The 121,510-nt window shown below is 51.0% G+C and overlaps 3 protein-coding genes, 1 long non-coding RNA gene and 1 pseudogene across 5 annotated transcripts; 3 read left to right on the top strand and 2 right to left on the bottom strand.

Moving 5' to 3' along the window:
- Window positions 1-24,698: 24,698 nt before the first annotated feature.
- LOC144307734 (protein SET-like) lies at window positions 24,699-26,967 on the bottom strand (annotated as a pseudogene).
- Window positions 26,968-46,689: 19,722 nt separating this feature from the next.
- On the top strand, window positions 46,690-60,764 carry LOC144308314 (long-wave-sensitive opsin 1). Its single transcript, XM_077888648.1, has 6 exons — window positions 46,690-46,801; window positions 50,734-51,030; window positions 53,763-53,931; window positions 55,162-55,327; window positions 56,562-56,801; window positions 59,432-60,764. The coding sequence occupies exons 1-6, from the start codon at window positions 46,690-46,692 to the stop codon at window positions 59,540-59,542; spliced, it is 1,095 nt and encodes a 364-aa protein (XP_077744774.1). The 3' UTR covers window positions 59,543-60,764.
- Window positions 59,834-102,583, bottom strand: TEX28 (testis expressed 28). Of its 2 annotated transcripts, none has more exons than XM_077889425.1 (5): window positions 102,513-102,583; window positions 72,862-72,961; window positions 67,630-68,360; window positions 61,011-61,146; window positions 59,834-60,386 (listed from the first exon to the last, which is right to left on the bottom strand). In XM_077889425.1, the coding sequence occupies exons 1-5, from the start codon at window positions 102,527-102,529 to the stop codon at window positions 60,030-60,032; spliced, it is 1,341 nt and encodes a 446-aa protein (XP_077745551.1). In that variant the 5' UTR covers window positions 102,530-102,583; the 3' UTR covers window positions 59,834-60,029. The 2 variants fall into 2 exon arrangements, with proteins under 2 accessions (XP_077745551.1, XP_077745550.1); XM_077889424.1 differs by lacking the exon at window positions 102,513-102,583 and adding an exon at window positions 78,780-79,173.
- Window positions 79,842-106,607, top strand: TKTL1 (transketolase like 1). The gene is made up of 13 exons (XM_077889423.1): window positions 79,842-80,007; window positions 84,229-84,346; window positions 88,661-88,758; window positions 89,666-89,857; window positions 89,941-90,068; window positions 91,512-91,705; window positions 95,178-95,342; window positions 98,263-98,419; window positions 100,142-100,272; window positions 102,003-102,086; window positions 104,275-104,371; window positions 104,505-104,624; window positions 106,084-106,607. Exons 1-13 carry the CDS (start codon window positions 79,874-79,876, stop codon window positions 106,254-106,256), a joined length of 1,791 nt encoding a protein of 596 aa, XP_077745549.1. The 5' UTR covers window positions 79,842-79,873; the 3' UTR covers window positions 106,257-106,607.
- Window positions 106,608-109,225: 2,618 nt separating this feature from the next.
- LOC144307910 (uncharacterized) lies at window positions 109,226-109,950 on the top strand. Its single transcript, XR_013374575.1, has 3 exons — window positions 109,226-109,329; window positions 109,492-109,691; window positions 109,761-109,950. It is a non-coding gene; the product is annotated as an uncharacterized LOC144307910 (long non-coding RNA).
- Window positions 109,951-121,510: the final 11,560 nt, after the last annotated feature.

Here is a 121,510-nt window from a genome sequence, read left to right as displayed (position 1 = left end):
GCCTCTCAGATCAGTTAAATCACAATGTTCAACAAACTAAGTTATAAGTTTGATAGTTTCCTCTTTTGCTTTTGAATACGTTCAAAGACTTTTGTCATTACATTTTTTTCATCAAGATAACATCATTTCCTTGTTAAAAAACCTAAACTGCCCCATATTAGCTAATCTCTGGTTAGCCTGCTGGCCCAAGAACAGCACTTTTACCTTTAGACTAAAAAAGCCTAAAGTATACAATTTAGAGACTATTCACACAAATCATTACTCATGTAATTAAACCCAAAGGAACGGCAACACCAACCAAGTCTTTTACAGATGGTCCATAACTACCAGGATGGTACCCAGAATTATCTATTCAGGTGCGGTGAGGCCTTACAATTCCCTTAAATAATCGAGTCAGAGAATGCTTTGAAATCCAGAAGTCAAAGTAACAGTACTACTCAGCTATATAATAAAAATCAAACCGGTATCCTGGCTGGGAGGCCCTGGCAAAGCTACAACTTCTCACAGCCACGGTTTGTTTTTTACTTGTAAACTGAGGGAATTGGACTAAGGTTCCTTCCAGCTCTGAAATTTTAAGATCTTTGATTAACTCAAGATTTCATGAAAAAAAAAAAAAAGAGCCAGCAAATGAAAGCAGTTAAGTGAAAACCCAATAAAGCAGTAATTTGCAGGTCCATATATATGATGCCCCCGAGATCCTAGGCAAGGAAGACAAGTGAACCCTTCCTAAGGCTTGCTCCCTAGAGTTCAGACACCCGCAGTAACTGCAAAAACAGCCATGGTGAGGACCCCTTCATATGCTAGCAGATCCAACATAAGTGTGCCTGTGCCCTGAAGAAGTTATAAAGGCCAAGGCTTTATTCTGGAGTAGAATGGCCACCCCTCCTCTGATGTGGGAGTGGGGATGCCCTGCCTGCCACCAAATTCCCACTCCCACTCAGTTCCCCCCCAACACCATACCTACCATCAAAAATGGTATTTAAGTAATGGCATGCAAATCAAGACTTCAATAGGAAAAGGTTCCTTGCAAGAAAAAGGCAGAAGAGAACAGATAACGGCAGAAGAGCACAAGTTTTGTGTAAGTGAGCCCAAGGAAGAACCCATTCACATCTGTCCTACGGGAAGTGAGGTAAAGGCATAGTGGTCACAGTGGTGACAACAGCAATCTGACTGGAGAAAGCTGGTATAGAAGAATTGAGGACTAGGTCCTTCCACTGAAGCAGCAATAATGCTCTACACCCAAGAAAAAAAGATTGTGTCTGCCAGCCACACGAGGCTGGTCTGCATGCATGTCACCACAGCAGAGGGTGGTGAAAACAAGCAGGTGTCCTGCACTCCCTGGAACTCGCCACCAGTCTAGGACTGTGTTCCCTCCACCCCTCCACCCCATGTGCTTAAAAACTACAGTTGATCCTTGAACAACACAGATTTGAATTGTGCGGGTCCATTTATATGCTGATTTTTTTCAGTACAGTACTGTAAATGTATTTTCTCGTCTTTATAATTTTCTTAATAACATCTTTCTTATTGTGTTTACTGTAAGAATACAATATATATTACATATAACGTACAACATATGCGTTAATCTACTAGTCATGTTAATAATAAGGCTTTCGGTCAACAGTAGGCTATTAGTACTTAAATTGGGGGGAGTCAAAAGTTACGCGTGGATTTTCAACTGCAAGGGGGTGAGAGGTCGGGGCGCCTAATCCTCGCATCGTTCAAAGGTCAACTATAGTTACTACAGATGTCAAAGATTTTCTACGATTCTCTCCTCCTCATAGATAACTCGGGTAGCCTGGCAACAAACTGCCCTTAGACAATTAAAAGATTTCCACTGATAATTCGCTTTTATAAAAGATTACAGGTTCCAGGACACATCATTTACCATGCAAATAGTCCCAGGCAGGTACATTAGCGGTGGAAACTGAACTGGAGTAAGGAACTAACAATTTTGCTTCTGCTCTTCACTATTTCAAGTTAAAGAAGCAAGCTTCTCATTCAATGCCCACATCGGGGAAGGAGGATTTGGGTGGTAGCAACATCATATTGGACTTATCTAGCCAAACTCCACAGTTTCTTTTTGTCAGCTCCACAGTTTGCTTCTCCACCCCTCTTGCTCTGGCCACACAGAAGCAGGGTAAACGGGAAACAATGACTCCAGCTGGAAACTGCAAGTAGAATACAAAATTGTATCCTAACCTCCCAATACGTAAACAGCACAAACGTCAAGAGTCGAGTTTGACTGCATCATGCTCTATCAGGTGAAATAAAGACCTGGTACTGTAGGTTAAAGCATTCCAAGTGCATTTATAACAAGAAATAGGACGGTGTGATAGGCTCGTAATAGCAAGAAAGCTGTAGCTTTCTTCAAGCTGTTAGAACATACTGACTTCAGATGACAACAGGCACTTTTCAGAGAAACTATATTCTGGAAGCTGCTTGTTTAAAAGGCTAGAGGTATGATGAACAAGTAACTAGTGGGGCACCGGAGGAGGCAAATGCATTGCCAATGATGCAAAACAAAGCAGAGTCCTCGTCCTGTCATGTCATAGGCTCGGATGCACAAACCTTGGAATCTCTGTCAAGTAAGGCTTGTGCATCTGTGTCTGGATAGGAATGTACCTCAGTGATCTGCCACCAGGCTGCCACAAATGGGTATCTGCGGCAACTTATTTAACCAACTGTACTCTACTACACTGATTATGCCCCTTAAGGTTCTCCTGTGTCCAGGTAAGAAAATAAAAAAGCAAGTGTTTCCTGGGCTTCCTGACTGGCATTTGAAACAGAAGTCATAAAAAGCCCATAAATAAGCCTATTCCCTAAATCCCTGGTAGAAATTTCTAAAAGACCTAAGAATCTTACACACCATTTTTTATTTTAAGTAGGGATCTAGCATATTTCAAAAGACCCAAGAGGTCAGCTTAATCTTGTTGTTAACTGAAATCGCTAAGATCCACATGAAAATTCTGGCCATGCTACATACATTTCTCAAGTAATAATTGCCTATTAAGAACACTGAATTTTACTATCTCGGCACGAATAAGCTTCATTTTTCTAGTATAACAAAACATTTAAAACTTGTGAGAGTCTTCCAAAGTCTAAGCCACTTGGCATCACGCGCTGCTAGATTTGCTTCCACCGACACCAACCACCCCCCTGAGAATTCGATCCTACCATCTCACAATTTGGGGTACTGATCCCGCACAACAGAGACACAACGTGTGAATGGCTCTGCAGAGTCCATTCCTGTTCCTGGAAAAAGAACCAGAAGCACACATCTGCCTGACCATGAGTCAGGAATATCACTTTTGTGGTGGAGCCCATTTCTGCTGTGACCAATCCACAACGAACACACTCACAACACAGGCGACCACCACAGAGGTAGGTATTCCAGAGCAAGCTTTCCCATCCTCGGGTCCACTTAACAAGGTCATAAACGGTCTCCTCTGTGAAAGCAATTTTTTTTAGACTCTTTACGGTGACATGAAGTGTTCAGGGCAAAACCACATAACTGCCACCCCACATAAGTCACCTGAGTTTCAGTTTGGGTAATTCGTTATAACCAAACTAAAGAGAAAATAAACTTTCAGGGGCAATTGACAGGAACCACAGCGATGCGATGAACTTGCCCCATCTGGTGATGATGATCTCGAGCAGGGCGCGCTCCAGGACTATAGGAGCCGGTTACATACTATGTCCCACTCCACTTATGTAACTGGAAGATCTCCGGCGAAGGGGGGCGGGGAGGATGGGAGGGCGCTCACATTCTGAGGCCACGGAACGCCCCAAAGACCCTGGGGGCGCGCTCCCCCCGAAGAGCCTCCGGTGCTCCCGGACACATAATCCCCTACCTAAGGTTCGTGCTGGGAACTATAACCGCCTCTTTATGATGAGTTGTGGGACCAGGAACACACTGTCTAGTCCCTTTTGTGGGTGGACAATAATTCCCACCTACTTGTTCCTGCTAGAAGGGGAAGGAGATGGTGGACCGAGTCGCTCGCAGTGGGGGCAGAAAGTCATGGAATGGGCGAGAAGGAGGGGGAGGCAAAGCCTGGAGATGGGGGTGAGAGCGCAGGAGCCCTTGTGGCGCACTCTCCCGACGGGAGGCGGACTGCGCACGCGCGCCGGTGGGGGGGCCGAGTAACGGCAGAGGGGGCGCGCGAGGGAGGGAGAGGGGAGAGCGCGATCCAGGGAGAGGCCGGGGCGGCGGGCGCGCGACGACGCCGCGGGCCCGAAGCCCCGAGAAGGGCACGACGCGCGCGCAGCCCCGACAGGCAAAACCCCGGCGACAGGGGCGCCCGCGGGGCCGGGGGCCGGGATGCGCGCCGGAGGCGGGAGGGAGGGAGGGGGGCGCCAGGCGAAGTCGGCCCTGGGAGATCGCGCCGAGGACGGTCACCGCGAGTGCGGGTGACGGGCCGAGGGGGGAGCCGTCACCGGCGGCGGCGGGAGGGGGAGGGTAGAGAGGAGGGACGCCATCCGCCAGCCGAGTCGCCCGACCCCGCGGGCCCCTCCCGCGCCACGTCCCGCCCCTACCCTCCGCCCCCCGGCAAGGGTCCCCGCCCGCGGCCGCGGCGGTCCCACTCACAGTCTCTCCTCCTCGCCTCCTCCTCCTCCTCCGCTCGGCGCGGCAGCGGCGGCGGCGGCCATTTTCCGGACGGCTTTTACCACAGCCCTCTCTCTGAGAGGAGGGAGCGCGCGCGCCGCCGACGCCGAGACCCCGCACGGCCGACGTCGCGCCCCGCCCTCCCGGCCGGCCTGCGCGCTGCTGCACCTGCGCGCCCGCGCCCCGCCCCCGGCGCCGCCGCGAGCCCTCCCGCCATTGGGTGCGGCGGCCGGGGCGGGGCGGGGTCTCGGCGACGGCGCTACCCATTGGCTGGAGCCTGTGTCCATTCCGGCTCGGGAAAAGGGGGTGGCAACCCTGTCCCGCTGCCGATTGGTTGCCATCGACCGTCATTTGGGGAAAAGAGGCGGCTGGGGCGCGGAGGGGCTGGTTTAGTAGGAGGAATTTGAATATTAAGGATTAATGGGCCCTTGCGGATGCTGGGGCAAGTGAAGGCCTAGGCTCCGCACGTCTTTTTGCGTGGCCCTCCCGGGCCGTTGGCCCGCTGTACACAAACGCACAAACTACACTGCTACAAGAGTTGCACCGCACCTGCATTTCCCTGATATCCCCACCTTCCCTGGAAGCAGGAAAGTTGCCTGCCCTGGAGCCTGACGTCGTTCCAGACAACGGACCTTCATTTCAGGGGCCTACCCATTGCATTCTTCCAGCCGAGCCTGCTGTGTGCCACACTCTCCTAGGGTCGGGGAATAAATAACAAATCGCAGCCCTGGCCTCGGTGGGAAACTGGTGGGAGAAGACAGTGCGTGCCCAGGCTGTACTGAGATCTGTTACTATTGTATCAGATGGTTCGGGAGAGGTGTGGACAAGGGACAGTGGGAGCACAAAGGGAGCGGCGCTTAGCTCTTCCAGGAGGGGACAGGGAAGACTTGCTAGAAGAGATGACTTGGGAGCTAAGATGCAGCAATTCTGTGTCAGAAAAATATTTAAGAGTATGAGAAAACTTTTATCCGATGGGGTGTGTAGGACAGGACTATTTCGCAAAGCAACCTTACTCTGATTCCACCCATCAACCAACTCATCCAACGCTCCTTATACTGGTTTTGTGCTTAACAAGGAGCCTTCTAATTCTGATTTACTGCCCCTGCTTCATTTATTAAGTACCTGCTATGTGCCAGGCACTGTTCCAGGTTCTGGATTCACAATCCTGAACGAGGCAGTAGACTAACATTCTTGTGGCAAAGATCCACACTAAGCATACAGATAAATATATAATACAACGTCGTAGTGATAAGGGCTTTGAGACAGATAAAGCAAGGGTGAAGGAGGTGTTATTTATTTATTTATTTATTTATTTATTTATTTATTATTCATGAGAGACACACAGAGAGAGGCAGAGACACACAGACAGAGGGAAAAGCAGGCTCTGACAGGGAGCCAGATGCAGGAGTCCATCCTGAGATCCCAGGATCACACCCTGAGCGGAAGGCAGACGCTCAACCACTGAGCCACCCAGGCGTCCCAGGAGGTGCTATTTAGATAGCTATAGGCTTTTGCTCACATTTTACTCCTCCGTATGGACGTCTGGGGAGAGAACATTCCAGGGAAATTCAAAGGCCCCAAGGAGATACTATGCCTGGCATGTTGGGGAGAAAGCTTATGTGGCTAGATTACTAGTGTGTGCAGTTTGAGAGGCAGCTGGAGCCACCACGGGAACTGGGAGCTTTTTCTGAGAGGAGACACCATGGAGGATTTTAAACTGAGGGTTAACATCATCAGAACCATGTTGAAGGTGCCGTGTGGAGAACTGTCTCTGGAGGCACAAACTAGGAGCAAAAGCCTAGTCAGGAGACCCTGATAACAGTCTAGAAGAGGTGATAGTGGCGTTAACTAGGGTGGTAGCAGTTGAGGTTCTGAGAAGTTGTGACCCTCAATCTATATTTTCAAAATGGAACAGAAAAGTTTGGATGTACAGAGAAAGAAGAATCAAGGATGATTCTTCAGTTTTTCACTCAGCATCTGAATGAATCAGACTCTTTCACTATGATGGCAAAACCCATAGGAAAAGCACATTTTAAGAGATACAGAGTAAGAGTTCCGTTTTGAACATGTTAAGCTTCGAGTGCCTATTAGATGTGCAAGTGGAGGTGTTGAGAAGGCGTTTGGGTTAACAAGTCAACAAGTTGAGCATCCAACTCAAGAACCTATAAAAGAGAAGGCACCTGGATGGCTCAGTCGGTTAAGCATGTGACTTTAGCTCAGGTCATGATTTCAGGGTCCTGAGATAGAGCCCCATGTCAGGCTCTGCACTCAGCAGGGAGTCTACTTGTCCCTCAGCCCCTACCCCTGCTTGTGCTCATTCTCTCTCTCTCTCTCTCTCTCAAATAAATAAATAAATAAAATCTTAGAGAAGAGAAGTTATAAAAGAAACAGCAGAGTAAACCTGGAGAAAACAGAAGAAAAATAAAGATGAGTAGAAATTGATGAAACAGAAATAAATGATAGGATTGAGAACATCAAAAGCTGATTCTTTGAAAAGCTGAAAAACAAAAGCCAGTCCTTTAACAACCAAAATATAAAGAGAGGCAAGACAAATTATATTAGAAATGAAAAAAGGACGTAATCACAGATACAATAGATCACACAATAGATAGTAGATAAAACATACTTTTTTAAAAGGATATTATGAGCAACTATATGTCAGAAAAATGGAAAACATAAGCAAAATGAATAAATTCCTAGAAAAGCACAGCTTACCAAAACTGACCCTGGAAACATAAAACCGGGCAGCCCGAGTGGCTCAGCGGTTTAGCGCCACGTTCAGCCCAGGGTGTGATTCTGAAGACCCGGGATCGAATCCCATGTTGGGCTCCCTGCATGGAGCCTGCTTCTCTCTCTGCCTGTATCTCTGCCTCTCTCTCTGTCTTTGTGTCTCTCATGAATAAATAAATAAAATTAAAAAAAGAAACATAAAACCTGGATAGACCCCTGTATAATCACAAACAAATTGACTATGTATTTTAAAAATCTACCCCATGCCAAAATAAAAAGTTCAGAGAGCTTTACAGATGAATTCTACCAAATTATATTTTAATTATTTTTTAAGGATTTTTTAATTTACTCATGAGAGACACAGAAAGAGAGAGAGAGAGAGAGAGAGAGAGAGAAGCAGGCTCCATGCAGGGACCCCGATGTGGGACTCAATCCGGGACTCCAGGATCACGCCCTGGGCCAAAGGCAGACGCTCAACCGCTGAGCCACCCGGGTGTCCCAAATTCTACTAAATTATTAATGAATGGTTAATTCCAACCACATACAGAAAAAAAACCCTCTCCAAACTTATTTTACAAAACTAATATAACTACTATGATGAGCCAATGGAAATGTGTCATTGGATAGGTAAATAGATGTAAAATTCTAAACAAACTGAATCGAGCAGAGTATAATGATACATCATAACCAAGTTGAAATTTATACTAAGAAGGCAAGGATAGTTTGAAATTGGAAAATCAACCTTACCAGATTTAAGGAGAACAAATGATAGGATTATTTCAATAGATGCAGGAAAAATGTTTAATAAGATACAACACCTACTTATGAGAAAAACGACTTAGAGAGCTATGAATAGTAGGGAGCTTCCTTAATCCAATCAAAGGTATCTATTTAAAAACTTAGAGCAGGGGGACGCCTGGGTGACTCAGCGGTTTGGCGCCAGCCTTCAGCCCAGGGCGTGGTTCTGGAGACTCGGGATCGAGTCCCATGTCGGGCTCCCTGAGTGGAGCCTGCTTCTCCCTCTGCCTGTGTCTCTGCCTCTCTCTCCCTCTTTCTGTGTCTCTCATGAGTAGATAAATAAATAAAATCTTTTAAAAAATAAAAACTTAGAGCAAACATCATATTTAATGGTGTTAAGTGGTAACAAAGCAAGAAACAGAACAAGATCTATAGTGCAGCATCAGCATCATTCATATAAAATGAAACACGTGCATCCTCCTCCAATCATCTTTTAAATGTCATCCTTGGAATTTCACCATGAGGAGAAAGACTCATTAAACCTAGTAGAGAAAGACCGACTTCCTGGTTTTTAGGATACAGACATATAGATACATCTAGTAATAAAAAGCTGGAAATGTAATTTTAAAAAGGATTCAACTCACTCTGGTTACAGAAATTGTAAAAAGGAAAAAAAATTGTAAAATGGTTGGGAGTAAACCCAAGAAATGCCAAAATCCTATATTTAAAAAACTACAAAACCACTGAAAAACATAAAAGAAGACCTTAAAAAAAAAAAAAAAAGGAACTACCACATTCCTGGAAGGAAAGAGTTACATAGTAAAGTAAAGTTGTCAATTCTTTACAAATTAATCTGGAAATTTTTTTTCCCTGAGTCAAGATCAAGGAGTTTTTGTGGACTGTAACAAGTTAATCTAGATTGGGAAGAGTAACTGTACAAGACATTTTTGAAAGAGAAAACCAATTTAAAAAAAAAACAATGAAGAGGGTCTTGCTGAATTCCTTAGTTTGAATAAACAGGGCTTAAATAATACAATTTCACTTTCGCCATTGGAAAGTAGAAAAATATACTAAGGTTTGGGACGCCTGGGTGGCTCAGCGTTTGGATGTCTGCCTTCACGCTCAGGGTGTGATTCTGGAGTTCTGCGATCAAGTCCCACGTCAGGCTCCCTGCATGGAGCCTGCTTCTCCCTCTGCCTGTGTCTGTGCCACTCTCTGTGTGTGTCCCTCATGAATAAATAAATACAATCTTTAAAAAAAAAGAAAAGAAAAATATACTAAATTTTAAAGTATTCACTAGTAAAATTAAAAATGTGTCATTTTAAAAAATGAGCTATAATATTTTTTAAATGGGCCCCCTTAAAATTTAGGCTGTAGAAGACAAAAACCAGGAAAATATAGTATAAATAGCAATTGACAGAAAACCAACAACCGGAAGGTTTTTATCAATATGACAGACAGAGCACCAACTCCTACTCCATCTGTCTAAAAATCTCTTGGACTGATAGGAGTATATATATTTTTAGAAAAGCATATCCAAAATGACAATGGAAAATGAGAAAGGCAAAACAGTCGGTCCAGAGTTGTAGAACTAGCATCTCTGATGGTAACAAAAAAATCAAAATCATAAATTTGTTTCAAGCACTATGGAACATTTCCTAAAGTGACTTATGAATTAGACACCTCAAAAAAAGTCTCAGTAAATTCCAAAATGTTGAAATCATGCAGTCCAGTCTCTGGCAACAATACAATAAAATTCAAACTTAGGAACAAAAGAATGGGCAAAAGTAAAAGAAAACAAAACAAAAAGGCACTCTCCATTTGGAAGTTTTAAAACAGATTTCAAAATAACTCTCTGAAAAAAAAAATAACTCTCTGGTTAAAAAGGAAACAAAAGCTAAAATAATAAACTCTTCAGAAATGACGAAGTGACCTATGCTGTGTGGCCAAAGTAGTCATCTAGAAAAATTAATGACCCTAACTACATGTACTAAAAAAAGGAAAATAGAGAAGAAATGAATTAATTCTGATTCATCATGCTCACTCTTGTGCGTGCACACACACAGAGTTTTCCTTCTTTTTAAAGATTGATTTATTTTAGAAAGAGAGCGACAAGAGTGACAGAGAACATGAGTGAGGGGAGGGGTAGAGGGTGAGACACACACAGAGAGAGAGAGAGAGAGAGATATTGAGAATATGGAGCAGACTCCGCCCTGAGCACGGGCCGACACAGGGCTCCATCTCACAACCCTGAGATGTGACCTGAGCCAAAACCAACACTTGGATCCTCAATCTACTGAGCCACCCAGGTGCTGTAGAGTTTTCCTTCTTTATCCATAGAAACTTACTACAAAACAGTATTGAGGAACAGAAAGAAACCCATCAAAGTAAAGAAAATGTGGTGAAAATGGGAGGTTATCCTCAAACGACAGATTTTAACATTTTTTTTGTAAAGCAGGTAGGAAGTAGTTGAATAAAATAGGTGGGAAAAATCTAGTCTGGAACATTTGATAAGGGAACTACAGAAGAAATAGGAGTTAGTTTGTCCGATATAAAGACCAGCGAGCAGGCTCGGAATCAGCAGGCATGTGGTGGAAGGCAATAGAACTAGATGGGACCGAACACATGGGGATTAACTGAAGACCCCAATACAGAATGACAGCACCAGTTGGAACCTCCTCTTCTCTGCCAGATAGCTGAGCGGGCAGCTGATGCAGGCCTGAAGGAAAAACACCTGACAGTTCTCTAAAGAAATGGAATAAAATGTCTGTAGAGAGCTAGAGCTTCCAGCATGGATGTTGGCAGCTCCTGAACAATTTTCTCCTCGTTTTAGCATTTGCAGGATGTGAACTCTGCTCTTTAGCTCCCCACCCTACATATAAGAGTCATACCAGGGAAAACAGACCTAATTGCCCTAAAGCAGATTAAATCTACAATAGCTATCCAGCCCTTCTTTATTAAATATAAACCACTAAGGCTCATCAGAAATTTGAAGAAGGTCTTCGACATTAAAAACAACCAAGTATAACCTACAGGAGAAAATGAACTTGGAGGAATCCTAGGAAATGCAGGGAACATACGGAAAGAATATACTAATTTAATTAGCATATTCAGAGAACTGAAAGAAAATATTGTATCCACAAAACAAGAATAGAATATTATGTAAAAGGAGTGGAGAACAAGAAAGCATTATTGGAAATTAAATGTGGTTATTGAAGTTCAAATTTCAATAGAAATATTGAAAGGCAAAACCGAAGAAGTATGCTAAGAAATAGAACAAAACAATATAGACAAAAAATATGAGAGGAAATGTAAGGACTGGGAAGAACAATCTAGGAAGTCCAGCAAGCAACGAACAAGAGTTTTTGAAAGTTAAAAATGAGAAAAAATGAACAGGAATCAGAATAAGTAGCATCAGACTTTATAACAACACTGGATGATAAAAGATAATAGGGCAACAATTTTATTTTAGTTTTTTAAAGATTTTATTTATTTATTCATAAGAGACACAGAAAGAAAGAGAGAGGCAGAGGGAGAAGCAGGCTCCACACAGGGAGCCCGATGTGGGACTCGATCCTGGGACCCCAGGATCACACCCTGGGCCAAGGCAGGCGCTAAACCACTGAGCCACCCAGGGATCCCAGGCAACAATTTTAAAAAGAGAAGACAGCAGGGCACCTGGGTGGCTCAGTCAGCTAAGTGTTTGCCTTCACCTCAGGTTGTGATCCCAGGGTCCTAGGATCAAGCCCTGAGATAGCTCCCTGCTCAGCGGGGGCGTCTGATTTTCCCTCTCCCTCTGCCTCTCCTCCCTGCTTGTGTTCTCTCTCTCTCTCTGTCTCAGATAAATAAATCTTTTTTTTTTATTCATGAGAGAGAGAGAGAGAGGCAGAGCCACAGGCAGAGAGAGAAGCGGGCTCCATGCAGGGAGCCCGATATGGGACTCAATCCCAGGACTCTGGGATCATGCCCTGAGCCAGAGGCAGATGGTCAACCACTGAGCCACCCAGGCATCCCATAAAATCCTAATAAGGGTGATAATTTCAAAATTCCAGGAGAAAATCATTTTCAATTCAAATTCTACACCAGCCAAAATATCCATCAAGTGTAACAATGGAATTAAAATATTTTTAGATATGCAAGAGCTAAGAAAATTTACCTCTCAAATATACTTTCTTAGGAAGCTACTTGAGGATGTTCTCCAGCAAGATGAGGGTGTAAGCCAAGAAAAAGGAAAACGTGGGATCCACAAAACAGTGGATCTAATCCAGGAGTGCAGTGATAGGAAATACCAAGGATGCCAACTGGGCAGAAGGCCTGATTGGCAATCAGTGCAGATTGAAGTAGGAGAATGGCAGGCTCTGGGAGAGAGGACTCCAAGAATTCAAAAAAGAAAGGGCGTGTGTATGTGGACTCAAAATATGAGAGGGTGCAATTGGGAGTTCAAAGAAAATTGAATGTGATGATGGTTAATTAGTACAAGAAAATAGGGAAAAGCACCTAGAAATAGGGGGAAAAAAGAACTGATGAGGAATTTATGATCAAAATAAGAAAGAATAAAAAAAATAAGAAAGAATATAATTTTACCAATTGACGGTGCATAAGAAAAGAGAATCCACTGAACCTTCATGCTGAAATGACTCTCTTTCCCAATGGCCCAGGGTTCATCAAATTTGACTTATATGAAGGAAATGTAATGCTAGCATGTATCTTCCTGACCTGGCATCGAAAAATATTAATATAAACATCATAACCTACATTTGTGTCTTTGGTTTTCAACTTGTAGAAAACTTATTTGTATGCACAAAACATGGAGGGGTAGGTTTACATTGCGGATGGGATGCAGCCCCCTTCTCCGTATATATAGTGAGGGGTAAACTCAGCAGGCCTGGGTGCTCCTGAGGGTGATCTTGGGGACCCCTGCCACACCATAGTTGATATTCATGCTGTTATCTTTAGTTATTTATAAGTATAAACAATACACTCGAACCTCTTTTTCTATTAGTTTCTTTTAAAAAAAATATTTTATTTATTCATTTGAGAGAGACAGAGAGAGCACAAGCAGGGCAGAAGGAGAGGGTTAGCAGACCCCACTGAGCAGGGAGCCCAAGGTGGGGCTCGGTCTCAGAACCCCCAGCTCATCACCTGAGCCGAAGGCAGACGCTTAACCCATTGAGCCATCCAGGCGCCCCTAACTTGCAATAGTAATGTATCTTTGACCACTCGATAGTAGCCCCACTTGACTTTTGAACTGTTAGTGGTTTTTTTTTTTTTTTGGATTTTTTTTAATTTTTATTTATTTATGATAGTCACAGAGAGAGAGAGAGAGGCAGAGACACAGGCAGAGGGAGAAGCAGGCTCCATGCACCGGGAGCCCGACGTGGGATTCGATCCCGGGTCTCCAGGATCGCGCCCTGGGCCAAAGGCAGGCGCCAAACCACTGCGCCACCCAGGGATCCCCTGAACTGTTAGTGTTAACATTTACATCTCATCCTGATAAAGAGGAAAAGATAAACTCTAAAAAGTGAGAGTGGAGGAAAGGGGAACGGAAACACGGGAGTTTGAAGGGTCCCCGTGGGTGATAGCCATTTCTTCCCTACCTGGGTGTCATAGAACTTGACAGTATGATTCTAGGGTTCATCAGAGTAAATATACAAGACATACGGGTAAATATGCAAAATCCACCAAGTGTGCAAGGTACAAGCATACAACATAGAAGAAACTAAAAGAAAGAAGAAGAAGGAGAAGGAGAAGGAGAAGGAGAAAAGAAGAAGAAGAAGAAGAAGAAGAAGAAGAAGAAGAAGAAGAAGAAGAAGAAGAAGAAGAAGAAGAAGGAGAAGAAGAAGAAGAAGAATAGGAGGAGGAGACTGTGGGCTCAAGGCAACACTGCCTTGCCACTCGTCCAGACGCTGTGACATGGCACTGATGAGATGAGCTGAGCTTTGGTGCCCTAAGAGGCAAGTGATCAGCGGAACTGAGGATAGCCCTGAGGGGACCCAGACGCAGGACAGATCCCCCTTCTGCCCTGTTTGTAGATCCCTTCTTAGATTCCGGCTCCCCTTCTTTTTTTCAGAAAGGGAGGGCGCGGGGGCAGCGGGAAATGGAGAGACGGGGCGTCTCTCGAGCAGGCTCCACGTCCAGTGTAGAGCCCGAAACGGGGCTCGCTCTCAGGACCCCGAGATCATGAGCTGAGCTGAGCTCAAGAATCAGACGCTTAACCCATTGAACCACCCAGGTGCCCCGGGGCTCCCCCTCTTCTTGTGTGATTCAGGAAGAAATCCTGCTGTTTGAAACTGTGGTGGGGACGCCTGGGTGGCTCAGCGGTTGAGCGTCTGCCTTTGGCCCAGGGCGTGATCCTGGAGTCCAGGGATCGAGTCCCGCGTAGGGCTCCCTGCATGAAGCCTGCTTCTCCCTCTGCCGATATCTCTGCCTCTCTCTCTCTCTCTCTCTCTCTCTCTCTCTCTGTCTCTCATGAATAAATAAATAAAATCTAAAAAAAGAAAAAAAAGTAAAAAAAAATAAATTTATAAAAAAAAAAAAGAAAGAAACTGTGGTGGCCGGTGACCTAGTTCTAGCCAGTGCTAAGTTCAGGGATGTCCTCCAGGGGCTTCTGGGAAGCAACAGCCCTTCTGTTCCTCCCGGACTGGATTGGGTGTGAGGTGACATCGGAAGCAGTGGCTCAGTCAGGCACCAGGGATCTCTGTATGAGAACTTTCTCTGTGCTTAAGGGTCCCCCCACCAGAACTACTTTTGCTGTTGCCTGTATTACAAGTTGCTCGCGACACTGGGGGGCTTGTGCCCATATCTGTTCTTCCCCAGTGTGGACTTTTCATTTTGCTATCTTTGGGGTTTTTTTTTTCCCCCTTGCTTAGGTTGGCTTCTGTTTTATCTTTTGGTTTTGTTTTCGGGTTCTCAAAGAATCAGTTTTGAGATGGATTTATTAGTTCTCTGATTTCTCTGTGTTCCAACTCAGTACTTTCTGTTCTCATCATTCCTGTTTCCTAGATATTCTGGAATTTTTTCTTTGACTTCTTTTAACCAGAGATTTTTTTTAAAGGGAGTTTTAAGTTCTAAAGGTAGGCTCTTGGTTTGTTTTCCATTTTAGTTGTCAACATTCTATTCCAAGAATGTGTTCTGTATTCTTTTCTATTTTTTTGAAATTTCTTCGCAGCTCTTTCTGGCTTAATATTTGATCAGTGGTTACCTCTCACTTCCCTCTGCCATGATGCCGGCATGGGCTGTTCCTTGTGGTCTCAAACTGGCTATTTTATCCATTATGACCTCCCAGGAAAGCAGGAACTATGTCAGCCAAGGGCATTGAATGCCAATAAAGGGGCATCCAGGGCTACTGGGAGGATGATGTCGAGGCAGCTTGGAGATCCGCCCAGGTAGGACATCGCTGCCTCCCCTAAGGCTGGAGCTCCCTCCTTGATTCCAGCCTCAGGGATCCCATTGAGCAATATCTCCTGAGAAGAGCAATTTTCATTGGGAGATAAGGAAATTAGCCTGCTTGAACTTTCTCCAACCTCTTCTCTCTCCATCCTTGGTTTCATTCTCTGAGTTGTATTTCTATATCCTCATGGCTCTATTTCCATTCTCGGTCTTCGTGGATTTAAGGTTCCCTGTTGGTCCTGAGTGCTGCCACTCTGTGTGTCTGGGTTTGCTAGCGTTTGGCATCAAGCAATTTGGCATGGGTTTCAAATAATCACTCATTTACAAAATGGGATGATTCCACCTGAACCGGTTACTGAAGATCCCCCTTGGCCTCCCTATACCCCCACGGGCCTCCCACTCCAAGCCATGGCTCACTGGTTTGTCCCTTAGATGTGCCAATTCGTTTGAGCAGCCTGTGCCCTGGCCAAACTCTTCAGAGACGTGTCTGCTCTCAGCTGCCTCCTTTCTACTTCAATGCAAAAAGCAATATTGGTGTATGACAAAGGAGAATTCAAAGAATATTAAATGGCACCCAAAAATATCTGCTCGTGTCAATAGGGAGAACACTTTGCAATAAAGAAGTCACTGTAATGAGTCTTCACAAACAGAGCAGTATTTCATGAAAGCAGAGGGAGCACAATTTGCTGGAAATATGTGAAGAAAGGGGCAGACATACAAGAGTCAGGTGCAACCACAGGAGAAGATGGAGGAGGGGCTGAGAAAAACAGTTTATTGCACTCCTAAGTCTTAGAGACCAGACACACATCATGGGGGGGTGGCACGTGGGGATGCCCCAGGGTGATCAGGAGGTGGGCGACAGGAGTGAGAGGAAGGTTTAGGCCAGAGACTTTACTGGAGTTTCCATAAGAAAGGCAAGGCAGGAGGCAGGATAGGGTAAACAGTTTAGGGCTGACTACTTTAAATCATCTCAGCAGGCTTCGGGCTATGGGGGCGTCTCTAGTTGTCTGCCGCCTGATCCTGGGATGGTTAAGGCAGAGGAATATTGCCTCCTGTGCTGTGGGGGCCCGCTAGAGGAGGTCTTGAAACGGATTGATTAGTTTGCATATCAAAGACATGCTCCTGGCTAGAGCCACGTCAAAGAATCGGCTCTGGGCGGGGCAGTCTCTCCCCAGCCAGAAAGGATTTTTTGTTTTGTTTTGTTTTGTTGTGTTTTTTGTTTGTTTGTTTGTTTTGTGGGTTTTTTTGTGCGTGTTTTTTTTTTACAGCGTGAAACATCATAATACACAGCAAATGTAAAAATCTTTACAATCTAGTTGGCTAAAGCTATAGTCTGTGACTTTTTTTTTTAGATTTTATGTATTAATTCATGAAAGACACAGAAAAAGGCAGAGACACAGGCAGAGGGAGAAGCAGGCCCCACGCAGGGAGCCCTACGCGGGACTCGATCCGGGGACCGCGGATCCCGCCCTGAGCCAGGGGCAGGTGCTCAACCGCTGAGCCCCCCGGGTGTCCCGACGGTGATTTCTAAACTACGTATCAAACTATGTGCCACACCTAAAACAGCAGCGGTGCTGTCCCGCTCTGGGCCTCGGCTCTGCTCCCCTTGTGGGTACCCACGTCTCCCCAGGGTTACGGGTTCTAGAGCCGTGCTAGCTTTTGTCTCCTCCGCTGAAAGGTGGACACCGTGAGGACAGGGGGCCTTGTTCTCGGATCTATCCTGGGCCACAGGCAGCCCTCATATATCAGTTGACCTGACAGAGAAAGCCTCAAAACACACCTGCACGTCTATCACCTTCGTTATCAGTGTCAAGAAGGGAATGGCGTCTGTGTCAGATTTCTTCACCTGCTCCATTCTAGAATGATGCCCAGTGGGAGGGCTGCAAGTGTAGACAGGTTGACAGGGGAGGCTCACTTTGTATAAATGCATGACAAAGCTGATGGCCGTAAAACCGAGTGATGGGGCCACCTGGGTGGCTCAGTCGGTTAAGCGGCTGACTCTCTGCTTCGGCTCAGGTCATGGTCATGATCATGATCCCGACCTCACCCTGAGGTTGTGAGATCAAGCTCCGCATCGGGCTCTGTCTTGGCGAGGACCCTGCTTGAGATCCTGTCTTCCTCTCCCTCTGGCCCTCCCACTCATGTGCGCGCGCTCTCTCTCTCTCTCAAATAAACGAATCTTTAAAATAAAAACAACTCTTGAGTGATGGGTAAGGAGAGGTCAACCTCATCACTTCACAAGTCAAAGTCTCCTCAGAGATGACAAACTGGACAGAGTTTCTGGGCCAGGGTCTGGCCTCGGCTTCCCTGGGAGTTCCCTTCCCAGGAAGGCAGTGGGCAAGGTCATGAGCGACTACTGAGAAACGGGGCTCCCCAGATGAGCATCTGGCACAGGGGGGATGGGGACCAAGGACTGCACCTGTCTTTTTATCTTTTTGAAGATTTTATTGATTTCTTTAAAAAGGGGGGGGGGGCAGCCCAAGTGGCTCAGTGGTTTAGCACCGCCTTCAGCCCGGGGTGTGATCCTGGAGACCCGGGATCGAGTCCCGCGCCGGGCTCCCTGCGTGGGGCCTGCTTCTCCCTCCACCTGTGTCTCTGTGTCTCTCAGAAATTCCTTTTTTTTTTAAATTTTATTTATTTATTCCTGGGAGACACAGAGAAAGAAAGGCAGAGATCCAGGCAGAAGGAGAAACAGGCTCCATGCGGGGAGCCCGAAGTGGGACTCGATCCCGGATGTCCAGGATCACGCCCTGGGCCGAAGGCGGCCCTAAACCGCTGAGCCACCGGAGCTGCCCGAATACTTTATTTTCTATCATTTTTTTATGTGGGGCTTGAACTTGCAACCCTGAGATCAAGACCTGAGCTGAGATCAGGAGTCAGATGCCTAACTGACTGTGCCCCCCAAATTGTATACCTTAAATAGAACACTTGGATGTATGCAAGTTATGTCTGAATAAAGCTGTTTGAGGGGCACCTGGGTGGCTCAGTCGGTTGAGCACCTGGCTCTTTGATTTCAGCTCAGGTCACGATCTCAGGGGTGAGGGATGGAGCTCCGTGTGGGGCTCCGCACTCATTGGGGAGCCTGCTTAAGATTCTCTCTCCATCTCCCGCTGGCCTTCACCCCCTCCCTCTCTCTAAAATAAATAAATAAATTAAATAAATAAATAAATAAATAAATAAATAAATCTGTTTCAAAAAGCTGATTGAAATAAAGGGCATCAAATATATTGTGCAGTTTATTTTTTTTAATTTATTTATTCATGAGAGACACACAGAGAGAGGCAGAGACACAAGCAGAGGGAGAGGCAGGCTCCATGCAGGGAGCCCGACGTGGGACTCGATCCCAGGATGTGGGGATCACGCCCTGGGCCAAAGGCAGATGCTCAACCGCTGAGCCACCCAGGTGTCCCTATTGTGCAGTTTAAAGGGCAGTTCTCAAATAAGCAGCCTTGTAGCCACATTGCAGCTCGACAAATCGCCTTTGCCTGGTGCCCTTCCTCACCTGCCGGCTGTCGCTCTGGCCTTCACTGCGGTCATCGTCCTCTCCTCGTTTTTTCTTGGGAATTTTACTACCTGAAGAAGCTTTCCCCAACGAGAGCTTAGTCTGGCCTATTTGGAACTTTCTGTGGATTGAAAAATGCGGTATGAGTTTGTGTCTTTTTTTTTTTTTTTTTACTAACCATTATATTTATGTCATTAAATATAGCTACAGTTAATTCGTTTGTATTCCTGTAGGCTATTTCAACATCTGAATATAACACAGCATATTTATCCATTCTGGTATTGGGGAGTGTTTGGGGGTTTCCAGGGTTGTGTTTTTTTTTTTTTTTTTTTTTTTTTTTGGCTTATTGCCAAGAGCCAAACATCCTGCCACGAACATTCTTCTTGGAGCCTGTGTGCACGTGCACATGCCATCCACCCGGGAGTGAAACCGCTGGGGCATACGATACGTGTGCGTTCAATCCGAGTAGATAATGCCAACCGATTTCTTAAAGTGATTGCACCACGTTACATTTCCACCAGCAACGTCTGAACACACGTTACCTCACACCCTTGCCAACATTCGGTACCCGCGGAGCTGGGATTTTTGATCCTTGCCTATCTGGTAGGTGCGTAGTGGTGTATTGCTGTGTGTTAATTTTCCACTTCCCTGATTACTGTTATGCTTGGCACCTTTCATGGCCCATGAAAAGTTCCACTTTTGGAAGGTACCCATTCAAGTCTCTTGCCCATTCTTCTATGGAGTGGTTGGGCCTTTTCTTATTAAATTGGAATTCTTTGTATATTCTCTATATGAGACCTTGGTCAAATATACGTGCAATAGTCATCTCACTATGTAGCTTTTCGCTCCCTTTCTGATGTTTTCAATGAATCCAAATACTTGATCTTTTTTTTTCTTTTTTCTTTTTTAAAGATTTTATTTATTTATTCAGGAGAGACAGAGAGAGAAAGAGGCAGAGACACAGGCAGAGGGAGAAGCAGGCTCCGTGCAAGGAGCCCGATGTGGGACTCGATCCCGGGGCCCCAGGATCAGGCCCTGGGCTGAAGGCCACCCGGGCTGCCCTTTTTTTTCTTCTTTTTTTAAAAAATTTTTATTTATTTATTTTTTCAAATACTTGATCTTAACGTACATCAGTTTTCAATCTTCTCCTTCGTGGTTAGTGCTTTCATAACGTTGTGTACAAATCCCTGCTTACTCCTAGCAGTGAAGGTATTCTCATATATTTTTTTCTAAAAGAGCTATGGGTTTGCCCTTCATACTTGTTTCTAATCTATGTGAAATTGATTTTTATGCATGGTGTGATGTAGAGGTCCAGTTTCATTTCAGCCTCCATATGAATGCGATTGTCCTGGCACAGTTCGTTAAAGGTTCATCCTCACCCCACAGCCCTCAGGGCCACCTGAGTCCTGTATCAAGCCCACATAAGAAAGAGTCCTAAAAAAAAAAGAAAGAAAGAAAAAAGAAAAAAAAAAGAAAGAAAGAGTCCTATTTCTAGGCTCTTGATTCAGCCCAATTGGTCTGTTTGTCTGCCCTGCATTCAAACCGGACTGCGCTAAGTTCCATACCTCTAGAATATGCTCCAAATCCGGAGCGGCAAGTCTTTCCCCTGCCCTCTTCTATTCTTGGGCCTATGCATTTCCGCATAAATTTTATAATCAGCTGGGATCCCTGGGTGGCACAGCGGTTTGGCGCCTGCCTTTGGCCTAGGGCGCGATCCTGGAGACCCAGGATCGAATCCCACGTCGGGCTCCCGGTGCATGGAGCCTGCTTCTCCCTCTGCCTGTGTCTCTGCCTCCCTCTCTCTCTGTGACTATCATAAATAAATTAAAAAAAATTAAAAAAAATTTATAATCAGCTGGTCCTATTATGATCTTAATACATATTGCACTGAGTCTGTGAATCAATTTGGGGAAACTTGACACGTTTACAGTATTGAGTCTTCCAATCTGGACATGTGTGTATCTCATTTATTTAAGTCCCCCTTAACGTCTCTCATTAAAGTTTTATAATCATCTCCTCCACAAACGGCCTGCAAATCTTTTATTAATGTATTCCTCGGTATTTTGTGTTTTTTAAAACGCTATTGCAAAAAATAAAAATAAAAATATAAAAAATAAAACGCTATTGCAAAAAATAGATAAATAAAATAAAATGCTATTGCAAATGGTATATTAATTTTTAAACTTTCACTTCTGAAAAAGAACTTTCACTTTTGAACTGTTCGCTGCTGATAGAATTAGAAGTAATTTTTATATATGGATTTTATATCTAGCAACCTTGTTAAACTCTCTTAATAGCTATCATAATTTATCTCTAGATTCTCTGGTATGTCATAATACACATCAGATCACCTGTGAATAATGACAGTCTTTTCTTGCCTTTAGCTTTTACTTATTTTTCTTGCCCCACTGCATGAACTGGGACCAACATTACGATGTTGACAAAAGTGGTCATGATAATGAATATCCTTTTCTTATTTCTGATATCAAGGGAAAGTTTTCAGTATTTTACCATTAAATGTAGTGGTGGCTATAATTATTGTTAGAAGGCTTTTGTTAAGGAAGCTCACTTTAATTCCCAGTTTCCTCAATTTTCTTTTTAATAATGAACAAATGTTGAACTTTATCAAATACCTTTTCTGCACCTATTGTGACGAGTATGTAATTTTTTTCTTTAACATGGTAATGTGGCTAATTACAATAAATTATTTTCTATTGTTAAACCAACTTTGCACTCCTAAGATAAATGCAACTTGGTCACTATGTATTATCATCTTTATATATGGCTAATATTTTGCTTAGCAGTTTTGCAACTGTGCTCATAAATTAACTTGGCCACTAATTTTCTTTCTTATAATGTCCTTGACAGGTTTTGGTGTCAAGGTTATGTTTGCCTTCTAACAAAAGTATATCTTCTTTTTTATTTTTATTTATTTTTATTTTTTTATTTTTTAAATCTTTTTTTTTTTTATTTATTTATGATAGTCACAGAGAGAGAGAGAGAGAGGCAGAGACATAGGCAGAGGGAGAAGCAGGCTCCACGCACCGGGAGCCCGACATGGGATTTGATCCCGGGTCTCCAGGATCACGCCCTGGGCCAAAGGCAGGCGCCAAACCGCTGCGCCACCCAGGGATCCCATATCTTCTTTTTTTAAAAAAAATATTTTATTATTTATTTATTTATTCATGAGAGACACACAGAGCGACGCAGAGACATAGGCAGAGAGAGAAGCAGCTCGATGTGGGACTCGATCCCAGGACCCTGGGATCACGACCTGAGCTGAAGGCAGATGCTCAACCACTGAGCCACCCAGGCGTCCAAAGTATATCTTCTTTTGTTATTCTCTGGGAGAATGTGTATAAAACTAGAACCATTTATCCTTGAATACTTGGTAGATCTTGCTAATTAAGTCATCTGGGCCTGGAATTTGCTATAGGAGGATATTTAATTACTGATAAAAATATTTTATGATTATATGACTATTTAGGGTTTCTGTCTTTTCTTCGTATGCATGTACATATTTCATTTAATGTAACTAGGCAACTTGTACGTTTTAACGTTTAAAACTGATCATCATCTTTCCTTTCCAGCAAAACAAAAAGAAAAATTAAAAACAAACAGGAACAAAACTACAATAGAGAATATCAATGCCAAGTAAGATAGTACAGGTTTTGCTGCTTCTCCCATTGAGTGGCAGGGCTCAAGTCATCATTAGAAGAGAATTTTATTTCTTTGTTTTTAAGTTTTTATTTAAATTCTAGTTAGTTCACATATAGTCTGGTTTTGGTTTCAGGAGTAGAATTCAGTGGCTCATCACTTACATACGACACCCAGTGCTCATCATAATGGGGGCCCTCGTTAGTACCCATCCCCCATCTAGCCCATCCCCACCCACCTTCTTCCATCAGTCCTCAGTTTCTTCTCCATCCGTAAGAGTCTCTCATGGTTTGCCTCCCTCTCTTTTTTTCCCCTTCCCCTATGTTCACCTGTTTTCTTTTCTTTTTTTTTTTAAGATTTTATTTTTATTTATTCATGACAGACACAGAGACAGGCAGAGACACAGGCAGAGGGAGAAGCAGGCTCCATGCAGGGAGCCCGACGTGGGACTCGATCCCAGGTCTCTAGGATCACACCCCGGCTGAGGGCAGCGCCAAACTGCTGGGCCACCAGGGCTGCCCATGTTCACTTGTTTTCTTTCTTTCTATATTTTATTTACTTACTTACTTATTTATTTATTTATTTATTTATTTATGAGAGAGAGAGCACACATGAGCTGGATGGGCAGAGAGCAGAGGGAAAGGGACAAGCAGACTCCCTGCTGAGTGCAGAGCCCATCACAGGACCTGTCCCACTCCGAGATCATGACCTGAGCTGAAATCTAGAGTCAGATGCTCAACTTCTCAACCGGCTAAACCACCTAGGTGCCCCGCATCTGTTTTGTTTCTTAAGAGAGAATTTTATTTTAAAAGTGTCATCTTGGGGCAAGCCGGGTAGCTCAGCAGTTTAGCGCCGCCTTCAGCCCAGGGCGTGATCCTGGAGACCCGGGATCGAGTCCCACATCGGGCTCCCGGCATGGAGCCTGCTTCTCCCTCTGCCTGTGTCTCTGCATCTCTCTCTCTCTCTGTATCTCATAAATAAATAAATAAAATCTTAAAAAAGTTTTTTTAAAGTGTCATCTTCACGATGCCCAGGCGGCTCAGTGGTTGAGCGTCTGCCTTTGGCTCAGGTCGTGATCCTGGGGTCCTGGGATCGAGTCCTGCATCGGGCTCCCTGTAGGGAGCCTGCTTCTCCCTTTGCCTGTGTCTCTGCCTCTCTCTGTGTCTCTCATGAATAAATACATATAATCTTTAAAAGAAATTAAAAAAAATAAAAGTGTCCTCTTCAACTGCAAGGATGTCTGTTAAAGATCACAATTAAACATGCCAGAGGAGAAGCCATGTTGTCAAAATGCCCACTTAGCCCATGCAAACATCTCAAGCCCACTCTTTTTTTTTTTTTTTTTTTTTGAGAGAGAGAGCGCGCGCGCGCAAGCAGGGGCAGGGGCAGAGGGAGAGGGAGAAGCAGGCTCCCCATAGAGCAGGGAGCCCGATGGGTGGCTTGATTCCAGGAACCTGGGATCATGACCTGAGCCGAAGGCAGGCACTTCACCGGCTGAGCCACCCCAGGTGCCCCTCTGCTGATGTTCTATAACTGCATTATTAAGGTTCTTTTTCTTTTTTTAAACAAGAGAAAGTACACAGATGATAATGTTGGTAAATGTTAAGTGTCCATATTCACACAGAGACACAGTGTAATCTCTGAGCCCAATATCCAGAGAAAAGAAGAAAACAGTTAAAATTCTAGGCAGTGCTACACAGGGCCTCGCACCCCCCAGCTTCTGGCAGAACTAAGGGAACAAAAGATTTTTCTTCTTTCCCACAGAGCATAGAGGTGTTGATTCCATAAAGTTTTTGTTGAGACAGGAAGGATTAAAAATGAATTTGGAAACAGAAAGTGGTCGAGATTCTTTACCCACTGAATTCTATTCAAGGTGTTACCCCCCAAAATAACTTGAGAACCATGATATAGAGAAGAAAAGAGACTTCAGGGGCACCTGGGTGCCTCCTCAGTTGGTTAAGTGTCTGCCTTCGGCTCAGGTCATGATCCCAGGGTTCTGGGATCGAGGCCCACGTCAGGCTCCCTGCTCAGCACAGTCTGCTTCTCCCTCTCCCTCTACCTGCCTCTCCCCCTGCTTGTGCGCTCTCTCTCTCAAATAAATAAAAAAATAAATAAATAAATAAATAAATACTTTTAAAAAAGAGGAAAAGAGAGTTCAAAAAACATGGCAAATGAGTACAAGAGGAGAGGGGGAAAAAGACTGCAACTTGCTCCCAGGGACTGGAGAACATTAACAAAGGAAGGTTGGAATCCACCAGTGATCCATTACTCAGCTTCTCCTTCCTCCTCCTCTACTCTCCCCCCGCATCACCATCTTCATCTTCTTAACTGTCCTCATCTCCTTCATCAATATCTCCCAATCCTTCGTCTTCATCATCCTCTTCTTGTCCTTCCCCTGCTTCATCATCCACATTGGGAACCATTGGGAACCAAGCAGTGCTGTCATGGATTTGGCCAAATGTCGTCTTTGATGACCTCTCCTGACTCATCAGCATCTGCATCAGAATGGTCAGGAAACCAGGTGAAGAAGCTCTCTGGTGTCTCATGCAGTCTCTTCCTAGTGGTTTTTTTTTTTAAGATTTTATTTATTTATTCATGATAGACAGAGAGAGAGGCAGAGAGAGAGGCAGAGACACAGGCAGAGGGAGAAGCAGGCTCCACGCTGGGAGCCCGACGTGGGACTCGATCCCGGGACCCCAGGGTCACGCCCCGAGTCAAAGGCAGCCGCTCAACCACTGAGCCACTCAGATGCCCCTTCCTGGTGGCTTTATTCTGCTTTTGACTTGAATGTTTCTCATCAAATCCCTTCCAGATTTCCATTTGATTTCAGTGGACTTTGAAGATGGATCACCTCTTTTATTCAGATCAAATCCTTCGGCGGGAACGTTATTTTCGAACTAAGGGTTTTCATCAACATAAAAAAAAAGAAATCTCTTCTGTGCCCTGATTTAATATCTTCAAATTTGGTCACTTCGGCTCTTGGCAAATAATACAGCACCTCTTCATCGTCCTCCCCAGGCAGTGCAGCCCCTTGCGGATGGCTGACAAATGTTGTTATCCCTAAATTTGGAATTTTGGCAATAAAGTCTGACCTCTTCTGAGTAAAGGGTTGGTGGAAGTTTGTTTTATTTCTGTTCTACTTTCAAGATCTCGTCACTGGTTTGTTCATTAGGTCTGTCTATTTCCTTTTGGACTTCATCAATCTACTCAATTGCTTCTTGCTGTTCTTTTCCTCCCTTCGGCGAGGGCTGAGAGGCCGCCGTCTCCTCCGGCTTGGGGGCAAGAGGCAATCTAGATTTCTTCATTTGAGGCGGGAGCCAAGACTGGCGTTTGGGGGCCGTGCTGTGAAGAAAGCCCATGAACCAAGGGCAGATGCACGCCTGGAAGGAGCTCTGATTACTCTCTGCCTTTTCTTTTTCTAGAAATGTGTTCATTTCAACAGCATTCTCCAATGTATTGGCATAAAGTCATTCACAATACCCATTATTTGAAAATATTACTGCATCCATGGTTGGGTGCCACTTTCCATTCATGATATGGGTCATTGGTGCCTTTCCTCTTGGCTTGATGAGGTAGGTCAATGCTGTGATCCTGCCCGGGAAGCTTCCACGTCAGCCAGTCAGATCTGCTTGTCCCCCTGCTCTCTCGATGGTGTCACCACGCTGGTGACAACGTTCTACATTGGTGTCTGAAGTGGGAATGACACAAAGGCCCCATCTACAAGTGGGTAAACTTTATTCCAAACTTAAGAAAAAGGGGCTTTTCTCGCAAGTCAAACAGGACTTTTTCGGGAGAAAAACCTGGACTCTCTTCCACTGTGTTCCTGATCGAAGCTCTAAACCATATTGCTCGTTAGTTCTAATTAAGATTGCCACATCTGGTGTTTCTTGGAGATGTACCTGGGTCAACATGACCCAGGTGTCACCCACACAAGTCATAAAGACAGAGCAGATTTTTACCCCTGGGGAAAATAACATGCTTTACACCTGCTGAAGAAATGTGTCCAAGGATCCCCAGGTGGCTCAGCAGTTGAGCACCTGCCTTGGGCCTGGGGCGTGATGCTGGAGACCCAGGATCGAGTCCCACATCCGGCTCCCTGCATGGAGCCTGCTTCTCCCTCTGCCTGTGTCTCTGTCTCTCTCTGTGTGTCTCTCATAAATAAACAAATAAAATCTTAAAAAAAAAATGTGTGCAAACCCTCCTGTCTCTCTGCAGCCTGTCCCTGGGAGCTGCACCTTCTCAGGCTGGCTGCCTGCCTGCACTTGGGCACGTGCCTGTCATATCTCTAGCTAACACTGTGGCTTTCACCGTTTGGAGGTCTCCTCTGTGGTCACTCACCTCAAGGTAGCTGCCATCAGAGCAGGGCCCGGGCCCTCGGGACGCCGCAGCAGTGCGCTGTGCAGCTCGCGGAGTCTCTAGGCCTCCTCCCCAAGAGGGCGGCTACTGGCGGGGCTGGAGCTTTGGCTGCAGCGCTGGAGCTGGCTTCTGGGTTCTTGTGTGTCAACGTCTGGTGGCCACTTGAGGTTTCTGATCCGTCTTGCTTAGTTTCTCTTGTCTTTCCTGGTGAGAGCCTGAAAGTCCTGTTTCCGAGAATTGGGCCTGTGTTCCAGGATACACTACTGACCAGGCCCCTAGAGCATCTTTGTCTTCCAGTTTAGAAACCACAAGCCTTGGTGGGCTGTCCCGTCCCCCAGATCGTCCCCCAGATCGAAGTGTTCTTTCAGTGCTTGCAGTCTGGGGCCAGAGTCCTTGTGCCTAAGGGCTAGTGCTTTCTGCCTGGGCCAGCCCCAGCCCAGTAGCCCCCCCACCCCGTCCCCCCAGAAGCCAGGGCTCTGTTTACACTTAGCTTCTAGCTAGCTGCAGAACTGGTTCCGCCTGTTTCCTGTGGTCTTAGCCCACACTCTGCTCTTTGGAGCCCAGGGTATCGGCCACGCTGCAAGTCTGTGTCTTTTAAGGAAAGATACACACAAGTAGCTGGAGAAATGAGACAGGTGCACAAGCGAGGGGCCCTCCTGAGAATGGCCTCCTGGAGAAGAGTTGGGCTCCTGGGGCACCTGTGACATCTGAAGCGCGGCTGTCGCGGGTCTGAGTCTTGCACTGGGAGGGAAACAAGTGGAGGCCCAGCCAGTTCATGAGCCCAACCTCTACCCAAGCTCCCCGAGGCTGGTTCTGACTGCCTTTTCTTTATTTCTCCCCATCAGAACAACCAGAGGAATTTCGGGAAAATACACCAGTGGGCTAAGGCAAGACGGCCGGAGAAGCTGTGGGGACCAGTGTGACGCTGGAACCTGCCCACTGATTCCTAGCTTGCGCTCAGTGCACTCCAACGAGGTCCCTGCCCATCTGCACCCAGAAGTTCCTGAGCTTTCGGGCTCAGCGCTCCAGGGAGACACTGAAACTTGGGCACAGCCACCGTGGGGGAACTTCTGTCCCCACAGGAGGCCTCCTTGACAGTCTCCATCGTTGGGGGGGAGTTTGAGAAGATTCTTTGGCGGGGATGAAGGCGGGCCTTTGCCTTTTCCTCTTTATGCATGTCAGTGGGAGGAATTTGTTGTTGTTGTTTTTTTTAAGATTTTATTTATTTTTTCATGAGACAGAGAGAGAGAGAGGCAGAGACGCAGGCAGAGGGAGAAGCAGGCTCCATGCAGGGAGCCCGACGTGGGACTCCATCCCGGGACTCCAGGATCAAGCCCTGGGCCGAAGGCAGGCGCCAAACCGCTGAGCCACCCAGGGATCCAGTGGGAGGAATTTGTTTGAAAGGTAGCTTTGCCCGCATCTGGAGGAAATGAACCAATGAGGACACTGAGTCTCTCAGAGCCAAGGAATTCCTATTTCCATTGGTTTCAAAGACATTTGAAGACTAGAGGAAAACATTTTCCAATTTAAGCCCACACCTCTGATGCTGTGAGAGCACTCGCTCCTTAAGGTTAGGAAACCAGAAACCGCAGGCTGAGCTGAAGCCCAGGCAGGTTTCCTGAGCAAAACTCCACACTGCCAGGCCCCTCACAGCTCAAGGAGCCTGACTTCTTTTTGACCCGGAGGACAAGGAACCACAGGAGGGCTGCAAGGTCGGGGGTCCGGGGTTAGGGTGGTTCGGGGAGAGGCTGCAGCCGGGCTGCAAGGTCGTCAGGATGGCCCTGGAGTGGAGAGAGCAAAGATGGTGCTGCCCTGACAGAGGCCAGGGGCTACAAGGAGGGGATGGGCCCCCCAGCTCACACCCCAGGCCACCTCCAAAGGGCTGGCGCCAGAGCAGGGAGTGATTTGTGGTGACTTCTTTTCTTTTTCCAAGTGAACACACAGTTTTGGAACTGACTTTGTCTTCTTTTTCTTTAAAAAGGACCCAGATTGAGGGGCGCCTGGGGGGCTCAGTTGGTTAAGCAACTGGCTCTTGAGTTCAGCTCAAGGCATGACCTCAGGGTTGTGAGATTGAGTCCCCCGCTGGGCTCCGCACTCAGCGAGGAGTCTGCTTGTCCCTCTCCCTCTGCTCTTCCTCCTGTTCTCTCTCAAATAAATAAATAAATAAATAAATAAATAAATAAATAAATAAAATCTCTCTCTCTAAAAAAAAAAAAAGGACCCAAATTGTATAAACTTCAGTCCTCATGCAACGTAGGTCTGTCCTCTGGTATGCCTGTTTAGATATTTAAGTAAGTTAAAGATACCGATGTTGTGGGGGCAATAGCATATCTTGTTTTTTTTTTTCCTATGCACAAAGGTAATTTCCAAATGCTCCAAAAGGAAAAGAGAAAAATGAATCCATAAAATCACTGATTTCCCGGTCATCATACTCTAGTAAGTAAAGATAAAATATGTGTGAATAACCACATAAAACCAACTAAGCCATTAGTAAAAGTCTAAACAGTAGTCTTGCTTCCTCAGTATACTCTTTCTCTCTCTAAAACAGGTTTTGGATAAGAGAAAATGAAGGCTGGGTTTTTTTTTTTTTTTTTTTTTTTTTTTTTTTTTTTTTTTTTTAACTGCCATGATGTCCTGGTTGCTAAGTTACAGGATAAGGAACAAGGAAACACACATTGCTATCAGGCCAAACATTAACAGTTGTGAAGAAGCTTCAGAAACCCCCTCCTGTATTAAACACTCTTACTAATGTTTCAAGGGCTTTAACAACATAAGAGAGACAAATGGGGAAGTGGCCTCAAGCCTGACAGGAAAGGGAAGGCAGAGACGTTCCCCCTGCCCCACATGCCTCCACGGGGCCAATGGATGGGTGCCAGAGGCCCTGCCAGTCACGGGATTCTCTGGCCACTTAAGCTGGGCACTGGGTGGCCTTGGGTGGCTAAGACCCTGGTCATCACATTCATTTCCAGATGACAAGTCCCCTCATGATTTGTGATTAAAAGTTTGGGACCCCACTCGTGAAGTTGAGGCTTTAGTTGTACTCCACTTGGTAAAATGAGGGCAAGAAAACCATCTAAAAATCCCAAACTCCTTTAATATCTCTTTCCAAGGTAAACCCTTGGATAGTTTTTAAAAAAATATTTTATTTATTTATTTGAGAGAGAAAAAAGAATGAGTGGTGCGGAGGGGCAGAGGGACAGAGAGAGAGAGAGAGAGAGAGAGGGAAGCAGACTCCCTGCTGAGCAGAGATCTCAATGCGGGGCTCGATCTCAGGACCCAGAGATCTTGACCTGATCCGAAGGCTTACCCAACTGAGCCACCCATGCGCCCCTCTTGAATAGTTTTGTTAATTTGCACTTAAAAGATGGTTCTGGGGGTGACTGGGTGGCTCAGTTGGGTAAGCACCTGCCTTCGGCTCAGGTCATGATCTTGGAGTTCTGGGACTGAGCTCCACATCCAGCTCCCTGCTTGGAAGGGAGCCTGCTTCTCCCTCTCGCTCTGTCCCTCCCCACGCTCAGGCTCTCACTCCCTTTCCCTTTCAAATAAATAAATAAAAATCTTTAAAAAACTAAAAAAAAACTTAAAAAAATAAAGAAAATATAGCTCTGTCTTCCATCCAATCTTATTACAGTATAAAGGATCATGCAAACAGTACATTTGGTTTTTTGCAATATATGAGATGTATTTATTATTAATTTCTTACAAGAAGCTTTATTAAGTGGAACTTCCTACTCTCAGGAGACTTACCCTGTACATCAGATACGTTATCACTTCCTACGCTAAACCCTTATGGTGGGACGCCTGGGTGGCTCAGCGGTTGAGCATCTGCCTTTGGCTCAGGTAATGATCCTGGAGTCCTGGGATCGAGTCCCACATTGGGCTCCTCACAGGGAGCCTGCTTCTGTCTCTGCCTCTCTCTATGTCTCTCATGAATAAATATATAAAATCAATAAAAAATAAAAAATAGGGGCAGCCCAGGTGGCTCAGCGGTTTAGCGCCGCCTTCAGCCCAGGACCTGATCCTGGAGACCTGGGATCGAGTCCCACGTCGGGCTCCTTGCATGGAGCCTGCTCCTCCCTCTGCCTGTGTCTCTGCCTCTCTTTCTCTCTGTCTCTCATGAATAAATAAATAAAATCTTTTTAAAAATTAAAAATAAGTAAAAATAAACACCTATGGTTGTGTGAATGTATATACATGAGTTGAAATAAATTGAGTTAAAACAGTTAATGTCTTTATTTGAAAAATTGATCCTTTTAAACTTCCAACAATAGCTGTAATTATGTAGTCCCACAAAGTTTCCCTACTTTTTATAGCGAGTACTTTTTTATTCACCAACTGTGGTTGTATTGTTCTTCAATGTCAGCCTACTATGATTTCTTAATCCATTGACTTTGTGACCTTGGGTGAATGACAAATTGAGACAGTTAGCAAGTAATCTCTACCTGGACAACCTCCAAAGGAATTAAAATTCATACAGACAGGGCACGCAGAAGTACTCTGTTCTTTTTTACTTATATATTGTTGTCTGTGTAGGAACACGAGTACCCCTCATCGCACTCAAACTCAGAAAGTCACTGTAGTATAAACACTGTTTTGTGCTATGCCTGGTTGTTTTCATCATATTTTAAAAACCTAAAGCTTTAAATAATACTGACATCACATCTTTACTGTGACTGTACATAAGTGTACATTTGCATAATACATATAAAGGTGTATTAAGTCAATAAATGGTTTAACAGCTTATGTATAATAGAGTAGAGAGGCTTGGGTCTTTAAGTAATTGCTAGCTTTTCGCACGGGTACTCTACCCAGAGAGAGGGCAGAGGTTTTTCTCACGCTAGTAGGAACCGACAGCTCAAAATTCTGTTAACAGTCGTGCTTCTCTGCCCCCCCTCAGCATGGGTACTTCACAACAGACGCCAATTATAAGAAAATAAGCAAGCAAGCAAAACAAGTAGCAAAGGCTCTATCTTAGAGGAGGAGCTAAAATTCCTACTGGTGATCATGTTACTTTCTCCTGTGGGTTGTTATCAAATATTGTGACTCTGGTTACACTGTCAAGGCCATGGGCATTTCTGCTTCTAGGGCACCTGTGCTCTTATCAAACAACTGACCAGTCTCTTCTCACAACTCTCTTTGATACTGGCCTTCCCCCAGATGAGTCCTCAAATTAATAATGGTGAGGAGAGTCTTCTCCACGCCACCCTGCTTGGTAGTGGGCTGCTTTGCAGCGCCATGGTTTGCTCCTCTGCCTGGCTTGGGCGACCCACTGTGTGGTGCATGAGAATAAAGGGGGGGTGGTGTTGGGAATAACGAGGCATGATCACAATGGCCCACAGTTATTAAGAACAACTCAATGGGATTATAAAAGCTACCCTGTGCATGTCTTAAAATGCATTTAAGGGACGCCTGGGTGGCTCAGCGGTTGAGCAATTGCCTTTGACTCAGGGCGCGATCCTGGAGTCCCGGGATTGAGTCCTACATCGGTCTCCCTGCATGGAGCCTGCTTGTCCCTCTGCCTGTGTCATTGCCTCTCTCTCTGTCTCTCATGAATAAATAAATAATTAAATAAAACAAAAAATGCATTTAAACATGTTCTGGCAGAAAGGAATAGAATACTGGTACATGCTGCACTGTAGACCACTCTCAAAAACATCACGCACCTCACAAGGGGTCAGAAGGCAGAAACAGTCAAAAAGTGAGTCAACAGGTGAATGAATAAACAAAATGTGGTCTAGCCACGCAATTGAACGTTATTCAGCTGTAACAAGGAATGAAGGTGTGACACCTGCTCCAACATGGATGAACCCGGAGAATATGATGCCGAGTGAGAGAAGCCAGGCACAAAAGGTCACACACTGCACGATTCCATTGATTACGGAATGCCCAGAATAGGACAGTCCACAGACACAGAAGCACATTATGGGTTGCTAGGGGCTGGGGAGAGCAGGCGCTGGCAAGGGGCCGCTAATGGGTCCAGGGCTTCTGTTTGGAATGATGGGAATGTTCTGCAGTGAGTGGTGATAGTTGTACAACCCTGTGAAGGTACTGAATGCCACGGAACGGGACATTTCAGGATGGTTGACTTTGTGTTATATGAATTTCACTTGAATAAGAAAGCCCTTGGGGCGCCTGGGTGGTGCAGTCAGTTAAGCATCAGACTCTTTGTTTCGGCTCAGGTCATGATCTCAGGGTCATGGGATCGAGTCCTGCCTCCAGCTCTGCGATCAGCGCGGAGTCGCTTGAGATTCTCTCTCCGTCTCCCTCTGCCTCTCCCACTCGTTCTCTTTCTGTCTCTCTCTCTCTCTCAAACAAATAAATAAATCTTTAAAGAAAAAAAAAAAGAAAACACGTAAAACACGTTCTGGTAACCAAAGAACTTCTTTTCTTTTCTTTTCTTTTCTTTTGAATTCCATTTATTCATTCATGAGAGACACCGATTGAGAGAGAGGCAGAGACACAGGCAGAGACACAGGCAGAGGGAGAAGCAGGCTCCACGCAGGGAGCCTGACGTGGGACTCGATCCCGGGATCCCAGGATCGTGCCCTGGGCCGAAGGCGGCGCTAAACTGCTGAGCCCCCCGGGGAATCCCCCAAAGAACTTTGAGAATGAAGGTTTAGATGCTCGTATTTTTACGCAAGAGCTAATATGAGTGCTCTTGGCTCTTGGCACAATGACTTTTATACCTTCTCTAAGATCATATTCCAAGGTTTTAAAATCCCCTTGTTTATTAATAGCGTTAGTGACACACAAAATGGACAGATTGTCAGGCTCGGGGAGGCTGGAAACAAATGGCCCAGCAGGACCGTGTCATGGTGCACAGCCCGGCCACCATGTGCGCATCAAAGCTTATCAAGCGGTGACAACATGGACACCAATACTTGGGGAGGGCGGTGCTGCTGTCATGGCCCCCCTACTGAAGACCTCGGTGCCACCTGCTTAACATCTCCCTTTGGTCCCTCACGTTTTCCCTCAGATGTGGGGATGACGGAGCACTTCTCGCTGGACAGGCGGACTGTTTCTCAAGACGGCCGCCCCAGTCGCTTCCGTTCTGCACAGCCTTTTGCAACATGGGTTGACCACTCCTCTTCCCAACAAGAGGTGGGGAGCCTATTTCCCCTTCTCTTGACCAGGCCCGGCCCGGTGACTTCTCTTGACTAACAAAACGAGGCAGAAGTGACACTGGGCGACTTCCAGAAGAGGCTTCACAGTTTCTGTGTTTGCCCTCTTGGAAGCCGGTACTACCGTGGAGAGAAGTTCGGGCTGTCCCACGCGAGAGGCCCTGAGGAGAGAGGAGCCCTGGAGGATGAGCTGGCACATGAAAGAGCATAATACACCCCAGCTAACAGCCAGCGCCAACTGCCAGACATGAGACTGAGGCCATCTCAGATGTTCCAGCCTCCTTGGCTATGCTCCCAGCTGAATGAAGTCACACGAGGGACCCCATGTGGAGCAAAGAACCACCCCCCAGAGCTCACTCAATGCATAAAACTCATAAGAAATGACAAATCACTGTTGTTTTAGGCCACTCCGTTCTGGGGTGGCTTGTCGGCACATACACTTGAGATCCAGACCAAATCCTAGAATATATGTAAGCTCCTGAGAATAGCCCAAAAGTTCTTGAAAAACACGCCTGAAAAGCTTGCAGGGGACTAAAGCTCAGGATGCCTAGGACCAATTCCAACCAGAAGCAGATGACTTCCTGGGGCAGGCTGCTGGCCCGGGACCAGTGGAGTAAGGCATAATTACAAAGGCCTTTCAGGGAACAAGTGAAACTGATGAGGGAGAGCCAGCTGTCATTATCTGTCCTAGAATATTTTTGGCATTGTCCTTAGTGCTCCATTTTCTAGTAGTCGTGTACAATGAAACCTTTTCTTCTTGCTCTTCCTCTATTTCTCCATTTAAAAGGTGACACTTGCACAGACTGGCCTGAACAGCCCACTGACATCAGGGTCACATTAGATTTCCGAGAGGCCATCACGTGCATAATGCAATGCACAAAACGTGCAAGAAAACCTGAAGACGGTGACGACGGATCGAGGTTCAGACGCTCGGGTAACGCACGGACTCAAAACACCACACCCATCTTTTGAGAGAGGAATCTGTGCCGAGAGCATATTAGCCTTGCCTTGTACTCATTCAACTTTGCCTTGGCGTTCTGAGCCGGCACCCCCAAAATTCGTGTCGTTCTCCCATGCAAAATACATGCATTCCATCCCCACAGCCCCAAAGGTCTTAACCAGTTCCAGCGTTGACTCAAAAGCCCAAAGTGCAAAGTCACATCTAAGTGTTGTAGAAATCAGAAATGGGTAAGACTCGAGGTCTGATTCATCCTCAGGCACATTCCTCTCCAGCTGTGAACCTTTAAATCAAACAAGTTCTGAATTTCCAAAATATGGTGGAAGACAGGCAGAGGGTAAACACTCCTGTTCCAAAAGGGAGAAGTTGGCAAGAAAGGGCTGAAAGATCCCAGGCAAGTCCTAAACCCAACAGGGCAGGGACGCCTGGGTGGCTCAGTGGCTGAGCTTCGGCCTTTGACTCAGGGTGTGATCCTGGGGTCCTGGGATCAAGTCTCACGTCGGGCTCCCTGCCTGGAGCCTGCTTCTCCCTCTGCCTGGGTCTCTGCCTCTCTCTGTGTGTCTCTCATGAAGAAATAAATAAAACCCTTCAAAACCCAACATGGCAAACAACATCAAATCGGAGGTTCTGTGTGTGTGTGTGTGTTTTTTTTTAAGATTTTACTTATTTATGGGGGATCCCTGGGTGGCTCAGCAGTTTAGCACCTGCCTTTGGCCCGGGGCATGGTCCTGGGATCCCGGGTTCGAGTCCCACGTCGGGCTCCCTGCATGGAGCCTGCTTCTCCCTCTGCCTGGGTCTCTGCCTCTCTCTCTCTGTGTGTGTCTCTCATGAATAAATAAATAAAATCTTTTTAAGAAAAAAATTTTACTTATTTGTTTGAGAGAGAGAGAGAGAGCACAAGCAGGGAGAGAGGCAGAGGGAGAGGGGGAGGGAGAGGGAGAAGCAGACCCCCTGCTGGGCAGGGAGCCCGACACGGGCTTGATCCCAGGACCCTGGGATCATGACTTGAGCCGAAGGCAAGCGCTTAGCCCACGGAGCCACCCAGGCGCCCCCTCAAATCTGAAGTTTTGAGAGTCCTGTTCTTGACCCCGATGCTCTGGCCGCCAGGCCCGCGGGGTGGGGGGTCCTGCCTTCCCGACACCGTGGAGCATCCTGCGCCCGTGGCTTTGCCGGGCACGGCTTGCAGCTGTGTACCTATGGCCCTGCCATCCGGCTGGTCCCCCGGGGTGGCCCCAACCCTGCCGCCCCTGCTGGACTTTGCCGCAGCCACGGCCGTCTGCCTGGGTCACACGTGTGCATCTGCAGGTGGCTCCACCCTTGGAGACCCAGGCAGAGGGAGCCTTGCGCCCCAGAGCTCGGCCGGGCGGGAGGCAGCCTTGGGCATAAGGGGTCACTGGGCCCAACAGCTCTGGGCGGGCGTCCTCTGGCCTGATGCACCCAGGCCGTGCCCCCCCACCCCAACACCGAGGAGGCAGCAGTGACAATCTCTGAAGGCTCTTCGCTGTCCTTGCTTTGGAAGAAGAGCTGTGCGGCCCGGCCCCCGCCTGCCTGCCTGGTCCTTCCCCCGGCGCGGCCGGCGGGCTGCCTGCCGGGGTGGCTGCGAAGCCCGGGGGTTCACACCCACGCGGTCTCCTCACCACAGGCTCGCGTGACCACACCCTGAGTGTTCTCTTCCCAATATGCTTGCTCATATTTTGCAATATGGCTAGGCTGAGAATTTTCCAAATTTTTAAGTCCCGCTTCCCTTTCGATTAAGCATTCCATCTTAGAGTCATCGCTGCTGGAATTTTACTGAAAGCAGTCAAGGGAAGCCAAGCTGTGCCTTCACCACTTTGCTTCGCTATTTCCTCAGGCAAACAGCCAATGCCATCGCTCACAGAGTCGACCTTCCACGGGACACTAGGACGTGCACACAACACAGCCAGGCCCCGGCCCCATCACCAGGGTGGCCTTTCCTCCGATTTCCCAAAATGTGTCCCCATTCCCGTCCTTATTTCTCCCGACGGTCTGTGCATGGCTCCTGAGGTCCCAGGAGGCGAGGGCTGGGGGCCCGGCTCTCCTCCTGGGCTTCAGGGACCTCATCACAATCGCCTGCAGGGGCCTCTCCGCGTGACCGGGCTCCGAGGCCCCCTTTCCGTCCCAGCCCGTTGCGGCCCCCGAAGCAAGGGCCACCTGCCTGGATGGCTTCTGAGCCGCAGCGGGTTCTGAGGGTGCTGCGGGCCCGACGTCACAGACAAGGGGGCCTGCGTGGTGGCAGTAGGGCCCTCCTGGGGCTGGCACACTTCTCGCTGTGCCCCGACGTGGGAGAAGGGGGGGAGGTCTTTCCTGGGCTGCTGCTTTTCTTTTTTTTAAGATTTTTAATTTTTTATTCATGAGAGAGACAGAGGGAGGCAGAGACAACAGGCAGAGGGAGGAGCAGGCCCCACGCAGGGAGCCCGACATGGGACTCGATCCTGAGACCCCAGGATCACGCCCTGGGCCGAAGGCAAGCGCTGAACCGCTGAGCCCCCCGGGGACCCCCCCGGGCGTCCTTAATAAGCGCCCGTTTCACCTCGCAGGGCTCCCCTCTCATGACTTACTCGCTTTCCCAAGGCCTTACGGCCTAACGCCGGCACACGGAGCGCTGCGACCTCAACCTAAGCATCGGGGACGCAGGTGCACAAACCTGGCGACCACAGCAATGCTACAGGACATTTGTAACTGAGCTCAGGGGCGGTTTACAGCGACTCAGAGGAGCAGCCCACGGGCAACTGGTTGGTCCCTAAGCACCGCGGTGCCGTTTCCCGCCGGCCACCGGGCTGCAGAGCGCGCTGCGGGTCGCACTGGTCAGAGTCGATCCTCTTGCCTCCTAGACTATGAGTGGATAAATCGATTTTGTGATCACGATGCCACCAGAAACATCCCTTGTAAAGGTTAACTGATCACAGTCAGCAGAGCGGGGCTAAACCTCGTGGAAAATGGCCTGGGGCCTCCGGTAAGGGGGACCTGGAGGGTCACAGCAAGAAGCCAGCCCCCCCACACACACCCGAGCAGGAGGGCCCCCCCCCCCCCCCCGGCAGTCCAGTCAGACCCGGTGGAGTGAGCTTTCAGTCCTCGGATCCCTGACTCCAAGGCGCCAAGAACATTTCTAGAACAATAGAAACAAAACACATCGCTTGTAACAGTGTGTAAAAAAGGGAGGACAGATAAAGAACACGCAGCAACAGATAAAGGGAATATGCACAATCAAAACAAAGGGCCTTGAGCGACAGGAAAGACTACGGGTAGAATGGATTCACCCCAGGCTCCTATTTGGAGTATCTTCTCTAACGTGGCAGACAGCTAAAGGGAACCATATTGTCTGGGCGCATCTTGTTGATAATTTTAATTGCATGTTATATTGTGTAAGCTTTTGTCTGATTCCCACTGTCTGTGGGAATGAAAATAAAAAACCAATTAACTGGACCACAAATTGAATGAATGATCTTAATGCAGAAAAAGACAATGGGAATGTACTAATGCCACCGAGTTGCACACCTACAAATGGTTACGGTGGTTAATTTTGTTATGCGCACTTTACCACAATATAAAAGTCAATTAAAAAAAAAAAAGATAAGGAGGAGATTTCTGGGTTCGGGTAGGAGTGGGAAGGCAGCAAAACACCCGAACTCCTCCGCTTCTAGAGAAAGACTGACACCCCCCCCAGCCCCCACCGATGTGTGAGACTCTGGAAACCGGGGGGGGGGGGGGGGGGGGGGGGGGGGGGGGGTCTGCAGGGCCAGAAGGCACTGGGGAGGCGGGGCAGTGGGGCTGGCACAAGGGTCCCCTTGGTCCCCGACACGCGACGACCAGGATCCGCCCGGCAGGACGCGGCCCCATGCTGCACGGGGACAGCTGGCCACGGATGCGGGAAGGATGGGGACAGAGGCGGGCGCGGGTGCAGGTCCAGCGAAGAAAGCAGAAGCGGCCCAGGGCGCCGCGGGGCCACCGGGCAGGGCGAGGCGCGCGGCGACGCCAGGAGAGGGCGCCCGAGAGCCGGAGCGCCGCGGAGCCGGGGCCGCGGGGGGCCCGCAGGGGGCCCGCCGAGGACCCAGGGCCCAGGGCCGCCCGGCAGGCGAACCCAAGCCCTTCCAGCAAGAGCTGTGGAGCGTTCTGCGCGCCAGTGTGGAGTCAGGGCCTTGCACAGACTCCACTGCTGTCAGGAATTCGTTCTGATGCTCGGTTTGTCGCAAGTGTGGCCTGGGGGGCCCCCCTCGAGCTGGCCCCCCGTGTCCTTTGGCCGGTCCCCACCCTTGCTGACTCCACAGAGATGCTCCAGGCTCATCCTGTCCGTCTTTGGGTAGACAGTCCTGGGAAACGTGAATACAATGTATAATCTATACCCCTGGGTTTATTTATTTTTTTAAATCACCCTTTATATTTTGAAGTGTATCGTTCAAACCTTTTTTCTTTTTTTTTAAGATTTTATTTATTTATTCATGAGAGACACACACACAGAGAGGAGAGAGAGAGGCAGAGACATAGGCAGAGGGAGAAGCAGGCTCCACGCAGGGAGCCCGACGCGGGACTTGATCCTGGATCTCCAGGATCATGCCCCCAGGCTCAAAGCAGGCGCTCAACCGCTGAGCCACCCATGGATCCCCTATTTTATTTTATTTTATTTTATTTTATTTTATTTTATTTTATTTTATTTATTCATGAGAGACACACAGGGAGAGAGGCAGACACACAGGCAGAGCAAGAAGCAGGCTCCGTGCAGGGAGCCCGATGTGGGAATCGATCCTGGGACTCCAGAATCAGGCCATGGGCCGAAGGCAGGCGCTCAACCACTGAGCCACCCGGGGATCCCTTTTATTTTATTTTTAAGTAGGCTTTGCACCCAGCCTGGAGCCCAACAGGGGGCTTGAACTCACCACCCGGAGATCAAGACCTGAGCTGAGATCAAGGTGGGGAGCTTCACTGACTGAGCCCCCCAGACACCCCCATATACCTGTGGATTTAAAACAATGAGTTCACATGGATTTTGCCAATTTTTAAAAAACATTTTATTTATTCATGAGACACAGAGAGAGGCAGAGAGACAGAGGCAGAGACAGAGGCAGAGGAAGAAGCAGGCTCCATGCAGGGAGCCCGACGTGGGACTCGATCCCAGGACCCCGGGATCACTCCCTGAGCAGAAGGCAGACGCTCAACCGCTGAGCCCCCCAAGCGTCCCTCGAATTTGCCAATTAGCATGCAGTATGACATGGCCTCTCTCTGCCCCGGATGATCAGGATTCGTGAGGCAAACGTCTCATGTCCTCTGTCCTAGGATGTAAAGAGCCGGCTTGCACAGGGCAGTGCTGACGGGGAAAGGGAAGCGTCCACACAGCCTCTGCAGCACGGCCTCCCATCGCCTGACCCCGCAGCGCTGTGCGTCCCGTTCAAGTCCGCCTCCCACCCGAGGCTCCCGCCGGGCAGGGGCTCTCCCGGGCCTCCTGTGCGCAGACGCTGCTCCAACGAACCCCAGGGAGTCACGAAGTGACAGGCCCTGGCCTAACCCAGCTTCAAGCCCAAAGCCAAACAAGGGCTGGGCCTCTCTGGAGTGGTGCCCATAGGGGACACCGATACTTGCGGAGCAGCGGTGCCACCGCTAGGGACGCGCGCGGTGCTCCCTTAGAGACCTCAGTGTCAACTGTTTAAGGACTGCTTTTTTTTTTTTTTTTTTTTTTTTTTTTTTTTTTAATTTTTTTTTTTTTTTAAGGACTGCTTTGTATCACGCAGGATTTCTCTTACACGTGGAACTGATGGAGCATGTCTCCCTTGACATGATATGCTGTTTCCAAAGATTTTCTACCATTTTTAAAAATATTTATTTTATTTATTCATGAGAGACACACAGAGAGAGAGAGAGGCAGAGACACAGGCAGAGGGAGAAGCAGGCCCCACGCAAGGAGCCCGATGCAGGACTCGATCCCGGGTCTCCAGGATCACACCCTGGGCTGAAGGCAGGCGCTAAACCACTGAGCCACCCAGAGATTCCCAAAATTTCATAATATTATAACTGAACCCCACTTGCATTTCTTCTCAGCGGAGGCATGGTGAATTTTAATTCATTCCGATTTCAAATATTTACACCAAAACTTTCTAGCTGTGACTTATTGATTCTGTTTGTTTCTGTGGATACAAAGGCCTCGGGGGATGAGCTGCTCAGGTCTGAGCATTACGGGGGAAGACAATACAAACGAGGCTTGAAAACCAACAAGACTGTATAGACCGAAACAGAAGAGAGACCTCCTCTGTGGACGGGTGTGTGATTAGGGCTTCGATGTCTTCATAGATGCAGAAGTCTTCAGATTTTTTGTTCCTTCTTTTTTTTTAGATATTTTTTAATTTTTTAAATTTATTCATGAGAGACACACAGAGACAGAGGCAGAGACACAGGCAGAAGGAGAAGCGGGCTCCGTGCAGGGAGCCCGATGTGGGTGGGACTGGATCCTGGGACCCTGGGATCACACCCTGAGTCAAAGGCAGACGCTCAACCACTGAGCCACCAGGTGCCCAGATTTTCTGCTTCTTGAGCCCATTTTGTTACGTTATGTGTTTCTAGAAGCTGGTTCTTTTTTTTTTAATTTTTATTTATTTATGATAGTCACAGAGAGAGAGAGAGAGGCAGAGACACAGGCAGAGGGAGAAGCAGGCTCCATGCACCAGGAGCCTGACGTGGGACTCGATCCCGGGTCTCCAGGATCGCGCCCTGGGCCAAAGGCAGGCGCCAAACCGCTGTGCCACCCAGGGATCCCCAGAAGCTGGTTCTTTTTATCCAACTTTTCGCACCGATTGGGATGGGTTCACCATATTCTCTTTGAAGCTGTCTGTGGGTCAGGGTCATGGCCCTGTGTGTCCCTCCCGTTGGCCGTCTGTGCCTGCGTTCCTGAGGCCCATCGCCTTCCTCCAGCCGAACCCCACTGCCCGTGGACCCGACTTCTCAGCTGAGGACAACCTCCATCCCTCTGGTGGCTCGGGCCTCGAACTCTGGAGTCGGCCTCGGTTCCTCCCTCTCTCCGACTGCTTGCACCTGTGCCATCAGGAAATCCTGTTGGCTCTACGTGCAACAGCCCCGCAGAGTCTGGCCCGCGTCCCCCTCCTGCCGGCCTGGCCCCTCCCTGGTAAGCCAGCACAGCTCTCGCCCGGACCGCGGAGTGCTTCTCACCCCATCGCCCCACTCCTGCCTCAGCCCACGCCCCTGTCAGGACAGCAACCGGGTCATGTCGTGCCACGCTCCCCATGTCATCCACAGCGAAAGCTCACGTTTAACGGTGGGCTCCGGGCCACACACACTCTGGTCCCATCTGCTCTCTGCCCTTTCTTCTTCGTCCTCTCCGCTCACTCACTCTGCTCCTGCCGCCTGGTCTCCTTGCTGTTCTTCCAACATTCCAGGCATGCTCCTGCCCCAGGGCCTTTGCACTTCCTTGCTGGTTCTGTCCTAGGATGCGTTCCTCAGATCTCCGCGTGGCTCCCTGCGTCCTTCCTTTAAGTGTCTGCTCACGTGGCCTTTTCTCAGAGAAGCCCACCTGATGCCCTATGACAATGGGCACCCGAGCCCCCCTCCCCTGGCAGCGCCACCCTCTGCATCCTGTATTCCCTTTCCTGCTCTCCGTCCTCCTTGCCACAGCTAACTGACGACGTCTGCTGCCCACGTTCCCTTCTCCTGCTAGGGTGGCAGCTGTAAGCTCGGGGATCTCCGCTGGGTGTTGCGCAGCACCCGGCCACGACGGGTCCCGGAGGGCTCTCTGTGCAATGGGCCGGCGACTGCATTCTTGTACCAGACACTGGGCTAGAACTTTTCTCTCTCTTTTTTTTTAAAGATTTTATTTATTCATTAGAGACGGGGGTGGGGGGGCAGGCAGAGACACAGGCAGAGGAAGAAGCAGGCCCCACGCAGGGAGCCCGACGCGGGACTCGATCCCAGGACTCCAGGATCACGCCCTGGGCCGAAGGCGGTGCTCAACCACTGAGCCACCCAGGGATCCCCTGGGCTAGAACTTTCCAAAAGGATGACCTCCTTCAAGCCGTACCGCAGGCCCATGTCATCCCGTCTTCCTGCCGAGGACACGTGCTCCAGAGACGGTGCCTGACTCGCTCAAGGTCACGGAGGGCGGGCGGGGGCCGCGGCAGATGGGGCGGGATTAGGGGCCTGAGCCGCAGGGCGCCGAGATTGCAGCTGGAGGGCCCGGAGCAGCTGGGGCGTCGGTCAGCGGGGGGTGAAGGAAATCTGATTGTTCCCGGGCTCAGCTGAGCCGCTCAGGACGCCGTGGGACGGTCACGGGAACCGGGAAGCCGCGCAGCCCCTGCCTTCGCTCTCCATCCACCCGCGCCTTTGTGGATCTCTGAGGAACTGGCCGACCGCGGGAGCACTTTGCCGACCAGAAAGCAAAAAGGGGAAGGAGTCACATGTGGCCACCTGAAAATTAAAATAGATGCATGTCGATCTGTCCCCAAAGTCAAAAGCAGCGGGTGATCCTTGCAAACATTATGCCAAGTGGGAAAAGCCAGACACTAAAGGACAGATGCGTGGAGTCCGCGTCTAGGAGGTGCCCGGAGCAGTTGGATTCGGAGGGACGGGAAGTGGGACGGTCGGCGTGCTGCGGGGGGGCGGGGGGTGTACGTGTCTCATGGGACAGGGTTTCAGTGGGGACGCCCGAAAGGTGCCGGGGGCGGCTACACCGCAGTGTGGACACGCCGGATGGCTCAGAATGGTGCAGATGGTGCATTTGCTGGGGGTGGGGGGGTCATCACACTCACGCACAAGTCAGACACCAAGGATCTGACAGTCCCGTGCCTGTACCTTTAGCGGCCACTAGCTGTCACCGCCAAAGCCGCGGGCCGGCGGCCAGAGCCCCGCGCCCAGCCCAGGCTCCTCCCCAGCACCGCTCCCGCAACACCCAGGAGCCGGGATTAGAGGCCAGGCCAGCAGGTGGCCCCAGCTGGCAGCGAGGGTGTGGTGGCAGCGACACGGCGCCAGGCGGGCACATGCGCCCCGTGGGGGCTGCAGGCAAGTGAACTGAAAGCCGGTCAGCTGTCACGGGTCTCCCCCCCCCCGTTTCTCCTGCTTCTTTTCACCCACATTTTGGCCCGACCCGTGCTTCCTCATCTCCGTCTCCGGCCCCCCCCTTTCATCCACCCTTTGCCGGAGCGGGGGACCCAGCGCAGGCCCTGGGGAGCACACGTGGGCGCCCAGGTGCTGGGTGACTTTCCAGGCCGGTAATCTGCTTTAGGCTAAAATGAGCCTTGATCTTCTGTTAGCCCTAATCATCAATTAGCACCCCAGGCTGCAGAGTGGGTGACAGCCCAGGCGTCACTGCCACCCCCCCTTCCCCCGGGTCTTTGGGCAGACCCGAGGTTGGGCTCCGTCGTTAGTGTCACGCTGCACAGAGGCAGGCTGCGCAGGCTCGGCCAGACCCCCGAGGACACGGCACTGCGGCTCCCCAACGACAGGGTGGCCCTGGGTGGCCATGGCAGCCCCGTGCGGTGGGGGCAGGCAGCATTGGTCACCCCCGTGCAGAAACAGGGAGAGCTCGGCCTGAGAAGGGGGGCGCCCCACGCAAGGCCGCCCCACCGGTCCAGGAAGAGGCGATCCCGTGTGCGGCGCTCAGAGGGGCCAGGTTGGGCAGGTGACCTCAGTCGAGGCCCGCTTTTAGCTCTGACACGCTCGGATGCGCTGATTCCTTGACCCTGGTGGGGACAGACAGATAAAGCTCCCTGGGACCCAGGAGGAGGGAAGTCACGACAACTCTGTCACATCGGGCTGCGTTGTCAGCCTGCTGAGCTCCTGCTCTGGGCCCCTGCTTTCCCTTCCCCTGGGCAGCCCCCCAGAAGCGGGACTGCTGGGCCCTAGGCCCAGGCCTTGTTTCATTTTTTTGAGGAATTGCCATACCCTTCTCCACAGTGGCTGCACCGTCATAATCTCATTTTAGAGTATTTTCATCCCTCCCCCAAAAGAACCCTGTTCCCCGGAGCAGTCACTCCCCATTGCCCCTCGGCCCCCTGGCGACCCCTCTCCGTGGACGCGCCCATCCCGGACATCTACCAACGGCGTCATACAGCGTGTGGCCGTCTGCACCCGCTCCCCTCGCCCAGCATCACGCTCCCCGGGGTCGCTCACGCTATGGCAGGTGTCACTGCTTCTCCCCTTGCCATGGCTCATTGCATTCACCCGTCCATTCACTTTTCGACCGTTTCGGCGTTTGGCCCCTTGTGAATGGTGCTGCTCTCAGTGTCCCCATACAAGTTGTGGACGTGTGTCTCCAGTTCTCCTGAGGACACACCTAGGAGTGTAAGTACCAGGTGCACCGCCTCTTGCAGTTAGGCAGAACTCAGCTCCCCACGTACCCCTGGGCAACGAGCCCGGCTTCCCAGGCAGCCAGGGGGCCCCGGCGACACTGTGGTCAGGACTCCTCCACCGAGTCCACGCGACAGGCACCGACCATTGTCACTGAGGGGGCCGCACTGGGGTGCCACAGAGCTCCAGCCCTTGGCTCGGCAGCCAAGGCTCTCCCTCCACCAGCAGGAGCGGCCGTATCACCAGGAGCATTAGCCTGGGTGCCGCACAGTCGAGGCACGGAGCGTGGGGAGGTGACGTCATGTGTCCATGTCTTGGCTTTCCTGCGCTTCAGGCCACCCCGAAGGAGGGGTCGAAGGCAGCTGAATTTCAGGACTGTGCAGAGGAGGTGGCAGGAACCGTGGGAGAGGGGCGCCCCCCCGTAGGCGGAGGCAGGGGGCGCAGAATTAGACAGTCGGCGCGTCATGGGGGCCGGCAGCCAGACGGCAGCGGGCGAAGAGGCGGAGGAGGCGGCCCATCTGGAACAGTCTCTTGAGAGATTTGCTTTTGAAGGCAAGCGCAGAAGGAAGTGTGGTCAGGAGCCGTCCAGGGAAAGGTCACAAACTCGGGGGACGGAGACTGGCGTGGGGGGTGGGAGGGCCTGCCGGAAGGCCCCCGAGGACTGCTGGGAGCACCCTGCTGACCAGGGCCTCATGGGGAGCACGGGGGGAGCAGGGAGCAGAAAGCTCGATGCACGGTGGAGTCTCCCCCCACCCCAGGCCTCTTCCCCCCACCCTTCCTCGGGGAGGAGCCCCCCTCCCCCCCGCCCCGCCAGCACAACGTGCAGCCCTCTGCGTCCACAGAGGCGGCCTGACCCGCAGGGAGGCTCCGCGCCCAAGGCCTCAGCACTGCAAAGTCCCCCGGCCCCCCCCAACCTCGCGGGGCTCTGGGGGGACACGCGTGGGAAAGGCAGACCCACGCTTTGGGCTGCCTCCCTAAGCCACACCCCACGCTGGAAGTCCTGGCCCTTGGGTCCAGCTGAGCCAGGAGCGCGCACTGGACGGCAGGGAGGAGAGGGCACGTGAACACGCGTGAGGGCCCACGGCAGCCGCCTTGGCGAGCTGGGGGCTCCGAGTTGGGTTCCCAGAAAATCCTCCTGAGCCGCCCTCCCGGAGGCAAGGGGTGGGGAGGAGGAGGTCTAAGTCCCAGGCCCAATTAAGAGATCAGGTGGGGCAGGGTTTGGGAGCTTCTAAGGTGAGGAAGCCTGGGTTGATCCCGCGGGCTGGTATAAAGCGCCAGGCCCCCCAAGCAGCACCAGGGCCGCCAGGCGTCGGGGACAGGCCTTGCTGGAGCCATGACCCAGCGGTGGGGCCCCCAGAGGCTTGCGGGCGGGCAGCCGCAGGCCGGCCTGGAGGAGAGCACCCAGGCGAGCATCTTCACCTACACCAACAGCAACGCCACTAGAGGTGAGCGAGCGGGCGCCGTCACGGCTGGGTCACCCCGGCTGGAGCAGCGCCCCCGGGACACCAGGCCTGAGCGGCCACGCGGGGGCTGCGGTCCCCCGCGCCCCCCGGAGACTGCTCTTCTGCACGTGGGCGTCAGCCGGGATGGTCTTCTCCCTTAGCCTTTATGACGACACGCGGTGGGGGGCGGCTTTCTGAATATGAGAGGCCACCGCGATGCGCACGTGCAGTTCCAAGCCACGTAGGTCCCCAGACCCTTTGAGAAGCCCCGTCCCGGGGGTGCTCACCCGCTGTCTCTGCTAGCGAGTTCTTACACCCCCTTGTGGTGTGCCCAGCTGGCTGCGGTGCCCTGAGCTTCCCGGGGAAGAAGCCGGGTCTAACTCAGTTTTGCATGTGCCAAAGCCCAAACGACGCAAACGGCAGCCGCGGGAGGCTGGGCAGGTGGCCCGGAGGAGCGTGAGTGACTTCTCCAACCTTAGGGTCAGAAGAGACGGTGGTGGCCATCCTGTCCAACTGTGCGCCCGGGGCCTGCAGCCTTGGGCTGTGCGTTCTTGGGGAGGAGGCTCACTCGGCTCCCAGGGCAGCTGCGCCTCTGCTGGGGCGGCCTGAGCTAGGCCCTGCAAACAACTGAGGATACTGGTAACCCCCAGGCCCCGGACCTGCGTCCCCAGTCCCTCCTCCAGACCAAAAACCATCTGTTCCTTCAAGAATGTCTCATGTAAAAAAAAAAAAAAAATGAATGTCTCATGTGCCGTGGCTTCCAGAAGCCACACCAGCTCCTTGACAGCCAGGGTTCCCAGGCCAAGCTAATTGAGAACGCTGAGGTTTGCTCTGACCTGATTGCTCGTGGCCCAGAATGTCCTCAATGGAGACGCAACGGTGCTCTCCCTAGGGCCTCGCTGATGCCTGAGACTCCTTCTTGTACTTTTTTTTTTTTTTAATTCCAGTATCTACCGAAGTGGAGGGAGGCATATAATGAACCCCTGGGTTTCCGTCACCCATCTTATCTGCCTCCACTAAGCCCTCCTGATTTCTGGAAGCAGATCTAAGACCTCACACCATGTCCTCTATAAATCTTCAGGATGTACCTCTAAGGGGAAAGGACTCTTCAAAACCCAACCAGAGTGCCGTTGGCACATCCGCGAACTAGCATTGCCTCCATACCATGGAACCTCCTAGTCAGTATTGAAGAAAAGGTCATACATTTTTTTTCACTTTGCTTGAATCAGGGCCCCAATAAGGTCCACACGTTCAGGTTTATCGTTCTCTTTTCACCCTCTTTGACTGTAGAGGTTCCCCCTCTACCTCCTTGTAATTTATCTGTTGAAGCAAATGAGTCCTTTGTCCCTTGCCTCCTCCACTTCTCCGACGATTTGCCCGCATACGATTTGCCCGCATGTGGCTTCCCATGCCCCTCCCACCTCGTTTGTCATTATGTTTGTGCAAATTGGTAGTTGATCTGAAGATCTGCCTGGAGGTCAGCTGGATCTGCTGGGGGTTTCGGCAAGACCTCTCCATCAGGAGGGGGTCCCTTTTTCTGGGGTGTTGGCAGCTGCTGAAGCTCGAGGCCCAGACCCATTCATGAAACCCCTGGGGGTTGCAAAATGGTGGCATTCTGGCTCCCACGCCCCATCTTCATCTATTAGCTGGAGTACTTCAATAGAGAGAAACCTGCCCTTGTCCACTCTCGGGGTCCCCCAGGGAACAGTGGGTATGGGAAAGGCAGGACAAATGCCTCTTCGTTCCTTTTATTGCTCCCATTCCAAAGTAATGACTTGGTTTCCCAGTGGAGCCAACTGGGTTTGACCTCTGTGTCTCCCTTTCCCCCACCAGGAATCCTGTTCTCAAGGGCTTTGGGTAGACGAATTAGAATATCATTTAATCACTCATTTGCTTTATCTCCCACACACGATGGTCTCAGAAGAGGGACACCAACACTACCATCAACAACACGATTAGCCAAAGTTTAACATTTGGACACGTCTTTTTATCTTTAGGGTCTACGCCGCTAGGTCCGAGTAGTCAAGCTAGCGTCTTTTCAAGTCCCTTAGAGCAGTCCCTCTCTGTGCGATCATGCCTCTGAGTGTATATGCATTTTGTTTTGTTTGTTATAGTTTTGATTTTCTGGGGTTGCTTTATAAAATTTAACGTTGTTTTTGAATAATGTAATAAAACATTGACAAGGATTCCAAATTAAAACCTAGAGAACACGGTATGTTCAAAGAAATCTTGCCTCCTTGCCAGCCCGCACACCCAATCCCCTCCCCATTCCCCCCACCCAATGTCTTTAGAACATCTTCGCCTGGGAGTGGACCGTGATACCCATTTCTGTAGGACATCAGTCCTGGAGATTTCAGGAGGGGGAGGCAGGCAGGGACACCTGCTCTGCTTGCACCGCTAGAGGACCCTCCTCTGTGACCTCCCGCGTTCAGAACACTCCTGTCCCCTCCCCCGCCGCGCACTGCCCCATCCCTCTTGTCCAGGCCCTGCCCACTTTGGGCCCAAGGGCTGTCTGGAAACGATGCTCTGGCTGCGTCATGTTGAAATCACCCCAAAGCTGGAGTGTTCCAAACACCTCCCAGGTCCAGCTGCTGTTCTCAAACTAGCCCGCTGGAGTTCCCGGGGAAGATCTGTGGGCAATCTGGAGCGGGGGTGGGGGGGTCCTCTGTTCTCCGGTCTGTCAGCAGCCCTATTGTTTCCCTCTGCTTCCTTCTGCATAGAAACTGGTGCCACACAGGCCTTCGAGGTCTGCTCCCAGGGAGCCCGGGCCACCTAGCGTGGCTGCAGGTATTGCGGAGGGGTTTCCAGGAGCTCCCCGTGAAAGGGGCAAGATGCTCACCCACGGGGGGCTGGGGGGTCCAGTTGTGCTGGGGGTGGGGGTCGAGATCTACCCTACGCCTCCTAGCCAGGGAGCCCAAGGAAGCCCTACTTTTGCAAATCCAGTTGGAGTTGGGTTTCTGTAACCCCCAACTGCAGCGACCTGGCTCCTCCCGGTGACTCAGAGGGGACGGTCCTCTCCTTTGCAGTGGCTCCTGGCAATCCGTGAGGCTTCTGGGCTTGTGGAGGCATCGCCCAGATCTCCACCTTCAGCCCCCTTGGCCTTCCCCCTGTGTGGCTGTCGCTGTGTCCCACTGTCCCCTTCTGATACGGACACGGTCCCATTGGATTAGGGCCCCCCTGACGACCTCAGAACACCTTGATCGCCGCTGGGCAGACCCTGTCTCCAAATAAGGCTGCATTCACGTGAACCGGGGGGCAGGACCCCAACATCTCTTTCTGGGAGGGACACAGTTCAGCCCGTAACTCATTCATTCATTCATTCATTCTCTGAGCACTGATTGTGTGCTGGACCTGCCATGTGAGATGGTGGCCGGATGTGCGCACAGATAACTCCGACACAGGGCAGAAGGTCGGAGGGGGGCACTGAGACGGTCGTCCCGAGGGCCTCCTTGACCCTCAGCTGAGGAATCCGGAAAGGCTTCCAGAAGATGAGGGCATCCGAGCTGGGCTTTACGGTATAGAAGAGAAGACCCAGGCGCAGAGGACAGTGTGAGCCAAGATCCAACAGAGAAAGACATGGAGTGCTCTCGGGAAGCGGCGCAGTGGGTGCTGGGGTTCGAGGGAGGGGAAGTCAAGGCCCCCCAGGGGGCTGGCCACGTACTGGGGGCGGCCATTCGGATGGGGGACCGGTTCTTGGCCTAGATGATGAGGGGATCGACTTTGCTAAGTCCAGGTGTCCAGCAGGCCATGGCCTGTGGCCTGAGAGACCGACGGGGGAAGGCTGTTGGCAAAGCTACGGGGAAAGAGCTGGTTGCCAAGGCAACTGTAGGGCAGGAGGCCGGCATGGGGGGCTCCGACGAGGCGGGGAGGGCTGGGCACAGCCGTGCAGTCGGGTAATGCTCCCCCCACCCCGCTCCCTACCTCCTGCCTTGCAGACCCCTTCGAAGGTCCCAATTACCACATCGCTCCCAGGTGGGTGTATCACCTCACCAGCGCCTGGATGATCTTTGTGGTCATCGCTTCCGTTTTCACGAACGGGCTGGTGCTAGTAGCCACCATGAGGTTCAAGAAGTTGCGTCACCCCCTGAACTGGATCCTGGTGAACTTGGCAATCGCCGACCTCGCAGAGACCATCATTGCCAGCACCATCAGCGTTGTGAACCAGATCTATGGCTACTTTGTGCTGGGCCACCCTCTGTGTGTCGTGGAGGGCTACACTGTCTCCTTGTGCGGTAAGCAGCCAGGGGCCCGGGCTCGGGGAAGCCCCAGCCGGCTGTGTGCAAAGGATGCACTCACACAGCACCCCCAAGTGCGCCCGTGGGACGCATGTGAAGGGAGACAGGCCTGCAGGGGAAACAGGGCCGTGGTCATCATGGGGCGGGGGGGCGGGTTGTAGTGCAACAAGGAGGCGTCCCGAGTGTCTCCCCTGAGACAGGCCAGTTCGGGAGACAGACAGAGCACCAGATAAGCCCAGGGCCACGTGGGAGGGAAGTGCTCTGGTCACCCCGAGCAGAACTTCCACCCAAAGCAGAGATGTGGGCCCTTTCGGCTCATCCGTGTCGGCCCTTTCCAGGGAAAGAGGAGCTTCCCAATAGACGTTTTGGGATATTGAAACTAGATCCCGGATCCCTTTCCACATCCCCTCGACCAACATCTCTGCGGGCCTTGGCTCTGGTCAGGTCAACACTGGCAGAGAAGAACCCACGTGCTGGGCACCAGGGCCCCGAGGTAGTCCCAAGTCCTGGCAAGGGGGCTCCCTACCCCAGATGGTGACCACAGGGCGCTGTCAGCTCTCTCAGAGGACCGCGTCCTGGAGGAGACCACGGAGGATCTGAATCCTGAGTCGGCAAGATGAGAAGGGAGCTGGGGCGAGGCAGTCAGGGAGGGCCGGGTGCCATCAGCAGTTGACAGAAGTGAGGCTCACTGAGTGAGGGAGTGAAGGCCACAGCAGCAGGGGTGGCGAGGAGGCTGGGGCAGGAGCTGGCTCTGCCCCACGTGGGGCTCCAGGGGTGGGGGGATTGCCACGAGGCCGGGTTCCTTTCTCTGGGACCCACAAGGAAGAGGGGGACCGGCAGGCCCGATGACGCTCAGATCCCCTCCGCGAGCTCTTGCCCCAGGCCCCCGTGAAACAACAGACGGCTCGGGGCTGCAGCTGAGTGTCCATCCAAGAAGACAGGGAGCCTAAGGGCCGCGCGCTCAGCACACGCAGCCTGTCCCCAGGCTCCCCGCCGTCACACCAGCGGGCGCTCGCAGCTGCTCTTCTAGGTGAAGTTTCCCGGGACCATCTGGTCACCATTCCTGGGTCCCTCGCTCCCACATCTAACTTGTTTGTCTAACTGCCACCTAAACGGATTTCCAAGTCACATGGTGAGGAGATGGACATTAGGAAGAGAAAACAAGACACGAGGATGGCGAGGGCCTGGGGAACGGAGAGGGCCCAGATTTGAGTTCCTAGAGCTGTGAGTGCTGCTGACTGACTGCACCACGCTGCTCCGCCGTTTTCCTATCTGGAAAATGGGGGCAGGACTTGGGGGCAAGATTTAAATGACCGTATTGGCACATCCCATGACCCCATGAGGTAGGTGCCGACATGAAACCCACAGTACAGGGGCGGACCACTGTCCCCCCATATCTAACTGCCTTTACGGATGATGGCCTAGCACTCCCCCAAAGGTACAGGATGAGAGTGGCCAGGCAAGGTTGGGCACAGACCCTCTATGCCCCAAGTCCAAATGCTCTGTGTACCTTCCTCTCTGCTCAGACCTGTCTCTGGTTCTGTCGGCATGCCCCACTCGCCTCTGCATCCGCTTGAGGTCTGTTTTCGAGTCACGCAGGTGCCAAGGAGCCAGGCCCTGCGTGCAGCATGGGTGCCACGGAGGCCCTCGGCCCTGGGGGGGAGCCCGTGGACCCCTCCTCAGGAGAATGTTTACCAACGGGCACAATAAGATCCATCGGATCACAAAGGAATCCAACCATATTGAAATACACTAATCAAAGTGTTGAATATCAGTGGCATTGTCCTTCATTAAAATTATTAGCAAATGCATTGTTTGGCAGGATTAACGATTCCATTCTTTCTTTTTTTAAAATTTTATGCCAAGAATTTTTTTATTTTTTATTATTATTTTTAAAGATTTTTTTTTTATTCATTCATGAGAGACACAGAGAGAGAGAGGCAGAGGCCCAGGAAGAGGGAGAAGCAGGCTCCACGCAGGGAGCCCGACGCGGGACTCGATCCCAGGTCCCCAGGGTCACGCCCCGGGCTGACGGCGGCTCTAAACCGCTGCGCCCCCCGGGCTGCCCGATGCTGTTCTTTATTAAAGTATCAGATAACTCGATCTGGCCGGAAAGCCACTGAACTTTCAAAGTGGTAATGAAGCGAGTGATGCTGGCAAAGATGTAGAGTGACCAGGGCCCGGGCACCGCTCACGCCGTCCCGCTCGGAATGGAGCGGAATCCCGAGTGTCCCTTGTCCCGTCTCCGTCCATGGAGCCCTGAATTCCGCCCACAGACCTGCGGCATCTAAGCGGGACAGGAAGACACCGTCTCCACCCGCCAGATGGTGGGCAGCGGTGGGAAATCGGGAAGCCTAAGCACACGCGCATACTGGCGGAGGGGCACGGGGCACGGGGCACATCGTGCTTCCTCGCCCTTGGCTGGGACCGCCGCAGCCTCAACGTGGTCGTGCGGGTGTGCGCGTGGCCATCGGGAGTCGCATCGGCATCCGAGGGAAGGCCGCTGGCCAACAAAAGAGAGAGAGAGACAGGCCCGGGAGGAAAGAACGGGGAAGACGGTGTTAGGGGACTTGACCGAGAGACCCACCGCCCCCTGGACCCGAATACACTTTGTGGGCGTTGCGGGGAGGTGGGGAGAAACCTCTTGGCCCTGAAAACAGTTGGCTGATCTGGATGGAATGAGTGACACCGGAGGCTCCAGGCCCTCATCTGCCCTCTGTCCCCTGCAGGGATCACGGGGCTCTGGTCCCTGGCCATCATTTCCTGGGAGAGGTGGCTGGTAGTCTGCAAGCCCTTTGGCAACGTGAGATTTGACGCCAAGCTAGCCATCGCGGGCATTGCCTTCTCCTGGATCTGGGCTGCGGTGTGGACGGCCCCGCCGATCTTTGGCTGGAGCAGGTGAGGATGCCACTACGCCAGGAAGACAGCTCACTTAGGACAGAGGGTGAAGGACGGCAGGGAGGGACAGGCTCCTGATTCCTTTTGTGACCTTGGGACAAATTGCCGTTTCCGGGCCTCTGTGCCCCCATGCGTAAAATGAGGATAGATCCGACTGTTCCTGTGATCCCCGGGGGTGCAGTGTCTATGAATGTAGAAGTCTGCCTGGCTGCAACATGGACATGGGCCCTGTGGTCGCTGGGCCTCTGGAAAGGTCTGTTTCTCCCAAGCATGAACTGCTCACGGGAGCACACAGGGAAAGGTGACAAGCTCAAGCCATGGGAGCAGCTGTAAGTGCACGCGGGGCCCTCTAAGCTACTCTGCCCCAAGCTTCTTTCTTGCACATTCTGAGGAGCCTCCCGTTCAGAGGCGGCTTGGGTTGTAGGTACACCTGGGCCTATAGGGCATTTGTGTCTTGGCCAGGCCGCTCATTTGGGGCTTCAGATGTTATGTGTATTTTACCACAATTTAAAAAAAAAAAGGCCCTATGAGACCTAAAAATGGACAAAGATTTGCCAAAATCCTACCCAAGGGTTTCCTTTGAGGCCGATGAAAGTATTCTGGAACTAGATAGAGGTGGTGGTTGCACAGCATCGTGAGTACTAAATGCCACTGAATTGTTCACTTCAAAAATGGTTAATTCGTGTAATGTGAATTTCACCCCAATTTTAAAGACCAAACAATCCTGGGGCGCCTGGGTGGCTCAGTCACTTGAGTAGCTGACTCTTGATTTTGGTTCGGGTCATGGTTTGGGGGTCCTGGGATCTAGCCCCGCATCGGGCTCCATGCTCAGTGAGGAGTGTGCTTAAGGATTTCTCTCCCTGTCCCTCTGCCCTTCCACCCCCCCATAAAATAAATGGATAAAGGGCAGCCCGGGGGGCTCAGCGGTTTAGCACCCGCCTTCGGCCCAGGGCATGATCCTGGAGACCCCGGATCGAGTCCCACGTCAGGTTCCCGGCATGGAGCCTGCTTCTCCCTCTGCCTGGGTCTCTGCCCCTCTCTCTGTGTCTCTCATGAATAAATAAAATCTTTTTTAAAAAATAAAAATAAAAATAAAATAAATTGATAAAGCTTTAGAAACAAACCAACAAAAACCAACAATCCTCCAACCCAAGTCAGCAGCATGCCCAGACTGGGGGGTCCCAGGTTGCCCTGCCTACATCAGGACAGGCTGTCAGCCCTTCTCTCCAGGTACTGGCCCCATGGCCTGAAGACTTCGTGTGGCCCGGACGTGTTCAGTGGCAGCTCGTACCCTGGGGTGCAGTCCTACATGATCGTCCTCATGACCACGTGCTGCATCATCCCACTCAGCGTCATCATACTGTGCTACCTCCAAGTGTGGCTGGCCATCCGAGCGGTAAGCCCCCGAGCCCTCTTGGCTTCACCCCCCGCTGGTAGGATCACGAGGACTGGGGATGTCTAGGCTGGGACGAGGGGTCACCCAGTCCTCTCTCCTGCCCTCAAACCTGACTTGAATCCTACAATTCCTTCGGGGCTACAACTGCAGCCCTGGCTCCCTTGTCCTTGCCCCTATGCAACTGGAAAGGACTGTCGTGTCCCCCCCCCCCAATTCCTGGGCCCAACAAGGGAGCAAGAGCTGCGTTTCTTCCCTGACCCAGGACACTTGTCCCCTGGGCGGCGAGCCCCCCTCTCCCCGGGAGTGCAGTGCAGCCGGCCAGATCTGCAAGCGAAACCTGCATATCAAAAGGTGTTCTTGAAAGGCTGCTACCCGAGGGACCCTGTCCCCTTCACCAGGCTGTCCGCTGTCGGGCCAGGCCAGGGAGTGGCTTCCCACGTGCCATCTGCCCCCGAGCGCGCTGTCCACTCTCCTCCCTGGGAAGCTGGTCCCGTCCGCAGCCCCCCCTGCCCCCCTGTGTAGGCAATCAGAGCGAGGCGCAGAGGAAGCACACCATGCAGAAGCTGCCCCCTTGTCAGCCGCCCCACCTACAGTCAGTTCGGCCTGGATGCGCCAACTGCCCCATGAGGTCCTGCTTGGCACAGGCAGTAGAAGGCCTTTGGGGTGGTCAGACCGGCACGTGCTCTAAGCCCTTTCTAGAGTGACGGCCGCAAACTCCCTGCCTTCCCGCTGTGATTTGCCTTCCACCCCTCCTCCTCCTCCAACCCTGAGGTTCATGCTGCAGAATATAAAGGCAATGTCTGGCCTCTGTGTCTTCTCCGGCTCAGCCCCTCAGACCTGCGCACGGGAGGGGACACTCTGATAAGGGACCAAGTGAGGCTAAGAGTGGCGTCCTCAGCTCCTTCCCGAACTCCTTACAGGAGCCAAGCTAAGCTAAGAGCTTCTCCGGGGCCAGCTGTATGCTGCCGCAAAGCCTCCTCGGGCTCCCTCAAGGCCAGCCTGGTCCAGCCTAAGCCAGGCTGTGGATTCACTGGGGGCGGGGGGGAGCTGGCTGCTGCCAGGCCCCGGGTGAGCCCGTCTCCTTCTCTCCAGGACTCCCCATCCCGGGGCCACCTGTCTCTTGCTGACTCCCTGACTCACTGCCCAAGCAATAGCAACACAGAGCCCCTGGGATACAGAGGCAGGAGGGACGCTCCCACTCACGTCCCTGGGCATGAATCTCTGTCTCCCCCAGGTGGCAAAGCAGCAGAAAGAATCTGAGTCCACCCAGAAGGCCGAGAAGGAGGTGACCCGCATGGTGGTAGTCATGGTCCTCGCTTACTGTCTCTGCTGGGGGCCCTACACCTTCTTTGCGTGCTTCGCCGCTGCCCACCCTGGCTACGCCTTCCACCCTCTGGTGGCCGCCCTGCCAGCCTACTTTGCCAAAAGTGCCACTATCTACAACCCCATTATCTATGTCTTCATGAACCGGCAGGTAAGTCACGTCGTTTGCAAAACAAACTCGAAATAGACCCCAGAAGAGCCCAGTGATGGCTCCCCCTGGAATCATGTCCAGGAGAACCCGCTGATGACCTCCAGGACAACCACCAGAGAAGGCGCAGCACGTGAAGGCGCAGCTAGCCTCCCTCTGGATCCTTTCAGAGTCTTGGCCTGAGGGTGGGCAGCTCCACTCCTCCCTTCTGTTGGCCCCAGGGCCATCCCGGAGCTCACACACCAAGGAATGCCTGAACGTGTCTACATCTACCCTAGCTGTGCCCTCCCAATCTTCATCTTTCCGTCTTCAAACCCTTTAAGAGGCCCTTCTTGACTGCACTGACATGCGGCTTTTGTGACTTCACGGGTTAGTTTAGGGGGAACGTGCTATGGTCCCGCCCAAGGTCTTGCCACATGGTAGCCACCATGGGCTGGCATTTCGAACCCTAGCAGCAAACTGACCTCTAGGCAGGTGACAGGTGACCACTGAGGCTCATCATCTTCCAAGTGTAATTGGCCCTGTTCTTCCTTGAACCCATCAAATCTACTTCATTAAGGTGCACCTGTGATGTGTGACCTCATGGTGACCAGAAAGGTCCATGGGCCAGAAATAGCACCCCTGCAGTGGCCTCGCATTGCCCCCCCACCAAGACCCAGTCCCCATGTCTTCCAACTAGCTCTCCCCTGCTCCTGCATTTCACGGTGGCCCCCGTGGCCCCACCCGCTCCGACCTGGCCCTGGCTCCCTGCAGAGCTCCTTAAGCACACACTCTTCTTTTTTTTCTTTTTTTTCTTTTTAAGCACACACTCTCCTGATGGCGTTCAAGTACTAAGGGGGACCAGTACTGCACTTGACTCCCCAGGACTCCCTCGATGGAGCGTAGTTCTCTCCCCGACTCCTGTTTCCTGGCTTTCACGCGGGTCTCTTGTTAGGTCTGGCTTTTGTCTGTGGAGCCCTAGGCTATCCTGCCTCGTGCTGTGTTTACTTGAGTCTTTCCATCCTCCCCTTACAGAGCTCCCCCCCCCACCCCGCAGACAAGACAGCTGTACTTCTGGACCCCTCCAGGCTTTCAAACTTTGCTTTTACCCTTTCCACGTCGTCATCCCTTCCTGCTGCCTTCTGAGAGTGTTTTCTGTAACGGAGCTCCGCGAGGACAGAGAATGTTACTCTTTTTTGTCCACTGCTGATCCCCCTGGGGCACAGCCTGGCGCAGAGTGGGTGCTCAGTAGGCAGATGCCAAATGCATTCCTCAGCTAAGTCAATTCTCCTCTTCGGCCCCTTTCTTGTGTAATTCATTTCAATAATTACGTGTTTTATTTATGAGGGTTTGGATGTTGGAGGGAGCTGGGGGTAGTCAAGGATAGGCCTGGAATGTATAGGAGATGCCTCTGGTCTGCATTCACACAGTGCTTCGCTCAGTGATGATATGAGACATAATTTGGGAAATGAATACATTCCAGATCTCTTTAGGGGCCAAGCAGCAAAGAGTGGGCCCTCTTGGTGGCAAAAGATTCTCTTGGCTAAAGACACCAGGTAGTGGCTAGACTGTCATCTACTTAGTCCTTGTGTGGCCTCAAAATTGATGGAATAGAAACAAGTTGACAGGGATGCCTGGGCGACTCAGTGATTGAGCGTCTGCCTTCGGCCCGGGGTGTGATCCTGGGGTCCTGGGATCAAGTCCCGCATCGGGCTTCCCGCAGGGAGCCTGCTTCTCCCTCTGCCTGTGTCTCTGCCTCTCTCTCTGCATCTGTCATGAATAAATAAATAAGATCTTTTAAAAAAAAAGAAAAGAAACAAGATGACAATCACATTCCTTTTCACTAAAATGCCTCTGAGTCTCTTCCCAGACATTCTGGAGATCGTTACCCTGTGCACGGGCCCCTTAGCTGGCATCATCTTTGGTTCCTGTATGAGTTTCCTGAGGCTATCATAACAAAGGACCACAAACTGGGGGGACTTAAAACAACAGAAATCTATTCTCTCCCAGTTCTGGAGGCCAGAAGCCCAAGGTCAAGGTGTGGGCGAGGCTGGTTCCTTCTAAGGGCTCTGCGGGTGAATCTGTTCCCTGCCTCTCTCCTGGCTTCTGGTGGTGGCCAGTAATCCTTGGTATTCCTTGGGTTGCAGACCAGTCAATCTCATCTCCGCCTTCACCTCCACATGACCTTTTCTCCGAGTCTGTGTCCAAATTCCCTTCTTCCAATGACGCCAGTCATTGGATGAGGGCCCACTCTACTCTAGCATGACCTCATGGTAATGTACATCTTAGTCACATCTACAAGGACTCTACTTCCAAATAAGGTCACATTCACAGGCTCTAGGGGTTAGGACTCAAACATAGCTTTGGCGGAGCGGTGGGGGGGGGTGTCACAATCTGACCCACTATGGTCACCATCAGATTCTAAATTAGATGACTTTGACGAATGAATAGTCAGGAGTAGACCATCCCCACGTGCAAGTAATAACCTCAAGCTTCCTCTATTCTCCGCATGAGAATCTGAATGGTAGCAGGGAAGGTGTTAAGTGATCGAGGTGACCCTCAATGAATACCTGCCTAGAATTCCCCCAGAATGACCTTTAGCAGAGTACGTCGGCCCTTTCTGCTGTGTTGAATAACACTTTCTGTCCTGCCAGTTTCGAAACTGCATCTTGCAGCTTTTTGGGAAGAAGGTGGACGATAGCTCTGAACTCTCCAGCGCCTCCAGAACAGAGGCCTCATCTGTGTCTTCAGTGTCACCTGCATGAGTCTCTCCAGCCACGACAATAAAAAATTCTGCTTCCTACCAGAAAACATTACCCCTGTCCCCCACACCAGCACTTTGGCCACTTCCCTCCACTGCCCCTTCTTCTCCATCCCTGGGAAAGAAATGTAGTTTCTCTTTGCCAAAAACAACGAAGTCACAGAGGCTACCGCTGCAGTCTGGGGACACCTGAGCCTCTGAGGGTCTGGTCACTGGGTCACGAGAGAGCATGAGGGGGACAGAGAGGTCACGAGAGGCCCTGAGGGACTAGAACTGCAAAGCCAAACTTTCCAGATCAGCTTCAGACAGTTTAATATTTTTTCCAAGCCTTGTGTCCACAGATGGTACAGAAGGACCCTGAGGAGGGGAAGTGCGAGGCGGGCTGGTAGTGATGGAATCGGGAAGGGAGAGCTGAGCAGCGGCTATCCAGGTGGGGCTGGCTGGACGCCCCAACACGCAGGGGGCAGCGTGAGCTAGCAAGCCCAGGCCCTCTAAGTCCCATCTGATAGAGGCTTGGAATCCTTGGGGTACAGTCTCCATCTGGAGGGGACCCAGGCCTGCCAGTCGGTGGTAGGGAAGGCATGCCGTTTCTGCCAGGCCAGGGCCGCGAGGCCGATCAGCAGGAGTGTGGTGCACGTGCGCAGGCGGGAATTGAGCAGTGGCAAGGGGCAGGAGCACACAGTGGAGATGAAGACGAGGAGGATGGTAGCCAGTGTGAGGAGCAGGCTCATGAGCCGGAACATAAACTCCTGGGGACGGATCCGGAACCTGTGCGTCACCTCCAGTTGTGTCACTTGTTGCAGAGTTTCAAGCTTAGCTATACGGTTCTTGAAAGTCTCCATGACCTCCTGCAGGTGACAAGAACACACACCCTCATGAGAGGTCACGGGAAGTGCAGTCACTTGCCTGAGCTCCTCGGAGGTGCGCAGCAAATGTCGGTGAGCTGGGGATTTAGGAGGGGAGTCAACAACCTGGAGCTCGTCCGTGCTAAGTGCCCTGGCCTGTCCCAGGAACAGCGAGGTCTCATCTGTCTTGGCTGCACCCCCTCATGCAGTGTGGCCTCAGACTGAGGGCCTGGCCGGGCGAGAGCTGCCCGAGGACAAGAGTAGGGTCTCGGGGTGTGGAAGCGAATGAGCCTAACCCTCACAGGCGAGGGCAGCCCTCAGACGGCGCCGAGGCACCCCCGAGTATGAGAACTGCAGAGCCCCAGCTCCCGGGGCAGCCCAGTGGGATGTGGGCAGGGTGGGGGTCGGGGGGGCCGCAGGAGCACAGACGCGAGACGCCGCCGGCGCCGAAGCAAGTATGTGGGTTGGGAGTGAACCTCAGCAGGGGCTGCCTAAGGACCCGTCTGTCCCCTTAGTTTGCGGGATGTCAGAATGCTCGCCCTTGGCTTCTCTCATCCCTGTGTCCTCCTCACTGGCCATTTCTTTACAGGCCGCTGCCCGTCCCCCCGCCAACTGTGAGGCTCTCACCCATATCTCCTTGGCTCTCTCATAGGACAGAAAGGCCATTTTCTCCTCCATGCACGCCAGAGTCTGTTTGAGGCAGTAGATCTCATCCAGGTGCCCCTGCAGGTGCTCGTTCACCTGTTCTTCCATCAGCGCTTGCCTTGGGAGCAAAACAGAAAGTCGTTCTCCCCTAAGTCCCCTGCCTAGAGGCCGTGCGGGCGGTGAGCAGGCCTCTGTGGAGACTACACTTGGGTTCAGATTGCTCCTTCCTCCCCCTCCTCCTCCGGGTCTGCCTCAGAACACCACAGATGCACACCAGCCACGCACACACTGACATTCCGGTATCTTCGTAGACACGTACTCTTTCGTAACAGCTTTACAAGACCAGCCATAGACTAGAAGTTGTAGAAATAAAACTCTGAGTCGTCCGTGCCTGCTACTAAATTCCATAGAAATTCCCAGCGGCCGTGTTTGGCAAGGGGTAGTTATTCCATAAAAGTCTACCGATTATAGGGATGAAGCAGTCACCAAAGACCACATATTGTATGATTCCATTTAGATGAACTGTCCGGCGGAGGCAAATCCATAGAGACAGAAACCGATGAGTGGTTCCTGGTGCTGGGGGTGTGGAGAGTGTGGGGAGTGACTGCTCACGGGACAGGGTTTCTTTTTGGAGTGGTGAGAATGTTCTGGAATGACAGTGGTGATGGTTGCACAACTCTGTGAATGTACTAAAAACCACTGATTGTAAATGGGTGAATTTTATGAGATGGGAATTATATCTCAATAAACCTGTTATTGAAACAAAAACCAAAAAATGAATTGTGGTAACGGCTGTACAACTTAGTAAATTTACTAATGATCATTGAAACGTGTAGCTAAAATGGCACATTTTATGGCGTGTAACTTATATCTCAGTAGATCTCTTAAAAACCACAAACAAGGGACGCCTGGGTGGCTCAGTGGTTGGGTGTCTGCCTTTGGCTCAGGGCGTGATCCCGGGATCCAGGACTGAGTCCCACATCGGGCCCCCTGCAGGCCGCCTGCTTCTCCTGCCTGAGTCCCTGCCTCTCTCTCTCTCTCTGTGTCTCTCATAAATAAGTAAATAAAATCTTAAAAAAAAAACATCACAACTCAGTATGTATATAACCAGCCATATATAAAAGTTGTAAAGCAAAAAAACACGCATGGAAAAGCTAAGGGCCCAATGAGGATAGTGAGGTGGGTGGAAGGGGGGCGGGGTTGGGAAGAGATGATGTGAGAGCTTCAATGAACCTTCTAAAGTTTTATGTCTTAGGGACGCTTGGGTGGCTCAGTGGTTGAGCATCTGCCTTTTGCCCAGGGCGTAATCCCAGAGTCCTGGGATCGAGTCCCTCATCAAGCTCCCCTCAAGGAGCCTGCTTCTGCCTCTGCCTGTGTCTCTGCTTCTCTGTCTCTCATGAACAAATAAATAATATCTTTCAAAAAGTAAATTAAAAGGAAGTTTTATGTCTTAATAAGATAATATGTGAAGTAAACAGGGTAAATGTAAAGATTTGAGAAGGCCGCGGGTGGATACACCATCTTGACCACGTTATCCTCTACACTTTCCCTGAATTTGGAATATTTCATAATTAAAGAAAACCTTGAGGTTCTTCATTTGGGCATCAGGAAGGATGGGCCAGAGGCCACGTGGCTTTTAGCATTGTCATTTAGGGAAGAGCCAAGGAAGGCTTGTCCCATGGGTGCAGAGTGGGCGGTGATGCTGCCGCAGTGGAGAGGTACCCGGACACACCGAATGGCTAGGGCCTGGTGCCCTTTGGAAAACTGAGCAATAGAGGATGTGGCTGATCAGCTCACGGGGCTCTGGCACACAGAGCATAAGCAACAGTGCTGTCGCACAGACAGGGAACGTGAGGCAAGGAGGTCAGTTTGGTCCTGCTTCAAGGACTTGACTGACATTCACGTGGAGATGTGCCCCAGGCAGCTAATGAGCTGAACAATCATTTGCTGAAAGCCAATTTGTCAAGAGCTGGTTGATGACAGTATTTCAAGAAATATTCCATTAGTCTCTGGAGTGGACTGACAATGCCCGAAGAGAGGAGGCGGCAGTATGGTGTCCACTTGAAAGGACATCCCATGCCTGTCCTTCCATCTACACAAAGGATTCAGACACGAGAACGTTCAAACTACTGGCTATGCTCAAGCATATGTTCATGAATATACTTTTCACCCATGGCAAGTCAATAAACAGATCCTTCATTACTATTTTTATAAGAATTTACAAATATATCCTTAAATGCATTCTTGAATATATGATTGAATGAGAAAATGTCAAGTCAGAAGGATATTCTCTTAGCCTCCCCTCGTCTCTGGCCCCCAGCCTGTTTGCCCTCGGGCAGCAGCGTCCTGGCTGCAGCACAGCTGACTCTCCTCTCTGCCCCTCCCTTAGTCACGGACCCCCCTCTGTCCCACTCCTACAGCTGCAGAGGCGAATAGACCACTCCAGAAAATGCCCTTACAGGGGCACCCGGGGGGCACAGTCAGTTAAGCGTCCGACTCTTGGTTTCAGCTCAGGCCCTGATCTCAGGGTTGTGAGATCGAGCCCCACAACGCCATGCATTGGGCTCTGCCCTCAGCACAGAGTCTGCTAAAGTTTCTCTCTCCCTCTCCCTCTGTCTTTCCCCTCCACATGCTCACACACTCATCTGTCTCTCTACCTGTCTACAATAAATAAATAAATCTTTAAAAAAAGAAGACAGGGATCCCTGGGTGGCGCAGCGGTTTGGCGCCTGCCTTTGGCCCAGGGCGCGATCCTGGAGACCCGGGATCGAATCCCACGTCGGGCTCCCAGTGCATGGAGCCTGCTTCTCCCTCTGCCTGTGTCTCTGCCTCTCTCTCTCTCTCTCTCTCTGTGACTACCATAAATAAGTAAAAAATAATTTAAAAAAAAACACTCTTATAAAGACAGACTGACCACCAGCCAACCAAAATGCCCCCCCCCCCAATCTTCCAAAGCTGTGAAGGCTGCCCTTGCTAATACAAAATGACCTCAACCTTACTGTTGTTGAAAAAGAGTATATTCTTGATCATACCTGAGGACTGTTTTTTAGCAAACTGAGCTAGAAGCTGGTGGCTTCCAACCTGAAGAAGTCTGAGAGAGAGGAAGAGCTGTAAGAGGGATCAAGCCCTACAGGTAGAGTGGGGTAATGCGGCAGGGACGGAGTCGGTCCTCCTGAGCAAACGTGCAGCCACACGCACCTTACAGGAGGGAAGCAGAGGGAGCTTTTACACACAGAGGAGAGGCCCATGTGAAGACAGAGATGTGAAGATACTGCCCTTGAAGATTGGGGTGATGTGGCCATAAGCTGAGCCTGGCAGCCACTAGAAGCTGGTGTGCAAGAAGGTTCATAGCAGCTTTATTCACATTTTTTAAAATTTATTTATTCATGAGAGACACACAGAGAGAGGCAGAGACACAGGCAGAGGGAGAAGCAGGTCCCCCCCAGGGAGCCCGATGCGGGACTCGATCCCAGGACCCCGGGATCACACCCCGAGCTGAAGGCAGATGCTCCACCACTGAGCCACCCAGGGGCCCCTAGCAGCTTTATTCATAACAGCTCCTGGCAGCAGCCGGTGAATGGGCCAACTGTGGTGCCTCTGTACATCCCGCTGAGCAAGAAAGAGTGAACCTACTCCTATGCACGACGTGGATGAGTCTCAAAACCATTGCACTGGGTGAAAGAAGATGGGCACAAAGGAGTCTACACTGTATGATTCCATTCACATGAATACCCACAAAAGCCAAATGCAGAGAGTCAGAAAGCACACTGGTGGCTCCCAGGGGTTGGGGCAAGGTGAATTGGGAGCAATCGGGTCTCCATCTGGAGCGATGAAAATGTCTGGAACCAAACAGAGGTGGTGGTTGCACAACACTGAAAATGTACTAAATGCCACTGAACCGTACCCTTCAAGATGCATAATTTTGTTTTGTGAATTTCATCTCAATTAAAAATAAAAGAAAGCCCTCTTGAAAGCAAACACATTTACCTGTGAGAAGTGTTACAGGACTTTTCAGTTTGGAATCTGTTTGTGACACACCAGAAGAACCGACAATCACAGGGGCCTGAGCGGTGACCACACAAGTGTGGACACCAGGTGACACTTCACTGACGTCAACACATATGTCATATCTGCCTCTAGCACACATAAAGGTTTTTAAAAAGATCTGAGGGAGACGTATGTTTTTAAAAATGCAACGAATTCCTGTGTGGCCTTCACGTAGATTAGGAAGCCACAGGGCCGGACACGCTTGTGCCTCCGTGAGACTCCATTTCCCCATCTGTAAAGTGGGCTACTGAACAGTACAGGTGACAGCGCTACTTGTTCCCTGCTGTCACTGTTGTTATATAAAGTCTTCTCCTGCCCATTCTCCACGTCGCCTGGTAAATCTGAGTCATACAGACCTGCTTTGTTGCTTCTAACGTATATTAATTAAGGTAAGCTGATCGCTGTAGCCAACAAATAAATCTCAGTGGCTGAACACAATTATAGTTTACTTCACACTCCTATCACGGTCCAATGGCAGTAGGGGCAGCTTTTTCAGAGGTGCAAGCTTGTAGAATTCACAGGGAATCTGAGGGAGGTAGGCCATCCTGCTCCCCCGAACTACTGGCAGATCCTGATTTGCTAAGGGGTTAAGAGCTTGCAAGAACAGAACAGGCCTGCTGGCAAATGAGTATGGAAACTTATGGGGACATGTGTACCTGCCACTGAGCTCTAGTCTTGTTTTATATAAATCCAAGCTGGGAGGGGATTCCTGGGTGGCTCAGCGGTTAAGTACCTGCCTTTGGCCCAGGGCATGGTCCTGGGGTCCCGGGATCGAGTCCCACATCCGGCTCCTTGCGTGGAGCCTGCTTCTCCCTCTGCCTGTTTCTCTGCCTCTCTCTCTCTCTCTTTGTATCTCTCATAAATAAATAAATAAAATCTTTTTAAAAAATCCAACCTGGGAGGGGATTCCTGGGTGGCTCAGCGGTTAAGTACCTGCCTTCGGCCCAGGACATGGTCCTGGGGTCCCGGGATCGAGTCCCACGTCGGGCTCCCTGCATGGGGCCTGCTTCTCCCTCTGCCTGTGTCTCTGCCTCTCTCTCTCTCTCTCTCTCTCTGTCTCTCATGAATAAATAAAATCTTTTTAAAAAATCCAACCTTGGAAATGGATGGTATTTTGACCAAAGGGCAGTAAGAGTCCCCACGTTTTAGATTTGGTTGCCACGTCCTACAAAAATCACATCCAAAAGAATCCTATAATTCTGATTGATTATCTTATTTGACAATTGTCTTATTTGACAACTGGTTATCTTAATTGACAATATGTTTTGAAGATTTATTTACGGACGCCTGGGTGGCTCAGCGGTTGAGCATCTGCCTTTGACTCAGGCCTTCATCCCAGAGTCCCAGGATCGAGTCTCACATCAGGCTTCCTGTCTGGAGCCTGCTTCTCCCTCTGCCTGTGTCTCTGCTTCTCTCTGTGTGTCTCTCATAAATAAATAAAATCTTTTTTAAAAAAATAAAGATTTATTATTTAAGAGAGAGAGAGACAGAAACAGCATGAGTGGGAGGCACAGGGAGAAGGAGGAAGACTCTCAAGCAGGCTCTGAACAGAGCACGAGCTGATGTGGGGCTCGATCCCATGCCCCTGAGCTCATGACCTGAACCAAAACCAAGACTCAGATGCTTAACCGATGGTGCCAACCAGGTGCGCTCCCCCAATATTTTTTAATTGTCCTTTACAGATTTGTCAAGCAGTGTAAACGCAGGTACCATTTCCCTGTGAAAACAGAAGACTGATTCCCAAGTGCCTCTTCCCCGCATACACAGAGGTACAAAGGGAGTGCAGAGATCTTACTTTACTGGGAATCTTGATTCGTCGAAGTGAATCCCTCCTGCCCTGGCCAGACTGTTGGAAAGGTTAGAGCCAATGGAAGTCCCTGATGCAACAGGCTGGGGGCATCGGGGGGAAGACTGCGGCACCGCTGAAGGCCGGCAGGACCTGACAAAAGGCCCAAACGGGAATGGCGTGGGTCCTTTGAGGGACTGAGTTTGCCCCCCTCATTTGTGGGCCTTAGTCGTCTTAGATGAAAATAAAATTGACCCACCACACAGGGGGAGAAAGCACCCCCCAGAAGACCAATCATTTTCAGAATAAATATCCCACCCAGGACCTTTTGCCCCGACTCAGCGATGAGCACAGGTAAAAGGACCACGGCTGGTGAGGTACCCTGCTTCCCATACCATTCTATCCCAGCAGATGCAGGACCCCCGCCCCGACCAGTGATGGCCACCTGCTGGGCTCACCACCACCACAACTGTCTCTCACCACCCAGGTCAGAGCCCACGGCTTCTGGGACCACCGGGCCGGACCTTGAGCCGGAGCCTCATTCGCCAGCAGAGGATCCAGGCAGGAGTGTGGCAGCAAGTAGGCATGAGCCCCCTCCGCTGCGGGGCTCAGTTGCCCAAAGAAACACTGACCAGCTCCTCCCCCTCGACCCTCCAAGTCCGCGTCCTTGATCCCCTTCACTCTCTGGCCGACAGTCCGACAGTCCAGCAGACGGTCCTGGGGGCTGCTGTCCCCAGAGCCAAGGCAGATGAAAGGGCTGCACCTTACCTGCATTTCTCTTCCTGAAGGGCCTCTAGTGACACCTGCAGGTCCATCAGATGCCTGTCCTTTAGGCTCTGATAGGACACCTGGAGGTTGAGGTGCACATCCCTGACTTCTTTCAGGTCTTCCTTCATTTTCTGCAACAGCAGGTTTCGCTGTGGGGCCACACGCTTTGCCCCTGGGGACTTCCCTCCCTGCAAGGCCGGGAGGTGACTCTCCAGGGGCGAGTGTCTGACAATGTCAGAGAGGTCGGTGGACAGGCAGTCTTCCCCACCCGGCTTGGGGGGTTCTAAAAACGGGGCCTTGTCGCCAGGCTTCTTGCAGCCTGCCAGGCTGCTCTCTGCCTTGAGCACCAAGCCCCTGGGCCTGTGGCCCTCCTCCAGCTCCCGCAGCTGCTGGTGACAGTGGCGGAGTCTTCGCTCGATCCGGGCAATGGTGGCGGAGGCGCGCTGGTTCACTTTCTCGAAGGCCTGCCGGATGTGGGGGGCCTGGTGCCGGTCGGCTTTGGACACCAGCTTGAGGTAGCCCACGGTGTTCTTGTCCCGACTGGCCTTCTCCACTCTCAGCTGCTCTAAGAGGTAGAGGATGCGGTGCTTGATGGTGTCCTGTAAGTTCCCGGCCATCTCCCTGTCTGAGACATTGGAATGGCCACTGGGGCCATCCTCAGCAGACGACGGGGACCTGCGTGAGGGAACGCTGGAGGCAACGGCTGCACTTGGGTCCTTGGCGCGTTCTGCCTGCGTGGGGAGACAAGAAATCATTAACAGGTGCTTCTGGGAGCTGCAGGTAGTAGAACTGGACATGGCATTGCCTCACTCTGTAAACACACTTAGGCGTAAGCGCAGGTACTTATGTATGCAAGATGTGTGCATTCAACACGGGCCCAACACAGACTGGGGAGGTCCAGTTCAACGTCTACGCCCCTCTCCCCTTCCTTTCAGCACCTGGTTTTGTTTTTGTTTTTTTTTTTTTTTAGTGATCTCACAACCTATAGATGTTACAACCCTGAGATCAAGAGTCGCATGTTCCCCCGACTAAGCCAGCCAGGTGTCCCCAGCACTCGACTTTTCACTCTATGACTATACCTCACTAGAACCCCCAGATGGCTAGAATCCTCCCTCCACAGCTGTCCTGTCTGTTCTTGGACTTCTCTCTTCCAAGGAATACCAACTGTACTGGTATAGATCTCATTTCATAAAGAATGAAACTAGACCACTCTCTTGCACCAGACACAAAGATAAACTCAAAATGGATGAAAGATCTAAATGTGAGACAAGATTCCATCAAAATCCTAGAGGAGAACACAGGCAACACCCCTTTTGAACTCGGCCACAGTAACTTCTTGCAAGACACATCTATGAAGGCAAGGGAAACAAAAGGAAAAATGAATTATTGGGACTTCATCAAGATAAAAAGCTTCTGCACAGCAAAAGAAACAGTCAGCAAAACTACAAGACAACCTACAGAAGGGAGGAGATATTTGCAAATGACGTATCAGATAAAGGGCTGGTTTCCAAGATCTATAAAGAACTTATTAAACTCAACAGCAAAGAAACAAACAATCCAATCAAGAAATGGGCAAAAGACATGAAGAGAAATCTCACAGAGGAAGGCATAGACATGGCCAACACGCACATGAGAAAATGCTCCGCATCACTTGCCATCAGGGAAATATAAATCACGACCACAATGAGATCCCACCTCACCCCAGTGAGAATGGGGAAAATTAACAAGGCAGGAAACCACACATGTTGGAGAGGATGCAGAGAAAGGGGAACCCTCCTGCACTGTTGGTGGGAATGTGACCTGGTGCAGCCCCTCTGGAAAACTGTGTGGAGGTTCCTCAAAGAGTTAAAAATAGACCTGCCCTACGACCCAGCAATTGCCCTGCTGGGGATTTACCCCAAAGATGCAGATGCACTGAAACGCTGGACACCTGCACCCCGATGTTTATAGCAGCAACGTCCACAATAGCCAAACTGTGGAAGGAGCCTCGGTGTCCATCGAAAGATGAATGGATAAAGATGTGGTCTATGTATACAATGGAATATTCCTCAGCCATTAGAAACGACAAATACCCACCATTTGCTTCGACGTGGATGGAACTGGAGGGTATTATGCTGAGTGAAGTAAGTCAACCGGAGAAGGACAAACATTGTATGTTCTCATTCATTTGGGGAATATAAATAATAGTGAAAGGGAATAGAAGGGAAGGGAGAAGAAATGTGTGGGAAATATCAGAAAGGGAGACAGAACATGAGAGACTCCTAACTCTGGGAAATGATCAAAGGGTAGTGGAAGGGGAGGTGGGTGGGGGGTGGGGGTGACTGGGTGACGCGTGCTGAGGGGGGCACTTGACGGGATGAGCACTGGGTGTTATGCTATACATTGGCAAATTGAACACCAATAAAAAAATATACAACAAAAAAGAACTACTCTTGTAAAAGTATGGAATGAGTTTGTTTCCATCAACCCATATGGCTTCTTATCTTATTACTGCCAGGCAGATAGACTCGTAACTCTGGGAAACGAACTGGGGGGGTGTTGAAGAGGAAGTGGGCGGGGGCATGGGGTAACTGGGTGATGGGCACTGAGGGGGGCACTTGATGGGATGAGCACTAGGTGTTATGCTATATGTTGGCAAATTGAACACCAATAAAAATAAATTTATACAAAAAATAAATAAATAAAATTTAAAAAAATAAAAATAAGATAGAAGAGGTAGGAAAGGAGTTTGCATCCTGATAGATTCATTCAGTCATTCATTCAACACACATTTCCTGAGCGCCAGCCGCGTGGCACAGAAGCCAGACACATTTCTTGCTCATCTAGAGCTGATGGTCCAGGGTGAAAATCTCTATTGTCATGCAAATGAATGTGTCCCTCGCATGGAAAAATTAATAAACCACTCTGAGGGCCAGTTTTCTCATCTTTAAAATAAAGATGCCTATAGCAGCAGAGCTGGAGCCCAGTGGGCCAGAGCAGAATGGACAGTGATGAGCTAGGAGAGGTACGTAAGGTCAAAACAGGTGGAGGAGCGCCTGGCTGGCTCAGTCGGTGGAGTGGGTGACTCTTGACCTCAAGGGTGCAAATTTGAGCCCCATGCTCAAATAGATATAGGTAGAGATAACTTAAAATCTTTTTTTTATTTTTTTTATTTATTTATGATAGTCACACACACAGAGAGAGAGAGAGAGAGAGAGAGAGAGAGGCAGAGGGAGAAGCAGGCTCCATGCACCGGGAGCCCAACGTGGGATTCGATCCCGGGTCTCCAGGATCGCGCCCTGGGCCAAAGGCAGGCGCTAAACCACTGGGCCACCCAGGGATCCCTAAAATCTTTTTTTTTAAAGAAAGAACAGGTGGAGCCTCTTTCTATTTCTACTTTTCTTTTTCTATTTCTACTTTTTAACTGTCAGAGCCTTCACAACAATTTTCAATCTGCAATTGATTTCCTAGTGTAAATCAGGAGTGATTATATTATAATACATGGCTTGTATTTCATTGTATGCAAATTATACCTCAATTCAGAAAATGGGATACCACCACGCACCTAGCAGACTGGCAAAACTTAGACTAACTAATAACAATAAATTGTGGCGAGGATGTGGAGCAATAAGAACTCTTGATCACTCCAGGTGGGAGAGTAATTGGTACAAGCACTTTGGAAAAAGCACTGGTAAATTGTAAAGTCGAAGACCTGCATACCAAATGGCCCAGCAATTGTATTAATAGGAATAGCCTTGGGAAACAGGCACACTAATGTTCCCAATAACCAACTACTAGACGCAACCCATCTGCCCATCAGTAGTAAAAGATGCAAGTGAACTGTAAAATATTCAGCAATATACTTCTATACAGCCATGAGAATGAACTACAGCCTTGAAAACATGAATGAACAAGCCTAATGTTGAATAAAAGAAGCTAAACGCAAAGAAATCCATACTCTGTATGGTTTGGTTCATATAAAGTTCAAAAGTAGGCAAAACAAAGGGATGTTGTTTAGGGGCAATAGACTATAAAGATATAAAGAAAAGTGTGGGCACTGGTAGCATAAACATCAGGACAGTGGCTCCACTGAAGTGGAAGGGGGGAGTGTGATTGGGAGAGACGTGTGGGGCCAAGGTGCTTGACCTGAGTAGTAGTACAAGCGAGTTCATCTTATCATTATTTCCTAAAAATGCATGTTGATGTTTCCTGCTCCTTTATATACATCTGCCAAATTTCATGGTTTTAAAAGTTTTTAAGTGGTCAATAGATGGATTTAATAGCACACTAGAAATAGCTGTAGAGAGAATTAGTAAATTGTAAAACAGAGCTAAAGAAAGCATTCAGGGGCACCTGGGGGGCTCAGGGGGTTAAGCGTCCAACTCTTGATTTTTGGCTCAGATCATGATATCAGGGTTGTGAGATTAAGCCTCGTGTCAGGCTCTGCGCTCAGCAGGGAATCTGCTTGAAATTCTCTCTCTGCCTCTCCCTCCGTCCCTCCCCTGCTCACTCTCTCAAATAAATAAATAAATAAATAAATAAATAAATAAATAAATAAATAAATAAAATCAATCTTAAAAAGTAAAGTGTCCAGGACGTAACACAGAGGCACAAAGAAACACAAAATTTGGAAAATAAAAACACTGAAAATCAGAAGACGTGGAAGATGAAACGAGAAAGTCTAAGAAAATGAAGGGATGGCAAGATTTTAAGAGATTGTCCCAAAGAATTTTCCAGGACTGGGATCCCTGGGTGGCGCAGCGGTTTAGCGCTGCCTTTGGCCCAGGGCGCGATCCTGGAGATCCGGGATCGAGTCCCACGTCGGGCTCCCGGTGCATGGAGCCTGCTTCTCCCTCGGCCTGTGTCTCTGCCTCTCTCTCTCTCTCTCTCTCTATCATAAATAAAAAATAAAAATTAAAAAAAAGAATTTTCCAGGACTGATGAAGTACACAAGTCCAGAAACTCAAGAAGCTCAATAAATCCCAAACAGGAAAACAGTATTAGGTTCACACCTGTACACAAAATCTTAAAACAGCCAGATTTATTTTTTTAAGATTTTATTTATTTATTCATGAGAGACAGAGAGAGAAAGAGGCAGAGGCACAGGCAGAGGGAGAAACAGGCTCCATGCAGGGAGCCCAATGTGGGACTCGATCCCAGGACTCCAGGATCATGCCCTGGGCCAAAGGCAGGCGCCAAACCGCTGAGCCACCCAGGGATCCCTAAAACAGCCAGATTTAAAAAGCTATTTACCTTTAAAACCATGACCTTCAGACTAAAAACTGACTTCTTAATGGTATCAATGAAATCCAGAAGAGAGTTGAGTAATATCTTCAAATTGCTGAGAGAAAAGCTGTTGGAGAGAAAAAAAAATAGATCACATTCAAATAATTGGAAGTCAATGTCCTCAGACTTTTCAGCAAAGCACTGGAGAACAAGAAAGCAATGAAGTAATGCCTCCAAACTTGGGGTGGGGGGAATGATTTTCCAACCTAGAATTCTACACCTAAACTACCTGTTGTGAGACTAGACTAAAGACATGAAAGAGCTGAAATCGTTTACCTCGCCTGCATTCTTTCTCTGGAAGCTACTAGAGAAGGAGAACCACTGCAACCAGAGAGGAACCTAAGAAAGAGGTAGGGAGGAGATCTATAAAACAGGTCAAAAGGAAGCAAATGGAATCTCCTGGATGATGGAAGGGGTGCCCAGGTTGTCAGCTGGAGGGCAAGTCAAAAGGCTCCAGAAGAGGGGCGCCTGGGTGGCTCAGTCGGTTAAGTGTCCCTCTTGGTTTTTGCTCAGGTCATCATCTCAAGGTCCTGGGATCAAGCCTTGTGTTGGGCTCTGTGTTCAGGTTCAGCACAGAATCTGCTTGTCCCCCTCCCTCCCTTTGCCCCTCCCCCTGCTCGTACACACACACTCTCTCTCTCTCATAAATAAATAAAATCTTAAAAAAAAGTGGGGGGGTTCCAGGAGAGAGCACTCCAAGGGAAAGAAACACATGGAATGCTGGGCATCTTTGGCCAGCTGGAGAGGAGATGTAGACAGCTGGGGGAAGTGCTGGCCGATGATAAACAGTTGAGAATAAGCAACGTGGGAGTGGGGGGAGACAAGTGTTAAGTCTAAGGTAAATGAACCATTGAGAAAGAAAAGAAAAGTCATCCGAGTGATGGCTCAGTTATAACCAGGGTTTCCATGGACTTGATAATGTGAACACCAATGCTCTAACCCAGATCACTGCAAACTGTATGGGAAGGATTGGAGGGGGGTGAGAAAGAGCTACATTATTATTATTATTAAAACCTGATCAATAATTCCTAAAACATGAAAATAAAAAATAGCACTATAAATTATTTTATAATAATTAGGGGCACCTGGGTGTCTCAGTTAGGCATCTGCTTTCAGCTTGTGTTGGGATCTCGGGGTCCTGGGATCGGGCCCCATGTCGGGGCTCCACACTCAGCGGGGAGTCTGCTTGTCTTTCTCCCTCTCCCTCTGCACCTCTCCCCGACTCATGCACTCTCTCCTCTCTCTCAAATAAATAAAATCCTTAAAAACAAAACCAAAAACAATTTAGAGAATTGGGGGTAAATACCAAAAGAAGCAGCTGTAAGGATTGAAAGTGGTTGATTCTAGGGAGTGGACAATTAAGTGGGAGGAAACCAGGGATTGACATGTTTTGCAATAAATCTTTTTTTAAAAAATATTTTATTCATGACACACACACACACACACACACACACACACACACACATAGAGGCAGGGACACAGGGAGAGGGAGAAGCAGGCTCCCTGCAGGGCGCCCGACGTGGGACTCGATCCTGGGTCTCTGGGATGAGGCCCTGGGCCGAAGGCGGCGCTAAAACACTGAGCCACCCGGGCTGCCCCTAAAAATAAAATCCTTAAAAGAAAATAAAATGGTAGTAAGAAATAGAGAAAATTAAAAGTTCTTAATGATTGGTTCTATTGCGGAATTTAGATATAAATATAGATATCATTAAAAACTCAAAGTTGATGGGGCACCTGGGTGGCTCAGTGGCTGAGGTCTGCCTTTGGCTCAGGTCGTGATCCTGGGGTCCCGGGATCAAATGCCACATCGGGCTCCTCACAGGGAGCCTGCTTCTCCCTCTGCCTGTGTCTCGGCCTCTCTCTGTGTGTCTGTCATGAATAAATAAATAACATCTTTAAAAAAAAAACTCTCAAAATTGAGAGAATATGTTGGTGGAAAAATTAAAGATAACCAGCACAAAGAAAAGCCAGGTACATAACATCCAAATAACCAAGGGGAGAAAAACAGTGGAATTCTATTAATCCAAAAAAAAGCAGGAAAGGAGGCACAGAAAGAAGATATTAGGGTAAATAGAAAATATAAAATAGGATGCCAGGGAAGCCTGGGCGGCTCAGCGGCTGAGCATGGCCCAGCGCCTGATCCTGGAGTCCCGGGATCGAGTCCCGCATTGGGCTCCCGGCATGGAGCCCGCTTCTCCCTCTGCCTGTGTCTCTGCTTCTCTCTGTGTCTCTATCATGAATAAAGAAATAAAATATTTCTTTAAAAAAAATGAGGGAGGGATCCCTGGGTGGCGCAGTGGTTTGGCGCCTGCCTTTGGCCCAGGGCGCGATCCTGGAGACCCGGGATCGAATCCCACGTCGGGCTCCTGATGCATGGAGCCTGCTTCTCCCTCTGCCTATGTCTCTGCCTCTCTCTCTCTCTCTCTCTCTCTCTGTGTGACTATCATAAATAAATAAAGATTTAAAAAAAAAAATGAGGGAAGTAGGGAACGCCTGGCTAGCCCAGTCCATCCAGCATGCAACTCTTGACCTAGGGTTGTAAGTTTGATCCCCACAGTGGGTGTGGAGGTTGCTTAAAAATAAAATCTTTTGTTTTAAATTTTGTTTATTGGGATCCCTGGGTGGCGCAGCGGTTTGGCGCCTGCCTTTGGCCCAGGGCGCGATCCTGGAGACCTGGGATCGAATCCCACATCGGGCTCCCAGTGCATGGAGCCTGCTTCTCCCTCTGCCTGTGTCTCTGCCTCTCTCTCTCTCTCTGTAACTATCATAAATAAAAAAAAAAAAAATAAATAAATTTTGTTTATTTATTTATGAGAGACACATACAAAGAGAGAGAGAGAGAGAGAGGCGGAGACACAGGCAGAGGGAGAAGCAGGCTCCACGCAGGGCGCCCGACATGGGACTGGATCCTGGGTCTCCGGGATCAGGCCCTGGGCCAAAGGCGGCACTAAAACACTGAGTCACCCGGGCCGCCCCTAAAAGTAAAATCCTTAAAAGAAAATAAAATGGAAGTAAGAAATAGAGAAAATTAAAAGTTATTAATGATTGGTTCTATTGCGGAATTTATTTATTTATTTATTTATTTATTTATTTATTTACTTTTATTTATTTTATTTATGATAGTCCCACAGAGAGAGAGAGAGATCCCGGGTCTCCAGGATCGCGCCCTGGGCCAAAGGCTAAACTGCTGCGCCACCCAGGGATCCCCTCTATTGCGGAATTTAGATATAAATATAGATATCATTAAAAACTCAAAGTTGATGGGGCACCTGGGTGGCTCAGTGACTGAGCGTCTGCCTTTCGCTCAGGTCACGATCCTGGGGTCCTGGGATCGAGTCCCACATCGGGTTCCTCATAGGGAGCCTGCTTCTCCCTCTGCCTGTGTCTCGGCCTCTCTCTGTGTGTCTGTCATGAATAAATAAATAAAATCTTTAAAAAAAAAAAGCTCTCAAAATTGAGAGAATATGTTGGTGGAAAAATTAAAGATAACCAGCACAAAGAAAAGCCAGGTACATAACATCCAAATAACCAAGGGGAGAAAAACAGTGGAATTCTATTAATCCAAAAAAAAAAGGAAGGAAAGGAGGCACAGAAAGAAAGAAATTAGGGTAAATAGGAAATAGAAAATAGGATGCCAGGGACGCCTGGGTGGCTCAGTGGCTGAGCATCTGCCTTTGGCTCAGCGCATGATCCTGGAGTCCCAGGATCGAGTCCCGCATCAGGCTCCCCACGTGGGGCCTGCTTCTCCCTCTGCCTGTGTCTCTGCCTCTCTCTCTGTATGTCTCTCATGAATAAATAAATAAAATATTTCTATAAAGTAAATGAAATAAAATAAAATAGGATGACAATAAGGTGTAATAATCAATGACTCTATGTTATGACCTTGAAGAGAATAATACCATAAATATGTCAGCCCTCTGAACAACCTATAAATTCAATGAAATCCCAATTAAAAACCCAGTGGTGGGGATCCCTGGGTGGCGCAGCGGTTTAGCGCCTGCCTTTGGCCCAGGGCGCGATCCTGGAGACCCGGGATCGAATCCCACGTCAGGCTCCCAGTGCATGGAGCCTGCTTCTCTCTGCCTGTGTCTCTGCCTCTCTCTCTCTCTCACTGTGTGCCTATCATAAATAAATAAAAAAATAATAATAAAAAATAAAAAATAAAAATAAAAACCCAGTGGTAATATCTTATGCCTCTTAAATTAATTGCTTCCTAAATTAATTTGGAAGAGAAAACGCAAAGGAATAGCAAAAAAAATTTTTTTTTAATTTTTTTTATTTATTTATGATAGTTACACAGAGAGAGAGAGAGAGAGAGGCAGAGACACAGGCAGAGGGAGAAGCAGGCTCCATGCACCGGGAGCCCGACGTGGGACTCAATCCCGGGCCTCCAGGATCACGCCCTGGGCCAAAGGCAGGCGCTAAACCGCTGTGCCACCCAGGGTTCCCGCAAAAAAAAATTTTGAAAGCAAATAATAAATATTCGCTTGGGACAACTGGCTATTTGAAAAAAATTAAATTACAGTGCTACCTTACATCATATACAATAGGAGAGAAAATAAAGAACTAAACATAAAAATCTAACAATAAAAGCATTAGAAGGACATAATAGTGTTTTTACAATCTGTGTGTGAAGAAGAGCTTCCTGAACAAGACTGAATCTAAAATTTCATAAACAAAAAGATTTACATATTTTACTACATAAAAGTTTTCAGGGGTGCCTGGGTGGCTCAGTCAAACATCAAGTCTTGATCTCAGTTGAGGTCTTCATCTAAGGATTGTGGGTTTGAGCTCAGCATTGGGATGCATGTTGGGCGTGGACCTTATTTTTTTTTAAGATTTTATTTATTTATCCATGAGAGGCAAAGAAGGAGGCAGAGGCAGGGAGAAGCAGGCTCCCCACGGAGCAGGGGACTCTGGGATCACGAAGTGAGCCAAAGGTAGCTGCTTAACCAACAGCCATCCAGGTGCCCCGAGCCTATTATTTAAAAAAATTTTTTTCAGGGCCGCATGGGTCACTCAATGGTTAAGCTCCTGCCTTCGGCCCAGGGCGTGATCCCGGAGTCACAGGATCGAGTCTCGCGTCGGGCTCCCTTGCTTGGAGCCTGCTTCTCCCTCTGCCTGTGTCTCTGCCTCTCTCGTGAACATATAAATAAATAATCTTTAAAAATATTTTTTTCAAACCTCCCCATGGGAAAAAAAAAAGCATAAAAATCAAAAGCACCATTTAGGTTTCAGTTCAAACACTTCTTAAAACTAAAATATGAAAAAAAATTAAAAAAATAAATAAATAAATAAAATAAAATAAAACTAAAATATGTCTTAACATTTTTAAAAAGCAACAGGCTGGGGGAAGTCGGTGTGGTTCAGCCCACTAAGCGTCTGCTTTCGTTAGGTTCATGATCTTGGGGTCCTGGCTCAGCCCTGCGTGGGGCTCCCCGATCCGCAGCGGGTTTGCTTCTCCCTCTCCAGCCCGTGTGCCCCTCCCCCGCCGTGCCGCTCCGTCCCTCCTCTCAAATGAATAAAATCTTTACTCACTTGATCTTAGCCAAAAGGGCGAGAAGCCGTGAAATAAAACCTTTTCTAAAAAATCAAAAATCAATGAAAACCCAAAAGCAACAGGTCGTGAAAACAAGATTTGCAATAGGTCTGATGGAGAACAGGCTCATCGACGCGGAAAACTACAAACTGGAAAAGCTCCAACAACCCAGCATCAAACCAGTAAAGGACAGTAATAGACAAATCAGAAAGGACAAGCACCGATGGCAACACGCACACAGAATACGTGCAACTACAAGGTTATCTGGCTAACGTAAATCAAAGCAATGACCGAAAAGAACTTTCTGGTCTGTGAGAAGGCGGCGCGTTAGAAAGACTAACGATACCCAGTGCTGCTGAGGCTGTGGGGAGACGGGCCCTCAGTCATCCGAGGCGTACAGGTCGTTGATGAGCACCCAGGCCGGATCAGGTGACACTGTCAACGATATACCCTTTGCCCCAACAGGAACGGGGGGCGGGGGAGCCCATCCGCATTCAGGGGCGATCGAGGGCTCCCAGTAGCTCGGCAGCTTCGAGTAAAGATGCTCCACAGCAGTTGAACTTAGGATATAGTGTCTTGGGGGCGGGTGTCACACTGTGGGGGAGCCTTTCTGGTTTTTGTAAGATCACCTCCAAGTCAAGGGGACCAGCTCCCTGAGACTACATTGTGACCTTGAGATTGGGAGCTCCCAGCAGACAAGCTCCATCGTGAAAGCTGCAGGCTAGCTTTGGGCTAACGCCACGCCAGCAGTCACAAGGAGCTTGTGGCTTGCCCTACGGAAGGTTCTAGAGAGACAGAGGTCAGCAGAAGGACACCACACTGTCTGAGGACAGCGTTCCGCATCTGCTAAAAAGCCTACCCGGGGAAGGGCTGCTTTGGAGCCTAGGGGACCAACAAAGAGTACAATTCTAGGGTGGCTTTTTTTTTCTTTCTTTTTTTTTTTTTGCGATAGAATTGCTTACAGCGCAACTTCACCATTGTAACACTGTGAAGAGCGTGAAGAAGTCCCCTTCGCTACATTCAGCACATGCGGGACGTGTGCAACGTCTAGTTCCAGCCCGGCCGCATCACCCCAAAAGTAGATCCTGGACCCCCCCCCCCCCCGCGGAGGCCTCCCTCTTGGAATTGCTACTACAAAGGAACACATAAAGAAATTAATTTATTTCAATCAATGTCCACACGCAAAGGACAACAGTTCAAAGTCCACTGAGCTGGGGGAAGAGGCGCGCGGAGGAAGGTGGCGCGTGGCGGGAAGCGGCGCGCGGAGGGAGCCGGGCCTCACCACGTGGGGGGCGTGGCGCGGCCGGAGCCGCCCGGGCTGGCGCGAGGCCCCACAGCTCAGCGCGCGGAGGGAGCGGCGCGGAGGGATCCACAGCGCACCCGACACTACTTAAGACAGTCCGCGCCGCTCGCTCGTCAGACGCCAGTGCGGGGGCAGCGATGGCGGACTCCAAGCTTCTTGCGCCGATGCCCGAGGAGGCCAAGCCCGACTCGAAGACTCTGCAGGTGCTGCGCGACATGGCCAACCGCCTGCGCATCCACTCCATCAGGGCCTCGTGCGTTTCAAGCTCTGGGTAAGGTTCCCTCGTCCAATTTCTCGTGGCCCCAAGCGGCCGGCCTGGCGGCGACAAAAACCTAAAGCGAAGAGAGCCGTTGAGGCGGGGGGCGGCACCCCTGGGTGGGCTCGGTCGGAGGGGGCTGAGCGGACTCGGTCCGCTCGTTGAGGGGCTGGGCGGGCTCGGTTGTGGGGGCCTGGACCGACTTCGTCTGGTCTTCGGAGACAGGATGGGGCCGTCGGGGGGCTGAGCGGACTCAGTCCAGTCATCTGGGGACTAGGCGGGCTCGGTCGGGCGTCGAGGGACTGACTAGGCGGGCTCGGTCGACGGTTGAGGGACTAGGCGGGCTCGGTCGACGGTTGAGGGACTAGGCGGGTTCAGTCAGGCGGTTGGGGGCTGGGCGAGTTCGGTCCAGTCGTGGGGGTTTGGTGGGCTCGGTCGAGTCCTGGGGGGGCTGGGCCGACTCAGTCTGGCCGTGGGGGGTTGGGCGGGCTCGGTCGAGTCGTGGGGGGCTGGGCCGGCTCGGTCCGGTCATGGGGGGCTGGGCCCGCTAAGTCTGGTCGTGGGGGGTTGGGCGGGCTCAGTTGAGTCGTGGGGGGCTGGGCCGGCTCAGTCCGGTTGTGGGGGGCTGGGCGGGCTCAGTCGAGTCGTGGGGGGGCTGGGCCGGCTCGGTCCGGTTGTGGGGGGCTGGGCCGGCTCAGTCCGGTTGTGGGGGGCTGGGCGGGCTCAGTCGAGTCGTGGGGGGGCTGGGCCGGCTCAGTCCGGTCGTGGGGGGGCTGGGCCGGCTCAGTCCGGTCGTGGGAGGCTGGGCGGGCTCAGTCGAGTCGTGGGGGGGCTGGGCCGGCTCAGTCCGGTCGTGGGGGGGCTGGGCCGGCTCAGTCCGGTTGTGGGGGGCTGGGCCGGCTCGGTCGTAAAAGCCCTGCTTTACGGCCGTGGCGGCGTGGATGCCGCCCCAATGCTGGCCGCTGCGCCGTGCCCTTGCTGCCTTACGGGGTTTGGCGGGAGGAACCTGGGGGGGGGGGGGGCGGGGGGGCGGCGCTGAATCCCGGGATCGCCGCGGGGCTGGCGCCGGAACGCCGAGCGGGGCGGGGCTTTTCTGGTGAGTGGCTGCGCTCTAGGCCCGCGTCCCGAGGCCAGCACGTGGGCTGGAACAAAGGGAGGCCCGCGAGGGGCGAGTGCGAGTGGGAGCAAAGGAGCTTTACAGTAGCTCGAATCTTGCTGAGGAGGCTCGACTGCGTGTCCTTAGCGTGTTTGGCTGGCCCGTAAGGGGCTTGCTTGAGTGACCTTGGTACAAGGCGGCGCTAGCCTTAGTTTCGGTGTTCTCCCCAGGTTTTGGGGTGAGAGTTTGAGGACGATTGATGTTGGTTGTCTAGCTATTAGGTAGGATTCACCAGCGAAGCCATCAGGTCAGGAGTTTTCTTTTTGGTGGAGAGCTTTTTACTTCTGATTCAATCTCCTTACTAGCTATGGGTTTCTTTAAAATTTTTATTTCTGGGGCCCCTGGCGGGCTGGATGGGTAGTGCACTTGACTCTTGATGGGGGGGCGGGAGCTTAAGCCCTACATTGGGCACGAAGCCTACTTAAAAAAAATTCCTTTTTTTTATTCGGCCTTCTTGAATTCTGTTTCTAGAAATTTTTTGTAGGTTAAACCGATTTATTGCTGTACGTTTCTTTATGGTACTGTGTAGTCATTTTTATTTCTGTACAGTTGGTAATATTTTACTTTTTTTTGGTACCATTCTTTCTTTTCCGAAAAAAAAATTTCAAGTTAGTTTAGTATGCTTAAAAATTAAAAGTTTTTTCATTTTTACTTAATATAGTGGAAAGATTGGTTCTGTTAATCTTTTTAAAGAACCAATCTTTCTTGATTTTCTTTTTCTATAGGTTTGCATCTATTTCTGTTTTAACGTTTATTCTATTTGGTAGCTTTGGGTTTAGTTTTTCTAGTTAAGTTGTAAGTTAAGGGTTTTGATTTGAGATCTCTATTTTTTAATGCGAACATTTACATTGTATATTTGCCTTAGTACTGCTTTTCCTGTATTCCATAGAGTTTGCTGGGTTTGTTTCCAATTTTCTCCTAATTTTCTGTTTTCTTCTTTGACTCATTGGTTAAGAGGGTGTTTATGGGTTATGTGTGGCTCATTTGGTTGAGCGTCTGCCTTCCATTAGGTCATGATCCCAGGGTTCTGGGTTGGAGCCTGTTTTCTCCCTTTCCCTCCCCCCTTATGCTTTCTGTTGCACGCTCTCTTTCCCTGGTAAACTATTTTTTTAAAAGGTGTGGTGTTTAATTTTCATGAATGTGTAGGTTTTCCTGTTTTCCTTCTGTTACTGATTTCTAACTTCTGTAATAGTGGAATAAAATATTTTGCATGATGTCTCTTTTTAAAATCTTGTTTTCCTTCCTGAGCTATGATGTTAAAAGTACGGTCTAGATATGTTCCAGATTGCGTATTTTGGAATTTTTTTACACTTTTTCATTTTGCTCCTTTCACTTTCAAAATTAATAATGGTTTGCATTTTTTAAATGTATCTAGCAGTTTTTATTTTTTATTTGTTTTTTTAAAGGTATCTAACAATTTTTTAAACCATGTCATCCACTTAGGGCTACTTGGAAGGCAAGAGGTTTAGGTTTCCATTTTTTAATTGTGAACCTTGAAAGAAGAAATGGTTAACACATGAGCTGGACAGAAAATCTTTTCTGAAAGTTGAGGCAAGCGCTATGGAAATTTGGTTTTGTTCCCCTTCTCTGTTCCCTCTTCCCTCCTAAATTAAGGAGGGAGTGGCTGGACTCCCATGTCAACTGCTTTCTAAGAGCAGTGGTTATTAATAAAAAAAAAAGCAGTGGTTATTTTGGTAGTTACCTCTTGGCTTTTTGATGATAGCCATTCTAAAAGATGATGTAATACCTCATTGTGTTTTTTTGTTTTAAGATTTTATTTATTATTCCTGAGAGAGACAGAGAAAGAAAGGCAGAGACACAGGCAGAGGGAGAAGCAGGCTCCATGCAGGGAGCCCGATGTGGGACTCGATCCCAGTACCCCAGGATCACACCCTGGGCCAAAGGCAGGCGCCAAACTGCTGAGCCACCTGGGGATCCCTCATTGTGGTTTTTGATTTGTTTTTCTCTGATGAATAGTGATAGCATCAGTTCCTGTGCCTATTGGTCATTCATGTATCTTTTTTGGGAAATTGTTCAGGTTCTTTGCCTGTTTTTTAACTGATTTGGGGGGTCTATTGTGTATGAGTTTATATATTTTGGATATTAATCCTTTATCAGATATATGGTTTGCAGTATTTTTCCCATTCTGTAGGTAGGTGGTTTCACTTTGTTGATGGTTTTCTTTGCTGTGCAGAAGTTTTTCAGTTTGATGTAGTCTCACTCATTTATTTTTTTATTTTGTTCCTTGGGGTTTAGTTGTCTTACCCCAAAAAAATCAGTATGAGGATCTATGTCAAGGAGATCTTTTCCTGTTTTCTGTTTTTTAAAGATTTATTTATTCATGAGAGACCCAGGCAGAGGGAGAAGCAGGCTCCACGCAGGGAGCCCAATGTGGGACTCGATCCCAGGACTCCAGGATCACGCTAAAGGCATGCGCTAAACCACTGAGCAACCCAGGGATCCCCTTTTCCTGTTTTCTTTTGGGCATCTAATAGTTTTTGTTCTAACATTTGAATCCTAACTTATTTTGTTAATTTCTGTAAGCGGCATAAGGTAGGGTTTCTAGTTTTGTGTTTTCACTTGTGAATATCCAATTTCCCCAGCTTCATTTATTGAAGAGATTGTTCTTTCTCCATTGAATATTTTTGCCTTTCTTGTTAAATATTAGTTTCTTGTATTTGCACGGGTTTATTTCTGCTTTGTGGTATTTCTGATTAATGATATCACATAAATTCAAACAAGTTAAAGAATATTCATGTGCTTACAATGTCACCAGGTGAACCTCCCCCAAATATGCAGGTGCTCCATTGATAGAAGGGGGCTGGTCTTAGAGGTCCTTCTCTCCGGTGGAGGTGGGGGGAGGTTATGAGGTTACTGGGCTTTACAGCACCTTAAAAGCCATGGATTTGGGAAGCAGCAGTGCTGGATCCTTTTTCCTTGGCTGGATTCTTCCATGCCTGGGAGAAATGACTGCTGCTTCCAGTCTGGAGAGCCTATGTACTAAAAGGCCTACTCGTGTACCATGTCCCTGGTAAATCACTTACCTGTAAAAAATGACCTGTGTTCTGTCTATTTTAAAGCCACCCCACATCCTGCAGCAGTGCTGCTGAGATCATGTCCGTGCTGTTCTTCCACATCATGAGATACAAACAGGAGGACCCGGAGAACCCAGACAATGATCGTTTCATCGCCTCTAAGGTAAGTCAGCACAGGAGCCCAGGGCCTGCTCAGATGCTTGCTCTTAAAATCATTCGAAAAGCCACCATGTGGCAACAAGGCCTGAAACGGGTGCAGCTTATCCTTTTGGTTCTTCTTTTTTTTTGCCCCACGTTGAAGTCTGTTTAGTCAGCTGTAACAAAATAGCCACAGACTGGGTGGCTTATAAACAATAGGAATTTATTTCCAACAGTGTAGGAGGCTGGAAATTCAAGATCAAGGTCACATGGTCCCATTCTGGTGAGGGTCCTTATCCTGGTTGCAGATTTTTCACTGTATCCTCACATAGTAGAAGGGGAAGTAGTCTTTTTAGGGCCTCTTTTATAAGGGTAAACTAATCCCATTTGTGAAGGTTCTGCCCTTGTGACCTAATCACCATCCATAGACCCCCACCTCCTAATACCATCACCTTGAGCCTTGGACTTTCAACATACAGGTTTGGGGGGGCACTAATATTCAGATCATGGCATTTTATAAAGATCTAAATGGTGTTCTAGCAAGGACTACAGTGGAGGGAAGGATGACTTATGGCAACTGGCCATCCTTCCTTTCATTCATTGGTGCCCTGCCTTATCCCACCTAGCACTAAAGCCCCCCCTTGACAGGGTCATGCTCCCATCCTCTGCTGCCTGGGTAGAGGTGGGCAACAGTGGATCTGACTAGCTGAGCTCAAGGAAAATTGAGTTTAATTTTGGGAAAGAGTCCACATGTTAATTACCTTTACTTACTTTCTCTCTTTTTTTTTTTTTAAGGCAGGGATACCAGTATTTTTTTTTTTTTTTTTTTTATTTATGATAGTCACACAGAGAGAGAGAAAGGCAGAGGGAGAAGCAGGCCCCATGCACCAGGAGCCCGATGTGGGATTCGATCCCAGGTCTCCAGGATCGCGCCCTGGGCCAAAGGCAGACGCCAAACCGCTGAGCCACCCAGGGATCCCCTTATCTTTACTTTCTATCTCTATGTAGATCTGACCTGACACAGTGAGGGTCTTTATCATTATACTTAGTATCAGGTACCTCATGACATTGGTGGAGAGGAAAGAGGAGTAATATTAAAAGGAAGGTCAGTCTAGAACATGCAGTTCTTTTGATGCTGTCTGAAAGTTTGTGTGTCGTAAGCAAAACATTTAAAACTCAACTGGTTGAGCACCACATACAAACAGAAACTCCAGATTTGGGCAGTAGTAATTCGTTGAAAGAGTAAAGTCTAGAGGTGCCTGGATAGCTCAGTCAGTTCAGTATCTGACTTTTGAGCTAGCTCATGGTCGTGAGTTCGAGCCCCATGTTGGGCTCCACACTGGGCATGGAGCCTACTTCAAAAAAAAAAAAAAAAAGGCGCCTGGGTGGCTCAGTCGGTTAAGCATCTGCCTTTAGCTCAGGTCATGATGTCAGGACCCTGGGATCAAGCCCCATGTTGGGCTCCCTGCTGAGCAGAGAGGCTGCTTCTCCCTTTGCCTCTGCTGCTCCCCGTGTGTGTGTGTGTACGTGTGCGCGCGCGTGCATGCTTGTGCACATGTGCTTGTGCATACTCTGTCAAATACATTTTTGGGAAAAAATATAAAAAATCAGAATATGGGCATAGCTGAAGTATCTGGGGTTATAATTATAATCTATGTCTGAAATGTTATCTCAAATGAGGTTTGGTAAAAAATAAAATTTGTGAGTGTGCATGTAGAAAGGGCAAGGTGAAGTAAAGTGGTGCATTAGCAATCTAGGTGAAGAGCATATGGGATTTCATTGTACTGTTCTTAAAACTTTTTTACGAGCTTGACCTTCTTTCATGATAAAAGTTGAACAAACGTGGGTGTACAAACACAGGATGAGCATTCAGATCTCTGGTTTAAAAAATAGTAAGATGGGGCAGCCTGGGTGGCTTGGGGGTTTAGTGCTGCCTTCAGCCCAGGGCGTGATCCTGGAGACTCGGAATCGAGTCCCACGTCGGGCTCCCTGCATGGAGCCTGCTTCTCCCTCTGCCTGTGTCTCTGCTTCTCTCTCTCTCTCTCTCTCTCTCTCTCTCCATCCTGTTTCTCATGAATAAATAATTTTAAATAAAAAGTAGTAAGATGGCTAGACTGTCCCATAACTGCTGGTATCATATTCATAGTCATTGGCCTTAGAGGGATAAAGAGGCTTTCTGGGGTTTTTTTGGCTTTTTTTTTTTTTTGTATATTTTTTTATTGGAGTTCGATATGCCAACATTATAGTATAACACCCAGTGCTCATCCTGTCAAGTGCCCCTCCTCAGTGCCTGTCACCCAGTCCCCCTTCCACCACCCCTTGTTCGTCTTCCAGAGTTAGGTGTCTCTCATGTTTTGTCACACTCTGATTATGCTGAGTGAAGTAAGTCAATTGCAGAAGGACAAATGTTCTGTTTCATTCATATGGGGAATATAAAAAATAGTGAAAGGGATTAAAGGGGAAAAGAGAAAATGAGTGGGAAATACAGAGGCTTTGTGGTGTGCTGTAGTAGGCTGGGCACTGTTCAGGTGCCAGAACTTATATATACATCAGATTTAAGAAGCAGATAAAATTGGAAGCAAAGAGAAAACACAAAGGAGCATAGTCTATCTTGGCATTGGCTGAGAATGGTATAAATGGACTTACTACAGTAGAGGAGCCAAGGTCTTCACGATTGGTGCTTGCGAGGTGTAAATGTCCAGCGCAGACAACTGTGTTAGGAGGCTAACTGTTCAGGCCTCGCACTATCAGTATTACTATGAGGTACTATGAAGGCTTGTGGGGAGGGTCTTGGGATCCCCCTATTCCCCCCACCAGGCCTTTGTTTTTGTTTTATCAGCTCTTGTTTTCTCCAGTCAAGCAGGCCAGGGAAGAAGCCAAATGACCTTTTTTGTAAACTTGTTCTTGAGGCATACTTTGTGCCAGAACAAAGGTGAGAAGTACCATCTGAAAAATGAGTACGCACAGCGCATTGCTTGCATTTTTATTTTAGCTTTGTCTCCCTTAAATTAGTGTATCCACACACACGCACACACCCAGCATAAGGGTTCTTAGGGAATCCCCATGTGGGAGTACTTCTCTGATGCCAGGCATCATGCTGGTTCCTGCCAATCTTCTCAGTCCTACAGCCTCCTGTTGCCTGAAGGGGACTCTTCATTGTACCCACAAAATGAAGTCTTAAAGAGGAAGTGAGCTCATATACTGCCCCTCCCCACCCCTGCTTTAAAGGAAGGGGGAAGCAGAGTTGGTCTGAGTGTGGAGCCCTGGCTCAGTCCAAGAGCACACCAGGCAACTGGGGGCCAGATGCTAGGAACCATGGAGTGGAAGGAGAAAATTCAGTGGGATGGTTCTGAGGCCAGAGATACAAAACAGAAAGGGAGTCTCTGGGGCCACAAAGTGTGTGAAGAAAATAGAGAAGGTAAAGAGCCCTAGGAGGAGCAGAGCAGTAGGGTGGAGCTGGACAGGAGAGGGATGAGACTAACAAGTGCCATTGGCCCATCTTCGGTAGCAGCAACACCTAATTCTTGGCTTGAATGGAACGGATATTTGCATGGTGGGAAGGGTCAGATGGGAAACCTAGATAACCAGCATGTCAGATGGGGGCCGGAGTGGACAGGCTGGTGCAAGAACTTGGGCTCTACTTGGCAGGAGATGGAGATTGGGGGGGGGGGGGGGGGGGATTTTTAACAAGCTCCCCCTGGTGGCTATGTTGAGAACAGCTACAGGGGAAAGTTGGGAGGTCACTGCAGTGACAGATGTTTGTGGCCAGTTTGAGGTGGTGGCAGTGGAAGCATTGAATAGGTTCCTTATGTCTTTGGAAGCTTGGGAATTTTCACCCTGCTTTGTGGTGCCTAGAGGGCATTTTCTCCAGGAGATAGAGATTTTCTCTATGCATAGACACAGGCAGGAGGAGGGGAGAGTGGTGTAAAGTGATTCATTTCTGGCATTCTAGATGACCACTTCTGAAACCTCATTTGACTGAGTTTTTCAGACCAGGGAAATTGCAATCTTCTTCAGTGTTTTTGGTTTCTGTTTAAGAACCCATGTTCTCCAAAAAGATTGAATACCTGGTTTGTGCATGACTCGAGAAAAGACCTGGTGAAAATGGCAAGGCTCATGCTTATATTTTGTGCTTTGCTCTTGGGCTCCGTTTAGGCTGCTGTTTGGAGAAACTGTCCTTTGGTATGTTCCCACAGGTCCAGTTGACCATGGATTACTATGGCTTCCCCTGTCTGTGATGTTGATCTGAGACTTGGGGTGCGTGTGGTTGTGGTAAAGAGGATTTTACCCCCAAAAGGCAGCCTGTGTGTCTAGATTCATTTGATCCTTTCCCTTACAGAGGCTGTCATTTGTTGATGTGGCAACCGGATGGCTCGGGCAAGGACTGGGGGCCGCTTGTGGGATGGCATATACTGGCAAGTACTTTGACAAAGCCAGGTAAGGCGCTTACCCAGTAACTGCTTACCTATCCCCATCCTACCACTCAGGTACTGTGGCTTTATTTATTGCTTATTAGTTGGGGAACAGTAATTGTTTTAAAAGCTTAGACTACCAAGTGTCCAAACAGTAAAGAAATCGTGTTTCTGGAAACTATTCTGGCTTCTCTGGTTTGAGTTCTAAGTGCTGCCTGCAGTGTGGAAACTGGTTTATTTCTATTATTTTTAAGAGTGATGACTTTGTTTTCTACCTCTCAGTGAGCTTCATTATAGAGTGAATAGCTGGAGCATTTGCCTTGGGGACCCTGTAAGTTAATAATGAAAGGGTTCTTTTTCTACAGGGGCTCTTTCATCTCTCATTATGGTCTAAGTCCCTATTCTATGGTTATTTTTTTTTAATTTTGCAGCATTTTTTGTGGGATATGGATTGTGTTTTATTGATATTAACATTCTTGTGTTTTTGTTGTGTAGAAGTTTACTTTTCACGACAGAACATATGCTCCTGAGGTAGACTGTTTTGTTACTATCGTAAATATGTAAGGTCAGAAATAGAAGATGGCAGTACTTAAAACGAAGCTTACGAAGAAACTTTATCTAGAAAGTCATTTGGGTGTTAAGGGCACTACTTTTTCCCTATCCCCTGTTGTTTGTGGGTCCCAGGGAAGCAGCAGAGGAATGCTAGAATGAGAAAATAGCCAACGGTGAAGCCTGTCTTGTGAGGCCCAAGTTTTTAAAGTTATTTCCTTAGCTGTGGAGTTTGGACAGAATTGACAAGGAAAATAGGCTTCGGAACTTAATGATGTGAAGTGACATTCAGTCTGTTCCTTTGTTTCTCTCCGTGAAATATATTTGTTTGAGTGACCAGAGGATCCGTAAGCACAGTCTTAACCTTTCTTGGCTTGCCCCAGCTACCGGGTGTTCTGCCTCATGGGAGATGGTGAATCCTCAGAAGGCTCTGTTTGGGAGGCACTGGCTTTTGCTTCCCACTACAATCTGGACAATCTCGTGGCCATCTTCGACGTGAACCGCGTGGGCCACAGTGGTGGCTTGCCCCTTGAGCACTGCATAGACATCTATCAGAAGCGCTGTGAAGCATTTGGGTAACAGTATCCTGTTTTATGTCCCCTTTTCTCTGCTCCATCCCGCCTTCACCTTGTAACCTGGCCTCCTCCTGGGTTGACAGGTGGAATACTTACGTGGTGGATGGCCGTGATGTGGAGGCACTGTGCCAGGTGTTCTGGCAGGCGAGTGAAGTGAAGAACAAGCCCACTGCTGTAGTGGCCAAGACCTTCAAGGGCCGTGGCATTCCAAGTAAGCAAATGTTTCTTTTCTGCTTAGGGTTATTAAAAACATCTGTCTGCACAGCAATGCAGCAGGAGACTCAGGATGGCCAGGCAGACAAGCTGGCTTAGTGCTCAGTGATTATGCCTTTAATATGTGTTGGAGGCTCTTGTTCTGCTTAGCCCTTCGTTTTTTTTTTTTTTTAAGATTTTATTTATTCCTGAGAGACAGAGAGAGAAGCAGAGACACACAGGCAGAGGGAGAAGCAGGCTCCATGCCAGGAGCCTGACACGGGACTCCAGGATCACGCCCTGGGCCAAAGGCAGGCGCTAAACCGCTGAGCCACCCAGGGGTCCCTGCTTAGCCCTTCTAGATAGCAGATCTAATTAGGGTTGCAGGAGAAGCCCAGAAGCCCAGCTAGTGAGCAGTGATTTTTTTGCATACAGGAGGAATGGCTAGGATAGTCCATCAGAGGACTGAGAGAGAGTGATCTGCAAAGGAGTGCAGAATGAGAAAGTGTGCTTGTTATGTGCCTGAAAACTCATACGCAAATAAAGGCACGCGTACATGCACTCACCCTTGCCTGTCCCCACACTGTCTTGCAGGACACATAGGGAGCTAGTGAAGTGGCGCACCTCTGGGAAAAGATACCTGTGGAACTGAGGGTTGGGGAAGGAAGGGTGTCTTGAAAGTCCTCTTGCAGTTTTCAAAGCTGACACCTGAAATTAATAATTTCAAGTACAAATAGTTGCAAAGGGTGTGATTACGGGTGTGTTTTAATATCGGTGCTTTAGAATAAAATGGTTCCTATGATTCCTCCCTAAGTTACTGTCTTACTATGGTATCCCCAGTTCAGTAAATGACCACTTGACCAATTTGCTCCTGGGAGAATTCTTGGTATTTGCCTTCACTTAACTTTATGTTTCTCCTACGTGCAATTTCAGTCTGCCATCAGTTCTAATTGATGCTGCCTCTACAGTAAGTATATATCAGTTCTGCTCACTGCTCTCCATCTCCCATGCTCAGACCTGTGTCATCTCTCCCTAATTATAGTCTCCCTAGGCCAGTCTCCACACAGCCACCATGGTGATCTTCCTACATTTAAGATGTGATCAGTCACCTCCCCATTTCAGATTCCTCAGTGGTTTCCTGTCTTGCTTCAGACAAAATTCAAACTCTTTATACACACAGGACCCTCCATGGCCCACCCTGCCTGTCTCTCCAGCCTCCTGTCCTACACTCTTTCCTCCATTCAACAGCATATGGGCCAGTGGCCCTCCATCAAGAGCCTCTGGGACTTCTCAAGCTGTCCTGTGTGGCTGCAGTACCAACTCAGGCTCCCTGTGCCACTGTACCAAGCTTTTACTCCTGTGAGTCCTTGGCTGACATCTTTTCTATCAGGATGTCTTTCAGATGACCTAACAGACACTCAATTATATACTTGGAGTACTAACGTCTTTTATTTGGTTGCAGGTGTTGAAGATGCAGAAAATTGGCATGGAAAGCCAATGCCAAAAGAAAGAGCTGATGCAATTATCAAACTAATTGAGAGTCAGATAGAGACCAACAAGACTCTTGAACCAAAACCCCCTATTGAAGACTCTCCTCCAGTCAATATCCTGGATATAGAAATGGCCTCTCCACCTGCTTACACAGTTGGTGAGCAGGTAGGCAAACTGTTTTGTTCTCTGCTTTTTAAAAATACACAGGACTCTTCGTTTACTCTGATCTCCATGGATGAACCAGTTATTAGATTGCATGACATGTAACTAAAAATTATAAGCAATAGAGATGATTTTATCTTATTTCTTACTATTTTTTTATATTCTTTGATTTCAAACTTAAGTCTGAATTTTCTTGTCAGTCAGTTGTACTTACTCGCACCTAGTACTGTGTAGCTTTTGTTTGAAAAATTCAAAAAAAAAAAAAGAAAAATTCAGTTTGTGGTCTGATGGTCTCATGTGCATGAAACTGCCACAATCCTGTCTGCTCTAAGGGTGGGAGCCTGGCTGGGCCTAGCTTTTGAATTTATTACTCCCTGGATTACAGAAAGAAGTAAGTAGGTCAGTTGATCAAAAACCAGTTACTCAAAAAGGATACAAATTAGGCATGAAACCCTGATAAGCTTTTTACCATGTTTATATCCTGCCTTTTGGTACAGTATAGCAGACCCAAAATAGGCAGCGTCTTCAGGACCTAAGGAAACAAGGTGATGAGCCAAGGAGGAAGGAAATATTTTCTGATCTTTTGGGGGGTTTTTTCCCCTTTATTTAGAGACATTTAGAGTATTGCTTTATGTTTTCTTAGCCTGGTAATATGGGTTAAGATAAGGTGAACTGACTACTCAAGAAATTAGAAAACAAAAAGCGGAAGAAAGGTGTTAATCAGGAAATATTAATAAAGGCTTTGGCAGCACCTTAACTTTTCACATCCTTTGAACTAATAGTACAATTCACAGGAATATATCCTACACAAGTGTGCATATGTATCTAGAAGAATGAATGTTGATTGCAGCATTAAATGCTCATGAAATTAGAAACCACTCAGCTAGAGGCTAAAAAAGCTCACCCAAATTATTATTAGAATTTTTATTTATATTTTTGTTGAAATTTTTTTATTTTTTTATTATTTTTTTAATTTGATTTTTTTTTAATTTTTTGATTTTTTTTAAAGATTTTATTTATTCATGAGAGACACAGGCAAAGAGATACATGAGAGACAAAGCAGGCTCCATGCAGGGAGCCAGATGTGGGACTCCAGGATCACGTCCTGGGCCAAAGGCAGAGGCTCAACTGCTGAGCCACTCAAGCATCTCTATTAAAAAAAATTTTTTAGGGCAGTCCCAGTGGCCCAGTGGTTTAGCGCTGCCTTCAGCCTGGGGTGTGATCATGAATTCAAGTCCCATGTTGGGCTCCCTGCATGGAACCTGCTTCTCCCTCTGCCTGTCTCTCTGCCCCCCCCATGAATAAATAAATAAAATCTTTAAGCAAATTTTTAAAGGATTTATTTATTAGAGAACATGAGTGGGGGAGGAGCAGACCCCTTGCTGAGCAGGGGACCCCACCCACCCCTGATCATGACCTGAGCCGTAGGCAGATGCTTAGCTGACAAAGCCACCCAAGCACCCCATTGTTAAAATTTTTTAAGTTGTAAACCAACTTAGAGTATAATTCTCTTTTTGTGTAGAAAATCTTAAAAGGGGGCATCATAGGGGCACCTGGGTGCTCAACAAATATTTGTGCATAGACCACTCCCAAAAAGCTACATAGACTTATCATTTCTGCGTACCCCTGGACAGGGGACTGGGTGGCTGAGGGCCAGGAGATCAGAGAGAAGATGGCCTCTTTGCTCGATAGGCTTTCAGAACTTGAATTTTGTACTGTCCACATGAATTATGTATTTTTAAAAATATTTTAGGGGTGCCTGGGTAGCTCAATTGAGTTAAGCATCTGACTCTTGGTTTTGGCTCAGGTCATGAACTCAGGGTTGTGTGAGGTCAAGCCCCATATCAGGCTCCATGCTGGGCATAGAGACTGCTTGAGATTCTCTCTCTCCCCCTTCCCCTCCCCCCCAAAAAATATTTTTTAGGTGTTTTGATGAATGAACAAAGACAAGTGAAGAAGCAAACCTTGTTTTTTATTATTTTTTTAAGATTTTATTTAGTCATGGAAGAGAGGCAGAGACACAGGCAGAAGGAGAAGCAGGCTCCATGCAGGGAGCCTGACATGAGACTCGATCCCAGGATCACACCCTGAGCCAAAGGCAGATACTCAACTGCTGAGCCACCCAGGTGTCCCCAAACCTTATTTTTTTTTAATAGTGGCTTTATTAGGACTATATAGTCCATACATTTGAAGTGTACAATTTCAAGATTTAAGTATATTAACAGAATCATACAAGTATTACCACACTCAATCTTAAGCATTTCCATCACCCGCAAAAGAAACCCCACACCTGGAGCGCCTGGGTAGCTCAGTCAATTAAGCATCTGGCTTAGGGCTCAGGTGATGATCCCAGGGTCCTGGGATTAGCCCCATATTGGGCTCCTTGCTCAGCGGGGAGCCTGCTACTCTCTCTTCTTCTGCTACTGCCCCCCCCACTCCTGCTCACACACTCTCAAATAAAATTAAAAAAAAAAAAAAAGATTGGGCAGCCTGGGTGGCTCAGCGGTTTAGGGCCGTCTTCGGCCCAGGGCCTGGTCCTGGAGACCCCAATCGAGTCCTGTATCGGGCTCCCTACATGGAGCCTGCTTCTCCCTCTGCCTGTGTCTCTGCATATCTCTCTCTCTCTCTCTCTGTCTCTCATGAATAAATAAATAAAATCTTTAAAAAAAATGAAACCCAACACCTATTAGCAGTCACTCTCCATTCTGTCCAGCCCCTAGTAACCACTCATCTACTTTGTATATAAAGTTGCCTATTCTGGACATTTCATGTAAACGGGGTCATGCAACATGTGAGCCTTTTGTCTGGTTTCTTTGCCTTAGCACAGTGCTCTCCAGGTTTGTCCTTGTTGTGGCAACTACAATGTTCCATTTTATGAATGTACCATACATTTTGTTTACCTATTCAATCCTTGATGGACATTTGGGTTTAGTTTCTACTTTTTGGCTGTTGTGAATATTGCTGCTTTGAACATTTGTGTACAAGTTTTTGTTGAGATACATTTTTCTCTTGGGCATATACCTGGGAGTAGAACTGCTGGGTCATGTAGTAATTCTTTAACATTTTGAGGAAATGCCAAACCTTGATTTCTAAGTACAAAAATTCAATATTGTGAAGATGTCAGTTCTCCCCTAAATTAATCCATAAATTCAGTCCAATCTCAAATAGTATCCTAATGGGATAATACTTGCAGTGAACATTGAGTTTTATAGTGAAAAAATCTCAGGCATTTGCATTTTGGTACATTTAAATTTTTGATAAAGTATATGAATGGGGCAAAAGAATAAACCTGTTGAGAATTGATACCCAGTGAGCCAAGTATGGATTTAAGATTGGCCAGCAATCCATTTTTGCGATACTAAAGAGCTTATTGGTGAATCATGAATTTTTCTTTATCAAGGTAGAAGACAATTTGTAATCCACAAAATTTCATCTTTTTAAATCTGCACTAAGAAACTCTGTTCAACTTTTCCAGATAGCTACTCGGAAGGCATGTGGTTTGGCTCTGGCCAAGCTGGGCCATGCAAACGATAGAGTCATTGTGCTGGATGGTGACACCAAGAACTCCACCTTCTCAGACATATTCAAGAGGGAGCACCCTGAGCGGTTCATTGAATGTTATATTGCTGAGCAAAACATGGTACGTGTGCTGTGGGCATTTCTCTTGGGCCTTCTCACTGACTAAGTGTGGCCTGCTGGACACAGGAGGACAGCCTCAAATTAGTTTTTCTTTCCATTTATAAAAGCAAAGAAACTGGAGGGAAAAAATGTTTCTGAGGAAACAAGTAGAGCATAGCCAGGCAGTTTGTGGAGTGGCTTCTGGGACTGCAAGGAGCGGCATAGCAGACTGCCCAGAACCAGGTCCACTCAGGGCAGCAGGCCAAGAGTCTCAGCCATGACCCCAGGGCTCCAGGCCCAAAGTACCCCAAGCTTGCCAGGAGTATTAGGGTATTAGGTGTTCCCTCTCTTTCTGCTCAGCCAAGTCCAATACCAAGCAATCCTACAACCACCCAGAGGCCATTAGATTGAGAAAGCTACAAAGGACTGGTTTCTCTCCTTTGTAGCATAGAGCCTACTATATCATAGATGCTCAAATGTTGCCCTAATTGCAGCCTCAAGATGGCCTTGAGTTCAGCTGTTCTGTATACCAGTGCTTCAGTCTCTCCCCAGAATACCAGGGAGTCTCTTTTATGCATGTATACATCCCCACACGACACCCCATCTCTCTCTCTCGAGAAAAAGCAGTTAATCCAAGTAAACACTGACTTCTAAAGCTCTGCGCCACCAGAAAGGACAATGCATATCTATCTACAAATCGTAGAGGCCAAAAACAGCACTAGCCAGAAAACTATGGGCCTGCAGATCTCATGGGACCACCGGGATAACCAGAAAGATTTTATTTGGAACAAATAGCATTTGTAAATTTTTAAAATTGGTGGTCAGCTGTTAAAATTAGTCTATTTATAGAATCCAAACTTCTGGATTCTCTTGAAGAATAGGAAGATCTGTCAGCACCGAGACAGCATTCCATCCTGCTACCAGTTAGCTGGAGCCAAGCAGGGGCTCCCTTTAGATGCTTGTCCACAGCCAGCTGGCCATGTCCCTGCCTCTTCCAGCCTGCACATTCACTCATGGTGTTTCTCTGGCCTTGTTGGTATTAGAATTTAAGCCGCCCTGTTCAGTAAAGTAGGTCATCGCATCTATAAGAATATGTACGCTTTTCTGTGGATCTCATTAAGTTATTTCCTTTTTGAATGGAAAAAATACAATCCATAATTTGCTGAATTGAGTCTATTATCAGAAAGCTGGCTCCCCATTTCATTGATTCCTTTATTCAGCAGCATTGATTAGCATATACTCTGTGCCTACTGATATGTTCTCACAGTTGGAAGAAGACTAGTAAAGCAGCAGCCAGCAGGTGGTATCCAGTGCCACGGTGAAACTGGGGTGTACAGTACAAGTGTCTAGGGTCAGTCAGGGATGGTCTCTTGGATTAGGTGACATTTAACCTGAGACTTGAGCGACAGAGCCATACACATACCCAGAGGATGGCATTCCCAGCAGAGGGCACAGCTACCTCTGTGGCAGGCCCAAATTTGAGCTGTCATGGGAACAGAAGGAAGGACTGAGTGACAGAAACATTGTGAGTACATAAGGAAATTGACTTGGCAGGGTAACCAGGGGCCAGCTCATATGGTGCTTTCACTGACCACTTTCAGCGTCTCAGGTTCTCTTGCAGTTTGCTGGGAAACCACATGATGATGTGTTTCACAGGACCCTGCAGTGTGAAGAATAGCTTGTCAGAGAAGTTGGTGGGGGGTGGCAGGAGGTGAGGACTTGGACCAGCTTGGATAGAAGTGGAATCTTCTGGAATCTGTTTGGGCAGGAGAACTAGGATGCTATAGGACAGATGTCAGGACAGGAGCTAAGGCTGGCACTCAGGAGTGGGCCAGAGCACCTGGGCACAGAGTGCTGTCACTTCCTGAGATGGACAAAACTGGGGGGAAAGAGTGGATTTGGAGGATGTGGGAGCTCTGGGCCCTCGGTTGGGGTGGTCAGGGTACCTGTTGGGGGAGGGGTTAGGTAGGTAGATCAATTGTCTTCAAATGCATTTGCTCTCCAAACCACTGAGTGTGTTTTTCTAAACTATGTTTTCTGCCTAGTTTAAAGATAACATCTGAATTTCTTATCACAAATTTAAGTAGCTGTAAGGATGTAATTTTCCATATATTGAATTTTGAGACTTTTTAAATCAATATTGAAATTACCCAATTAAAGGTTACATGAAGACTCTCCTTAGTTGTCAGAAGTTCCTTTACTTGAATTCTTATTTCCATTCTATTGCCTTAACGATTTTATGCATGAAAGCCTTTTAGTGATACACAAAAGAGGCTGTGCAGAGAGCGGGGAAATGGGAAAGGGAGGGTGCTGAGAGCAGTTCTCTATGAAGCAGAGCATAGATGAAGGTTAGTATCTGGAGGGGGGGAGGACAAGGTGGAAAGGGAAAGATGGAAGATACTAATACATACGCAAAGGTGAGAGAATGATCCAAGAGAACGGGAGAAAGGAATTGAATCCAGGAGGAGGGGGGATACTTGGACTGTTGGAGATCCCCTTCAGAATGTGAGAGAAGAGTGAGACTCAGCATGGCAAGTGGGCCTTAGGTAGGTGCAGAGCTGCCATGTCTCCTAGCAGCAGGTGAGTGGTTGGGGGCCAGTAGGAAAGCCTCCACTGTTTACTTCTCACTTCCCAGGAGGTGTGAGGTGAGGGCACCATGTGAGGGGATGAGAAGAAGGGGGTGCAAAAGGAGACCCGAAGGACTGTGGGGAGGCTTTGTGTGTCCCTAGCTTCCTTATTTGTCTGCTCTTCCTATCTTTCTGATTTGAGGGAATCCGGTCAGTGCCACATTTCCTCTTATGTTTTCCGGCAGTTCAGGGAACACCATGGATTTGCCAGGTTTGGGGTACTACTAGGTTTCATTTTTTAAGGCTTTTGCATTTTAATTTTTTTAATAGAGCAACTTTTCCAAGGATGTTCTGATTGTCATCTTTCTGTTGCAGGTGAGCGTGGCGCTGGGATGTGCCACCCGTGGTCGCACTGTTGCTTTCGTTAGCACCTTCGCTGCCTTCTTGACCCGAGCATTTGATCAAATCCGGATGGGAGCCATCTCTGAAACCAACATCAACCTTATTGGGTCCCACTGTGGGGTATCCGTTGGTATGACTTCTCAGTGCCCCATTTTGATAGTCTTACTCCTTTACAGAGAAGGCATGTGAGCAGTTGAACCGCCAATATACTATGATGTTTGGTGATTTGTAACCTCTCTTTTTTAACGCCATGTTGTGTTTTAAAAGTTTTAGACACTCTGGGTTACTTTTGAGAGGACTTCTTGGTGTTACTGTAAAGTGCTTGCTTTTTTAGTCATTGAGAAACAGTGATCTGTCCTGAGTGCCCATTATGTGTTGAGCTGCATACTGGATATGAATCAGGCCAGCCCAGTATCACGGACTTCCTTTCTGCTCTTGGTGTGGTACTCTCTAAGTGGGGATAAGCAGCATGGGTCCAGGGAAGTGAGGAGCATAGCTCGCCCAGGGCTCTCTGCCTGAGCTGAGCAGGCTGGTCAAATGGAACCAGAAGCATTGAAGAGTGGGATGCAGGGGAGTGAAGCTGAGACATACAGCTCTGGGGCATTAACCTGGCGGGACAGGCTAGATGGAAACAACAGAAAACAGGGAAGTCAGAGAAAGGATTGAGATACATGGTGTGTATTAGCAGTGGATAGAAAATATGGGTGAGTCTGAGGAAAGATCAACATTGCAGACAGGTACAGGAGTCCAAAATTGCACAAAAAGTTAAAAAAAAGTGTCTAGTAGTTTGTTGCTTGAGAGAGATCAGGGAGTTGTGTTTATGAATGACAGAAATGAGGACTTGGTGGAAAAGATGAGGCACCTGATGTGCCTGTAGTGGAGTTAGGTCATCCAGGTAGACGTGACAGTTTACACTGCTAGAATCCTAAAGGGAGGGGGGCTTGGGAGTCCTCTCTGGGACTTACCAGAAGTCTCTGAATGGGCCAGATGGTAGGTGTAGAGTGGGGAGAGAAGGGCCAACAGCATTTCAGAAGTGAGCCAGGCAGAAGACCTGGTCCAGGGTTTTTGTCTGGGGCCAGGTGTGCTGTTAAAATCAGTCTGCTAAGTAGAGATCTGGCTCTGAGTCCAACCAGAGGAGCAAGGGGTCCTAAGGTTAGATAGTTGTCCCAGGCAGTGTACATAGTGTGACAGTCCCTTTCTTAGCTGGAAGAGCTGGGCTGCCCCAGTGTACATTGGGTTTTCTCTTTGCATAGTATTTCTGGCCAGAAGCTCTCTTCCCAAACATACCCTAAGGCCCCTTTACTTCAGACAGCACCTCAAGAGTGCCCCAAAGGTATGCTCAGCTACTTTGAAGGTCTCAAAAAATGAATAAGACTGCTTCAATTTGAAAATTCCAGTCTCTTGATGGAGAATATAGAAGAGGAGAGGAGAAGGAAGGACAGAGCTTGAGGGGACCCTCCTAAGGAGAAGAGGATAGGGGCACAGAGACTTGATGGGGCCAACTTGGCTACCAGTGCTCAGGGAAAAGAGCATCAAGTCCCCATGGATAGCAGTGCCAATGATCAAGTGCCAGACACTGGCGAGAGTCAGGGCCAGATAAGACCACTGGTTATTTTGATCTAGAATATCAGTTTTAGGATCCTGACCCACAGTGTCACAGTGATGTCTCAAGGGAGGTAGACCTGTGGCAGCTCATTACACATCATGTTGACCCAAGAATTGGACAGTTTTGTAGGGCTCTGCTACAGGTGTGGGGCCCCCATGGCAGTAAGCTATTGCTTGTCCAGAAGAGGGCAGATTCCCAGTTGGCCCTTGATCATGTTTTTGTTGGCCTGTGGCTTTGCTTTCTCAGGTGAAGATGGCCCCTCCCAGATGGCCCTGGAGGATCTAGCCATGTTCCGATCTGTTCGCAACTGCACTATTTTCTATCCAAGTGATGCCACCTCAACTGAGCATGCTATTCTCCTGGCAGCCAATACTAAGGTATTTTTTAAGGAGACATTGGTTCAAGACAAAATGCTTCTGGGCTCTGCTACTAGTTTGAAACTGATGGTTGGGTTTTTTTCCCATTTTTTCTTCTTAGTGTAAAGGTAATATTCATTATGGAAGATAATGTTAAAGGATTCTTTTAAAAAGCAGAAAAATTACCCCCAAAAAAGATGATTAAGCGCATAAAATGCAAGCATGATCACGTAAAAGACCATGTGAAAGGAGGCCAAACAACATCTAGTGGGCCCCTGAGGGTCAGGGCTCAGCTTGAGAAGAGAGGATGCTCTAGAGGCTCCCAAGAAGGGAGCTGTCAGCAATGCCACAGGAGTGGGCTCCAGCAGGGAGCTATTAGATAATGGCCTTAGACACACCCCATGCTGTCTCCTGGCATCCAGAAAGGTGGCCAGTGGGTGGTCAGTGTCTCCACTGCAAACAAACCTCAGAGTCCTCAGCCTTGGTCTTCCCTCAGAAAGGCAAGAGTATGGCTTCTGCCCCACTTGCTGCTCCTCAAGTTTCACACAAGAGCAGCAGATGGACTCAACTTAATTCCTGTCCAGAACCCAGCTGCAGGGGAGGCTAGAGTACAGAGTCGGTACCTTTTCAGCTGCTCCAACTAATGGTCACCCCAGACTGTCCTCACTACACATCCCTATGCCCACCCATGGCCCTGCATAGACAGCCTTGGGCATGATTGGGATGGGCAATAAAAGTTCCTAAGCATTTCTGACCCATTAGAGACGTATGATTTTTTTTTAAACCTAAGTGGGCTCACACTGTATCGTTCTGTACTTTTTAATTTACTATATTCTGGAAATTGCTTTATGTCTGTGCATATATAGAGTGATCTCCTCTGTGCTGGAAGATTTCATCTCTCAAAAGTTCAAAAGAGGCAAAGCTGTGGTGATAGAAATTAGAGGTTGCTTTTCAGGTGGGGAGAGTGGAGAGAGAGACCAGAGGAAACTTTCTGGCAGGTGCAAATGTTATTCACACTTGGGTGATGGTCACGTGGTGTATGCCTTTGTCAGAATTCATAGAGCACTTAAGTAATTTTATCTCAATAAAAACACTGAATAGGATTGGTTTATAATGTGAAGGAATGAACACAACCTGTATTTCTAAATTAATATATCAGGTTATAATGTATAGTTTAAATATGTGTGTGATTTAACAAATACTTTTAGACACTTGAGTATTCATTTATACTGATTTATGTGTTCAAGTTGATAAACATATTTACATCCTCTCATTGCTAAAATAGCGAGTCTTTTTATATTCTAGTGTGTTAAGGTATTTCTGAGAATGAAGTATTAAAAGCCATTATGACAAAAATTAGTTGCTTACTTAACATTGTGTTCTGGGCTTTGTATTAAAATGTGAGTCAGTGCTGTGACCTGAATTTGTGTTCTGTGAAGACTGAACAAGCCTGTATACTTGGGAAAGCTTTCCTAAATCATTGAATGTGACAGCATAGAAAGCTTGTCACTGAGGGCATCTGCCAGGGTCCTACCTAGGCTTTTGCCTGGCTTGGTAGTAATCTGATCAGAGACACCTGACCTGTTTGCCAGTGGTTGTAGATGCTTATTCTTTGCTCCAAAACATGCACTTTGTTTTTAGTCAAAAGAACTGTTAAGTTTTCCTCCCCCTCCCCTTTTTTAAAATGAATTTATTAGTTGGAAATTTAGTTTTTTTTTAAACTGTGGCTCTGGTTTTAACTTATGCCCTAGGGGATGTGCTATATTCGAGCCAGCCGACCGGAAACTGCAGTTATTTACACCCCACAAGAAAGCTTTGCAGTTGGACAGGCCAAGGTAAGGCCTTAAAAGTTCCCCAGAGTCTCCTAGTATCATTTCAGATGGAGATTAGTGGTCTAAAGCTAGCACTAGGTGTCCCCACAGTCAAGACTTGATCCTTTCTTTGCTCTAGTTTTTTTTTTTTTTTTTTTTTTTTTTTTAATCAGTTGTGACCTTTGCCTGATTTTCTCAGAAAGGAACATCCTGTCACTGTCAGTCTGAGGTGAACTTTTCTCCAAACAGGAGTTTTTCTTCTTTCTTCGTTGAATTCTTAAGGATAAAGTGGTTAACAATTTAAAGATATTTGAGTCTTTTGGGTGTAAATTACCACAGCCTCAACCTAAACAAATGATAGAACCTATTTCAAATGTATAATCTTTTAGATTGGGGTTTTGCAGAGCCAAGCCAAGAATAAAAGGGTATGTGAATGCATTGCCCACTGACCTGATAAAGGCTAGCATCACTGGGCACTTCCTGTCTTCCGTGTTCTCACAAGAGCCCTAGAAGCACAAATTGTTGGCAGCCCTGTGTTGTAGATGAGAGAGAAGATGAGAAGCTTACTCAGGGTTCACAGCTAGTGAGCAGCAAGAGCAAAACTCAGACCTGGGCATTGACCTGGTCTCTGTCAGGGCCATGTGTGCAGAAAACCAGAAGTCTGTGGAGAAAGTAAGTGGCTCTGCTGCACCAGCTGGATAGCAGGGCTTACAAGTGTTGGGGCATGTTTCCTCCCAGCTCTTTCAGGCATATGTGTATATTTTACATAATGGAGATCATGCTGCATCAGAAAGTTTTATATCTTTTATCTTTAAGCTTTTTTAGAATATCATTAATACTTAAATGTGTGAAAGGGGCAATAGCCAGGCTGAAAGGAGCAACAGGTGACATCTGACTTGATTGCTAAGAGTCAAGCTGCTGCAGAATTCATGGCTTTCAATGCTCAGAATGAGTGAGCAGTGATTGGTTTTAGTGCTGCAAAACTGCGGGTCTATCCAGAACAGTCTGTGACCTGCTACTAGGTAGCTGGGCAGCACTGAATGAGAAAGTGGCAGTACTCACCTTCACTACTGACTCCAGGTTCAGTTGTTCCCCGCCTGTACTCCCCCATTGAAACTCAAGGCCATGTGTTTGCCGCTAAGGGTCGAGGGGCAGGCGGGGAGGGGGAATGTCTCCGTGACATCATGTGATGTGCAGAGCTTTCTCATATCTCTCTTTTTTTCCCTAATATTTGCCCTGTCCTGAAAAAAATAAAGTTATTGATGGTAGAGGATGTGAGTTAAAATGTGGTAATGTGCATGGCATGGATAATTGAAGAGCTAGGTTTTGCAGAGTGTGTGTGCACGCGCACACATGTTTATATGTATGCATGTGAAAAAGCTAGGACTTTCCCAAAGAACGGGGTGGCTTACAGGCCCGGAGTATTTTTACTGTCAGCAATGGTTCTTAAGGTACAAGGAAACCTATACAAAGGGTTGAAATAAAGAAGAACATCAGATGCCTTTGGTTGGAAATAAAACTATGGAAAAAGGCCAGGCCCCTGTCTTTGCTTGCTAGAATAGCAAGTGGTTGTGAGTGTGGGCTTTGATGTCAGATGGGCCTGGATGCTAGTCTCAGCCCTAACCTGAGTGAGTTCCTCCCACTCTGGGATTCACTTTCCCCAGCTGCAGAATGAGCCCCCAATGCATATGGGCCTTATAGGGCACTTTGGTCACACAAGGTGTTTGTCACAAAGCATGTTGCAAATGCCCCCAGAATGATGTCCATTAACACGTTTGTTGTCAGAGTCCTATCTGTGTGCATGCCCCAGCAAGACGTCCAAAGTAGTCCAGAGAGGGTGCCTTTCTAGACCCTCTCTGGATGAGGCTGTGGTCTGCAGCACATGGCCCATACAACTTGCTTCTGACCGCCTGCCTTTCAGATCCCAGTTTGAAATCCACCTCCTTTTGCCAAAGGTATTCTATAAGAACTTAGTAATTTGGCGCACCGTAAATCATGAAGCATGATGGATGAATTTGTAAAATGAACATGAAGTAGGTTTTATCAAAAAGGGAGTCCTTGTTTGTCAGTGTGCCGATTCAGCTTTTTTTATATAATGAATTATTGAGTGAAATTGGTTAGGATTGGAGAAAAGCAGCATAGTGGTGTTGTGTTCTCTTGGAGATGCACTCTGTAGTAACTACAGCTTTTTTGTTTTTGGGCACATCATCAGGTCATCCGCCGTGATGTCAATGACAAAGTCACTGTTATTGGAGCTGGAGTTACTCTGCACGAAGCTCTAGCAGCTGCCGAAGATCTTTCCAAGGAAGGTCAGTTGGTTGTGTTGCTGGATTTTGAATTTTAAGCTGGGGAGAGGTAGGACTTGGGCTGCCTCATGTGCCCTAATTGGTCTTTTTATTGTAAGTCTGTTTCACATACAAAGCTGCTATTGCTCTTCTCCAGATATTTCCATCCGTGTCATTGACCTGTTTACCATTAAACCCCTGGATGTTACCACCATCATCTCCAATGCCAAAGCCACAGGTGGCCGTATTATCACCGTGGAGGACCACTACCCAGAAGGTATGTACAGGCCTTGAGGATCATTTTGAATGTCTGCTTTGGCGGGATGTGTTTTTGTTTCCCATGACTGGAAGCATGACATGTTTCTGGGTGTCATCCAGGCAGGCACTCATCCAACAACCTCTGTTACTGATCTTTTGCTGCAAGGGTATCATTTTAGGGGTCTCTTATCCACCTACACTGGTTCCTTAGGTTGGGGCCATACCCATACTCATTTGTGTGACCCCAGCATAGTATAACACCTAGTGCCCAAGTGGCTCAGTGGCAGCACAAAGGAGTGTCTAACTCAGCATTGTGGGTAGGGAGGGGTCTTGAAAAGCTTCACAGTTGTGCTTGACTTTTCAGTGATTAATAATTTGCTTCCCTCCCAAAATGGGAATGGTGCCTTGCAAGCAGAGAACACAGTAAATGCAGAAAAACTGTGTCAGGGAGAAGGAACTGGGAAGGTTAGGTGGGGCATATGAGGGAGTGGGGAGTTTCATGTGCTCCTGTGTCAGGGGCCCCAAGAGCATACCTGTGTCCTACAGTGATTTTCTAGGAGCGTTCTGAGTGCTTTCACAGCTGAGGTTTATTCTAGGGAAAGGACGCACACCAGGACCCATAAGGAGAGAAGACACAGGGCAGGGGTGGAGAACCCCTACACCTTCCCATCCTTCTCTCCCTCTCCTCCATGAGGGTCCCAGTGAGCACTCTCCCTTCTCCAGCGGTGGCAAACGCATCACTAGAGACCTAAGGAACCCACTTGAGACTCAGGACCCCAAGTTTTATTGGGTGCTGGTCACACGGGTCCCTTCTGGGAGCATGCACCAATTCTCCTGACTCCCAGAGGAAAGCAGTCACTCCAGGGGCCTCGCACCAGCCCATTGCCTAGGTGTCCCCCAAGGGCCATCCATGCAGGTAGCTCTGCTGAAGCTAACAGCTTCAGGCCTGCTGGTCTTTCTTTTCTGTATATATTATTGTTTGGTTTAATCGTTTGGCAGTTCCCGACAGCTTTAAGAACCTGAGCTTACAGAGCCCTGCATCAGTGGAGCCCCAGTTGAGAGCAGTTTGGGGGGAGTGTCGTGGGGCTGGGAGCAATTTGGAGACCCACATTTTGAATGAGAACTCTCCTGGCTAGTCAACTGATGACTGTTAGATAAATCCATGGCCAGTGAAAAGTATTTTTCCCTAGGAACCAGCAAATTCAAAGGCCTCTATACTTAGGGGCTTTAAAGCTGACTAGCGGAATCCCTGGGTGGCGCAGCGGTTTGGCACCTGCCTTTGGCCCAGGGCCCAATCCTGGAGACCCGGGATCAAATCCCACGTCGGGCTCCCGGTGCATGGAGCCTGCTTCTCCCTCTGCCTGTGTCTCTGCCTCTCTCTGTGTGTGTGACTATCATAAATAATAAATAAAAATTAAAAAAAAATAAAGCTGACTAGCCAATTCCAGAACAGAGCCTCATGTCCCTTGTTTCCCCAGGTGGCATCGGGGAGGCTGTCTCTGCAGCTGTCTCCATGGAACCTGACATCTTGGTCCATCAGCTGGCAGTGGCCGGAGTGCCTCGCAGTGGGAAGCCGGGCGAGCTGCTGGATATGTTTGGAGTCAGTGCCAGACACATCATAGTGGCCGTGAAATGTATTTTAATGAACTAGAATACATAACTGGCTTTTAGAAGACTGGCTTCTGTACCGTACATTTATGCCTGTTGCCAGACTATCATTTAAATCATACTGTTTTCTTCTTAAAAAGTAGAACAAGTTAACTGTCTTCCTGTTAAACCATAACTACATATACAAGTGCATATCTTTGACTCATTAAAGTGTGTTATAAGGTTATATAGATAAGAGAATAGCTGATAAGACAACCATATAAAAGTTTTCTGATAAGACAATAAGTAACTGGGCTGGAGATAAAAAGTTTTCTGATAAGATAATAAGTAACTGGGCTGGAGATCAATGTAGGGTACGTTTCTTAAATGTGTGTTTTCCTAGAAGTAAAGAAAAGGTAAATTGAACTGTAGACTGCGTCACTAAGGCTTTGTGGCACTGTTGCACCCTGCCACACACTGCTGTCCCAGTTTGAGAGTTTGTGTGCTGCCATCCTACCTGCAGCTTCTTGGGGACAGTGTGATTGCAGTTGCTCTGGAACCCCTGGTGTTTGCCTTCATTTCCCCTTAACAGTGCAGAGGCTGTGCAGCAGCAGTGAAAGCTCTCAGGATGTCCTGTGCTGCTTGCAGTGACTGTTCTGTGAAGAGAGGACACAACTAGTTCTAGTCTCCACAGTGTGCTCTTTTGTGAGGTTTCAGAAATGACTTATTTGCCCAGTGATCACACCAAACTGTTAGCTCAATTATATTTGTTTGCTAAGGATACTAGTTAATATTAATAAAATGTTTAAAAAAAAACCAGCTGCTTTACTCTTTTGTGCTTCATATGTGGGATTTGGTTTCTCCTTGATAAAAATTCAAATTAAGGACAAAGTTTCTAAGCCAGAAAGAGAGTATGCTCTCTGCAACAAAAGACCACAGAAAGGGTATTAGGAGGTGTGGCCCTCTGCCTGTGTGTCTGTCTGTCTGTCTCTCTCTCTCTCTTTCTCTCATGAATAAATAAAATCTTTTTTTTAAAAAGTTAAAGATGGGACCAAGGTTGAAAACTAAATCTATAATTGGAAGTGTCTGTTACGGTCCTACTAATTTTTATTTCCCTCATTCAGTGGTCATCAGGGGTCTTTGTTCTAGGATATATATGGTAGAGACCCAGGAACTACCCTGGCACTTGGGAGTCCTCTTGGGGGCCTACTCTGTTCCTGCGCATTTAAATCACTGAACTGGTTTCCCAGTCTATAAAATGAGCATGACTGCTGTGCTTGTTTCCTAAGATCTCAAGATTTCAAAAACATTAATTTTTGTGTAAAACAATTAGAAGATTAAAAAAGTCAATATACAAAAATATTAAAAATACCAAACTGGATTATTGGTAAAAAAAAAAATAAGTTGATACAGGGTCATTGTAGAAAATTTAGAAAATAGAGGGGTGCCTGGGTGGCTTAGTCACTTAAGCATCTGCCTTCAGCTCAGGTCATGATCTCAGGGTTTGGGGATCAGCCCCCGCATCAGGATCCCTGCTTAGGAAGGAGCCTGCTTCTCCCTCTCCCTTTGCCTGCTGCTCCCCCTGCTTGTGCTGGCTCTGTCAAATCTTTCAAAAATTAGAAGATTAAAAATAAGCAAAAAATGTTGACCTCATTTAACTACCCATGTCACAGTCCATATAATTCACGTTTTCAAACTACAATCTGGTGGCTTTTAGTATAATCACCGAGTTGTGCAATTATCATCCCCTGGTCAGGTTCAGGACATTTGCATCACTCCAGAAAACCCTGAACCCTTAAGTAGTCACTCCCAGCCCCCAGCCCCTGGCAACCACTCGTGTGTTTTCTGTCTGTGGATCTGCCTGTTTTGGACACTGGAGTGGAGTCGTACGGGATGTGTGGCCTTTTGGGGTTTGGCTTCTTTTGCTTCATGTAATGCATTTGAGGCTGGTTCATGTAACATGTGCCAGGCCTCCATTCCTCCTGGCCACATAATCCCTTCCTTCAGTGTATTTCACAGTGTATTTCACTTCATATCCGCATTTTATCCGTTCACCAGTCCGGGGACATTTGAGTGGCTTTTGCTTTCTATTGTGACCAACGCTACCAATATTCCCACTCAAGTCCATGGATGTGAGTGTTCACGTCCCTTGGGTGTATATAAGCCTAGGAGGGGAGTTGCAGACTTGGGGCAATTTGTTTACTACTTTGTTGTGTGTGGGTGTGTGCGTAAATAGTCCCGTGAGGAGGGAGTGTGAAGGTGCCCTGCCATCTGTAAGGCACTGGGTACCCTTAGGAAGGCCCCCCAGAACGTAGGACTACGCATGAGCAGCACACCTGCTGGATTCAGGTGGAAAATGCCGCATCCGGTGAAATCCACACCAGAACTAGAACAAAGTCACGAATATGCCCCGTAATAAAGTGCCCTTCGGAAGCCCCCGCTCGGGCCGCCCCGGGTGCTGGGCACAAGCAGGCCCGAGAGCAGCCTGAGCACCTGCGGCCAGCTGCGCCGCTGTAGTTCCTGAGTGTCACTTTGGGCGGACGCACACCGTCGGGTGGTGCAGGTGCTGCAAGCCGTCCGCACGTCGGGGCGGGGTGTGTGTGTGTGTGTGTGTGTGTGTGTGTAAGAGAGAGAGAGAGAGAGACCCTTTCTGCCTCTGTTTCATCTGTAAAGGGATGACAGTGCTGCTGCCGCTGGTAGCTAACAGGCCCGTGGCCAGGATTTTCGAGGTGTCCTCGGAATGTCCCCACGGACGGCCGCCTTCCTTCCAGGCGGGCCCACTCCCCGCCCCATCCCCCCCGCATCCCGCCTTAGCCCCGAGCAGGCCCCCCCCCCTCCTCGCACCCGGCCCAGCCCCGTCCCTGCGGGGGTCCCTGTACCCACCATTACACGGCGCCTCACTCGGCCGCGCCCCCCGGCCCTGCGCCCCCTCTGGACGGGCAGTCCGCGGGCGGCGCGGGCCACGTGCTGGGGTCTGTGCCGTCACTCATTGTGCTGCAGCCAATGGGCGGCGCCGGCGCCAGGCCGCCGCCCCGAGGTGCGCACCCCCACGCCCAGAGGGGCGCAGCAGCCGGGGGCCCAGGCACCGCCGGGGGAGGGAGCGCTGCGGCTAACGTCGGCTCCAGCGACCGCCACAGGTACGCCCCAGACGGAGGGACGCCGCCTGCGGGGGGTGACGCCCGGAGGGACAGGGCTGCGGGCGGGGGGCGGGCTGCGGGTGGGGCGGCGGCAGGGCTGTGCGGGCGCTGCCAGGCCGAGAGGGAAATGACAGGCGACACGGCGATCGTCCTCAAACTCAGGCCGGCGAGCACATGGGGTGCGCGCGCAGTCGTCGACGGAGCAGCCCCCCCGCGGGCGCGACAGCCGAGCGGCGCTGCCCCCCCGCACTCCGAGACCGCGGGCCCAGGGGCGCTGGCCGCGAATTCGGCACCGCGGGGCACACGCCCCAAGGCCTGCCTTACCCGGACGGGAGGACAAGCGGGGACGCCCAGCACTCAAGGTAGGGCCCGGGGCCCGGGAAGGGGCGGGCAGGGGGCGTGCCCACGCTCACCCGGCCCGTCCTCCGCAGGCTGACGCTCAGAGGCACTCGGAGCTCCCCGATCCTCAGCTCCCAGCGAGGCCAACCGTGGGTCCCAATTCCGGGCTGCAGGGCCGCGCTCCTCCACGCCGGCCTCCCTTGCACGTGGGAAACGCAGAGAGCCTGGGAATTCCACTGACGCTGGCATCTGTGAGCCGCACGATGAAACCCCGTGTCTGATTTCCTGCCCTGAGCCCTTGAGGGAGAGGGAGTAAGAGGATTTGGGGGGCTGCGGTGCAGGGGCGCTGCTGGTCCTACTGTGAGCCGAGCGGACAGGGAAGTACCCTGCGCTCGTCCCACCTCGCCGCGCTGTCGGGGCGCCCCGGGCTCCTCGCGCACCCCGACCTCGCAGCCGTAGTGAGCGCCACGGGCAGGGGAGCACCCGCCCGCCCCCGGCTCCCCGGGCCGGGCCTGGAGCCTGCCGCCTGGGGGGTCCCTGCCGCCCGCCCGGGAGTCTCACCCCCCCAAGGGCAAGGGCGGAGCCGCCCCCAGGATCCATCCCGGCGGTCCGGCTCGGGGCCCACGCCGGTTCAGTCCCCAATCAGGCGGCAGGAGTCAGCATTCTAGAAACAGTCCCTCGGCGGAGGGAACTGCAGGCGAGCAGCAGGGTCCTCGGCCTGACGGCGGGGACTGCGGGGACGGGCGGCCCGGAGCCCCCCGGAGCCCCGGGGCTGTGGGAGGAACCTGAGGCCCAGGGCGAGGGCAGGAGGGGGGGCTGGCCTGCGAAGCGAGGGCCCTGGACTCGTGGGGGGACTGCTGTCGCCCGCGGGGAAGGAGGAAGCCACATGACCCTCCAAGGGGGGACCCCGCCCAGGAGGGGGCTGCTGAGGCCCCAGCTTCCCGCCGCTGGGCCTGGCCTGGGCGCCCCACCTCTGCTGTACCCCCGCCCCCCGCTGCCATTCCTGCTGCAATGACTGTGGTTCTTAGGCCTCGTGTGCTTTCCCACACCTGCCTGGACGCTCCCCTGTGTTTGAAGGAAGCCCCGCACCCAGCCTGGGGCTGGGACGCCCCACCCCGACACCCAGGGGTGCGGCCCTGGCGACCGGCCGCCCAGCTGCGCCTGGCCTGGGCCCCTCGGATGTCGGCTCTTCCCGTGACGCCTTGCCCTGGGTCCTCGGGTCCGTGTAGCTCAGGGGCTGGTGGCCACGTGCGGAGCGAGTGGCTTTCTACCCCAGTAGTGCAAACCGTGTGTAAATACCTGTGAGCACCCTCCGTGAGCTCAGCAGGATTCAAAGGTCAGTCCCTGAGGTGCAGCCCCCTACACACAGGCGCACACACGCGCACACACGGTTAACCACGTGAGCAGGCCCTTCTCGGGCTCACCCTCCGCCCTCGGCTGCGTGCTGGCCCGAGGCCCCCCGGGGGTACTCGACTGGGCCCCCCTCTCAGGCCTCAGGAGCCTACGGGTTCCCCGGGGGACTGTAGAGCAGGCCCCCCGAAGGGCTCGGCTGGCAGCCCTGCGGCCTGGACGGGGCCTCAGCTGCCTGCCAGCCGGGGTGCAGAGGAAGCCGCCCCACCCGCTGGAGGGCTCTCCTCCTTTCCTCACCTGCAGACGGGCTCCCCCCTGGGGAGCTGGGCCAGGAGCCAGCAGTGCTGGCAGGACAGTGGGGGGCGGCTCCTCCAGCAGCAGGGGGCCCGCTGGAGCCCCTGGGCCCGCAGCCTGGGGAAGGCAGCCCCTGCTCGGGGACACTGGGACGGCAGTGGGGGGATCTCCCCCGCGCCCCCACCCGCAGCTCATTCACGCCCACCTCTTTTCCTATCCCTGTCCTTCCTTCCCCCGCGGAGCTCACCCTTCCAGAACCTGGGTTTGGGTTTGGCGGGACCTGCTGTCCCTGCTGAAAGCCGTCCCCCCTGGCACCCGGGAAACCCCAGGGCAGCTCCCCCCGCAGCCGCGGCCTCATCCCCGCTCCCTCCTCTCATTCCCGGGCTCTGCTCCCCAGGGATCTCCCTGGCTGACCTGCGGGCCACGATGCACTGAAACAGCGTCACTAACCTTTCCCCATTCCCCACTTCCTGCCCTTCTCCCGCACTGGACTGGCCTCCCGGGGCCGGTCGGCAGGGCCCGGGGGCAGAGCGGCGGGGCCGGCCCCCACCCTGCGGCCCCGGGCAGCACGGGACCGTGTGGACGACGCCCGGGGCCGCGGCGATGGGCCCAGCACGGAGGGACTGGCAGCGGGGACTGCCGAGCTCCCCCCGAGTCACCTGACCAGCCTCTCGCGAGGGAAGAGGCCTTTGTGCCCGGGATCATCGACTGGGAGCTTCGTACATTTGGTCCTACAAACGAGTGCAACTTCGGGGCGCCTGGCCGGCTCCGCTGAGGAGCAAGCAACTCGACCTCGGGGTTGTGGGTGCGAGCCCCACGGGGCTGTACACAGCGCTTCAAAGTAAAATCTTAAAAAAGAGGCGTAACTTCTCTTGTAAAAAAAAAAAGACTTATTGGGGGGTATCTTGGGCGGCTCAGCGGTTCAGCACGCCTTCGGCCCAGGGCGTGATCCTGGAGACCCGGGATCCAGTCCCGCGTCAGGCTCCCTGCATGGGGCCTGCTTCTCCCTCTGACTGTCTCTGACTCTGCCTGAGAGACACAGAGAGAGAGGCAGAGACACAGGCAGAAGTAGAAGCAGCTCCCTGCGGGGAGCCCAGGACCCCGGGATCACGCCCTGAGCCAAAGGCAGACGCTCAACCGCTGAGCCACCCCGCGCCCAACACCCATAACCTCCTGACAGCCCAACCAGCAGGCTGAGTCTTTCAAGACAAAGACGTACTGAGGGAAACACGTGCAACATTCGTGACAACTAAGAGCCCTAGCGGAGGGCAAGTACGCGTCCTTCGGGGAGGCAATTACTTCGCGTATTAAGACGTCCAGTGCCCACAGGCCGTGACCTGGCGATTCCACCAGGAAGAGGGAGCGGCCTGGAGGGCGACTGACACCTTCACGGTGTGGACTTGCAGCGCTGCGATGAACCGCAGAGAGAGAGGAGAAAGGGACAGGTACCACCAACTGGGGGGCCGCATTATGTAAACTATGGCACATGGATGCTGTCAAAGCCATGCAGCCCGAGAAGCAGTGAGCTAGACATTTGTTTAATGACCTGGAAGGTTTCCACAGAGCTTTTTTTTTTTTAAGATTTTATTCATTTATTCATGAGAGATTTCATCCTGATTCTCCAGGATCATGGCCTGGGTCAAAGGCGGCGCCAAAGCGCTGGGCCATCGGGGCTGCCCCTCCGGCAGGTCCTTAAAATTAAACGTCCAGGGGCGTGGGCTGGCTCAGTCTGCAGAGCGTGGGAATCTCGATCTCGGGATCCTGAGCCCCAGCCCCACAGTGGGTGCAGAGAAGATAGACCTTATTTTTTTTAAGATTTATTCATTTATTCATGATAGACACAGACAGAGAGAGAGGCAGAGACACAGGCAGAGGGAGAAGCAGGCTCCACGCAGGGATCCCAACCCGGGACCGGATTCCGGGACTCCAGGATCGCGCCCTGGGCCCAAGGCAGGTGCTAAACCGCTGCGCCACCCAGGGATCCCGAAGAAGATAGACTTTAAAGCCAAGCGTCCATCGCCACAGGCCCCACCATTGTACCCTTGGGCATTTATACCAAACAGATGGACACAGGATGACACGGAAACGTGTCCATGAATGTTCCAGCAGGTGTAGTGGTAGGAACCCGCAGCTGGCAACAGGCATCCCGCCCTCCGCAGGCAGGGCGGGGGAATGCGCGTGCCCCTGGCCGCCCCAGGGCAAGGGCTGCAGCAGCTCGCGATAGGCAGGAAGAACCGACTGTGGACGCACACACGCACACACGCAGCAATCTGGATGGGCCTCCAGGGCGTGGTGTGAGGGGAGGGGGGGAGGGGGGGCCATCGCCCCGGGTTACTGATGCGGCCTGCACAGCGCACCGGTCCGTTTCCCTCAGTGATCAAGGGACCAAGCGCTAGACCAGAACACAGCACTGGTGGCCGAGGGGCGGGAGGAGAGGGGAGGAGGCTGTGCTTAGGCCAACGGGGGGCTCCTCGGGAGGGACCGAGTGGGCAGGATGCCCAGGGGTCACTTGGATCTACCCGCGTGCGGGGCCGCGCGCGCGCACACGGACGCACCACGCTCCGAGCGGCCCTCGGGTGCCCCGTGCCATTTGCTAGTGTGCCCCGCGCAGTCGTGCAACACGCCGGCCCTAGGAGAACCGAGCGAAGCGCCCTGGAGGCTCCGGGTCATTCCCCGGAGTTTCCTCGCTGCCAGACCCAAGTCCAGACCAAAGCACACAGGCAGGGCGACTCTGCAGAGTCCCCAGTCCCCACGCCACCGCCGAGGCCCAGGGCCCGCGTCCAGGCCTCCCGCCGCTCCCGGGCCGGGGCTAGGAAGGGGCGCGGGGGCGGAGCCCGAGGGGCCTGCGGGTTGTGATTGGGCAGCGGGGCGTCCGTCAGGCTCCCAGGGGCCGGGCTTTCTCAGGCGGCCGGGGGGGCGGGCCCGTCCGGAACCGAGCTTCGTGATTGGCGGAACGAAGCGGAAGGGGCGGGCCGGGAGGGCGGGGCCCCGCTACGGGCGGGGCGGGGCCCCCGCGCCTGCGCTGAGGGACGTAAGGGGACTCACCGGGGCGTCGGGGCGGGGCCAGCGCGCGGGAACCACGGCCCAGCCTTGCCGACGCGCCCGGGTCCCTGGGCTGCCGCCCCGCCGCTCCGGGGGTCTGGGCCCGGCCGGAGGCCGCCTTCCCCGAGGCCTGGGGGCCCCGTCCTTCCGGGGGAGGCCGAGGAGAAGCCCCTAGGGCGTCCGGGCCCCGGGGCGCGGTGGGGGGCTCCGTCGGGCTCCTCTCCCGCGCGCCCTGCAGGTCCCGCCCGCGCCGTCCTGGGAGTCTGACCCGCAGACGGCCGGGCGCGGTGTACCGGGGCCCCCGGGGCCGGAGTCGGGGCAGGGCGGTGGGCCCCCCCCGGGGCGACCGGGGACCGAGTCCGTCGCAGGCCAGGCCCCTGAGAGGGCTCGGCGGGGGGCTCCGGGGCGGTCCCCCTCGCAGGGCCGACCCCGACCGTGGCCCTGCCACACCCACGCGCGCGCCCTGCTCCTCGCCCCGCCCGCCACGGGCCCCGCCGCGCGCACCCCCTGCAGCAGGCCACTGTGTCCCAGCGCCCTCGGGGTGCCTCGCACGGTTCTCTGCAAAGCGCAGGTCCCGAGGTCCCGGCAGCACACGCACACGCACACGCGTGCACACACACGCCCAGTGCCCGGCAGGTGGGCAGGGCGGCGGCCAGTGATGGGGACGGTTCTCTGCAAAGCGCGGGTCCCGAGGTCCCGGCAGCACGCGCACACGCACACGCGTGCACACACACGCCCAGTGCCCGGCAGGTGGGCAGGGCGGCGGCCAGTGATGGGGACGGTTCTCTGCAAAGCGCGGGTCCAGAGGTCCCGGCAGCACACGCACACGCACACGCACACGCGTGCACACACACGCCCAGTACCCGGCAGGTGGGCAGGACCACGGCCAGTGCGCGGGGGCGCGGTGCTCCCCGGGGCATGTGTGCACACTCGTGCGGTGGGCACGGCAGGAAGGTAACGAAGCGTTTCCCGCGGCCCTGGGCAGGTGTGCTGGGGGGGGGGGGGAGTCGTGCACCCGCACGCCCGGGCCGCTCCGGCCCCTCCCCGCGGCCGTCAGCTGTGCCGCCTGCCGGCCCGTCGGGGGAGCGCAGCAGGGTGCGCCGGCACGGGCGGCTCCAGGCTGCTGGAGGAGCGGGGCCTTCGGGACCCGGGCGCGCCGCGGTTCTCACGCTGCAGGGCCGCATGGGAAGCCCCGCAGGGTCTGTTCACACTCGGATCGCGGGCTCCGCCCCGGACTCTGAGCTTGCACACCTGAGGTGGGGCCTGAGAACAGCGCCTCGGGCAGCTCCGGGCTGCTGCGGCTGCTGCGCCTGCGCGACCGGGACCGCCCCCCCCCCGTCCCCGCCCCCCAGCAGCCGGGCCCGGCGGGGAGTCCTAGGTGTGCGCATGCTCCCTGCCCTCCTGGGCCCCGCTCCTTCGCAGGGTCCCCGTGGCCCGCGCCTGGCGCTGCAGCCCTCGAGGGGTGGGGACTTCCCGCTGAGCGGCGGTCACCCTGCCCTGCCTGGGTGGGCGGGGTGGGGGGGAGCGGCCTCGGCCCGGGGGCAAGGGGCGTCGGCTCGGGGCGCTGCCGGGCGGCCCCAGGCCCAGGTGACAGCACGTGGACACCAGGAGACGGGAGGGGAGGACCTCGGACTGCAGGGCGGAGACCCGCGGCCGCGCCCCAGCCGGGCCAGGAGCGGCCTGGACGGCGACAGTGGCCTGGGGGAGCCCGGCCGCGGGGCCTGCCGCCGAGGGCCCCCAGCGCTCTGCTCGGCGCGGCCGGCCTCTCCTGGGGCGCTGCCCCTCGCACCCCTTCTTCCCCGCCCCCGGCTGAGGCCGCTCCCTGCCCCCGGCTCCCCCACCCACGGCGGCGCTCTGGCCCGGGGCTGCGGTCGGCGGGAGCGGCAGGTGGAGGGCAAGAAGGCCGGTCCCTGGCCACCGCGTGTCCCCGGGGCGAGCAGCTCGGGGACCCTGGCCCGTGAGCGCGTCCTGGCCGCGGGGTCCGGTGAGTGGCCTTCGGCTGGCCTCGGCCTCGGCCTCCCCGGCCCTGCGCCCGCGGGCGCCTCGGCCTTTTCCTTGTGGACACTTGGCGCTCTGCTGTCAGGAGACGCGCGCTGAGTCACATCTGCCTGCTATTTTTGCCCCGCCTGTCACTTGTCCCTTGACTCTGTGGTTTGGGGTTTGTCTCTGGTCAGGCACACAACTTGAGTTTGGGTGTCATCGGACTCTCCAGGCTTTTCCACATTTTTCTTTTTTAAGATTGATTCAGTTGAGGGGTGTCTGGCTGGCTCAGCGTTTGGGCTCGGGCCTGATCCCGGGGTGTAGGATCCAGTCCCGCGCCGGGCTCCCCGCGGGGAGCCCGCTTCTCCCCCTGCCTGTGGCTCTGCCTCTCTCACGGATAAATAAAGGAAAGCTTTAAAAAAAGAAACGTTTATTTTTCGAGACCGAAGGGACCAGGAGGAGCAGAGGGAGAGGGCGGGACGGGATCCCCAAGCCGACTCCCCGCTGAGCCGGGAGCCCCACGGCCTCCATCCCAGGACCCTGACGCCGTGACCTGAGCCCAGACCAAGAGGGGACGCTCAGCCCACTGAGTGAGCGGCGGCTCCGCAGCTCAGAGGGTCCCCGTCCTAGGGCACATCCCCCGGAGGAGGCGAGGCCCCAGCGCCCCGGGAGGCCCGAGGGGGGGCGCCTCCGGGCCTCTGGCAGGAGTTCGCCGCCCGGTGCAGGGGAGGCCCAGGAAGCCCTTGCCGTATCCGCAGCCCGGGGGCGCCCCGCGGGGGAGCTGTCGACCCCCAGGCTGGGTGGCAGCAGGTTCCCGGCTCCCAGGGGCTCCGGCCTGCCCCCACCCTGTCCTCTCCTTCCCCCGGTGGGGGGAGCGACCACCCTGAGGCAGGGGTCCCCTCTGTGTGCACACAGGCCTCCTCCCTGGCCTCCCCCACTGCCCTGGCCTCCCCGGCGGCTGCCAAGCGGGCGGGGGCAGCGGGTGCGGAGGACAGGCCCGGGGGCACAGCCCAGGTGGGGGCGGCCCGGCTGGGGGTGGCGGGGCCGCGGGCAGGGGCGCAGAGGAGCGGCTGTCGGCACGTCCTTGCTCCGGAGAGGTGCCACCGCGTCCTCCCCCCCGGCGGGGACTGGCACGGGACTCCCCGGTGACACGCTCCCACTCGCTCGGCAGCTCTGCTGCGTCACGCGGCTTCCGGGGGCCGCTTGTCCTGCTGGCTGTCGCAGCGGGGCCCCTGGTGGCCGCCCTGTGCCCGTCGAGCCCGAGGACGGCGGGTGTCTCGGGAGCGGGGCAGGCTCCCCGGGCGCAGAGGCACAGGCCGCGGTGCTGGCTGGGCCTTCCCCTTGCCTCGGGGACGTGCTCGGGCTCCCGGGGACACCCGTCAGCAGGGGCAGGGCCGCGGGGTCCTGAGAGGGCTCCCCGGACACACCGAGGCCCCTGGATCCGCAGCCCCGGGCCACCCGCGACCTCGCCATCCCGCCGGCCTGTCCCGCGGAGGCCTGGTGGGTGCTCAGCCCTCCCTCCCCCCGTGCACAGGGGCTCCCACTGGTGGCCGCCCTGGGAGTGGCCCTGCCACCCGGCCCCGGCCTGTCCCCATGCCCCCCCCCCCCAGGGGCCTGCCTCTCTCCCCGCCGCGTGTGCAGGCCTGTCCTCTGCAGGGGTGCCGACCCAGGGCAAAGGCAGCCGCCCCCACTGTGCAGGGCTCGCCTCACCCTCCGCCGCCCCTGGCTGCGGCCTCAGGGTGGCTCAGTGACACCTTCGGGGACTGTCCCGCGGGTAGTGGCGGAGGCGGGCCTGTCACCCAATCACTGAGCGGGTGGGGCGGGGGCTGCTGGGTGAAGCGCCCCCGGAGGCACCTGCCCCCCGAGGAGGAGACCCCGGCCTCCGGGGGGCCTGTCCGCAGCCGGCCTGGGCCCAGGACCCCGCGGTCCGGGGCAGCAGAGCGCTGAGTGCACCTGAGGTCCCCATGTCACGCGGCACCTGCGTGCTCCCGGCCCTGCCTGTCTGGGGGGCCACCCCAGCCTCGTCCCCCTGGCTGTGTCGGGGCCCTGGCGGTGGGGCTGCCCTGGAGCACCTTGGCCCCGCGTCCTGGAGTGGGGTGAGCCCACCGGGGCTGGGTGGCCCAAGGGACCCCCAACGGTCCCCGGACTGACGATCCCTGTGTTCAAGTGCTGGGACTCCGTCACCGGCTCAGTGGAGCAGCAGCCCCAGCCCCCCCGCAGGCCCAGTGCTCCCCTTTCCTCACCCGGAGGGGCGGGGGGGACTCAGGGGAGGGTCCGCGGCAGAGGTGTGGCTGGGCCAGGGCTGCAGGCTGCCTGTGGGGTGGGGGTGGTCACCTCGGCCATCTGCTGCCTGGGCCTGCCTGGACCTGGGGACCAGCCGGGACCTGCGGGCCGGGGGTGCTCCCGACCAGGGTGACCCTGTCCCCTCCCTGGACCTAATGGATGATGTGGGGCCGGCCCTGCGGGGGGTTGGCGGTCGGTGCTGGTGTGGGGCTGGTGTGGGGCCTGCTGGGGCTGAGCCTCGCCCCCTGCTGGCTCTGGGGGACCTACCAGGCCTCCTCACCCGGTGCCCGAGTCCGGGAGCCTGGCTGGGGGCGGGGGGGTAGGAGGGTCCCAGGCCGTCTGTCCCCCGCAGGATGGAGCCCTGGTGGGCCTTGGCCGGGTGCCATGGGCCTGTGTACCCCCGAGCCCTCCGCAGGGACGGCCTCCCGGTCCTGCTCCCTCCTGCCCCCGCCTGGGGGGGCGTCGGGCTCGGGCCCGGCCTGTGGCCTCCGTGCGGCGCTGTCCCCCAGCTGGCATCTCCTGGCCTGGCCGCCCGACATGGGTCACAGCCGCCCGGGGAGGGCCGGGGTCCCCGGGTTAGCGGGGCGCGGCTCCGGAGCGTCTCCCGTGGGGGCCCGGCCAGCTCGCCCGGCGGCGGGGCCTGAGCGCCTTCTCCGGTGCCCTCTGCCTCGGGTGCGCAGGGGGGTCCCGGGGCCGGCCACCAGGAGCGCGGGGCGGCAGGCCCGCACAGTCACGAACAGCGGGGCCCCACCGCCGGTGTCCCGCCCTTTAGGCGCTGAGGCCTGGGGTATTCTATCTCGGGAGCCACGCACTCGCCGCCTGCAGCTGGGGTCTGTGCTGTGCCCACGCTGTGCTGGGCCAAGTGGCCCCGTAGCCATCCGCGCAGGTGGCAGCTCCGGCTCCTGGGTGCAAGGGTGTCAAGGCAGGTGCACCTCGTGTCCGCCCTGTGCGGGCCCTTCTCCCCTAGAAGTGTCAGGGCCGCAGCGGAGAGGCAGGCTCAGGAGCAGCACCTGCAGCCTCTACCCCTCAGGGTGTGTAGGGCACCCCCTCTGCCCCCGTCCTGGGATGCTGCTCTGCCCTCGCTGGCAGCCCCGAAACTGTACCCGCAGTGCCCTACCTTGGGCTGCCGGGGCCTCTGCCCCATCACATCCACCACCCTGGCACCAGCAGAGCCACTGTGCTCGGGACCAGCAGCCACTGGCCCCCTGCTGTGGCCCCACTACCTCAGGAGCCCTTGGTGTGGATGGAGGGGAAGGAAGATGGCCTGAGCCTGGGGAAGGGGAGTCCTGGAGCCCTGGCTGCCCTGGTGGGGTGACTCCACAGCCCTGGGTGGCTTTAGAGAGGAGGCCTGTGGGAGCTTTCCGAGAGGTTGTCCCAGAACCCTAGAGAGCACTGGGTGAAGACCTTGAGGTCTGGGGCTCTATCAGAGCCCCGTGGAGCCGTTGACAACTTTCGATTGGGGCACTGAGAGCAGCAGGGAGCATTCAGGTGCCTTTATGGGGTTCCAGGGCCCTAGGGGTTGAGCACGGTACCAGGTGGGGCACAGGGCACTGGGAGAGGTGTGGGAGCACTCAGGGGCACAGGGAGCCCTGGGACGTGACACAAAGCCGGAAGCGCAGTTCCGGGGAAGCCCAGTGCCGTCCCTAGCTATCAAGACTCCACATAATGGGGGTGCCTCAGAGCCCTGCAGGATGTGGGGGGTGCTCTCTAGGGACTCTGGGAGCACTGAGCGGTCCTCCATCTGGCACATGGACCTGAATGGAGATGATTGTCCTTGGGGAATAAATGAATGGAAAGGGGGAGACTAGGGCACAGGGGTGGGACTGTTTCTCCCCTTTCCTGTCTTCTCTCTTGCAAGGAACCACAGGGGGTGCCAAGCACACCAGGCTTCCCCCTTTCCTGCAACAGGTAGAGGCCTACAGAGCACCATTCCATCCAGAAGCCGTGGCATCTCTCTCCCTTCCTTGGGATGCCCCAAGCTCAGCTCCCCTTCCTCTGTGTCCCCTCGCTCGGCCCCAACTACTCCAGAGCGTCACCATGTCAACATCGCCACTCCCCCAGGCCCTGTGTTGGGTCCACTAGGCTCCCCTTGCCTTTCTGCCCAGATCCATAGCCTGCCCAGGCACTGAGTGCTTTGGGGGCAGCTGCACTCCCAGGCAGGGTCAGTCCCTTCCCCGAACACACTTGATTTGGGATCAGTTGGTGAAAGGAGCTGCCTCAATGTGCCTCTGCGGGGTCCTGGTGCACTGGAGACCTGACACAGGCCCACTGACCTGCCCGTCGGGCCCCTGTCATCGGTGAGGAGGCATTATGCTGTGTCCATGCCCACTGCGCGCCACGGAACATCTGGGTCTCCGCCCCGGCACTGACACGGTGAGGGGTGAGGGGTGAAGGGTGAAGGGTGAGGGGTAGAGGCGGGAGCCTGGGGGAAGTCCATTCCCCAGGGGACAAACCCGGAGGGAGTGGCTTGCAGCCAACAAGGGACGCCGAAGCTGTGTGTGTGTGGGGGGGATGCGAAATAAGAACCAACTCCTCTAGGTTTTTCTGCGTGTTCTAAATGCACGTGTTACTTTTAGGAAAACACACATGCACGCACACCCGCAAACGTGGGAGAAAGACTAGCATGCAGGAAAAAGAACCGGCCGGGAGCCAGGGGTAGGTGGGGTCCCAGTTCCAGCCCTGACCCAAGCTCACTCCGAGTCCTACGGCCTGAACCAGGAGCTGGTCAGAGGCCAGGGAGAGAGACCGGGGCCCCTCCCGTCGGGGAAGTCCACCGGAGCCCCTGCCTCCAGCTGAGCGCTTCCCCCTGGGCTGCCCCACAGAACCGTGTGCGTGGCCTCATGTGGCACGCTGCCCTGCGTTTCCCTGGCACGTGTGCGGATCCCTGGGTGGC

Source organism: Canis aureus, chromosome X (assembly GCF_053574225.1).
Source record: "Canis aureus isolate CA01 chromosome X, VMU_Caureus_v.1.0, whole genome shotgun sequence".
Classification (NCBI taxonomy): Eukaryota; Metazoa; Chordata; class Mammalia; order Carnivora; family Canidae; genus Canis; species Canis aureus.
Note: the sequence above shows the minus strand (reverse complement) of the source record. Positions and strands in the feature narration are given on the sequence as shown.

Coding starts and splice junctions, on each gene's coding strand:
- TKTL1 (XM_077889423.1), top strand. CDS start 79,874: ATGGCGGACTCCAAGCTTCTTGCGCCGATGCCCGAGGAGGCCAAGCCC. Junction 88,759..89,665: donor AAGTACTTTGACAAAGCCAG/GTAAGGCGCTTA, acceptor GGCTTGCCCCAG/CTACCGGGTGTTCTGCCTCA. Junction 89,858..89,940: donor AAGCGCTGTGAAGCATTTGG/GTAACAGTATCC, acceptor CTGGGTTGACAG/GTGGAATACTTACGTGGTGG.
- TEX28 (XM_077889424.1), bottom strand. CDS start 78,820: ATGACTGAGGGCCCGTCTCCCCACAGCCTCAGCAGCACTGG. Junction 68,361..72,861: donor TGAAGGTCATGGTTTTAAAG/GTAAATAGCTTT, acceptor CTCCCCACGCAG/GCAGAACGCGCCAAGGACCC. Junction 60,387..61,010: donor AGAGAGCCAAGGAGATATGG/GTGAGAGCCTCA, acceptor TGTCACCTGCAG/GAGGTCATGGAGACTTTCAA.
- LOC144308314 (XM_077888648.1), top strand. CDS start 46,690: ATGACCCAGCGGTGGGGCCCCCAGAGGCTTGCGGGCGGGCAGCCGCAG. Junction 46,802..50,733: donor CAACAGCAACGCCACTAGAG/GTGAGCGAGCGG, acceptor CCTGCCTTGCAG/ACCCCTTCGAAGGTCCCAAT. Junction 53,932..55,161: donor CCGATCTTTGGCTGGAGCAG/GTGAGGATGCCA, acceptor CCTTCTCTCCAG/GTACTGGCCCCATGGCCTGA.